Source organism: Rhineura floridana, chromosome 2, assembly GCF_030035675.1.
Source record: "Rhineura floridana isolate rRhiFlo1 chromosome 2, rRhiFlo1.hap2, whole genome shotgun sequence".
NCBI classification, from domain to species: Eukaryota; Metazoa; Chordata; class Lepidosauria; order Squamata; family Rhineuridae; genus Rhineura; species Rhineura floridana.
In genome coordinates, this window is record NC_084481.1 from 32,366,864 (window position 1) to 32,511,042 (window position 144,179).

The 144,179-nt window shown below is 41.6% G+C and overlaps 1 protein-coding gene across 12 annotated transcripts; it reads left to right on the plus strand.

Annotated features, from left to right (window-relative positions):
* The first annotated feature begins 5,135 nt into the window (after nucleotides 1–5,135).
* Nucleotides 5,136–119,281, plus strand: CALCRL (calcitonin receptor like receptor). 12 transcript variants are annotated; one of them, XM_061608254.1, is made up of 15 exons: nucleotides 15,028–15,325; nucleotides 16,670–16,808; nucleotides 69,091–69,181; nucleotides 76,073–76,168; nucleotides 77,991–78,171; nucleotides 80,889–80,999; nucleotides 84,169–84,281; nucleotides 87,762–87,853; nucleotides 89,533–89,659; nucleotides 92,178–92,331; nucleotides 102,042–102,102; nucleotides 102,220–102,286; nucleotides 109,668–109,886; nucleotides 111,176–111,217; nucleotides 114,115–119,280. In XM_061608254.1, the coding sequence occupies exons 4-15, from the start codon at nucleotides 76,118–76,120 to the stop codon at nucleotides 114,337–114,339; spliced, it is 1,443 nt and encodes a 480-aa protein (XP_061464238.1). In that variant the 5' UTR covers nucleotides 15,028–15,325; nucleotides 16,670–16,808; nucleotides 69,091–69,181; nucleotides 76,073–76,117; the 3' UTR covers nucleotides 114,340–119,280. The 12 variants fall into 12 exon arrangements, with proteins under 12 accessions (XP_061464240.1, XP_061464238.1, XP_061464235.1 ...); XM_061608248.1 differs by lacking the exon at nucleotides 15,028–15,325 and adding an exon at nucleotides 15,568–15,731; XM_061608251.1 differs by lacking the exon at nucleotides 16,670–16,808.
* The last annotated feature ends 24,898 nt before the right edge of the window (nucleotides 119,282–144,179 follow it).

Below are 144,179 nucleotides of genomic sequence, written 5' to 3' on the forward strand. Positions count from 1 at the left end.
GCTGTCCTGGAAGTGCATTCTAAAGATATAAACAGAAGAGGGATTTCTATTCCGAGGAGAAAAAAATAAAAAATATGAACTTTGGAACATTATATTGTCTGGGACTATTCTCTTTTTGGTCTATTTTATTTTGATGAATCTGCTTCTTCACGACGCCACTAACTGTTTTGATGCTGGGAACTAAATTTGTTTTGTATTCTTGAACATAGAGAGATAAGGCAGGCTGCTCTGTTTATACTGTGATGTCATCAAGCCTGGAATATTAACCCAATTGTTGCTGAAATAAGAAGTGGTTCCTCTTTATTTTTGTTTTGTTTTGTTTTCGTGGTTTTAAAAATGGCAATCAAGAAAGTGGCTGAGAATCTGGAAGTAATTATGTTTCAGAAAATAATGGATGAGATTGAGATAACGAAACAAACCCTGCGACAGGGCAGTAAGGAGCTGAAAATTGAACTGAGCAAAATGACGCAGGAGCTTAAAGAAATAGGGGATCCTGTGAGAGAGGAGAATGAGATCAGAGATGAGAAAAGAAAAAATAAAGGGAAGATACAAGCCCTGGAGATTGGAACAAATGTGGAATTGGAAAAAGATCTGGAGTTTATGGATATTAGAAATAAAATCTACTGTTTGGAATTTAACGTTATCTCTGAAGAAATTAATGAAGGTATTAGAGATAAAGTTATCAATGGCTTGGATAATTTTCTGGACTGGAATGACGTGATGGAGCTTGATATAGAGAAAATCTATGGAATTAACTGCAGCCATGTGACAATGGAAAAACTCTCAAGAGATGAGCCAGTGCATTTTGTAAAAAAGAAGAACAGAGATATGACTTTACAACAATATTTCAGCAACTTATTCAGAATGGATGGCAAGAAAATATTTGGGATAGAGGAAATTCCCATCAGACTCTTATTATATGACTATGGCTATGACAGCAAGATTATTATGGAATACTGATAATGGAAGATTGGACACTGAAATTACTGGACTTAACAGGACTATTGAAGATGGAAGATGGAATTAATATGGATAATGGAATAATGGCTATTGAAATTATTGGACCTAACAGATTTTGATGAGATGGATTAATCGATATGTTTATTTAGACTATGGTTATGACAATAAGATTATTATTATTATTAACGAGATGGGTTAATCGACATGTTTATTTGGAGAAAAATTGATAGATATATTTCTTAAAGAATTGAAACCTCTCTTTGACTTTTTGTGGAAAGAATAAAGTAATGTTTATGAGATTTGATGATTAATTAAGATAACTACTGGAGGAAAGTGATTTTATAATATAATTTAAGAGACAGGATTGTTATATATTGTAGACCTATAACTGACCTGCGACAAATGGGAAGTCAACATTTTATTTTTTTGTTTAATCATTTTTGTTTTGTTTTGTTTTTTGTCTTTGAATGTTTTATGATTTTGTTTTGTTTGTTTTATGAAAATTTGAATAAAAATTATTGTAAAAAAAAAGTGACAGGGATGGATCTAAAAGAACTCCCAAGCTACGAACCTGTTCCTTCAGGGGGAGTGCAACCCCATCCAGAACAGGTCGAACATCCCCCATCCCGTCAGGAGAACCACCCACCAGCAGCATCTCAGTCTTATCTGGATTAAGCCTCAGTTTGTTAGCTCTCATCCAGTCCATTGTCGCAGCTAGACATTGGTTCAGCACGCCGACAGGCTCACCTGAAGAAGATGAAAAGGAGAAATAGAGCTGCGTGTCATCAGCATACTGATGGCAACGCACTCCAAAACTCCTGATGACCGCACCCAACGGCTTCATATAGATATTAAAAAGCATGGGGGACAGAACTGACCCCTGTGGGACTCCATATTGGAGGTCCCAGGGTGCCGAGCAATGCTCCCCAAGCACTACCCTCTGGAGATGACCCACCAAGTAGGAGCGGAACCACTGCCACGCAGTACCGCCCACTCCCAGATCAGTGAGTCGTCCCAGAAGGATACCATGGTCGATGGTATCAAAAGCCGCTGAGAGGTCAAGGAGAATCAGCAAGGTTGCACTCCCCCTGTCTGCCTCCCGACAAAGGTCATCATACAGGATGACCAAGGCTGTCTCCGGGCCGAACCCAGGTCTAAAACCCGACTGAAATGGGTCCAGATAATCGGTGTCATCCAAGAGTGTCTGGAGCTGGTTGGCAACTACTCGTTCTAGGACCTTGCCCAGGAATGGAACATTAGCTACCGGCCTATAGTTGTTAAAGTTTTCCGGGTCCAGGGATGTTTTCTTCAGGAGTGGTCTCACCATCGCCTCTTTCAGGAGGCCAGGGATCACTCCCTCCCGCAGTGAAGCGTTAATCACTGCCCTGGCCCAACTGGCTGTTCCATTCCTGCTAGCTTTTATTAGCCAAGAAGGGCAAGGATCCAATTTAGAAGTAGTCGCACGCACCAGTCTGAGCACCTTGTCAACGTCCTGAAGCTGTACCAACTGAAACTTATCCAAAGAATTAGGACAAGACTGTGCGCTGGACACCTCATTCGATTCAGCTGCTGCAACATTAGAGTCTAAGTCCTGGCGGATGCAAGAGATTTTGTCCTGGAAGTGCCTAGCAAATTCATTGCAGCGTGCCTGTGATGACTCCACGACGTCCGTAGGGCCAGAATGTAATAGCCCTTGGACAATTTTAAATAGCTCCGCTGGACGACAGATAGAAGATTTAATAGTGGCAGCAAAGTATTGCTTCTTTGCTGCCCTCACTGCGCCCAAGTACAGCTTAGTATAGGCACTCACCAGTGTATAATTGCATCCATCAGGAGTTCGCCTCCATCTGTACTCAAGCCGTCTTCTATGCTGTTTCATCGCTCTCAGCTCCAAGGTATACCATGGAGCTGCATGAGCTCTACAGCGAAGAGGGCGCACAGGAGCGATCATGTCAACTGCCCGGGTCATTTCTGCATTCCACAGTTCCACCAGGGCTTCGACAGGAGCGCCAGCCTTATCAGCCGAAAAACTCCCCAGAGCCTTTTGAAAATCTTCAGGAATCATTAGTCTCTGGGGGCGGACCATGTTAATGGGTCCCCCACCCTTGCAGAGGGACGAGGCCGCTGTAAGTCTAAACCTCAGCAAGCGGTGATCTGTCCATGACAAAAGGATCGATGTAAAATTCCCCACATCCAGATCACCATCCCCCTGTCCCGTGGCAAAAATTAGATCTAGAGTGTGTCCTGCTATATGTGTTGGGCCAACAACATACTGAGACAGCCCCATGGTTGTCATGGAAGCCATGAAGTCCTGAGCCGCCCCAGACAAGGTGGCCTCGGCATGAATGTTGACATCCCCCAACACCAAAAGTCTAGGGGATCTCAGCAGTATTGCTGCAGAAATGTGGAGAATTTTATTTAAAGATTGGAAAAATGAGAAACCAAGAGAGCTGAAACTGACATCGTTCTATCCCTACTCCTGATCCAGAGTAGGCCTCCGCACCAGTTTCCTACTGACAATTGCCGCCCCCCACGCACACATATGTCAGAGCTATGTGACAAAACGTGAGGAAAGCCCAGGAAAAGGAAATGTTGTTCTGACAATCGGTAAACTCAGCAAAGCCTTTATATAGTAATACTCTGATACAAGAAACAAGGTGACTTCATCAGGTTTAACTGATTTAAAATAGCTGTAAAGTGTGCTTTACTTTTAGTGCTGCATGTCTTGTTGCATCTTGTGGCACCTACGATAGCTCCAAGGCAGAATACTACAGCCTTTCAATCAGAGCTTGGAAAAGTTACTTTTTTGAACTACAACTCCCATCAGCGCAATGTAGTGGCCATGCTGGCTGGGGCTGATGGGAGTCGTAGTTCAAAAAAGTAACTTTCCCAAGCTCTGCTTTCAATACCATTCTGTGATTAATGCAGTAACGCTGAGTCTCCATTTGAAGTGGCGGTATGGGCCTGAAGAGCTCTTTTCCCTGGAAGACCGATGTGTTATTGGAGGGGCTGTAGTCCAGTGGTACAGGATCTGCTTTACATGGGGAAGGTCCCAGGTTCATCTCCAGGTAGGGCTGGGAACGTGTGTTGCCTGGGAAACTGTACTACTGCACATTTCAAGTGAGAGGTTGCATGTTTGCATTTATACAATTCCAAGCACGTGGAAAGCTAGTACGTCAAGAAGAAAGCTAATGTTCCATTTGCAAGGAGGACCGTGCATGTGTGTGGATGGGATAGCATTCAAACACCACCATCCCAACACAAACATTTCCTTTGAAGCCATATTTTCATATAAATATGCATAGCTACTATGTTTATTTTTGTATATTTATATATTAAATAGATGTATAAGCTGCCTTTCAGGACAGAATGCCCTCACAAGCTAGTTTACAGGTTTTTTTAAGCACACACATAAAAATATTGTGAGAACACCAGTAAATACAACAAACTACAATTTCAAGAAGCTTCAGCATAAAAACCACCAGCAGCTAAAACTGTTTCCAAGCACAACACATAAATCAAAGACAGACTGGAATATAAACATCTCCACAATACTCTTCATAGCTGGTAGCGATGACAGCATATGGGTTTCCCTGGGAAGGGAGTTCAAGAGGTATGGGGTCATTACTGAGAAGGCTCTGTCTCTAGTGGGAAGGTCCGTAGCTCAGTGGCAGAGCATCTGCTTTGCATGCAGAAGGTCCAGTGTTCAATCTCCAGATAGGGTTAGGAAACAACCCTGCCTGAAACCCTGGAGAGCTACCTATGTTCCCATCTAATAGCTCTTATTGGTGGGCCAGAGAGTGGCTTCAGATGCTGATCTTAAATGCTCAGATAACCTCATAAGGGTGCAGCTGGGAAAACAAAGAGGAACAGTAGTCCTTTAAGGCTCCTTCAAGAAACTGTGTGAAAGGTATAGAAGCAATGAAATATAAAGTGAGGATTAACTACTGCAAATGTAGGCAGTGATATACCAAAAATAACACCCTTTGTTTAAATAGTGTAGCACAAAAAGGGTGCTGCTATAATTATATGTCAATCACTGTTTTCTCTGCCTATCACATACCATTCCCCCCTCAAAAGACTCTGAACGTTGTTTCTTTCCATTCCTCCAGTTCCTTCAGCCGATTCACTGCAAACATGAAGATGACAGAACATTCCTTAGCATGGTGAATAATAGCACTCCAACTATAAAACAAGGTATATTTTGAAAGCATTTTGTTAAGAACTTTCTTCAGCTTGCATTTGATGAAATGTGTGAAGAACATCACACATTCTTTTAAAACTGTTGGGTAAAGGAAATTCTTTCTGTACACAATACAAAAGCATGGTGGGCTGTAAAATAGTAATAAAAGTCCCCCCCTTTTGTGTTAGTGACTTAAGAGTTTGTCCCTCCCACTTTTTTTCTTGATGTATACAAAGACATACAGAGCTACCTTCAAGCTGATGTCTATTTAAAAGGCAATTAAATAGAAGGAGCACTGGTGAGCAAAATTTGCTTACTTCATAGCAATTAGAGTGTGGGATGTGAAAAAGAAAAAAGACTATAGCAAATTTCTAGCCAGGAATAATTCTATCATAAGTACATTTTGGGTATGAAACTTGGCTTTGGCTGTGTCATCTCCCAATACTTTCCCATAGTTCTCAGATTCTTTATTGTCAAATTCTGCTTTGCCTATTTTCCAGCCAAATTTTCATGGCTGGCATTTCTCTAGCCTAGGGACGGTGGAGAAATTTGGTTCAGTTTGCATTTAAAGGTGAATCTCTCAAATGTACATTTTCCAAAACAAAATGAGAACCACAACATATCCATCCTTTGAAATTCACACGTATCTTAATTTTATTCTCCAAACAGTGTTCACAAAAGTGCATGTATTAGGGGGAAATGTGGATAAAAATGAATATATTTGCAATAATAACATATAAAAATGATTATTAGGGGAAGTTTCTTGAAAAAATGTGTATATAGTTAAAACTACATATAAAAATGTCTTCATTAGGAGAAGTTTGCACTAAAGTTGTTGTTGTTATGTGCCTTCAAGTTGACTAAGACTTATGGCGACCCTATGAATCAGCAACACCCAGGAGCTTCTGTCATGAACCACCTTGTTCAGATCTTGCAAGTACAGGTCTGTGGCTTCCTTTATGGAATCAATCCATCTCTTGTTTGGCCTTCCTCTTTTTCTACTCCCTTCTATTTTCCCCAGCATTATTGTCTTTTCTAGTGAATCATGTCTTCTCATGATGTGTCCAAAGTAGGATAACCTCAGTTTCATCATTTTATCTTCTAGTGACAATTCTGGTTTAATTTGTTCTAACACCCAATTATGTGTCTTTTTCATGGTCCATGGTATCCGCAAAGCTCTTCTCCAACACCACATTTCAAATGAGTTGATTTTTCTCTTATCTGCTTTGTTCACTCTCCAACTTTCACATCCGTACATAGTGATCGGGAATACCATGGTCTGAATGATCCTGACTTTAGTGTTCAGTGATACATCTTTGCATTTGAGGACCTTTTCTAGTTCTCTCACAGCTGCCCTCCCCAGTCCTAGCCTTCTTCTGATTTCTTGACTATTGTCTCCATTTTGGTTAATGAGTGTGCCAAGGTATTGATATTCCTTGACAAGTTCAATGTCCTCATTGTCAACTTTAAAGTTACATAAATCTTCTGTTGTCATTACTTTATTCTTCTTGATGCTCATCTGTAGTCTTGCTTTTGTGCTTTCCTCTTTAACTTTCATCAGCATTTTTTTCAAATCATTACTGGTTTCTGCTAGTAGTATGGTATCGTCTGCATATCTTAAATTATTGATATTTCTCCCTCCAATTTTCACACCTCCTTCATCTTGATCCAATCCTGCTTTCCATATGATATGTTCTGCGTGTAGATTAAACAAAAAGGGAGATAAAATACACCCCTGTCTCATACCCTTTCCAATGGGGAACCAATCAGTTTCTCCATATTCTGTCCTTACAATAGCCTCTTGTCCAGAGTATAGGTTGCGCATCAGGACAATCAGATGCTGTGGCACCCCCATTTCTTTTAAAGCATTCCATAGTTTTTCATGATCTACACAGTCAAAGACTTTGCTGCAATCTATAAAGCACAGGGTGATTTTCTTCTGAAATTCCTTGATCCGTTCCGTTATCCAACGTATATTTGCAATATGATGTCTGGTGCCTCTTCCCTTTCTAAATCCAGCTTGGACATCTGGCATTTCTCACTCCATATATGGTAAAAGCCTTTGTTGTAGAATCTTGAGCATTACTTTACTTGCATGGGATATTAAGGCAATAGTTTGATAATTACTGCATTCCCTGGGATCCCCTTTCTTTGGAATTAGGATGTATATTGAATGCTTCCAGTCTGTGGGCCATTGTTCAGTTTTTCATATTTGTTGACAAATTTTTGTCAAAATTTGGACAGATTCAGTCTCACAGGGTGATTTTATTCTGAAATTCCTTGGTCCGTTCTGTTATCCAACATTTGTTTGCAATATGATCTCTGGTGCCTCTTCTCTTTCTGAATCCAGACGTCTGGCATACCGAATGTAAGATGGACGTCTGGCATACCGAATATAAGATGGGAAAAACGAGAAACAGAGAGACCTGAAATTGAGAGATTCTTGCATCCATACTCTAGATTTAAAGTGGTCAGTGGAACAAGTCATACGTAATCGGCCACTGACTGGCTCCGCCCTCATGTCAGCTCCTCACCAGAAAACTCATCAGACCCCTAGTAGTGTGCAAGACTCTGACTAGCTCTAAGCTGGGACTGTGCTGAAGACCACATCACGCACACACCCAGCTGAAACATTGCCCTATAACTATAGTCAAACACAGGGCACACAGCATCAGTGAGTAAAATAAATCCATTTAATGAATTGTAAATGTGGCCGTATTACAATTAACAGAAGCTAAATGAGAGCACACAATGCAAATGAGACTCAACACTTCTGCGGAGGGAGCAGTGCTGTGCATCAGGATGGGTGGATCGGTCAGTTTCGGTTTCTCTCCGTTTCTTGTCTTTCCAGTCTTCAGTTCTCTACATTTCCACATAACTTTGTGACTTTTTATTAACTAGGGGCTCTGCCCTTGCATGCTTCACACACCTGCCCCTCTCCCTCTGCTTGCCGCATGTCAACAAGGCACCACTCCCCTGCCCTGGCCCCGGGTTGCCACCTGGTCTCGCTCGCCTTACTTTCATCCTCCCTCCCTCCAGCACATGGGCTGGAGGAAAGGGAGGCCTTGCAGTAGTAATGCTGAGGCCTCCCACCAAAGCGGCTCCATGGGTTGTGCAGGACCCACCCTGCCCCTCGCCTTCCTTGCCCTTTCTCCCCTCCTTGAGCCTAGCTGGCTGGACCGCAACAGGCCACTGGCATCCTTGCTCTTCCTTTCCTCCCTGCTGGCCTTGAACACAAAGTGGCTGGACCGTGGTGCGCCGCACATTTTCCTTGCCCTTTTTGTTCCCCTGCCAGTGTTAAGCCCAGTGCAGCTGGGTCGCAGTGTGTCACTCGCCACTGGTGTGCCGCTCACTGCTAGGCTGCTGCACACTTGCTCACCTTCTTTTCTCATCTCCCCCTCCCCATCCTCCACTGGGCTGCAGTCCAACGTCACATGCTTGCCTTGCTCCTCTGGCCTTGAGCCTGGGTCATTCTGTCATTTGCAGCACCACCTTATGTGGCGTTGAAAACTGCAGTGTAAATGCAGCATGACACTTACAAATATATATGTATATAGGAAGAAAAATCTTCATGAAAATTCATCAGCATTTTAATAGGAATTTCTCCTAACATAGGCATGTTTGTATGCAATTTTGCCTAATACACACATTTTTGCAAAGTAATTTTCCGTAATATAATGCATCCTGGATTTGTTTTCACAAATATATTTATTTTTATGTATATGCATTTTTGTACATGTTACTTGGCTGTAGAACAGCATTACAAAATTTGGAAAAGAGGGGATTTCAAAGGGTGGCTGTTTCAGTTCACATATTGCTTCTGAAAGTGTGAATTAGGTAGGTTCGCCTTTAAATGTGGACTGAATCAAATTTGTCCTCCATTCCTTGCTGTGCGTACATTTGTTTAAGCACATGAAGTTGCCTCCTCCATTAAAGTAAGTTGGAAGGCTCTTGCAAATATGTGAGCTGGGCAATATATGCAAAGTGTTTATGTACAGGGGCATATTTTTTAGCAGGGCATAGGAATTTGTGTTTATTATCTCTGCCATTACAGAGGTTGGTTATATGAGAGAGCTCCGCGTATAGAGAGGTGGCAGGCCAGTGCTTAAACACTAGATGTCAGCATCATACTGCATATCAGTGCTTTTTCTGAAGTGTTTTAACTTTGATCAAACCACTGAGAGCACTTCGTAGCTTCCCCCTCTGATTCCTTTATTCCTGATTTGTTTTGCTGACCATGCGCTGAAAAACCCAAGTTTTACAGGGTCTTTCCAGATGAGTGTTCATTATGGATTTATGCCCCTCAAGCATGCAAGTTTTTCACAGAGTCCACATAATGTCATTGGCATCAAAATGCCAGCCTATATTTTTCTCATTTAATCTGGATTTACCCATTCTGGAGAAAATCTAATAAATTAGAAACAAATCTGTTGCCAATGACCCATTTGCAATTAAGCCCCCATCTGGAATCACATGTGTGCACACGGGCATGCATGCAGGCACACACCCACACCCCAAAATACATGCTTATAGTATGGGTGGTAGTCAATGTTAGTCGTACTTAAAGTAAACTCATTGAAGTTAATATATATGACTAATGTGGATTCATTAAATTCCATGGGTCTACTCTGAGTGGGATTTGCATACAACCCTGTGTGTATGTGTATCAGGTTGTATCTTGATTTGTTGCTGTAATGGGGTGGCCTTGGAACTTGCATATGTTCACAAGGTTTTTATCTTTTGTTAAAGACAAAACCCTTATGTCCCAGCTTGATCACTGAAATGGTTTGCAGGAGCGGCTTCGGTTGCCCCGCTGAGTTGGCAAGGCTCATTTAACATTGACACAAATCAAGCCTTCAGTGTCATCAGCCCAGTTCTCTGGAATGCTCTGTGAATAGAGATACAGCAGGCACCTTCTGTTTTAACTCTTAAATGCCTGCTGAAAATCTTTCTGTTCCACCAGGATTGTGCAGGCAGTTAAGAATATGTCTGTTTGCAATAGTTGACCTCTGTTTTTACTGTATTTTCAGTGGTTTTTACTGTACAGTTTTTTAACTTGTTATAAACAGCTTTGACATTTTTTAAATGAAATAGCAGTATACAAATATATTTATAAATAAAAAATAAATTATGCAGTCTGTCAATAGCCAAATAGCATTACAAACTGTAAAGTTTAAAAACACTGATCATTTAAGAAATTGATATTTCTTCTTTGAAAGACTGCAGACATGCATGTAATTCAGTAACATTCCTGCTGAGGTCTGATCCATGAGTTGTCAAAGGTTATGTCTTCCAGAGAAGCTTCACCCTTGGTCATTCAAGCATTGCCTGCATGAAGGTGATGTGTTGAGAGGAAATAGACTTGCATGCACAATAATGTTCCCATGCAAGGACCTCTTCAGGTGTGCTAAAATAACAGGAACCCTCTCTTAACTGGTGTGCCCAGTCCCCAGCTCTTCCTGGAATCTGACTTCTAGAAAAATCTTAGACTTCTACTCTCTCTCTCTCACTCACTGTGTAAGAAGAAAAGGTTTATATTATACTGAATTACCAAGACTGGGCCGCAAAAGGTTTAGTCTGAGGTTTAGCCTTGCCTGTGAAACTTCCCCCCCCCCGGGAGTTATGTTTGGGCCCCATCCTTACCATTGCCTTTCTGTTAGGTAGGCCCAAAAGACATTTTTTTTTTGATCCACCTTCGGTTAAGGTAGTTGTGTGCTTTGAAGCTTGCTTTTTATTGCTAGTCCATAGATGTAGCCCAGGATATATGTTGTTTTTTTATACTGAGTTTTGGCAGCTGTTAGATTTTAAAAATGTCTCATCTGTACGTGCTTTTAATGAATAGATCTGTGATGAGTATTGTACCCTGCTGTTTTGTTTGGAGGTTTTTTTGTGTGAGCTGCTTTCAAAAGATTATGTTCCTGAAACGTGGCATAAAAAAGAAATTGTTTAAATTTGCCAGTCTATCATTTTGCAGAGCTGATAGATCTGTTAGGAAAGGCAGAAGTTTCCTATCACAGCACCTGTCAACAGTCTTAATAGCACTGGATCTCCGTAAGCTCTATGCTAATCTTGGAATTTGCTGATGTTTGCTGGCCACTACCCAGCTTTAAGCACCTGATAGTTCCATATCATCATCATCATCACTACCACAAGGCTTACACAACTAGAGGACAAGGAAAAGACAAGGAGAGGAGCAGGGAGAGGATAGGTAGACTAATAGCAGTGTGGAAGGAGTACCCCTGCTACAATGATTTGCAGGAAGCTGGAGGCTGCCAACAAATTTGCATGGCTTGAGTTGCTCTAACATTCCCGAAAGCTGTGGGTGTGTCTGCTTGTCCAGGAATTTTGCACATTTCTGAAGAGGCACTTCAGAGCTGTATCAGAAGCATGGGATGTTCCCATGCAAGGACCTTTTCCTGAGTGCTAAAAATAAGTGCAACACGGTATGGGGATTGCCTGCATGGTTGAGACACCACTGATCTCTTCTCTGTGGAGCCCACCTACAGACAGGCTGCGATTCACCATGAGCTTGTGCGCATTCAATACACTGGCAGGGTGATCCTATGCATGCTTACGAGAAGAAAATCCCACTATGCCGGAGGTTCCCAAACTGTGATCCGCAAGCATCATTCAGGTGGCGTGTGTGCATCTGTAGACTTGTGGCTGAAGATGGGAGATAGCACATCCATCACCCTGAATATTTGTATTGATTTTTACATGTAGTTTTATGGCTTTTTTATTTCTTATATTGCATCACAATTTGAATTACAATTGCTGCAACAGACAGAAAAACCATTAAGTGGTTGGCCAAGAGCACCAGCAATTTTCAGGTGGCCCACCAGGTAAAAAAAAAGTTTGGGAACCACTGCACTATGCTCAAGGGAACAAAATCCCACTCGCTTCAGTGGGAATGACTTCAGAGTAAGGGTTTATAGGAATGCAACCTCAAAGACCTGTGTAGATCTGAGAGTGGTTAAATGTTTCTTGCCTGCTCAATATATTGTAAATTTTCAACCATTTCAGCAAAGTATTTGTATGAATATTAAAAAAACAAAAGTGCAGAGACTTGAGGGATTTAATCTTCTCAGCAGGAAGGGAGAGGTTGGTTAGTAGCTTTATGTAGCAATCAGATAACAGCAAGTACTGCTATTACACACTAAAAACCCTCTCTCCTCCCTCATAACTCACATCCCTATATGCACACACTTATTCATTTAAGCGCATACACATCTAGACTCTCATTATCACTTTCCCTCAGCAACTGTAATCTCCAGAAAGATTGCCCACACATAATGCCCCATTTGTCTTGAAAAAAGCCTCCCATACATGGGGAGAATTTTCAAGGGGCGGATGCAGCATGTGAGGAGGGAAGGAGGCACACAGGGTCCCCTTTGCCTTCACATCAGTCCTGTGAGGTAGGTTAGGCTGAGTCCCTCAGCATCCCTCAGTGAGTTTCATGGCATGTAGTTTCATGGGGGGGGGGGAATGGTAGCTTTGCCACATCCACACCATACATTTAAAGCAAATGTCTTCCTCGGAAGAATCCTGGGAATAGATATTTGTTAAGGGCGCTGGGAGTTGTAGCTCTGTGTGTGGTAAAATATAGTTCCCAGGATTCTTTGGAGGAAACCATGTGCTTTAAATGTATGGTATGGATGTGACTAGGAAAACAGTGTAGAAGAGTGGGAACCCTGCCCAGCATTATCTGCTTTGATCTTTGGGGTAGGGGTGAGAAACCATAGGAGAACCAATCACAAATTTTCCAGCATCTCATCTAGAGTTGTGGTTCTCAGGGCAAATGTCGACCCCTAACTGTAGTCTAATACTACACCATACTAACTCTTTCGGGGGGGGGCTGCCCCAATTGAACCAGTATAGTTGGTGTCAGACTGGGACCAAGGAGTCTCCAAGTTCAAATCTTCACTCAGCCATGAAGCTCAGTGGATGACGCTGGGCCAGACGCTATCCCTCAGCCTAAGGAGAGTAGTCGTGAGACTAAGTGGAAGAAAGGCAGACGACAAGAGAATTTATCATGACAACTTTCTGCTTCCCTTTCGGTCAGGCCAGTCTTCTCCCTACCTTGGACTTATTCAGTGCAAGCCAGGGGGTATCTGGGTTATATACACACCAGGTGCATGTATAACACACATACACTTTGTCTGTCTATAGACAGATATAGATAGATGACAAATTGATATATATCTGTTGTTCAGGGCTGTTGTGATTTAAATCATGATTTAAATAGCTTCTCTGAAGGACTCAATTTTAATGTTTTAAATTAGTTTAAATCACTAGTGAGGTAGATTCTATTTAATCATCATTTTTTTACTACAAGTGCATTATTGTTTAATATAACTTTAATAAATATTCAGAAATGTAGGTTTTATAGAATGTAGGTACACACTAAGCAGTTATTCTGAATTGTTTTGAGATTAATTTTCATCAAAAACTGGGATAATTTTGTCATTTTAGTACTAAACCAGAATGAGCTTCACCATTCAACAGACAAACCAGCTCCAATTGTTCAGTTAATCATGATATTTTTGTCATGCTGTGCCAGAATCACCACCATCAAACAGGCTTTTAAATTGTAATAATAAGATTGTTTATTCTTCTGATTACTTTTCTTCAACAAGCAACAACATTAACAAAACATGCACATTGATTTCTGAATGGTTAACTATTTTAGTTTGTGGATAATTGTAAGTTTTAAAAAAAATAAAATTTAGGCAATTTCAACCAACTCAGCATGAGAAATTTAAAGTATCAGGTGGTACAGTTAACTCTGTCTTCTTTTTCTTCACCTTTGTCTTCCTTGTTCATTGTCTGGAAAAGAAATACAAGCTTTCCTCCTTTTTCAGCTCCACACAAATTTCTCAGTTTAGAATGAATTAGTCCAAAGGAAGAAAAAAAAATCTCTCTACACCTGCAGAAGAGGCTACTGCTGTTAACTGGAACACCACGTTGGTGGTCTCCTCCTTGTTCAGATCTACTCCATCTCCCCAAATTCTCTATTCATTGACCTTTGCATTTAGAGAAAGGCAAGGCCCAGAGAGAGCGAGAGAGCATGCACTTCATGTACGCCACTGCAAAACAGGACTGATCAAGTTATCTCCCATCTCCATAAACTGCTGTTAACATATTCACAGGACATAATTAGAAGCTGCATATAATTAGCATGCATGATGATATCTTTGACCTAGGCTCTTTTTTAATCAATTGTTTTGAGAAAATGTTGAAATCAGATTTAAATTTAAAAATCCGATAAATCCAATTAAAATGGTAACCGATTTTTTTTAAAAAAAAACCATTAATTTTTATCAACCCTGCTGTTTATTATCTACCTATATCCACCTATGTACACTCCAGGCATGTGGAAATATACAAAGTGCTTTTTTGTGCGACGGTACTCACCTGCACAGAGTACCAGCGCATCTTTATTTGTTGCCCATGGCAGCTATTTTGTGCTGGCACCCACGGCCCTTTTATCAAGACACCAGTGCCAGCACCCCTCTTTTTTCGAAATGAAAAAAGCGCTACCTACACATAAGAAAACATACATTCCCCGACAGACGAACAGATCACAGAGATCTGTCCCTCTGTGTCTTTCCCTCCGTCGATATCTCTCGCTGTGCCGCCCCTCGTTCAGTTCCCGCGACTGTCTCTGGGGCCGCAAGTCCCAACAGCTCAGCACCGGGAGGTGGGAATGTCAGCGGCAAAGCGCCCCGCGGACGTACGGAGAGCGCGTCGCTGGGAACAGTAAAGACGCGACGCTCGGCCCAGGCGGGCTGTGCGTGCGCTCTTTGAGCAAGAAAGTCATCTAATACTCGAAACGGGCGGGGTCTCCGACTGATGTCACAGGAAGCGGGGATGTTTCCCTGGCGCTGCCGATCACTTACAATCTGACAACGCTCCCACACTTCGAGCCGTCTTCTCTCTCTCTCGAGGGCAGAGCGGGCTAGCAAGCGCCTGCTGGATTGTACCTGCCTCTTCGGATCCCATCGCAGAATTTTTTCCTCCACGTCCTTGAAATCATTTCCACTCCCCATCAATTCGTTTTGGGGTAAAAAAAAAAAAAAGTGTGTGTGGGGGGTAGAGAAATCCTTTCCGAAACTGAGAAGAAACACGTTCAGTTGAGATACATCGGATCCCTTCTAATATCACAGGAAGGAAGAGCTTTGGGTGAGTATCGATTTGAATCAACTGTATATTTTGGGGTTGGGAAAAGCAGCCAAAACAAGCAATTGATCCTTCTTGCTTCCGAAGCGGCTTACTCCAAAACCGCGTGTGGTTTTGAAAACGGGAAGGAGGAGCTTTTTGTTAGAGAATGTGCGTTTGTGATATGGGAAAGAGGAGGGACCACACACATTCACACCCTCAAGATTTCACAGGCATATAAATGCTTCTATTGGGCTGTGCCTTAGGAAACAGATCCAAAGTTGGCTTCTGTCGGAAACGAATCAAGTTTCACTCCAGGCATGTGGAAATCGTTCAGAGCTCGAAAGCATGAGAAATAACAATTTCAAGAGCAAATTCGGTGTGTAGAATAGGCTTTTATTGAAAAAGAAACGACGAGAGAAAGAACTAGGTAAGGAGAACCTTTGTGCCGTCTCACCAGCTTGCCTCCATCTCCTTGCCGTTTTCGTGGTTTAATTGGCGTGAGAGTTTGAGCGAACGGGAGCTCTCTGTGTCTCTCTCCCTCTCTCTGTGCGTGTGTGCGTGAGCAGGATGAAACTGATCAAGAGTTTGGATGCAAAATGCCTTATGCTGTATATGTCCGATCAGAATCAAGGCTGTCAACGTATGCAACTTTACTTGGAAGTAAGTCTCATTAAACTCAGTGGGACTTCCTTCAGAATAAACCTGAATAGGATTGTTCTGTAAGTTCAGTGAGTTCAGTGGGAGTTTTTCCTCAGTAAAGATGACCCTGTACACATTTTCGGGTAAGCCCCATTGGACTTACTTCTGAGTAAACTTGCATAGGATCATCCTGTATATAAAGCAGATACCCAGGACTAACTGCATATAGAGCCCAAAGATGCTATTTTAATTTAATTTTATTGCTTTGAATTAAGTATATCGGTTGATTTCAGTGGAAGTTGCTATGCTTAAGATATGTAGCCTTAATGTTGCTATCAGTCATTTAGGTTTCAGTGACTTCCATGGAAATGTGCTTAGAATGTCTGCCTAAGGCTGCAGTTCTATACACACTTACCTGGGAGTAAACCTTACTGAACTGAGTCCCTCTGCTGTAAGCACACATTCTTTGCATCAGGTTGTATCCAAAGCATATTTATTTGGCAATATCATGCCAAAATATACAAGGAATGAACTGACATATCTGAGTAAGCTTGGTTAGGACTGGGGTGCTAGTGCCTTCTGTTTCTAATGCTTTTCCTCCTGAAACGCCTGTTTCAAAAGCATCTCAGACATGAAAATGTGAAAGTGTGTGAGTGATTGTGTGAACTCAAAGGGTGAACATTTCTCCCCTATCCTTAGTGATTGACTTTTTTGATTTGGATGTAGCCAGCAGCACACGGCATGGCCATGACACACAGCGTGGGTATGGAAGAAAGAGTGCGAGGAGGAGGCATGCTCCTATGTGAATTGTTGATGGCCAAAAAATCCTGCAGAGATGCACATATGGATGCTTGAGAACTGTCTGGTGAGAGGAAAGAAACGCTTGCCTGTTGCTGAAAGAGGTCGTCGGCCCTGCATTTAAGCTCTCTTCAGAATGGGTGCCCACAGGATGGATGTGCAACCCAAAGGGAAACCTTTACCGCTATTTTGCCTGGTTGAAATAAATTCTTAGTGTTGGGGAGCAGAACTCCGCTTACCTGGAATCACAAGGGATTTTGAGGAACCCCATTAGAAATAGCTGGGGCAGGAGGAGTGGACTGACATGCTTCAGGGAGACTTGTTTGCTTTTGCTTTGTTTTGCCAGTTATTGGGATTTTTTTTATTTGTTATGTATGTAACGCCACTGATGTACCACTTGATTGTAAGAAACCTCTAAAGTGGTTTACAAGAGGTGTAATACTCCCTTGGCTATAAAAGGGATGGAGTTATTTTTACTTCTGAAATGGATAGTTACATCTGGATTGATATATTTTAAAGTACTGCTGTTGTTCATTTGGAACTAAAAAGGTACAGTGTTAACTTTCATCCATGACCCCTATGAGATAATTCAGGCCGTAACCTTATATCCAGTTTCCCAGGAGTAAGCCCCAAAGTGCACAAGACTGCTTGGTAAGTCTCACATTTCTTGACTACACCTACAAAGGTCCATCCGGTGCAAGGGTCAGAAACTCTGTTGCTTGTGAGGAGAGTAATGCATCATGAGCTATTGCTCTATATTTCAGTATTTATGTTGGTCTGTATGATATTTGTTGTCTGCTTGTGTTATTATTTTTGTCTTAGTTAATTTTTTAAAAAGTAATTACAGACTTTGCAGATCATCAAATAAAATCCCGCCCTTCATTGCCCAGATCCAGATGACAGCTCACTGGTATCTTTCTGGTGATTAATTCAGAGGATGGGGTGGGGAATTTATTTTATTTATTTATCATTTGATATATATCCCACCCTTCCTCCCAGCAGGAAGCCCTATTCTTGAAATAAGAAGAGATCTAAAATATCAAACCAGAATGTCTTTCTTTAGAATCTAAAGAAACTGTACAATTAGTAGTACTTAGCTGTGATACAACCCTAGAGTAGTCAAAACACTGTGCATGCAGCGTTTAAGGCTCCCAGGCTATGGTCTGAAGGCACATAAGACCAGCTCCCTGCTGAAGCTAAGCAGGGTCAGGTCTGGTCAGTGCCTGGATGGGAGACTGCGTAGGAACCATATGTAAGTTGCTTTGGGTTTCATAAAAAGAAAGGCGGGGTATAAATGTAATAAAATTAATAGATAAATAAATAAGACTGTAAACACGTTAGTCACCAGTTCAAAGAGTTTCCATTGGCCACACCTGGAGGGGGAACAGGTTGATCTGCTGATCAGTTGCAAAATCTCTTTGAAGTTGATTTTTTTAAAAAAAAAACTGCACTGGAGCTGCTCCCACCAGGTTTTACAGTAAAAAGGGATGGGATTTGACTGGCGTTGTGTGTCCCCCTTTTCAGAAGACAGAGGTGGAGACGCACTGGAATTGGCAGAACAGTGAGTGTGTTTCTGCTCCAAGTCAGGTGTGGCTCTTGGAGAAAACTTTTTTCCTGTCAAGGGCCACATTATCTCAGGGATAATGTTGGGAGCTGCATGCTGGTGGTGCTAGAACCAAACGTGGTCAAGCTTCCCGCCTCATTCTGTCACCCCCTTTTCTCTCACACAATACTTTCTGACACCCACCCCAGCTCTCCCACCCTTTTCCACCCCACCCAATGGGCTGCCAGGAAAGGGACAGACTGCTTTTGCCAAAAGTCTCAACTGATTGTTCCCAGGGGCTTTCCTTCCACCCTCCTCCTTCCATTGCTCAATCCATTTTGGCCTTTTTCAAGTTTTGTTCCCCTGCTTTCTCTCTTTCTCTCCCTTCAGGCTCTCCCCACCTGCCTGAAAGTAGGTTGCCCACCTCTCAGTAATCATTACAACAACCCTGTGAGGCTGACCAGTGTTATTCTGTCCATGTCACAATATGAGAGAGAAGCTGAAAAGGCCATCTAGCTTGTTCATGATAGAAATAGTTTTGAACCAAGAGTTTGCCGGATCACAGCTCAGGCTCTTAACCACAATGCTAGAGCAGCTCTCCTGTGTCTTGTGTTTAATTAATATATATTGTGTGGAATAGATGCAATCAATAAAGCTATCCAGACTTTATGGAGCAAACAGGGTTTTAATGAGCAACTATGTTTAATGAGTTCATCCTGTTGGCATCAGTATTGCTATTGACATCACTGTCATTAGTTAAGCACCTGTTATTAGTGAAACTGGAATTGATCCCGAAGGTTCCTTTTTTTTAACTTCAGAAATTAGGAGATAATTGCTGTTTGTTGGTATCAACTAGCACACTTAGTTTGAAAAGGAAGCATATCCACATAAGTATCTGTTTTTAATGTCACTGTCTGTTGACATATTTAACAAATTAGCAGTCTGTTTACTTGGCATGTTTACTTGAAAGGTAGCCTCACTGTGTTCAATGTACTAGTCCCTAGCAATTGGAATCACGGCCTAAGGCCATCAGCTTGCAAACTCTAAACTTCATTTGGTGTTACTGAATTCGGAGGTCTCCTTTTAATGTATCCTTTCGCACAGTTATCAATACCGTGATTAAAGATGGAATCCTGAACCTACTTAACAGGGAGGAAGTCACACTGATTTTAGTGGGATTTATATCAGACTAGACATGTATAAGACTGCACTATTAGATCTAAATTTAGCACCATAGATTTGTCAAGCAGCATGTGAAGGTTGTAGGCTGAAATCCACAGGAGTTTTCATGGGTGAGACTCAAATCCCCTGTTTAAAATTCTCTAAAATGTAAATATAAAACGGCATTGACAAGAATCTACATTTGATTTCATTTCTGCATTTTGTCCCCCATTAGCCACATTAAGAACATAAAAAGAGCCCTGGTAGATCAGACCAAAGGTCCATCTAATATAGCATCATGTTTCGCACAGTGGCCAGCCCACAAGCAGGGCATGAAAGCAATTCACTCATCTCACAGGAGAGATTCAAAGGTGCTTCTAAGCCTCTCGTTTGAAAGTGGCATTCCCCCCACCCCCGAAATCCCTGAAGGAAAGAAAGTATGAGCTTCAGAGTATAAACCAAAAACTTTTATTTATATACAAAATTTTTATTTTAGTTTGTTTTGAAATGCTGTGCATTAGAAGCTGTATCGTTGAGCTTCTTATAGATTTGTTCCTTGTACTTGCAGTTATTTTGCGGCATAGACAGTTTTGCTCAAGTTTCCAGTAAATGAAAGAGAGCACCAAGAATACATGCAATAAGATATTCTGTAGATCTTCAGAGCTGTGCTTGTTAATCATTAATCCAACATTACTTACATTTAGCTGTGTGTGTGTGGGGGGGTAATTTTGGGTGTCAGCGTTTTAGAAGTTAGTAATATAATTGTTTGAGGCTTCAAACTGATCTGTTAAAAATCAAAATTTAGCACAGCTCTTCTGGTGTTTGGGGTGATATTTAACAGAATCTGATTGAGTAGATGCTGCGCCTAGGATTGCACGGATGCATTTAGGGGGATAACACTGGCAGAATTACACTTGAGTTTCCAAAGCTAAGATGGTTTTAGAACTATGTATGTAGAGTTCAACAAAAACATCATTTTGGAATAAGTAAGATTTCCCAGGTAAAACTGTTACACTTCTCGCTTAGTAATTTCTGAAAAATTAGTACATATTTACTATTTTTGAAGATCTACAAACGTCCTTTGCACTTTGTACATGAGCTCATAGTAATAGTACGTAAAAGTTTTCAATATTTTAAAGTGAAATCAGCTGTATGTGGAGTGCATACTGTGCAGTGAACTGACAAGTGCAAACCTCCACAATTGTCCCAAATGCCATCTTAAGAGCAAAAATTGGGATGTTTGAGGCCCAGTAACTGTCTGTGTTTGAATGGTTTGCTACTTGCCAGATTCTACAGATGATGTTTAAGTGCTACATAGGAACCTGCTAGGCATGGATTGTGGAGGAGAGGTGAGTGATAAAGGCTGGTTGGTTCATCTTGGGTAGATGACTGTTGACTGCCAGGTGCTAGGTTTTTTATTTATTTTACGTTTCAGCATCTTTGTATGTTTGCCCTTCCGCCAAGGTGCTTAGACTGGCCTTTTAGCCTCCTGACTATCTTGTGAAATAGTCAAGGCTACAAGACAGTAACTTTTCCAACGCCAGCCAGGACTTCTTGTCACAACTTTTTTATGGGTACAAGATGTTTTATGTGTACATGTAAATTTGTAATGCGTGAATATTAAAAACCTGTACATTGAACAAATTATGTATGCTGACCAGGAAGCTTGGATTAATTCTTGAGAAATCTGGGTTTGTTGCAGCATAACATGTGAAAAAGAACACCCATTTCATAGGTGAGCAGACATCTAATCGCGCAGTTTCTCATATCCAGACCCAGACAAGCCATTACATCACATTGGCTTTTACTCCCAGTGAATGGAGATAGGTTGGGGGCAGTCCTGAAAACATATGCATGTTAATTTTCCAAAGGAGTTGTGGAACAGTGTTACAAAAAAATTGTTTCAGCCAGCTCTGGACTATAGTTTTAACAGGAAGTATAAATTATGCATTGGAATCCAATTTTGGAAACCCAGTTCTTTCTATTCTTATTCTGCCAGTGTTTGTAATTTCTGAGCGAATCAAATAGAAATAAGTTCATGGCTGCAGACCTCATGAAGATTCGATCAAAGGATGTGGAACTCATTGCCTGTATGAAGGGACAATTTTAGGGGGCAGCTTAAGCCAAATCTGCTGCTCCTCCCTTTTTAAAACATAACATTTTTTTAACAGGGTGACTGGCTCCGCTATGTGGTGGCACGTAGCTGAGATCCCAGTCACCTGGCATTTTAATTTACCCAAAGAGATTTGTTTTTATTTTAATGTGTGTGTCCATATGTACACATAGGATCAAAGGAAACTTGGAACGGGCTAGTTTTACTGTGTTTTTAAATTTTTATCTGTTTTATATACTGTTTTATTCTGTACGTCACCCAGAGTGGCTGGCTCCCCAGCCAGATGGGCGACTAACAAGTCTCATAATAAAATAAAAATAAATCAAGCTGCCTTATGCTGAGTCAGACGTTGGTCCATTGAGCCCAGTATTGCCTACACTGACTGGCAGCAGCTCTCCAGGGTTTCAGGCAGGGGTCTCTCCCAGCCCGACCTGGTGATGCCGGGGACTGAACCTGGGATCTTCTGCATGCAAAGCAGATGCTCTGCCACCGAGCTACAGCCCTTCCCCACACCTTGCACATGGAGCTGAAAACGACTGAAATCTTTTGTGTAACAATACAGTTGAGTGCTTATGCACAAATTGCAGCTTGGGTGGGGTGGATGACCCAATCCGCATACAGTGTTCTGGGTCCAGAAAATCCTTTTGGCAAGTCGTAGCTCAGGGTAATCCCTGATATCCAGAGTTTGTTCCAGACATCTCCAAAAGTCAGCCTCCATTGCATCAGTGCATATAAATTAGCATATGCAAATTTCTGTCATGGGCCTGTGCCCCAAATCTTGTAAGTACCTAGCAATGCCCCTGCCTGTATGACTTATGCACTGATTTACCCAGAAGACCTTGCTGTTTGAAAACTCCTCCCTAGCTTTTGCGATATGCCGAACAAGCCTGTGATGTGTGCTGAGTAAATTTATGGATTTTAATTACTGCTATGAAACTGTATTCAAGCCAGCAAAGGGGAGGGGGGAATGAGGGTTGCCAGTTGCCATGTCTTTACGTTTTAAAGAGTTTGAAGAGCCCAGGTTGGAGATGATGGAAGAGCTCCACTGCACTTTGCTGCTTAACATTTGTATAGGGCTCCCAAGCGTTTGAGAGTGGCTTGGTCAAAGCCACCTACTGAGTTCATGGCATAGGTGACTTTCAAACTAAGAACATTTGCAGCTCAGTCTCTTAGCTACTGTGCTAGATCAGTTACAGTTCCTTTATTTTTGATTTTTTAATCTAGTAAACATAGCATTCACTGAGCTTTATTTTGTATTTAGCTGTATGTGTGCGTATTACATAAATTATGGGAAGAAAGCCCAGATTCAGCCTACTCCGTATCTCTTGTTTAGACAGCACCCAGCATTGTGGCACAGCAGACAGAAGTGGTTTCCTCCACTGGAGGGGTGGGGAACCTCAGGCCCGGGAGCCAAATGCAGCCCTCCAGCCCTCTTTGGCCCCCAGAACTTTCCCCAGGCCACACCCCTCACTGTCCCTGCTTCACAGCCTGAGAGGTTTTTGTGTGTGTGTCTGCCTGGAATGTGTCCTTGAATGCTGATCATGCCTCTTGATTGCCTGAATGGAGGATAAAGGGGTTTGTGGAAGTGCAGATCGAAGTTAGGTTACTGTACAAATGTAAAATATACATGCATTGCTCCACCCACTTTTGCCTCTGGCCCTACCCACCACTAGCATGTGGTCACCAGAATGTAAGTGAGAAGAGAGTGTGACCTTCACGCTAAAAAAGGTTTCCCACCTGATCTATTCATTTAGCATTTCTTAAGCTTCCCTTTTCTGTTGAATTAATTTTGCCAAGTGTTCTTTCTGCTGTTGTGAATTCAGGAACCCATTCCAGTGTTTGTCTTTTTAATAAAACTGTTTGCTCTACAGCTGATATCTTCTAGATCTAACCTTTGGATTTAAATTTCTCCTTTCTTTGTTTTGTTTACACGTTTCCACCCTAGTGCTATTCTTTTATATGATCCTTCTGTAATTGTCCCAGACAATTTTATGAGATTCTCTCTCTCTCTCTCTCTCTCTCTGTGTGTGTGTGTGTGTGAGAGAGAGAGAGAGACAGACAGACAGACAGAGAGAGAGAGAGAGAGAGAGAGAGAGAGAGAGAGAGAGAGAGAGAGAGAGAGAATGTTTTGGGGATGATAAAAAATCCAAACTATGCATTTTCATAGCTGCTCATTCCAAACTAGTTTAAGTCACATCCACAGCATACATTTATACCACTCTACCACTTTAACAATCATGGCTTCTTCCAGAGAATCCTGGGAACTCCTACATTGTTAAGGGTGCAGGGAATTGTAGCTCTGTGGCAAGCACAGCACAGTTCCAGGATTCTGTGGGCAAAGCCATGACTGCTAAAGTGATATAAGAGTGCTTTAAATGTATGGTGTGACCAGCAGCCAGAACCCTTGTATGGAGTTACCCCTTGGCTTTCTTTCTATAGTTTCCCAAACCTCTTGTTAGCTGAATATAAAAGAAGTATCCCCATGAAAATGAAACTGGAGAAGGGAAGTTGTACAGCTAGAGTGACTGGCACATGTCCCAATATAATTCAATTAAACTTAAATATGCTTTTCTGGATTATATGTGAGAGCCAGTGTGGTGTGGTGGTTAAGATGCTGGACTACGACCTGGGAGACCAGGGTTCGAATCCCCACACGGCCATGAAGCTCACTGGGTGACCTTGGGCCAGTCACTGCCTCTCAGCCTCAGAGGAAGGCAGTGGTAAACCACCTCTGAATACCGCTTACCATGAAAACCCTATTCATAGGGTCGCCATAAGTCGGAATCAACTTGGAGGCAGTACATTTACATTTAAAAAGTTTTCAACATAGGTCTGAAACAACCAGCTCTTAGAGCTGCTTCTCACTGGGATATTTAATACTTGGATGGGAATACCTGTGTATAGAACCAAAATACACCCCACCCCCAAAATAAGGCAAGTGCCAGCAGTGCTTTGCTTTCAGTGCTTGCCAAAATGTCTTTGTTCCCCCAGGCCTTTGCTGGCCATTAACGCCTGCTTATGGTGATTTGCCCTGGCTCTGTAGATTTTGTTGGTTTATTTAAATTATTTATTTATTACATTTATATCCCACCTTTCCTCCAAGGAGCTCAAGGTGGTGTACATGGTTCCACCCCTGCATTTTATCCTCACAATAACCATGTGAGGTAGATTAGCTGAGAGTTGGTAGCTGCCCTAAGGTCACCCAGTGAGCTTCATGACCAAGGGGGGATTTGAACCATGGTCTTCCAGGTCCTAGTCCAACACACAAACTATTACACCACACTGGCTTTCCAGTGAACACGAATACACTGTTGCTGCACTTGTTCTGCACGCCATTGTGAATGCCTATTGTGGGCCAAGTAAAATTTTTCCTGGCAAACACACAGTAGTGGCAATCTGGAAAGGCCTGGGCCTCTGTTTCTGTGGATTTTCCAAAGAAAAGTGGCAATTTAATTGTATTGGGACATGAATTTCATTTCCAGGGGTCCATACCAAGTGCAAAATGTCCCATAAGATGTTGTTCTTGTCATTGATTCTTTACTGCCCTCACTTAAATACATGGAGCAATATATATATTTTGGATCAAGTGACAGGAACTTTTCCTCAGGTTATGAATTTATGCACCATAAATTACAAGTCTTTTCAAAAGTTTTTTCAGTGAAGACCAGAATTATTTTGTGTAAACCACTAGGAAGGCATAGGTTAGTTTACTTTAAACATAAGTAGTAGAACTTACTACATTTTAAATCCAAGGGTGAATGGGGTCTCTTAACAACTCTCAGCACCCTTAACTAACTACAGTTCCCAGGATTGTTTGGGGGAAGCCATGACTGTTTAAAGTGGTATGATACTGCTTTAACAATATAGTGCAGATGGGGCCCAAGCTAGTTGAAGTTCAGAGTGAAAAACCTGACTTGGGGTGCTTTCACACTGCACTTTATTCCGTTATTCTGACGATTTATTTCCTGTTAAATTGTGCATAAAATTTGAGCTTTCACACGACATAATGGGTAGCTCCGGAATTCTGGTGGAATGTAGTGGAAGTTTAGCGCTAATTTCTGCAATAAATGATACCAGAAAAATTCCGATAGCAGGCTGGGAACCCGGAAGATTGCGGGAGTTTTGCGCTAGCTGCCGCTGCTCATGTGACAGCCATCCCAGCATGCGGTGCGTTCCCGCCCTTACCAGGAGCCCTCCCAGCATGCAGCCTTCGCGCGCTGCTGCGCTGCCACTGCCGCGCCTCCCAGCCGATCCCAGCTGCTCCTGAGAGCAGCCTGTGCTGCTGCTGCTTGTGCTCAACCAGAGCCTCTGCTGCTGCGCTACCGCGCCTCTCAGCTGATCGCGATTGCGCCTCTTTCAACCGCCCCCATGCAGAAGGAACAAGCAGAGCTTTTGAGTAGAAAAGGCGGGAAAAGAAGCAGTCTTCTAACAGCTGTGGTAGGTGAGAGTGCTGTGTGAAAGACCATTGCGTGAAATGCCGCTAAATTGGTACTGCAGTGTGAAAGGGATTTTTGAAATCTGGAACGAAGTGCTAGATTTTTAATCCGTTAAACTAACGCTATTAGCCCCATGTGTGAAAGCAGCCTAGGGGTGGGAGTATCGACTGTTTGTCTTCGCGAGAGGACTAGCCAGTGTATAATTGTTTATCTGGACAATATGGTAGGGTTGGCTGGAGTGGGATGACTTTGACAATGCAGAGCCCATGCCGCTCCTTGGTATTCTCAGGAGCTGTGGACAATGAAGCAGACCCAGTAATGGCTAGGGTGTGAATGGCAGAGGACTCATGACGAACATGACTGAACATGCATTGAAGCATTTAAATTATGCTGCTGTGGCGGTGAGGATGGGAAAGAGGCCTACTTTGCTGCTTCCTTTGCATCCTCAAGAAGGCATCTGACAAAACTCTTCCTAGTGGTGAGAGGATTGTTAACTTCTAAACCATTGGATGGGGTATTACAACCCTCAGAGGCCTAACGTGACAGTTTTCCTAGGTAGTTTGAGGATAAAATTGCTCAGCTCCACAAGGAGATAGATGCCATGGTTATATAATGTCCAGTGCACCATCTAATGTGATTTCATGGGATCAATTTCAGCTTTGCAAGCCTGAGGACATGGACAAGGTGTTTGGAGTAGTTTGGCCAACCACATGCCCTCTTGAGCCTTCCCTATACCTGGCTGCTCACTAAGATAATTGGACGAGACCCTTCCGGTTGTGCCATGACCTGCAGAGGTTTCCTTAGCATCAGCCAGAGAGGGTATTTTTAGTAGTGGTGCCCTCTTTGTAGAATACATCACCTCTGGGGTGAGGCAAGCACCTACATTGGTGTAATTTCAGTGCTTGCTAAAAACCCGCTCATTTCCTGAGGCCTTTGCCAGCCACTAACACCAGTCGGTTTCTTTTAGCTGCCATTCTTTATTCTGAATTGAAATTTTATTGTGTTTTTGCACACTGCTTTGTCATTACATATGAAAAATCTTGAAGTCACTAGGACTGTTGAAATCGCTAGGACAAGTTAGTAATGACTCAAGTCCCATTGATTTCAGGGGGAATGAAGTGCCGTTAACTTAGTCTGGATCCAGCCCATTGAAAATAACTTGAAAAGCCAAAAAAGACATTTTCCCTAATGCAGTAGGTGAATTGTTTGATATGTGGAAAAAGTACTCCTGAGCAAACAGCCTTTATCCTTGACATAGATATGGAAATGTACTTGCCAGTTTATTGTGGGAGCGGAAATATGTTTGTCATTTTGTTATAGAAATATCTAACCCTTCTGGAGATTTTTGTCCATGGATTCCAGCAGGTGTCAGTCTGGAGACTAAACATAAGATTTTAGAAAGAAGCGTTTTTGAAGACAGGCTGTACTGAAGAAATATATTTTCTTTATCATCCATAAGAAACCTTTTTTTAATTGCCATTGTTGCCCTTTCCATTTTAAGCTGGCATTATCTGTTCCTCACTACTTTCTTCCTCCTTTGTTGCAAATTGTCAGTACTTTGATGTGTGATCTCCTTTAAGAATGATTCCCACCACCACCACCCGCTGCAGTGCTTGTATTCACTGACTATAAGCAGCTCTTTTTACTAAACAAACTGGCACAATGGTTTGCTGCGATTATGGCTCTAGCTTGTGCCTTTGGTGTGACAAACTAGACAAAACTATAATGCTGCAGAATGTCCCATGGTGGGAAGAATGTGTGTATTCCGAGATACTACAGCCACAAAGGACTGTACACAGTCAAGAAAGAAGCCAGGACATTTTCTTTGTCCAAGAGTAATAACAATGGGAACTTTCTCGGTTTTTCAATAAAAAGGCAATTCCTTGCCCATAGATGATGCAGTTATAGGTATTATAAAAAGGTTGCAGTGGGTGTGTTATGATGTGTGTGCTTTTGTGTGGGTTTTTGTTTGTAGAAATATGTGTTGAAATTCTCTTTTGGGCTCAGCGAGGAACTTATTTGCTGTTACACTCATGAAGGGAACAGTTCAGTGATACAAATAATTCATTTGTACTGTGGTTACTGTTCTTGAGTGCTTGCTTCATTCATAGCCCTCACAAAGCAACGTACACAAAGAGAGAGAGAGATGAGATACAAGACACATTGGAAAAATGCGTACAATGAATGTTACAAAAGCTGATTTGAAACATTCAGGGTATTTATGGTCTCAGTCAAAGGCAGAAGTGAAAAGAAAAATCTTCCGCTGAAACACCTGAACTGAAGGAGCAAGGCATAAATCAGTTGGAAGGGAGTTCTATAGTTTTGTGGTCACTGCTAAAGAGGCCCTGTCTCTTGTGGACACTAGCCAAAACTTTTTAAAAAGTACTAAGCCTGTTTGCTAAGTTTTTCTTGGAAAACTATTATGCAAACCAAGCGGGAGGAGGGAAATCTCACAAATTACAATTTATTAGGATATGAAAGGTGTGACCATATTCTCTTATTTATTTATTTATTTATTGACAGAGAGCCATTCAACACGGTGCTGTCTTGGCTTAATAATGAACAAGCCTTATGCCTGTGCACAGAGCCCCTAGAATTGGCTTCATACTCCACTGTACTCCAGTGAAATGCTTTTCCAAGGATACATACCTGGCTATAAGAGCAGTTCATGCTCCTGTTTCTTGGAATTAAATGTGCCAATGGCTAAGTCCGAACTTCTGTTTGATTACAGTTAAGGAGCTACACTGAACACAATAGAAGACTAAAAGGTCTGGTGTAGCTGTAATATGGTTAGGCTATCTATGATACTCTAATATGATTCTAAAATATTAGTAGACATTCTAACCACACTGTCGCTGAACTAGAGAGAGGCAGTAAAATGTTTCAGCCTCAGGCCACATTAAGCACCCGTTTCCTTTCTGTCCTTTCTAAGTCCATCCTGTTCTTCTCTTATTTTGTTCCATTTCCTCTCCAGCGATGGTGTTGAATGAGTCGTTTTGGCAAGCCTTAAAAATTGGCCATGTACACATTCCAAAACCTATATTCTGCTGGTTTCAGGTATACTGTATCACCACTGCTTCCAAATGTCTTTTAATGTGTGCCTGTGATACCAGATTTTTCAGGCAGCCATTTCCCTATTATTAATGATACCACTGGGAAGGTAGGACTACTCAATAATGGCCGGATAAACATCCTTGCTGAAAGGTTGCTCTTTGTGTAATGACAAAGAAGGAGTTATAAGTAGATATATATTTCTAAAATGGCCTCGTTCAGACATCTGGATCTCATCTTCACAAACCAAGGTATGCCACAAACTTTGTGCTTGTACTCTCTGTCTTCACACTATCCCTTTACTTCTCCCTTTTTGACATGACAAGATTTACCTAGGAAGTCTTTCATCAATTATGGTTTCCCATCATGTTCAAACCAGGAAACTATGGTTACCAGGTTCACTCACTCACTGGCGATCACTTGTGGCCGAGTACGATTGTCTTCCAAGATAATTTGGTTGGAAGATGCCTGGGCTTGAATTTGTTTTATGTGGGGAGATCGGCGCACAACGATCAACACACAATCTTGATAGAAAAAGGCTTTGATCCAGTGGCATGGATACTACGGCGATTGGAAGTCTTTTATCTGCAGCCTTCATCTGCCTTCACAGCCGTTGTAACGTACACATTGTTATCCTCCGCCTGTTCTCCCGTTGAGGACATTCTTGGATCGTTCTTTGTCTGGTTCCTCTCGCTTGACCTTACTGCCATGGGTGACCCAGCTGGGAGTACATGACTCCTGACGGCATTGCTCACAGGGTCACAGCGAGCCAGGATCTTAAACCACATTTTCAAGTTTGCTTAACATCCTTCGTAGTTCCAAGTCTGGCAGTGATAGTTTCCCAGTTTGGATGCAACAGGAAACAATGGTTAATTGATGGTTTCCTGGGTTAATTTCACTATGCTGAGAAGGGGCATGGGAAGTGGCTATGTCTACAGACATGAGGCTCATTCATACCAGTCTGTTTCTGTACTGGAATTGTTTTTAGATGTTTAAATTGTTTTGCCGCTTGTGTTTTTGCCACCCTGGGCTCCATGGACAGGATATAAATTTTAAAACGAATAAATATATACATAATATCATCTTGGTTTATTAAGCCAAGGTTTGTACACCTGGGCCAATATTGGGTACAATCTCATTCAAAGTACTCTGTGAAGATCGAAGGTGGTCAGATGAGCAGACTGCACAATCTACTTTCCCTTTGTCACTTCTTCAGTTTTGCAAATCTCACAGCACATTTTAGAAATGAGGCAACTTTCCAAACAGATAGATTATCTGCAAACCTGTATGTTTGACCAATTACAATATTGACACCTTTGTTGATATCTGTCTCTTGCAGACGACTGTAAGAATGTGTAGGCCATGTAAACACTTTCTTTATGGCAACTGAATTGCAGAGCCCCTTAGCTGCCATTTTAGAAGGACATGGTGATGTGGTTTGGCTAAAATTGGAAGTGTTATGGGTAGGACTTTGGGATTTTTATTGAAGCCTACCCTGTCTTTTATTCCACAACTCAAGTACTGCTTTTTAAAGCACAAGATTAGGGTGGCCATGTGCCCTACCTTACAGAGGGCAGTCCTCTTTGAAGGGCTGATAGTCCTCCATTTGAAGGACCCTTCTATTAGAAGGGGTGCCCACTTTACAGGTAAAGAACCATCAGAAGGGAGAACAGGGGTCTGGAGAGCAGACTGAGCAGGCACACAGGCCACTTGATCAGTTCTTCCCCACTATGGAGAGATGAATTAAATTTCTGTTTAAATTATAGTTTCTAAATATGGCAGGGATATTTTCAAACTGACCCCACCACTTCACAAATAAAACATTTCTGTCTTTTAAGATTCTGTCTTCTTTCTTTTCCTCAGAGGCTTGTCTATAACTAGAGATGAAATATTGTATAGGACCTGCTGTCTTACTTGTCCCGTTTGTTTTAACCTTGGGGCAGTTTGATGGATTGGTTTTGCTTTGCAGCTCAAGTCTAAGGTTGAGTTAATACAGTATGTTTTTGCAGAGGATCAGGTATAATTTCCCTGTAATTCTCCCATGGATACAGAGAATCTGAAATTTAAGATCGAATCATAAGGAATACATCATTAACTTTCAACTATCACCTTTCCTATAGTTGTATACAAACTCTGTTGATGTATTAGGGTGAAGAGAGATACTGTCATGTTTGTTCAGTCATTGTGTAAAGGTGAAACCTGGTCTGCACCTGCAGAGCTGTGCTTGACCAGTTTTATTTAGAGACACAAAGATAAGACCAGGAATCTGCTGACACACTAAGCATCGCCTGGAGTCGCATTACAGCACATTGAAGGACACAGATGTAGAGAGATGGGCTCAGTTACATGAGGAGCAAAATACCCGTATAGCACATTCTCTACCATTGGCAGGCAACTTTGTGTGTGTGTGTGTGTGTGTGCGCGCATGCCCAGGTTTTAGGCACTGCCAGTAGTTAAGTCCTTGGCTTAAGAAATAGTTATTACCAACCACAAGGAAAGGATATCGTTCAGCAAGAGAAAAAGATGTGATAAGAAACCCTTTGCTTCAGAGGCAGCTGGTGGCTCCATGTCAGTGGGACAATGAAATCCGCTCTGGGTTTTAGTCCGAACTTTTAAGGAGCTGAAACAATTCAGACTAAACCCCAGAGTGGATTTCTCTGCCCCACTGGCATGGAGCTTCCAGCCATCACTGCCTTGTTTCCTCCAGGCAAACTGTCAAAGATAACAGAAGCAGTTAAGGCTGGTGAAAGAGAAATACACAGTCAGACTGAAAGAAAAAGCTGATCTTGGTACAAAATATGCTGTACAAAAAGCTCTGTGGGGACTCTGGCATCATCTCTATGTGTGGGCCTGCTGACATGAGAATGGCTGCTGAGTTGGGTCATTGGGGGATTCACCATTGTAGTGGTTCATTGCTGTGGTCATATAGGCTAGTGTGGGGACTGTCATTTGAGAGAGCAGTCTGCAGCTGATGTCAAAGAGTTGGCTGAGGAGTAAAGTCAAAGATATCTGAGGGTGATTCCAGACAACCTGTTTATGGTGTGTTCAACCTGCTTTATTTTCAGGGAGATTAGACCATACCAACTGTTTAATGTGCATTCATTCTGATTTGTTTGTGGGGAGATTAGAGAATAGGGTTGCTAGGTTCTTGGCCTGAGACTGATCCTGTATCTTTAGGAGAAGAGAAAGTCAGCCAAGTGCAGGTGTTCTTGCAACTCTGTAATGAGAAAAACCACAAGATGGAATTCTCCCTTCCCCCTGCCCAACCTTTAAAGATACAGAAGACCTCTTGGTTCCCAGGCCCGGCCTCCAAGAGGCCTAAAGATACAGGATCAGTCTCTGTTGACATTACTGTAGTCTTTTTGACGTTCAGCTGTAGTCCTGCATTTCTGCTTTCCTCTTTAACTTTCATCAGCATTCGTTTTAAATCATAACTGGTTTCTGCTAGTAGTATGCTATCGTCCGCATATCTTAAATTATTGATATTTCTCCCTCCAATTTTCACACCTCCTTCACCTTGGTCCAGTCCTGCTTTCCGTATGATATGTTCTGCGTATAGATTAAACAAATAAGGTGATAAAATACACCCCTGTCTCACTCCCTTTCCGATTGGGAACCAATCAGTTTCTCCATATCCCCTCCTTACAGTAGCCTCTTGTCCAGAGTATAGGTTGCGCATCAGGACAATCAGATGCTGTGGCACCCCCATTTCTTTTAAAGCATTCCATAGTTTTTCATGATCTACACAGTCAAAGGCTTTGCTGTAATCTATAAAGCACAGGGTGATTTTCTTCTGAAATTCCTTGATCCGTTCCGTTATCCAACGTATGTTTGTGATATGATCCCTGGTGCCTCTTCCCTTTCTAAATCCAGCTTCGACATGTAATAAAATAAAACATTTAAATAATACAATGAATATTTAACAAGTGTCAAGAGAATTTCTGACGCAGCGTGATTTTCTTTGTTTGTTCAGTTTTGAATATCCTTGCCCGTCTTGTTTTGCATAAAGCTAAGTAATTATAATCTGAAATTAAAAATAGCAGAGAGAGAAAGAGAAATCTGACTAAGCAGTTGCTGGGAATAAGGCAATGACTTAATAGTGACACAGCAGCAAGCAAAATAGGTTGGAAAGTTGCTACCCTAAGATGTGATTGCTGATGTAAGGTTCAGTGACTCTTTCAAATGTGGAAAAAATATTGAAAGGCCTGGATAGAAGTTGTTGAGGTCCTACTGCATGGGAGGATAACTTATGTCCATATCTTGCTGGAATACAGCTTACATCATCCCTGACCATTGCCCATGCTGGATGGGGCTGATGGGAGTAGGAGTCCAACAACATGCGGAGGGCCACAGGTTGCCCACCCCTGCTCTGGTGTTGTTTTTTGTTTGTTTTAATTACCTGTGTTTCTTATTGTTGTATTATCTTCTGGTGGTTATATCTCATGATTGTTGTTTTTTAATTGCATAATGACAAGAATAACTACAACTAAAGCTTTATTCCCACTGGGCTGGGAAAGCTGTATCACACAATTGCGCTGCTTCAGACTGTGGCAGGGAATCTCATAGGATGGAATGATCCCACATAGAAAGAGAGCTACATATAGAAAAGTATGAAGTCAGATAGAATGCTAAGCTAGAACTCTTCTCTCTAACATCTAGTTGCTTAGGACCTGTTTCACACATCATGCAAAGCCAAACCATGGCTTAGAGCAAATGCACAACATGCTTGCTTCCGGGAAAGAGATCCCAACCACTTTACTCCTCCCTGGTCATTCTGTTGCTCTGCTGAACTAAGCCATGGTTTGGCTTAGCATGATATCTGAACCTGCGCGTAGCTCCCACTTTCTGCTTGTGCCTTATTTGAGCCTGAACTGTGTTGGCCTTGCCATTGCCTTTCAGACCATGTCAGTGAGCTGCTGGACTTTGCCCCTAGCCCCATCTACACATGCACAGGCATGTCCCTAGTTTCATCTGTGAAAAGCTGGAGAATATGAGGTTGGGCGTAGCTGACAAGGTCTTGAAGAGGTTGCAGCTGTTTTTGCAATTAGGGAAGGAGATAAGACACATTTGAAAAAAGCAGCATGGCTATCATAATATGTGCTCCAGGCATTTGTCATACTCTGAAGCTGGGGGGGAGGTCCTTTTTTTTTTTATGAGGGTCCACTGAACTACAGGCTCTATTTGAGGAGGAGGAGGATAACCCCATACCCTTGTTCCGCAGGTGGTTCTTGCAATGTGCAGGCCTTCCTTCTGGTTTGTCATAATGTTTTGCCAGTATTTAAAAATTAAATACATTTTGAGTCCATTGAACCATTGGGGATTTAGCTGTTCCCTTTGTTGATTCGAAGTCTGTGAAGACATGGCTTTCTGATTAGGCAACCATTTGTTAAACAGCTTGGAAGGTCCCTGATGCCTGTGTGTGTGTGTGTGTGTGTGTTTGTTTGACAATGGGCTAATTTAATGTTTTTTAATCGGGTGGAAACCAAGGTGGAATAAAAGCTACCTCTGTCGATAAACAGGGAACTGGAAAAAATGTTAGTTATGGTGTGCTTTTATTTCAAATGTTTCCATTCCTTTGTACTGCCTACTCCCAGGCCACAAATAGAAACAGAGTTACCAAAATGCCTTGGGGAAAGGCATATACCCCATCTCTGTTCTATTATTATTTATAGCTTGATGATTATTATAATATATAAAATATCTACATTCGTACAGTAAATGAGATTCCCATCCTTTCTGGCCAAAAGAAATTTGGAACAGCTTCTTACACGACATTGCCTCTACTTAATCTGAATGGAATAGGACTGCTGAATTTCTGTTAAGGGCCCATTCCTTGCCTGCTTCCTTCACCTCCATTCCCAACCTTCATCTTCGTTTTCTGCACATTTAAAAGGAAACATCTTTGCACTTCCTTAGCTCTCGAGCTTTTACCTATCAACAAAACAGCTGTGTACATCAGTTTCCTTTTCCGTTCTCAGACCCCGGTTTCATTAGATGACTAATCCTTTCCATTAAAGTAAAAAAACCCCAAAAAAACGTTGAGGCATAAATAGGTGTATGGTTTTCCTCTGTTTGTTGGGGGCCAACTTCTAATGGTGAAGGTGTAAACGCTACATTTTTACCAAATGTTTCTTCTTCAGCCTGCAAATGGATGCACTCTTATGGACAGAAGCTCTTATTTCTGTGGTGCTTTTCTGAGTGCTTTGCACTTGTTATCCCTTTCACAACTTGGTGGAGTAAATTAGGTTGAGAGATGGGGAGTTGTTCAGAACACGAGAAGAGCCCCTGCAGGATCAGGCCAAAGGCCTATCTAGTCCAGCAGTCTGTTTCACCACAGTGGCTAACCAGACGCCTGTTGGGAAGCCGACAAGCAGGACATGAGGGCAGTAGCCCTCTCTGTTGCTGCTCCCCAGCATACTGCCTCTAATGCTGGAAGTAGCACACAGTTGTCATTCCTGGTCATTGTTGGTAGCCTTATTGCCTTATCCTCTATGAACTTTGGCCAGCTTAGGCCACATTCATACCATATGTTTATTCCACTATTCCACTAAACAGTCATGACTTCCCCCAAAGAATCCTGGGAAGTGTAGTTTGTGAAGGGTGCTGAGAGTTGCTAGGAGACCCCTATTCCCCTTAAAGGACTACACTTCTCAGAGTTCTCTGGGGAAAGGGATTGACTGTTAAACCACTTGGGGAATGTAGCTCTGTGAAGCAAATAGGCGTCTCCTAACAACTCTCAGGACCCTTCACCAACTACAGTTCTCAGGATTCTTTGGGGGGAAGCCTTGATTCTTTAAAGTGGTGTGAATGTGGCTTAGATGAGAGTCCATCACCACATCTTCTGGTATTGAATTCCATTATCGTTCTCATTTTCTTGGGCTGTGAGAGAGTTTCTCATAAAACCTTTCAATGCCGACTAGCTCAACTGCCTTTGTTCTATAATCTATGGTTTATCTGTGGTTTAGCTAAATGGAGTCAACTTCAAAAACCACGAGAAAGCTACATTACTAGTCATATCAGCATGAACCTTTTCTTGATAGTCACTTTAAAAGTTCCAGCATACAGGTAGGAATACAAAGTAGGGATTCAGGCAATGTATTCTAAAAACATTTCTTAAAAAGCACATCATGAAAGGGAAACAAATAACTGTGCCACATTCTTAATTTCATCTTCTGTTTCCTTGTGGATGTAATTGATATATTTAGTATCCAGTGGCAGGCCTGTGGGATCTGAGTCCAAGAGCTATGTGTCAAGTTGATGATATATTAGCTATTGTCAGAACTGAAGGACACTGTAGAGCATTTCCATCTCTCCATATTACTTGAAGGGTTTCCCTAGCTATAATTGGCTCCTTGGCTAGCCTTTTGATTGGCTGGCTCTCCAATATAAACTGACCTCGGTTACATGAGGTCCAATTATCAACATTCTGCTGGCAGCCTGGTGGAAATAAAGAGTAGTTCGTACAACCAGCAGAATCAGGTGGCAAAGGCTGGAGTATAACACTGTCCTAGACTATACCACTTCAGACTTCAGTCTGGGAATTATATACTATAAAATTATATAATTTTATGCTTTCCCATAAAATAATGATAATAAAACTGCACACACAATAATAGCAAGGCAGAGAGAAAGCAAGACTGAATCCTGATTTCTAAATTAGATTGAGATTATAAGCACACACAGATACTTTCCCCAATGAATCTTGATACTTAGTTCTCTTACATTTCAGCAAGAGAGGAAGAGGAGGGGATGAAATCCTTCCTAACATTTTCAAGTTCTCTCACTTCCCAAAAGTCTTTGCCTCCCGGGGCTTCTGCTGGGAGGAAGGGTGGAATATAAATCAAATAAATAAATAAATAAATAAATAAATAAATAAATAAATAAATAAATAAATAAAAGTCTTTTGTTTGGTTACTCTTGTTTTGACCTGGATAGCTACAAATCTTATTAATACCAATGGTATTAATCGGCATTGCCTTTCTGCAAGCTATAAGGAATAGCTCCGTTCAAATGTAGAAGCCCCATCCTCCTCACTATGGAGTTTATGATCTCCTGCCTTAGTCTCATAGGCTTTCCTCCCTGCCTTTCTAAAATTATGATAACCAGAGTGACATCTGAATTGGGCAAACTATGGTTGGCATAAACTTGTAAGCTATGTATGGTTGGAAGTGAGGTTGCAAACTATGATTTGGATTTTAATGTTAACTCTAGTTGTTAAGTTTGGATATCACACAGTAACCTATGGTAAGAGCAACCTGCAAATGGAGAAGGAAATCTATGTGTGAAAGGAGGAGGAGCCTGCGAACCCAGGACATCTTCCTGATTGTCTGAATTGAGCCCTTGATTGTTTGTTACCCCAAGGCAGTACATTTAAAAATCACCAAATATAAATTCTGATGTATTTCTTCATGTTTTAAACTTTAACACAGAAGAAGGGCATGCTTAGATTTTCTTTTATTGCAAGATATCTTTGTGGGCATTTCTTGTTCCATCAGCTTTTGATTTCCTTGCTGTTTAGAATTTCTTTTGGATTGTCTTCAGGTTTTTAATTTAATCTGGCTCTGTGTTGATTATTAGTTGTGATGTATTTATCTGTTTCTTTTACTGTTTGTTGATTGTTTCAACTGATGTTAGCTTATTAAGCTATCTCTTGATGAGGAAAAGCAGAGAACAAACATTAGTATAGATGACTAACTATATCAAACACAATGCCTCCAGTGTTTTTCACTAAAACAATTCCATGTCTTTAGTTGTCCTCTAAACTAGAACAGAAAGGATGGAAGTTATGTTTCCAACTTCCATTCAAGAATAGGATACAGATAAATATTACCCTGGTTGAATTTTTTGTAATAGCGGGTGTCATGCAGTGAGCTTCATGTTCAGTACTCTAAACACTACACCACATTAGTGTTCTTTCTTTCTCTCTCTTTGGGTCCAAGATTCTCTCTCTTTCTCTCTCTCCTTGGGTCCCAGGTAGCTTGTGAAATGCTTTCCCCAGTATCAAGGCTCCCATTGCAGTAAGATCATCAGATGGATTTCTGTTTTGAGTGCCATCACTTAACTGAGGCTAGCCTGATGGGTGTGAGAAGCAGGGCCTTTTCACTGGTGGTGCCCCTTCTGTGGAACTCTCTCCCCAGAAAGGCCCTGTGTGGTTTTAGGAAATAGGTGGCTTTATTTTGGCATGCTTTGAGGATCAGTGAATTTTCTTTAAAGTGCCCTTAATTCACATAGTTTACCATCATTTGGTCTTGTGAAGTCCAATATCTATGGAAAAACTCAGATATCCACAGAGTTTCTGAATAACATTCCTCTCCCCATGCGCTCCCCTTTGGCACATTCTGTATAGGGATGCTTGAGGGTTTAGTTCAGCCTGCATTTTTAAGGGAACCAACCTGATTCACACTTCCCAGACTAATATGCAGATCAGAATGCAGTTATCCTTTGATTTTCTGCAGTTCTTTGAATTTTATAATAGTTTTTTGGTAAAAAAAATCAGTCTGTATTAAAATGTTACAAAACACTTATTTTCTGGAAAATATATGTTCAAAAAATATAGTGAATTTTCATGTGGGTTTTAAACAAAATTTACAGACTGGTGTGGGAATGGGATGGAATAGACTTTCACTGACCAGAAATAAATTAATCCATCCTTCCCTACCTCAGTTCTTTCTTTTTTTCATTTTCTTTTCTCTTTGCAGTGATTTCTGCTTCCATTCACTGGCCCTAGAAAGTTTCTGCGCTAGTTGCCTACATCTTTACCCTTATCTTATTCTGTTCCTTAGTGGGGATAAAAGCAGGCTTATGGGGTAGTTTTCAGTGGGAAAATGTCCGGGGGTGGATGGAGAAGAATTAAAAAGCTTCTCTCCCCTCATGCAGATTTGCCAGTTCAGCTTGCAGCTGCAATTTTGTAAAAAGAACAACCAATCTTATAAAGGAATCGCAGAATGGAGTTACATGTAATGGGTAGTTCCACCCTCTGTTTCACCACTGGTCTTTGCAGTAGGGAGCCAAATAATGTGCAACATCTTGCTTAAACTCCAAGAATTGTGTGCAAAGGCTTATGCAAAGAGCAGCAGTAGCAAAATTGACAAACTTCCCTCCACCTCTGCAACTATTCTGGATAATAGGGGATGGGTGTGTGTGTGTGTAACAGCAGCAGAGTCCTTATCATTAAAGATCCCAAAGTGCATTGGACTGTGTCCATGCTACTATTTTGTCCATGCTGCTATTGTGTAAGGAGTCCCCTGATTAAAGTAAGGCTGGCGCTGTTGGTTTGACAGCACAATCTTCTGTCTGAGAGGTGGAAGAAGGGGGTACTTAGAATCAGTATCCCTTGCCTTCCAGCAGCTCATTATGTTTTACACTGCTGGCCATCCCTTGGGTGGTACCTTGTAACACTCAGGTAGGGTTGCCAGGCCACAAGCATCCCAAACCCTGAGATTTCAGGGGCAGGCCCTAGTGATTTCACAGGGGCAGGCCTGGTGATGGCATTAAGCATGATACATTAAGCACCACAGTTGCTTGGAGCATACAATTCAAACGAAAACATTTCTCTGATTGGAAATTAAGATAGGAATCTTAGCTAAATGAGGGTGTTCCCAGGTCCAGCTGAAGTGATGGGATCATTCCTTCTCACCTGTTTAGGGAGCCTGAGTAGGGATACATTTCATCTAGTGTACGTGCTTCTGGCAAGAAGGGTTCAAGTGCCCTCACACCAGGCCAGTCACCAGAAGGCCATTGGAAGAAAGGAGCCTAGTGTTGTGGAGATGTTAGATGGGAGCACTCAGGAGTAAAGTTGGATGCTCCTGAAGGCTGCAGTTCTAAACACACTTACTAAGGGACTAAGCCCCATAGAACTCAATAGGACTTACTCCTCAGTAGATATGGTTTGGATTGTGCTGTTGGTAAGGCTTGACTAGGGATGCTCTGCAAAGATACCAATATTCAGGCAGGGTTGGCAACCCCCTGCCTTGAATGTCCACTCTTAGTCAAGAAACAAACTGTCATGAAACCAACAAGGTACATCATTAGTGGGTTTAAGGGGGTTGAGCTGAGCGCATGGAACCATTGTTGTTGCTTCTATGGATGAAAGGGAGTGAAGTTAAAGGTAAATGAAATGCAAATAGAAACAGAAAAACAAAAGACAGAGATGATTTCCTAAATGCAATACCATACCACCACAAGATTCCTGCGAGTAAGACAGAAAACTCAGCATCCCACAACCAGTCAAGATTCCTAACCCAAAACCAAAACTAAAAAAATCCTGTCAGCCAAGGTCACTGAAATCCCCGTGCAGCAAACCTGACCGCTGCAGCTACTGCAGAATGCTGTGGCACCATTGCTGACATGAGTGAGACCCTATCAGCACATAATACCTCTGCTCTGAAATCTGCACTGGTTGCTGATTTGCTATGAGGCCAAGTTCAAGGTGTGCTTTCCATGTTACAGGTGCCACATAGTATTTGTTCTGCTCTTTTAAGAAATTAACCCTTTAGTGTGACAGCACCTATGCTTTGGAGCTCCCTGCCTACTGACATTAGGCAGACACCTTCATTTTACTCATTTCAGCACCTGCTAGAAACATTTTTGTTCAGGCAAGTCTATCCAGGCATGTGGAAGCTATTGTGTTTTTTAATCTGTTTTTATCTCATTGTTGGTTTTATTATTTTGAGTGTTTTAAATACCTGTCTTAAACTATGTTTGCCAATAATTTTATTGTTTTAATTCCTTCTGTAAACTGCTTTGAGTTTGTTTGTTTTTACAGTAAAGCGGTATATAAATGTTGTAAATAAAATACATAAATAAATGTTGGAGTCACTGTGGCCCTTGGGTCTCTTTCTTCTTTTAGAAGCGAAGGAATCTGTCTTATACTGACTCAGGCCATTTGGTACCATCTAGCTCAGTATTGATGACATGGAGTAGCATTTGCTCTCCAGGATTCCAGGCAATAGTCTTTTCCAGAAATTGAATTTTGGACCTTTGCATGTAAAGCTTATGCCCTAACACTGAGCTATAGTCCTTCCCCTGATTTAAAAAAATGAGCTTTTAAAATTGTTCTTTTCAATTCACTAATGAATGCACAGCATTCTAGGGCAGATCCACACCATGCATTTAAAGCACTTTCAACATACATTTGAAGCACATGAATCCCACCACAGAATCATGGGAACTAGTTTGTTAAGGATGATGGGAACTATAACTGTGAGGGGGGAACTATACTTCCCGGGCTTCTTTGGGGGATGTCATGTGCTTTAAATGCAAGTTGGATGTGCTGTAAATGTATTGTGTGGATTTACTTCATAAACTTTGCCTGCATGTAAATTGTTCTAATTTTTTTTAATGGAAATGAGCTATAACATTTACTGGGTGACCATGGGCTACTCACCATCTCTCAGCCTAATCTGTCCCTCAGGATGAAAACAACAGAAGAGAACCATGACCACCCCAAGGATTAGGGCACACTTAAAATGTAGAGGAAATAATGTACAGCCATAGTGTGAAATCAGATACTTATCAGGACACAGTATGAAAAAATATTTATATAAGCGTGACTGTCAAAGATGTTTTTTACACAACCTGTAAAGATACTTATAGTGCAATTCTATGCATGTTTACTCAGAAGCAAGTCCTATTGTATTCAATGGGGCTTACTCAAATGGGTAAGCATGCACAGAACTACAATCTCTCCCAACCCAAAATTCAGAATAATTCCACTTCTGCAACTGTTTTATACTTATTTTTATGGTTATTGGATTTTAAAGGGATTTATTTCTTGTTGTGAGCTGCCTTGGTTTCAGCAACCCTACCTCACAGGGATGTTGTAAACACTGGAGATGTAAAATACATACACCCTAGTTTATTGTCAAAACTATAAAACTATAAATGGTCATTGCAGAACATTTTTAAAAATAAAATAAAATCAGTATTCGTTTCCTACATAATAAAAGCAGTGACACCTAAGTAAGCCCTGCCTAATTGCTTTAGATTGGAGGGGGAGAGAAAGATTCACAACACAAACACAATCCTTTGTTATGTTCACTCAAAAGTTCCATTAATTTACAGCACAATCCTAATCATGTCTACCCAAAAGTAAGTCCTACTGAATTCAATGGGGTTACTCCTGATACGTGGAATTAGAATTGCAGCTTTACTGCTAGAAAAGCAAGTATAGGATTAATACTTTATATTGGGAAGGTTTTCAAAACACTGCCCTCTTCAACAGCCCAGGAAAATTTAAACTTGTTTGACCCCTCATAATTAGAAAAGCATAACACATTGCAGTGGCATTAAGATCTCCTACACACACAAAACTTTTGCTATTGATGAAAGCTATAAACTTACTGAGATTTTCAGATAAGTCAGAAAAACCAGTTTTCTGGCCTTGCCTGGACATCAACAAATCCATTGTCAATCATAACCCTGACTTCACTTATTAGCTACAAACCTGAAAGGGCAGTGTTAGAACCGCTAGCTATGAGCTAATTTAACAGAAGTTGCAGGGGCTGATATTTTGGTGTATATCTCATGAACCAGACCACCTAGAAACTTAATTTTTTTTTAAATGAAAGCTGAAAGTCCGGAGATTGAGGTTACTCGCCCAGAGACCCAGAGAGGACCCCAAAAATGCAGAGTCTCCGGGCAAAAACCAGAGACCTGGTAACCCTATAACACTGAGAGCTCATCATGAAGACTATGCATGGGGCCCGATGCATTGGATAGAAGTGCACCACTCCCATCACCGCCATTGTGCAGCACTCCTTTGCATGCTGGCCCCAACTCAAAACCTGACTCCATTCTCAACTTATCTTCAGGATCTATATCTTTGTATCCAATGAATAGTAACTGATCATTCAAAATCAAAATGCATTTAATTTGGCTTCCTATTATCGAAGTCTTGTCCCCTGGGGAATATTTTCATTCCAATTTCACTTCAAATCCATCTGTAGCTGCAGCATTGGGCTTCCTTGTTCTTTCAAGAGATTGTATTTTTTATTTTGAAATAACAGGTACTATTTTGTGTCTGCAAAGGAATATTGATCACAGTTTTTTTAAAAAACAAAAAAAATCACATGCTTTCAATGGTGATTTATAGCAATATCTGAGAAAGTTGTATAAAACAAGCTCCTGAGGGTTTTAAAATCAGGTCTGCTGCCATATCCATATAGAGCAGGCAGGAGGGGATGTGATTTAAAGCACAGCCTAGGCAGACAGGAGAGAGGAGCTCAAATCGCTCTTCCCACCCTCCCCCAGCAATCTGTGTTTTTCACTCAATAATCATAATCAGTTATTGCATCTCAGCTATTTTTCCTCCTTGTGAGGCTATGAAAGCAGAAGTAACCCATGGTAGAAGAAAAAATGTCTAGGCCCCAGAAGTTTCAAAATGAAAAAGCATGAGCAAGGGAAAGGTTAACCTTTTTACCTGACCACTCAATACTGCACTTTAAATGTCACCACCTGTTTTATGTAGGCTGCTTTCCCACTATATTGCTTTTCCACATTGAACTGGAAGCAGAGTTTAAATGATGGTTCTACATAGCACTTAATATAGCGAAGATTCTCCAGCAATGCTTGTCCCAATTGCCAAGATCCTGCTATAACATTTAACCCAGAAGTCCCATTCAGCAAAGGTCCCCTGTAATGTTAATTAGCAGTTTCCTCCTTCTGCCCCTTTTATGCTTCATGTTAGCATGACAGCAATGTTACTAACAAATAGCCTCTTAATTGCCACTATATAAGTTAGTTGCTATTCCATGGAGGGCATTATTATTGGTTTCTTCAATCTCTCTCACCTCCCATTTGTATTTGAAAAGTAGTTCTATTTCTCTATTTAAAACTGAAAATATTAAAAAAAAATGGGAGGAAATCAGTAATGAAAGCCTCTAGTAACAGTGCTTCAACCCTAAGAGGACAATGCTTCTTTCTTTGGTTAAGCTCTTCACTCTTTGAAAGAATGAGTATTGGTGAAGTAAGCATGAAACTCTTCCATGTTGCAATAGGCTGGCCCTACTATTAGGCAGCTGGTATAGCACAGTGGGGAGGAGAGTCTGACTGGGAGTCCAGAGTCTGTGAGTTCAAATCCCCACTTGTGTCTCCTGGGTGTCAAGGGCCAGCTAAAGATCACCCCCACAATGAGTGGCTCAGGGGTTACGTGCCCTGCCACCTGTGAAGCCGTGGGCAAGCTGCATAGTCCCACGGAGCCCAGTTGCCCCCCAGCTGGCAGTTGTAGACAAGGAAGGGGCTGGCTTGTGCAGCTGTGGCAAGCTGAGCAGGCCCTAGCCAGCTGGGGAGGACTAGCCTCAGAGGGAGGCAATGGTAAGCCCCCTCTGAATACCGCTTACCATGAAAACCCTATTCATAGGGTCACCATAAGTCAGGATTGACTTGAATGCAGTCCATGTCCATTTCATACTATTAGGCAGAGTGAGATAGTTGCCTCAGGCAGCAGATTGTGGGTGTCACGAAAGGACAGCAAGTTGTTTGTTATTTAGTGCTTGTGGGACTTTCTGTCTCAGATGCCAGGGTCTGGCCTTGGGAACTCTTCATGTTGACTTGTGGGGGTGGTAACATTTGTCACTCAGTCTCTGGCAGCAAAATGTCTTACCCGCCCTGGTTCTGACCCATTTCCCCCCTCATACTCTGTGGAGCTGGTTGCTTCATGTTGTTAAAAGTTGTTGATGGATTACATAGGCTTGGATCATCCTCAAAACAAGCATGTAGAATAGAGTTGGTTGAGAAATGGTGAATTGTCCTAAGCCAGCCAGTGAGCTTTATGATGTTCAGGAATTACAATTACAATACCAGTTCTCTAATCACTATGCTGCAGTACAAGGTGGAATGGTTTTAATCAAGGTGATTTAAAGCACCAAGAAAAAAGTCAGTGTTAAATCATGAATGGTTTCCTATTGGTAGTGGTGGTGGTGGTTAGAATTTCTTACCTGTCCTTTACCAAGGAGCAATTGATGTAGAGCAATTCATGTAATTGTTACCTTTGTACACTTGACTAGTTTCTACACACACACATCTCTATCCTCCATCAAGGCAACCACAAAGTATTATGACTCAACTACACAGTCCAGACAAGCAAAAATACTCCATGAGAAAGTGAAGTAGGGCCAGGATGGGGTATGGCTTGGAGAGAGTCCCAAAAGCCAGACAGAGGTTGAGATTCCTCACCCCTGGCCTAGCCCTTTTTTTCTGGTCCAGAGAGGGCGAGTGAGTGCATGATGGCAGCAAGGAGCAGCTGCCATCACTTGGCCTTCTGCCATCTCTCTCTCTCTCTCTCTTACACATACACACACAAGGAGGAGGTGGGCCCATGGAAGAAAGAGACCCCACTGAGACCATCTTTCCCAAGGGCCCCTCGGATCCTGGAGACAGCACGACAGAGAAATACTCTCTCTTTTCTTGTTTTGGCCACAGCATGGCCTTTGTGATGTAGTGCTTCAAAGAGACACTATCTAGATGGGACAAAACTAAGCTCACTTGGCTGTATTCCTCTGCCCTAACAATTGTTTTAATCGCTTACAGCTGCTGGAAACTGCACAGCTTATATTGCCAATTCTTTTCCAGATGTCTTCTGAGTTCTGACATCCCTCCCAGTCATATAACTTCAACACTGTCGCTGGGCTTCAGCCGAAAACTTTCATAATAATATTTCTGGCTATCCTTGTCTGTTTCGCTTACATTTTATAATTCTTTGTGTACATTGACCCCTTTTAGGGATATCTTCTTTCTGTTTCTTTTGTTCTCTCTTCTCTCCCCCCTTCCCTGTTTGTGCTTGAGGGTACATGGACACAGATGGAAGCTTCTGTACTTTTATATTTTAAAATGGAAGAGTTATTTTTAATGAGGAAAGGGTAGCATGATGAGTGCTTCCACTGAGTTGAACCTGCTCTCTAAACAAAACCAACAACAGGTTCTTTGATGTACAAAACTCCACCTGAATTCATACCACCATGCTTGCACTTTAAGATCTACTCTTGAGTCTCTACTGGTGTGCCCACCCCACTAGGTCAGTAAAGTGGGTGGCCACAAGGGAGACGTCCGTCTCTATGATGGCCTCACCACTGTGGGATTTTCTTTCATTGGACCTGCATCAAATGTATACATTGTAGCTTTTTTGAAGTCCCTAAAGACCTTAACTAAGTGCTGCTCGGAGTAGACCCAGTGATATTAATGAACCTAAGTTAGTAATGTTTATTAATTCCAATGGGTTTACTCTGAGTAGGACTAACACTGAATACAGCCAAACTGTATTGCATACCAATCAATAGCTCTGGATGGATATGTGCATTCCCATAAATATCAAAAGACACATCCAGCAGGGCCTGTAGGGGAATTGCACTGTGGATGCAAATGGACACACAGATGTATATCTGTATCTGGTTGTGCAGCAACATTGGCTTCCTCTGTCCACATCTGGATTTGCCTTGCTGGATCAGGGCTTAAGAATATTGCTGATGCACTGTCACAACTACATGGACCTGCCAAATTCCAATGTGCTTTTGAGAACTGCAGAAGATATCTTTTTCCTAGTTCTAGATTGGGTGGGGAACCTGTTGCTCCCCAGATGTTGTTGGACTCCAAGTCCCATCAGTCCCAACCAACATTGCCAATGAAGGGATTATGGGAGTTGTAGTCCAACAATATCTGGAGAGCCACAGGTTCTCCATCCCTGTTCTAGGTGGATGTAGACTGTTCTGCATAATATATGTTCCTATGTAGTATTTCCCAACCGCAACATGCTACTGCACTGCTCTCCTTAAAAAAATATTGAAAGTGTTGTGAAGAAAAATTCCAATTGGTGCTGCACATACTTTTGTCAGTCAATACCTTCATCACAATACTTTTGACGTGCCCACAGGTCTGTCACCCTGCTGACTTCATAGTATCTGAATCAATTCATGGTTGCAATACTTTTCAGCAACATATCATAGTAAGTTATATTCAGATTTCAGTTGTGTGTGTGTGTGTGCATTTTCTTTGGGAATTTTCCATTGTATAATACCAAATCTTCTTAGGTAATGTTTACAGTATGACTTCAAGGATTATCAATACCTCGGCACAGTCATTAACCAAAATGGAGACAATAGTCAAGAAATGAGAAGAAGGCTAGGACTGGGGAGGGCAGCTATGAGAGAACTAGAAAAGGTCCTCAAATGCAAAGATGTATCACTGAACATCAAAGTCAGGATCATTCAGACCATGGTATTCCCAAGCTCTATGTATGGATGTGAAAGTTGGACAGTGAAAAAAGCTGATTAAGAGAAAAATCAACTCATTTGAAATGTGGTGTTGGAGGAGAGCTTTGCGGATACCATGGACTGCAAAAAAGACAAATAATTGGGTGTTAGAACAAATTAAACCAGAACTATCAGTAGAAGCAGAAATGATGAAACTGAGGTTATCATACTTTGAACACATAATGAGAATACATGATTCATTAGAAAAGATAATAATGCTGGGAAAACCAGAAGGGAGTAGAAAAAGAGGAAGACCAAACAAGAGATGGATTGATTTCATAAAGGAAGCCACAGACCTGAACTTACAAGATCTGAACAGGGTGGTTCATGCTCTTGGAGATCACTGATTCATAGGGTCGCCATAAGTCATAGTCGACTTAACGGCACATAACAACAACAAACAGTGTGACTAGAGATTAGCTTGAAAAAGCTCAGAGAAAGACATTTAGGAGCTGGTCACTGCAGGCTGTTGAATGTTGTTGCCTTTTCCACCATGGACAGGTGGCACAGAAAGATCAACCAAGGACTGCTTTGAACAAGGAGTTCTGTTCTTCCACCCATTTTGATAAAATTTGTCCAGTTTAATCCAAACATACTTGAGCCCTTTTCAGACATTTGAGCTGCTTTTCCAGAGGTGTGCATAGCATGGAACGCATAGGCTCCCACCCCCATCCTCATCACTCATGTCTGCAATGTGCCTAAATACATAGGGACATTGCAGATGAATGTGCATACATTAATCATTTTATACTAATTTTTTTTTTAAAAAAAGCAAGTCTACTGAGGTGCCTTTGAGACTAACTGCTTGATCTCTCTTGAATGCAACACTTGCTCTGGGAAGTTCATATGCCAGGGAATTGAAGTAAGTTTAAAAGTCTTTCTTGGGGAATGGTGGCCGTTGCTAAATTTTCCTATGTGCTTCATCAGTTGTTGAGGACGTCCCACAAACACTTCTATGGGCACAGCACGACTTCTTTGATTTGTACGAAGACTTCTTGTTCTTGCCCTTTCTTCTTCCTTTTTTATAGCCTGCAAAAGGAATAATGGAAAGTACATCAGTAAAAAATTGAATCTAGCACATTCTTGGTATCTGTTCTTGGTTGCTCTTTTGGCAAAAACTCATTTACTGTGGTGTGTATCTTGCACTGACTAATAAGGGCAAGTTTCTGAATAAACATCCCTCTCACAAAACCTTTGAGTCATGTTTGCATGAGACCAGGATTTTTCTTTCTTTCTGACCATTGGTCTCAATATTGAGAAGATTTTAATCTATGGTATAGTTTAGAAAAAATACAAATCAACCCTGTTGATTTTAAAAACAAACAAACACACAGACACATACATTTCTCTCCATAAATCAATGAAAGTCTTTGGTTGTCAGAGAGCTCCCCCAGATCCAGACATTTGACTTTTGACTTCCTAACCCTCCACATCACATTTCCAATCATAGTAATAGTACAATCTCTGAAATCCTCAAACTTGCTATCTAGTTTGAAAAGCAAATCTTTAATTCGCGAATCCTGTATTAGGAAGCTTCATTAGGAAAATTAAAGCATGGCTGTGCTTGGACATGTCAAATATTTGATTTCCTAGCTCTCTCTTTTCAGTGTTAACATCATTCAGTCTAGGGGGCACCTGTGCAAATGTATCTATTTCAGTGTTTATCCTCATTTAACCTAAACGATTTTGGCTAGAACACATTTGGAAGTACTCTACTTTTTAAGATACTAAAAGATGTACCAACCTGAGCAGCTTTAAAGGGGGATTAGTCAAAGTTATGGAGGATAAGGCTATCAGTAGCTACTAATAATGGTTATATACCTCTGGGATCAGTGGCAGTATGGCTGTGAACTAGTTTCTGGGGATCACATGGCCTCATGCCCCGCTTGTGGGCTTCTGAGAGGCATGGTTGGCTACTGTAGGAACAGAATTCTGTTCTAAGCAGTCCTTTGGTCTGATGCAATAGGGCTCTTCTAATGAATCTGTACTACTCTGTTAATTTGCTTACGACCATCATTAATCTGAGGTGTGGGTATTTGACTGAAGAGTTCTCTTTACTACAATTATTTTGCCATTGCCATAATACCTTGAGGGACAAAGCCTCAGGTAGGAAGCATGAACAAATGCCCTCTTTTCCTTGTTGTGTAAATTGGATGGAGTTGTATTCCTGGATGTGCTGTGTGACATTTTGCAGAAACCAACTCTTCCTTCAGTTTTATGCGTGTCATGGTGCAGGGATAGTAGTAACCAATGCCATAGGTAAAAGCACCTGTAAAACAGTTTTCCATTAGAAAAACACATCTCCGAGCAAACGTTTAGAACAGCTCTTTCATCACATGGCAGCTTGACACAGAATATCATCTCATTTTCTATGTTGATAGATCTAGAAGCACTCAAACTGCTGACTGCATCTGTGAATATCCCACTCCATCAGCACTGAGAGGAAGCTCATGATAAATGATAGGCTTTTACCTTTTTAAAAAATTGGCTTATGGTATATGGGAGGAAGTAAATTTAGGAGAGCTTTTAGTGTTCTAGTCACATGGAGTGAACACTGTGTGATATTTTTTTCAAGGCCATTGATGATGAAAGCTTTGTTGTAATGTTTCCACCACTGCCTGGAAAATTTTCTTAATTTCAGAAGGCTGCCAAGCCAGCAGCTGCAAGCAAATGTGTTGGCAAGTGGAATTTTATGTTGCACATATCTGATTAGATAACAGGAAACACAAATGCAGCTCCTAGCAGAAGTGAGGCTGAGGTGGGCCAATTTGAGCTTAGAACCAAAGGCAGCCATTTTGTTTCACTATGGAACATTGGAGACACCTGAATGAACTCTGATACATAAAGGGCAAGCTGACACAGTTTTGACCAATGCAGTTAGTGATCTCAGCCTTAGGCCTGGTTCACATTGTTTAGACAACCATAGTTTAAGTTGATTGTCCAAACTCAGTCCAGTGGCTTTACTATGGCTTATTATAACCATGAATAAACCACATTCATAAGCCAAGACTGGTTTGTTATTGGTTTATAACCATAGTTAACTTTGACCATAGCTTAGTGTTACATGCAAATGAGCTCAACCCCTGGGTTTTCTATTATGAAGGTGAGTGTGGACATAGTAGTCTATAGTAGCCAATGTTTGTTTTTTCTGATGTCGGTGAATTCTGTGTTTTTTGTTACATTTCCCTTAGCTACTGTTTTTAGAAAGCTACTAGGGACATGATTCTTTAAAAATGGGGGGTCAGGGGTTTGAGGTTGTGCATTTAATACAGATGTCCCCATAATTCAGGCAGTGGCTTTCCCTCGCCTTTGCTTCACTAGTCATACAGCTATCTTTCTTTGAATTCAGAGCTGGCACAGACAGGCTTTCAGTGTCAAAAAATAAATCAGCCATCCAGTATGTTTATCCATTTAAATGTTTATTCAGCATCTTTTCTAATTTGTAAGCCAGCCAGTCTGCAGTCCCCTAGCTTCTTCTGGAGATGCTGCTCCAAGCAGGAGGAGTGACTTCACAATTGTTTGCGCAGCTGATTGGGGGCAGGTGGTTTTATGACTGGCTTGCCATTGTGCCTGTCAACACTTTGTCCAGATAGCTTTGCTTGGAAAAGAGGCAGAACTTGCTTCCCCTGAGCACAGTTCTTCAGCATTTGGTCCGCTCAAACAATGTATATACTTTCCATATATAACATATGCTATTTTGAGCCAGAAGGTACATCTGGTCTAGCTTTCCCTCTCTAATTAGCCCAGAAGATGCTCCCACAAAGCTCACAAGTGGGGCATGCAGCAGATAGCTGCCCCTGTTCCTGACATCTAGTAATTAATGGGGAAGGGCCATAGCTCAGTGATAGAGTATCTGCTTTGCATGCAGAAGGTCCCAGGTTCAATCTTGTACATCTCCAGGAAAGGCCAAGAGAGACACCTGCCTGATACCCTGGAGAGCTGCTGCCAGTCAGTGTAGACAATACTGAGCTAGATGAACCAGTGGTCTGACTCAGTATAAGACATATACATATGTATGGGTACATTAAAATAAAAACAAATATCTGGGGTAAATGCAAATGGCCGGTGGCTGGGATCTCCGCTACATACGACCATGTAGAGCAGCCAGTCACCCTGTTAAAAAAAAAACCTGTTAACTTTGAAAAAGGGGGGAAGGGGCAGCAAATTATAAGGAAGCTTCCTCTGTTCCTAAGATGTCATGCCTCTGAAGATGAAGGTTCTGTTTCCAATTATTATGGGCAAAGACTTACTTTCAATTAATTTGTCTAAAAATCTCTCTGATAGGCAGGAATGGCTCTTGTGCTTCTCAAAAGTTGTTTGGATGTAGGAATCATGCAGAAAGAACCAGGGAAAGCACCTACTTAATCCTATTTGTAATCCCAAGGAGCCAGGGTCATAGCACTCAAGCCACTGACCAGCAGGGGTAATGAAGGGCCTGAGCCACTGGTCATCAACACATATTGTGACGAGGGTGGGCATGCATCCTGCTGTACAGAGGACAGTCTTCTAACTGAAGGGCAGCCAGAGGACAGACCTCTGTTTGAAGGAGCCCTCTCTTTGAAGAGTTGTCTAGTCCAAGTCAAGTATAAAGATAGCGAACCCTAAGAAGGGAGAGCAGGAGGGGCCTTGACGTTGCTCATCAGCAGTAAGCATGTGGGCAGCAGACTGAACAGGCACACAGGTCACCTGGCCACAATGTTTTCCAGAATGGTGAGATGTATTGTGTTTCTATTTGAAGTTCAGTAAATGTATTTAAATGTACATCTGCATGTATGCATTAGCATATGCAAATTTTATGCAAATTGCTCCTTTTGGGGACATAGTTCCTCTTTTCTGGTGGTGTGTAAGTGGCCATCCAGCTTGTGGCCATCAATATGTTGACTGAGAATTGTATGAAGGAATTACTTCGTTTTGTTGTTGTGAACCTACTGTAAATCCTCCCAAAGACAAAATGTTCTGATGCCTAATCACTAATTCATCCCACCCAATAGCTCAGATGTGAGCCTCCCTAATGCCTGAAAAGAAAAGGTATAGAGAGCCCTAAAACTTGAGGGGGGGGAAATAACTATCCATGGGTTGAGCTGGACCCCTCAGTTGCTCCTGGATTGTAGCATGTTGCACTCAGGCCACATTCACACCATCCATTTATTTCACTGTTATTCCACTTTAAACAGTATGGCTTTCCCCAAAGAATCCTAGGAAGTGTAGTTTCTTAAGGGTGGTGAGAGTTGTTAGGAGACTTCTATTCTCCTCACAGAGCTACAGTTTCCAGAATGGTTTAACAGTCAGTCCTCCTTCACAGAGAACTCCAGAAATCGTAGTTCTGTGAGAGGAACTGGGGTCTCCTGACAACTCTCAGCATCGTTCACAAACTACACTTCCCAGGATTCTTTGGGGCAAGCCATGACTGTTTATTTTGGAATGATAGTGGAATAAATGTATGGTGTGAATGTGGCCTCACTGTTCAGCCAGTTGATCCTAGCCATATTTTTGCAGTACGCACATCCCCTCTGATGTCGTGTTTGCTCCATTTTGAGTTTAATTTTTCCACAGGCAGAGTGCTCTGCCCTAAGTCTCAAGAGAGATTGGCAACTTGTGTAGAGTTCTCAAATGAAATGTGTGTCAATTGTTCATTTCCAGCTTCATGCACTTCAATATTATTACTTTGCATCGTCAGGTAGAGCGACAGGGTGAAGTAATGCTAAAGGATATGGAAAAAATCTGCTTGTACTTAAGAGGAACGCTAATTGGGCTTTAGGGGCCAACTCTAAGATGCACCAGACTTTCTCACGACCACACCTTAAGCATCTGAGCCTAGCCAAAATTCATCCTGTTTCTCAGAGACTGAAGCTGGCATTCATTGTCAAACGTCCTGTAGTTGGCCAGTGTACTGTTCTGTTCCCTGCTGATTGCTTGAAGGTTTCTGCCATGGGCTCTACCATTTTAGACTGCAGGACGCAGGGTGTGTGTGTTTGAATTCACTCTTACATGGAAGCGAGGGGACAGGGACTCACTGCCCATGGAACAGCAGCATTTGTTGCATTTTTTTTCAGCTGAATCAAATGTGTTCTTATTGGAGTGAGGGACTATTCAGATATGCAGTCATCCACCTGTAATAGCACAGTGTGAAGGAAAGGGTTTTACTGCTTGATCCTGCATGTTGTATAAACAGGACCCAAGAAAGGAAGAGAGCAAAAACAAAGATACATGTATTTCATAATTTCCAAGACTACAAGCAGCCAAAATACAGTGGAGACAATCTAGGCTGATGTCTGTTATATAAGGATTAATTAGCGCTCTGCCAAAATCTGTCCTTCAGTTTCTTGAAGGTCTTTTTCCTCTACAAACAAGGAATCCATTTTTTAGCCTATTCTCAGGGCACTTCAGAAAGTCTTTAGAATGTCAGTCAATGCAGGGGTTTCTGCATACTTTATTATCGTGAGGTGGCAGAGGGTGGTGGCTGTGTTGATTTCCAGTAAACGTTTTGCCAGTACTCTGCAGCCTCCCTGGTTGCCTTTTGCTTCCTGATCTCAAAAAGGCCCCATGGGCAGAGTCACCTCAGGACTGGGCTCCTGCTGTGAGGAACGGCGGGATATAAATCAAATAAATAAATAAATAAATGATGTCTTCCCTTGGGATTTAATTGGGCAATAACTACCCAGGAAGGCTGCAGAATGCAGGTTACTGGTGTGATGATTTGTAGAATGAAAGAAACAACACTCACAAACAACCTTTGCAACATCCAAAGTAAGGGAGGCACACACACACACACAATAAAAAATCTCATGAGATTTTTCCTCTCCCCTTCAATAATTTTCAAACAGTTTCTTTTCTCATTAATTGATGGAGAATGGTTGAAGAAGAAAAAAGCCCAGGAAATTTCCAGTGCAACACTAGCATTGATATCTGACCTGCTTGACATGAGTGATGCCATTTGAAAAGTACCGTCAGTCTGTAGAGATCTGCAATGATCTGCGCAGGCTCTAAATGGAGATAAACCCTTCCCACGTCACTATAATGGGAGATGCACAAGTTCTGCTTAAGATGCTAAAAAGATGTTTGGAGAACATGAAGTGTTGGTTTAGTGTGTTCTGTGGTTTTTCTTGTTTGCTGAGGTGCTTTAATGGTTTTATTGTTGTGTATTCTATCATTAATGATCCTCCGTGGCGCAGAGTGGTAAGCGGCGGTAACGCAGCCGAAGCTCTGCTCACGGCCGGAGTTCGGAGTTCACGGAAGGAGGAAGTCGAATCTCCGGTAAAAGGGGTCGAGGTCCACTCAGCCTTCCATCCATCCGTGGTCGGTAAAATGAGTACCCGGCATATGCTGGGGGGTAAAGAAAGGCCGGGGACGGAACTGGCAATCCCACCCCATATATACGGTCTGCCTAGTAAATGTCGCAAGACGTCACCCTAAGAGTCGGAAACGACTTGCACTACAGGTGCGGGGACACCTTTACCTTTTTTTATTCTATCATTTCTTTTATAGTGTTTCTTTTATGTGTTGGATCCTGCCCTGGTTCCTGGGTTATAAATATGTAAAGATGATAAACATAAACAGCTGCTTGCCCTTTTTCGTTCCACTCAAATTCAGTGTGACAGCAACCCTCCAAGGTTAGGTTAAGAATTATTAACTGAGTGCTGAATCTGAGAGAAAGTTTCCCAAGGCTAAACATCTCTTTGAACCCAGGTGTCCCACTTCCAAACTTACCCTCTGTACTGGTTTGTAACATTCCTACATTGCTTTGAAACAATTCTTTATTCAAGTTAAAATAGTGTATAGGTGAGATTTTTCATTTGCAGGTCAAACAGGTTTTTCTATTTAATTCAAAGTGTGTGTGTGTGTGGTATTGGTTTAGATCAGAAATGGGAGACCTGGCCCTCTGGATCAGGAGTTGGGAACTTCAGGCTCGGGGGCCAAATGTGGCCTTCCAAGCCTCTCTATTTGGCCATTGGAACTCTTTGCAGGCCACACCCTCTCTCCCTAGGCCACACCCTTCTCTGGCTCTGCTTTTCACCCTGCATTTTTTTGCCTAGCTGGAATGTGTCCTTGAACTCTGATCATGCCTTTTGCTTGACTGGATAGAGGAAAGAGTGGGGGAGTGTGTGTGTGTCAGTAGAAACTGGCGTACTGCACAAAGGTGAAATTTACATTTGTTGCTCCACCCACTTTTGCCCCTGCCCACACCCACGACTAGCGTGTGCCCTTCAGAAGTTTGTCCAAAAGGGATTGTGGTATCTGAGCTGAAAAAGGTTCCCCACTACTGCTCTAGATGTTGCTGGACCACAATGCCCCATCATCCTTGATCATCGACCATGCTGGATGGGGCTCAGAACTGGTTCACCCAGTGGGACTGAGTTACAGTGCTAGACTCCCAGCAACAGGGTCGCTGCCATTACTGAGAGGTGGGGAGCTTGGGGCTGTATGGTGCACTAGTGGGAGGACCAGATTGCTTGTGTAAGCTCACCATCACAGGCCCAACCTCTCACCCTCTTAGTAAGCGGCAGCAATGCCACTGCCAGGAAGCTAGCGTTGCAGTTCTGTGCCATTGGGCGACCTGCTTCTGCAGGAGCTGATGGGAATTGGAGTCAGACACCTGGAGGGCCACAGCTTAGTCACCCCCGATCGAAACGAGGATGCTGTTGCCACTGTTCACAACATTCCATTTTGGTATGATCTGAAGGTAACTACGTCATGTGCTTCCAAGTTGGTAATAATATGCTACATAACACAGTAGGTAGCAATAGGATACAGAAGCAGCTATGCCGGACCCAGTCCAGCATCATGTTATGATGTCAGATAATAGGAATGAAGAAAAGAGTTCCCTCTGAACAAAGTATGATAACCTCAGTTTCATCATTTTAGCTTCTAGTGACAGTTCTGGTTTAATTTGTTCTGACACCCAGTTATTGGTCTTTTTCACAGTCCATGGTATCCACAAAGTTCTCCTCCAACACCACATTTCAAATGAGTTGATTTTTCTCTTATCTGCTTTGTGCACTGTCCTTCACATCCATACATAGAGATCGGAAATACCATGGTCTGAATGATCCTGTCTTTAGTGTTCAGTGACACATAATGAGAAGACATGATTCACTAGAAAAGACAATGCTGGGAAAAACAGAAGGGAGTAGAAAAAGAGGAAGACCAAACAAGAGATGGATTGATTCCCTAAAGGAAGCCATAGACCTGAACTTACAAGTTCACAGGGTGGTTTATAACAGATGCTATTGGAGGTCACTGATTCATAGGGTCGCCATACATTGAAATCGACTTGAAGGCACATAACAACAACAACAACATTTACCATGTTCAAGGTTGCATATACATACCATTTTATCTTCACAACACTCACAGGGGGAAAGGCCATAGAGCACATGCTGTGGATGCAAAAGGTTTCAGGTTTATTTATTTGTTTATTTTATTTAAAACATTTCTTTTCCACCTTACAATATTCATACATTCCCAATCAAACCAATACAACCAGTACATCAGCATCTACAGTAGGAATGGTGGTGAAATTCTATTCAGTTTGAATTTAAAGCCGAAGCTATCACATTCATTTTTTCCAAAAGAATGTGATAACCAAAACACAACCATCCTTTGAAATTCACACTTATCTGAATTTTGCAATGCAATTCTCCAGCCAACTGATGTTTACAAAAATGCATATATTATGGAAAAGTGTGCATAAATTATTAGTGAAAATAATATACAGAAATGCATTATTAGGATAAATTGCTTGCAAAAATGTGTACATTTCTCAAAACTGCATTCGTAAATCTGTTTATTAAGAGAAATTTGCACTAAAATGCTGAAGACTTTCATGAGTTTTTTTTAATTGCAACTTCCTGTAGAAATGTGGAGAACTGAATTTAAGACTGAAAAAATGAGAAAGTGAGAGAACCTAAATTGACAGGTCCTTCATCCCTAATCCACATGAAGCTAGACAGTTTCTACAAAAGCCTGGTATTAATTACCAGCAAATGCCTGAATGAACAAATGAATCTTTAGCCAGTGGCAAATACTCATGAGTTGGCACTTGCCTTATTTCAGAGAGGAGATGATTCCATAATATAAAACATAAAAGCCTAGTCTGCTGGGCAGAAGAAAGATCGGAGCAGGCTGTGGCACAACCAGGAGGGTCTCATCTCAACAAATATGCAGGTTTGTGTGGGAGAAGGCTCCGTTCCTCACATCTTCAGGTAGGGTTGGGGAAGACCCTGAAACACTAGAGAGCTACTTCTGAGCTAGATGGACCAATGGTCTGACTTAGTCTTTACGAACCAGTTATCGACTGGGGGCTCACAAGTATGCAGATTATAATGGATACAAATAGCACACAGCATAATTAGGCTCGAAAACTGGAACATGGGGTGAGTGTTCCCTGAAACTGCCTCTAGTATCACTAAGGGCCAGTTTACTAGAGTGTCAAGGGATAGATACACATGTATGTGTATATGTGTAATCGGAGATCAACTGTCACCAACAGAACATTTGTAACATTTCATATCAAATGCAATGATTTTCGGTGGATTCGTCAATTCCCACAATATGATGCAAGCCATCAGGTGACTTTTGATATTTGACTAAGCATGAAGGCAGTACTGTTGTGAGAACCTTAAAAACACTACATTGTCCATTTGGTGAAAGAATGGATCCCACCCACCCACCACTGCCTCCAACACATTTAGTGCATTTTTGTTTGTAGAGTGGTAACTAATCCATGCTAGTGATTTATGAGGATACCACATTAATTTCATTATATACGGGCCCTCATTGTGTTTGAGTATATCTAGGACAATCCAAAGAACATGAGGATAGTTAATCACCTATCCTTGCTTGGGTTTTTGTTGTTAATCATGATAAGCAAATATACTAGTGTCTATAATTCAGCCAGAGCTCTCCTGGCTCCTTAGTAACATGCAGCAATTTGCTATCTCATTTGATTTGTATTGTCGGTCTTACTGATGACACAGAACCCTATTTTGTTATGACTGATTAGTCTTTGCCTCTGTGGACTCCTTGCACCAAAATAGCATGTATATTTTTAAGTCATTGATTTCATTGAATCCAGAATGTATGATATTTCACTATTTCTCACATGTGATTTCTTTTTCTTAAATCGAAGAAAGACTAATTTCTTGTAATTTCAGGAGCCTTGTGAGTGTTCATAATGGTCTTGTAGTCAATACTCTTTGGTTTCAGTCTGGCTCTGAAATCCTCAAGAAAGCAAATCAACTCCATCAAATTTCTGAGACAGCACATCTCAAATAGAAATGTATATGTGCATTAATTGTCCTTTACTTTTGGGGAAATGCCATAGCTCAGTTGTAGAGCACCTGCTTTGCATGGAGAAAGTTGCAGGTACAAATCCCAGTATTTCCAGAGCCGCTGCCAGTCCGTGTAGACAACACTGAGCTAGATGGACAGTGGCCTGATTCTGTGGTATGCAGCTCCCTATGTTCTTTAAATACAGACAAGCAATTATACATATGAACATATACCCATAGAATCTATTCCTTATAATAAGTGCATTTAATTGAGCAAGCAAGAAAAACCCTGTATTGAACAATGGTTCTTTACAGTCATTCTGACACTGTATGTGCTAACTTTTGATGACAGCCCTTGAAAAAAGCCTCCCTTGAGTCCTTACAGATAGTTGATTCACATTTAACAAGCCTTGATATTTTCAGACGCAAGTCTGTATATATAAAAAATCACATTTCTTTCTATGTGCTTTTTGACTTATTTCCTTTCCTTCTTCTTTGAATTCTGCCTGTGTAGTGATCACTTTCACCTTCAGTGAAGTTCTCTTGCCTATTATTAAGGCTCTCCGGGATTTGAGCTGGTTGCATCAATGCAAAACATTTCACTATGGAGCAAGCAAATTTCTACTTTGCTAAGTGCACTTTGTAAGACACATTTGCTTTCATGTAGCAAACTCGATTCCTGGACCTAAACAAGCTGCACAGAATCTCTGCTAGTACTATGCCAAAATCTGTACTCCAGTTTCTAAAAAAAATTCTTCTCCTCTCTCTCTCTCTATGTGTGTCTGTGTGTGTGTGTGTTTTCATTCTCATAGCACTTAGAAGTCCTATAGAATTTTGGTGGGTGCAAGGCTGAGCTTAGCTTATTGTTGCAAGGTAGCTAAGGTGTGGTGTGACTGATTTTCTTTCCATTAAACATTTATCCAGCGTTCTGCAGCCTTCCCTGGCTGCCTGCACTTCCTGAACTGAAAAAGCCCCCGGGGAGGAGTTATCTGGACTCTAATTGAAGCATAGGAAACTGCAGAGGCTGACTACCAAACAACTGAGATTGGTGTACCTAGTGATTTTGTGTTTAAGAGAAATTCATTCTTTTACAGCTCTCAGGTACATGGTGTGCAGCTTCCCTGGATTCCCATGCTTACAGGAAAGCCCAGTTAAAGATGTCAGAGGGTTTTTCAGGAAGCATGGGCACCTGGGAAGGCTGCAGAATGCAGACCACCAGAGAGATGATTAAAACCATTCGGCCACCTTAAAAGTAAGGCAAGCACAATAAAACCCATACTCCTCCCATAAGAATTTCAGAGAATTTTTCTTTCTCCTTTGCTGATTTTCAAATGCAATTTTTCTTCCCATTTATTTATGGAAAATGTTCAGGGAGAGAAACACAAAAGAAATGTTCAGCACCACGAGCGAGTGGCAGGGCTATATTGTTCTCCTAGATTCGCAACACCGTGCATCGTTGTCAGTTACCAACAGGGGGAGAGGCGAGGAAACTTGCCACAGTGCAGGCTCGTCAGATTGGCTCCACTGCTGCATTTTACTACGCCAAGATCTCCGCTGACTTGTCCCCATCCTCTCAGTAACTGACAGCAATTCATGGTGTTGGGAAGCCAGAAGAGCAGCATAGTCCCACCAGCCCCTAGTGCTAAGCACAACACCCATCTAGGCATTAAAGAAGGACTCCTTCCACCCCTTTGCTGTTGGATTTGCAAAACACTTGCTACATAGCTCAGGCGTAAGGTCTTGCAAATATAGATTATTATTTTTTATCCTTTTGTAGACAGAGTTGGAAGCATAAAATCTTCTATAAAGCCTTAAGGCAAAGTAATATCTGAATCCTGTGTCTTTGGCATAATTAAAGATTATGAAAACAGCAAATGCATAGTTAATTTTCCTGGTTTTGCTGTTATTATTTGGTTTATGTATTTATTTTAAAGATTTGTAAGCTACCTTTTAGGATAACTACCCTCCCAAGGCTGCTTGGATAACAAAAAAGTACACTACCAACAAGGAAAGTCACCATACAATTATTAAAAGATAAAATAACCAGCTATAACAAAGATACTAATCAAATCAGCATAATAAAACCATTTGAAACCAGGTATAGCACAGTGGGGAGGAGAGCCTGGCTGGGAGTCCAGAGTCTGTGAGTTCAAATCCCCGCTCGTGTCTCCTGGGTGTAAAGGGACCAGCTAAAGATCACCCCACAGTGAGTGGCTCAGGGGTTACGTGCCCTGCCACCTGTGCAGCCGTGGGCAAGCTGCATAGTCCCAAGGAGCCCAGTTGCCCCCCAGCTGGCAGTTGGGGACAAGGAAGGGGCTGGCTTGTGCAGCTGTGGCAAGCTGAGTAGGCCCTAGCCAGCTGGGGAGGACTAGACTCAGAGGGAGGCAATGGTAAACCCGCTTACCAGGAAATCCCTATTCAAAGGGTAGCCATAAGTCGGGATTGACTTGAAGGCATTCCATTTCCATTTTTCAAACCTTAAAAACCCTATAGCAAGTTCAAACCCTATAGGAGTACACATCTTTTCCTCAAAGGCCATCTGAAGGACGTCAGTCTTCATTGCCCATTTAAAGACCTGCAAAGAGGGATCCATCAACACACCCACAATTATGAGTTTTACTTTTATCATTTATACTGAATGCAGGCTCTTGGAGGTCACTGATTCATAGGGTCGCCATAAGTCGTAGTCGACTTGGAGGCACATAACAACAACAAACTGAATGCAGGGCCTTCAGCTGGAAACTATTTTTGGATTTTAAGAAACTGGTAGGAATAAAACAGAGATTGGGAGTCACAGGCAGATTTCATCCAGCTTTCTGGGACCCCTCCACACCATCAGCTGCTTAGTGGGGAGGGAAAAGGGCTTTGGTGTTGTACACAGCGTGCGACTGCAGTTCATTCTTCTGCAAGAAGATCAAAGAGGGTTAAAATACCACATCTTATACCATCCAGATACCCGGATGGTCCGTTCTGCACAACATAGAAAGTGGATCTTTAGTGTAGTGGCGCCTACCCTTTGGAATTCCCTCCCCTTAAATATTAGACAGGCACCATCTCTGTTATTTTTTCAGCACCTACTGCAGACCTTCCTCTTTCAACAAGCCTTTTAAGCAGAGACCTTATCCCAGTCTCCATCTGTGCTGGAACTGCTTTTTAACATGTTTTTAAACCTTTTTTAAAAATGTTTTTAAAGCTTTAAAAAAAATGTTTTAAAAGATGTTTTGTTTTAATATGTTTTTAAGGATGTTTTGTTTTAATATGTTTTTTAAGGATGTTTTGTTTTAATATATTTTAAAATCTGTTTTTATTATGTTTTAAGGTGTTTTTAGTGCTTTTGTTTGCCACTCTAGGCTCCTACTGGGAGGAAGGGTGGGATATAAATAAATAAATAAAATAAAAGTCTCAGCAGACTTGTGTTCCATGCAAATATGCAAAAAGTAGTCCATATGTTTTGCAGTTGTATGCATGTGATTTATGGGATGCAATTGGCATGTTGAAGTTTGAGGCTTTAAATAGCTCTGAGGTAGGGTTTGCTGTTCAGTTGCAGATCTGGCCTCGCCCATTACTGGAACATGGCCCCCAACAGCTTTTCTTTGGTATAATGTGGCCTTTGGCCCACAAAAAGATTTATTTATTTGATTATTACATTTATATCCCACCTTTCCTTCAAGGAGCTCAAAGTGGCATACGTGGTTCACCTTCCTCTCCATTTTATCCTCACAATAATCCTGTGAGGTCGGTTAGGCTGAGAGACTGACTGGCCAAAGGTCACCCAGCAGACGTCATGGCTGAGTGGGGATTTGAACCCTGGTCTCCCACATCCTAGTCCAACACTCTAACGTCTATACCACACTGGATCTTCCCATCCCAGTATAAAATAAATGTTGTGGAAGTGCAATCTATTGGGACTTTTCGGCAACATGTTCATTTCAGTAGTGCTATCATGGAAGCCAGTGTGGTGTAGTGGTTAAGGTGTTGGACTACGACCTGGGAGACCAGGGTTCAAATCCCCATATAGCCATACTGGGTGACCTTGGGCCAGTCGCTGCCTCTCAGCCTCATGAAAACCGTATTCATAGGGTCGCCATAAGTCGGAATCGACTTGATTTTACATCATGGAAGAAGACCTTACTTAAACTGTGGGCTTTGTTATTAATGGTATGCCCAGTGTGACTAGAGAATATTTTTCCAACGAAATGAGGACTTTCTTTAAAACAGCTGAATATTCTTCTTTAAATGGCTGCAGTCTTTAGGTCTCTGCCCTTCTGCTTGCATGCAAAAACTAACATGTGAGCAGGGAAAGCGTGATACACTCCACCCCTGGTTGTCCCCTGTCGCTCACCAGTTCATGAAGAGCAGTAGAGATGGCAATGGGGAGAGCAGAGTTTAGTACCCTTTTCCCCAGTTCTTGGTTTTACATGCAAGTAGAATGCCTGAAGTCAGTCAGATGGCTATGATAGTAAAATGGTATCTCGTTAGTAATGCAAGTGTGTTGCTTTTAGGAAAAGCGAGTATTTGGAAAATGTGCTGCTCTACTGTTTAAAATCTTTCAACCATGACAATGCATTTCTTTTTTAACAAGGCTTTGTTTTAAATAGGGTAGTGTTGTTGTTTTAAAAAAAGTGTCTGGCACCAGGTTGTGCAGGAAAGAAAGTTATTTTAAATGTCTATTGAGGGCATGTTTTTAAAACAGGAAAAAACACAGCGCTGAGTTGATAATAGTTCCCCACAAAGGTTAACCCGGCTTAAATGGTTTTGCCATCCTTATGAGATGGAACATGATGTTCTAAGCCAGTGCTCAGTTAAGAGCCACACAGCTTGAGAAGTGGAATTCTGTGGAATTCTTTGTGGAATTCTGACTCCTCTTTAGAATACGTGTTTGCTCATTTTCCACCTGTGTGAAATAAGACTACAAGTAAAGAGCTTTGTAAAGAGGAAAGGCGTCTTTGGCTATCTTCAGGCAAAGGGGAGGGGGATTGTTCTGTCACAACCAAATGAAAAGGAAATGCAACTCCAGTGAGAAGGACGGTGACTAAGAACCCCAATATCCTTTAGGAGCAGCTTGCCGGGTGGGGCTACACAGTTGGTGGGTTATTTGAAGCATGCTTACCTCCCCATCACTCTCCCTCTTGGGAAGTACAGCAGCCCACCGGCCAGGAAACTCTGCCCCACCTGGTGAGCTTCTTCTGGAAGAAACGGAGATCTCACATAGCAATTCTTGCCACACACTAGTGCATGCATTAACCTATGCTATAAGACAATGTTTTATCCAAGTTTATTGCACTATAGTGACCTGTACCACCCTATCAAATTCAATGTGAAACGTCATTCAAATGAACCCAGGTGAGCGTCAAGCTCTCCCCTTCCCTCTGATCAAAGGCGGAGGACAGGGCTATAGTGGCTGCTAGTCATGGTGGGGACATGCCTCTGGATAGCAGTTGCTGAGAAAACACCGGAGGGAGAGTGCTGTTGGGCTCATGTCCTGCTTGTGGGCTTCCCAGAGGCATCTAGATGGTCAGTGTAAGAACAGGATACTGGACTAGATGGGTCTTTGGCCTGATCCAGCAGGGCTCTTCTTGTGTAAACATTTGCTTCTGTTTTTGGCTAACCGTGGTTTATCATTTTGGGGATACTTGGACATTATCTTGAGATAAAAAAAATCTTCAGCATGGCATAGTTTTTCAATTTGAGCTCAGAATTTTCAAACACAGATAAGGGAGATGTGAAGGTAGAGAATTGCTCTACTGGCTCCACTGTCACAGTGGTCTTTGACTATGCACTGGGTAAGACTTTTCTTTATTGGGGTTTTTAGCGGGTAGAGCATTCATGGGGTGGATCTGCATTTCCTGTGAAATGTCACAGGCTCCTTTAACTCAGGCTGTATTTCTGTACACCTTATCTTGGAGCAGCGGAGACTGGTGGCTCCGATGTCAGCAGGGCAGTGAATCCGCTCTGGGTTTTAGCCTGAACTTTTGACAATTTTGGGAATAGGTTTCAGCACCTTGGACAGCTCCTTGAAAGTTTGGACTAAAACACAGAGTGGATTCACTGCCCCACTGACATTGGCGCCACCAGCCGCCACTGGCTGGGAGTAAGTCTTATTGAACTCAGTGGGACTTACTTTAGAATAGACACATATGGGATTGTACAGCCGGTCTCTTACCTTTCCATCTGTCTTATCTTTATGACAGTGCATACAGCAGCCAACATGCTGGCTTATTAGGATCCCCTTGTTCATTTATTGCAAAAGAAATATAGTGAATATCAAAGGCTATGTATGTCTTTAGGCGACAATGCACTAGCGATAGAGGAGAAATTTTGTTTTAATGAGAAATCGCCTAATTTGCATTCCTTGAACCAATATGCAAACTAAAACACTGGTATCCTTTGAAATTCACAGCTCTCTGAATTTTGTGATGCAGTTCTCCAACCAAGTATTATATACAGAAATGCATATATTAGGGGGAAATGTGCATAAAATACATAAAATCACGTACAAAAGTGCATTATATTAGGAGAAATTGGTTGCAAAATATGTCTTATTAGTCAAAACTGTATACAAAATGTGTTTATTAGGAGACATTCACATTGAAATGCTGATGAATTTTCATGAGGATTAAACAAAAACAAAATAAACCCTCACGAATTGCTGTTGAAAAGTGGAGGACTGAATTTAAGATTGGAAAAATTAGAAACTGAGAGTACTGAAATTGACAGAATTGGCTATCCCTAGTTTTCTATCACATGGGAATCCACCACAAATTGAAAAGGCTGCCTGCTGCAGAAGTTATACTAGAACACAGGGAAGCCAGCATAAGCCACACAGTGATGGGAGCAGTGCTAAAAATGAAGGGGCGGGACAAAGGGTGCAGCCACTTTCTATTTATGCTTCCCCTTCATGGTTGTCACACCTGAAGAAGGCTTAATATTATTTGGATTTCTATCTGATTCCTCAAAACATACTAAAGTCCGATAGAATTTCTTCCCTCAAAGGGAGTTCTGCAAACTTTGCCAACTTGTGATTCTCTGAGCTCACGAGAGGGTCTCAGGCACAATACTGTGTAAATTTGATCCCTTATTCCCTCCAGCAGAAACAAAAGTCCACCTTGTTTACAGAAACTATTGCAAAATTCTTCTGGATGCCTTTTAGTGATTGTATCTTTCTTCTCTCTGAACACCTTAAAATACAACAAACACAATCATTATGGAGTGGTGAATGTTGCCTAGCCAGCCAACAGCAATAGCAGAATAGCAGTGTAGTAAAAGTTTTAATACATAGGGTACTTTTTCTTGTAGTTCCCATCCCTCTATATGTGTGTGTATGGTTGGAGATGGTCATGGAGAGTTGTAAGAGAATTCAGTGTGTTGACTCAGAATTTGGGTGGTTGAGAGTAGAATTGATTGGTCTTGTTATTGATATTTAAATGTATCTTCCCCTTTTTAAATCTTTAATCTAAATTAAAGATGATATACTAACCTTCAAATTGTATTTCATTAGACACAGGAAACTACAACTCTGTCATGTGTTGGAATCTGTACTTGTTTACTTTAGCCACAAAAGCCAAAAGAATAAACTAATATAAGGGGTGGGGGACCATTAGTGGTGCATCCGTTGGGGCAGATCCACACTCCTGACACTGACATTGCTGCTGTTTCTCTTTATGGGGTGGTATGGTGGTGAGGGTGGGGCCATGTGCTGTTGTCACCAATTTGGCACTCCTGCCGGTCAGCCCTGACCTTGACACCACCCTGTTCTATCCCTGTCCAATGATACTGATGTTGAGAGGGTGTCTCTGCCTCAACACATGCATTGCTACTGGGAAGAAGAAGAAGAAGAAGCACAGGGCTATGATAGAGATTCATATAGTCACACTTAGGTCACATTAGAATCAATGAGAGAAGATAGTCATGACTTAACTTGGTTGGGAACCAAGTACAACTAACTTAGTCTCAACCCATCCCTGTGGAAATAGAGATGCACAGTTGTGACCACCTTGGTCATCATTAAGATATTAGAGCTCTTTGCTTTGACAAACCAGCAGCTCAACACTGTGTCAGAACCAGGGATATGTCTTGTGTCTTGCATCACATCTCATCTCCATTTCTGTTTTGACCTGACAGAGGACCATACAAAACATGGACAGTGGGAGCTCCAGAATACTAGGACATGAGACTGCTGTGGTCCAGTGCTTTCTCACTACGGACATACTTGGCTATGTGGTTTAGTTTCCTGCTTAAACTCCTATTAAACACTGTTTAAAAAATAAATAACTTTTATTGTTTAACTTGGGTATATAAACAATAAAAGTTATTTATTTTTTAAACAGTGTCCTAAAAATATGGACAATGGGCTTCTCTTATTGTAGCTGTGGGCAAAAGATTGAATCCTGATTTTTTTAGTATAACATGGTAAGCTTCTGGCATTCCATCAGGATGGCAATTGCTCCTGGGAGGAAAGGAAAAGAGTGAAAGCAGAAATATCTCTTGGTGCTGTCAGGATGGGTCTGTGGAGAACAGGAGAGGAGAAATGCTAACATGTGTTCAAGCTGTCCCAGTAGTGTTTTGGTAGTGTACCCTTCCCCCATTGTTGACCTCTGCCATCTGCCAGAGATGTCACCGCAGTCTGCATGAGAAATGTTGCAAGACCTTGAGAAAAAGAGGTGACTTGACTAAGGCGAATAGCAAGAGAGAAAGAGAGAAACACATTTTGTCTGCATGTCTTTTGTAATTAGTAATGAAGCAAGAGGAACAAATTCACAACACACATAAAACTACCTCACTCTGTTTTCAACCAAGCGGCTTTCAATAGTCCAGGAAAATCACAAGAGGTCCTTCTAAATAGCAGAGAAATTACAATGATATAGATAATCATCCCCATAACTTATTCCCACCATCGTCAGTCCAAGGGCTCTGGCGATGGTGGGCCTTTGCAGCCATGCCGGGGAGGACCTAGCATGGCTTCAAAAACCCCATACTTTCAGCGCGACATGGCCACGCATGCCTGTCGCATAAGGGGCAGAGCAGGGTGGCTATTTAAGCCCTGCTCCGTCTCCCCCGGCCTCTTTTCAGCATAACATGACACCCACCCGCCCTCCCTTCAGGGCAGTGCAAGTGTAAGTGGTCGCTTCGCAGCTGGGTAGGAATTTTTAGCTCACCAACCTTTGTTTGTTGGCAAGTTTTTGCCTACCCTGTACTGTTCTCCTTATTTGGCTAATTTGCTCAACTTTATTTGGCTTAATTTGATTTGGCTGATTTGGTGCCTGGCCTTGTAGTTTAATCTGTAAATAGGTTATTTGGTCACGTTTGGCGGATAGGTGCAGAATTTAACAAGGTAGGGTTAGGTGACCACCCTTAGGCACCCTTTAAGGTGACCAGTGGGTTCTGAGGCCTGCCTTCCAGTTTGTGTGTCCGGTTGGCAGGATAAGGCTCACCTTTGGGGCTAACCTGTAACACCCACTCAGAGGTTGTGCAGCCCTGAGGGGGTGGTGGAGCAGGAAGGCCTCCCTACCGTGTGGGGATGAGGCCCGGAAGACGGGATTGGGCTTGGCCCATCCCCTTTTCCCATGGCAGGGTGACCTCGCCTGATGGGGAATGAGATAAGTTCCACACTTGTCTCTGCAGATCATTCTACTATGCAATCAAGCATGTAATTGGCTTTATTTTAATAAACGTGGCCCTTGATTTACCCACACCTCATCTTATCTTGCCTCTTCATTTCCCAGCTATGCGCTGCAATTTCCAGCAATGAAGACTTTATCAGTGAGATTTCTTGAGTCACCTTTTGTTTCACTGTCTAAGGGACCTCCTCAAACCATTTGGTGTGGTATATTAGAAATATGAATGTTAGGTCATATCACATCATACTCAGAAATATTATGTCAGACTAAGGCACACAGGTTCCTTAAATCTCATGAATTTCAGTAGGATTTAAGCTGAACAACTTTGTACAGAATTCCAGCCCCAGACTCCAAAGCAAACCTATATGAAATAAAGTCCTTTTGAACAGGAATGGGATTCCCAAGTAACCATACAACTGAACTTTTCCAGTTTTCTAATACTAAAAAAAATGTAAACAGTAATAAGTAACTTTGAAAAATTTATTTTTAAAAAATAAATGTCCACACACTTTACAAGAACATCTTTTCAGTAAATATCAAGTATTTGACATTTTTTCTGCATTTGCCATGCATCTGTATTAACAGCTATGTTCTCTCTTTTTTTTAAGGGGGGAATCCCACCAACTAAGTTAAACTCACTTTAAAACTCTTCAGTCCTGCATCAAAAAAAATCTAAAAGTTTTGTGAGAGACATCACATACATCAGACACACCACTAGTGAAATCATGTTGTGTACTTAGTAAGCCCCATTAAGATTAATGCCACCTACTTCTAAGTACAAATGCATAGGACTGGGCACTATGCTTTTCATTGCAAGTCCAGCCTGATAAGAATTTTATCGTGCCTGTTTAAGAGAGTACAAAGCTAGTATCCTGGGAATCAATTGTTTGCTTACTGTTATGGATCTGTCTTGTAGGTCGTGACTGGTGGAGGGAAAAAAAGTCGGAAGATTAGAGAGAGTGAAGCATATGGGAAAATGCTGTTTGAGTCTAGACAGAGCTGTACATGTAGGTATTTAACTTTCCGTAATGCAGAACTGGGTTATTGAGGTTGTTTAAATAATGAAAAACCAATGGGTGATATCCAGTGGTCATTCTTGGAGTAAACCCACTCAAGTCCATTGATTTCAGTGTGTCTTCACTGAACATAACTAACATTGGATATCACCCATTTGCCACAAAAGCCATGCAGAAGGGATGGGCAATATTTCTTTAACCTTGATGACCAAATTCAGAACCTATTCACTAATAGGCAAAAAACCTTGTGGTTTAAGAATGTACCTATAGCCCACAGATATTTCTATGAAACTTTAAAAAGCAGGGAAATTGGGCAGCTATAGTGAATGCGCCAGGGGAGCAGGAGACCTGACCTCCTCTCTGAGATATTGTACTGCCCTACAAATTTGTCAAAATGCGAACACAATTTGGGGTGGTCTTTCACAGTCCAATCCACTTGCTGTGTAGCTTAGAAGAATTTGGTAACATGTGCAGTGGATTTCCCTGCTTTTTAATCTGGGAGGTAAGAAATGGGATCCTGTGCAAGCTTGCTGAGAATGGAATGATCATTTGCATGCTTATTGAGTTCAGCGGGATTTACTCCCCTGTAATCATGCTTAGGATAAGTGTAACTGACCACGGGATGGGGAGGGGAGGAGGAGGAAGAGGAGGAGTGAGGGGAGGAAAGGCAGAGAGGAGGACTGGGATGGCAGCAGGCAGGAGGGGGAGGGGAGGAGAAGGACAGGTTTGATTATTTGCATGTTTATTGAGTTCACTGTGATTTACTCCCATGCAATCATGCTTAGGATAGGAGAAACTGACCGGGGGGAAGGAGGGAGGGCTGGAGTGGGCAGGGGAGGAGGAAGGGAGAGGAGAGGGGAAGGAAGGGGAAAGCAGATCTGATCATTTGCATGCTTATTGAGTTCAATGGGATTTATTCCTATGCAATCATGGTTAGGATAGGAAAAACTGACCATGGGGGGGAGGAGGGAGAGGGGGAAGGGGAAGGAGCGTATTGGATGGGGGCAAATGAACGTGGAGGGGAGGGCAAGTTTGATCATTTGCATGTTTATAGAGTTCAATGGTATTTACTTCCGTGCAGTCATGCTTAAGATAGGTAAAACTGACCATGGGGAGGAGGAAGGGGAGGGGGAGGAGGAGGAAGGGGAAAGAGGTGATTGGAAGGGGAGGGGGAGGGAAGGGCAAAGGAAGGGAAGGGAAGGGGCAAGAGGGAGGGGATAGGAGGGAGAAGGGAGGGTGGGTTTGATCTAGGGTTGCCAGACTCAGGGCCTGAGAATGATTCTGTATCTTTAAGAGAAGAGAAAATTCAGCCAAGTACAGGTTTTCTTGCAACACTGTAATGGGAAAAACCACAAGGTGAAATTCTCCCTTTCCCCTGCACAACATTTACAGATACAGAAGACCTCTTGGAGGCTGGGCCTGGCAACCCTAGTTTGATCATTTGCATACCTTTTGAGTTCAATGGGATTTATTTCTGTGCAATCATGTTTGAAAATGGAAATGGACTGCCTTCAAATCAACCGGACTTGTGGTGACTCTTTGAATAGGGTTTTCATGGTAAATGGTATTCAGTTGTGGTTTTACCATTGCCTTTCTCTGAGGCTGAGAGGCAGTGACTGGCGCAAGGTCACCCAGTGAGCTTCATGGCTGTGTGGGGATCCGAACCCTGGTCTCCCAGGTTGTAGTCCAACACTGACATGGGGGAAGGGCAGGGAGGGGAGGGGGAGGGGAGGAGAGTGGGTGGGTGGGCACTGGGCAGAGGGGAAGCCCCTTACCTTTCCAAAAGGAAAACATTGTGAACAGTATCATTGCTTTTCAGCGTTTCCCTCACCTTTTTATTCTACGGCAGGTACATGTAGCCTCCCACCCAAATTTAAACCAAAGCTGTCCCTGGCCACATCCACACCAGGCCTTTATTTCACTTTGGACAGTCATGGCTTTTCTCAAAGAATCCTGGGAAGTGTAGTTAGTGAAGGGTGCTGAGAGTTGCTAGGTGACGCCATGTTCCCCTCACAGATCTTCAATCAGAGTGGCTGACTGTTAAACCAGTCTGGCCACTGAAGCTCTATCAGTGGAATAGGAGTCTCCTCTCAGCACCCTTCACAAACTACACTTCCCAGGATTCTCTGAGGGAAGCCATGACTGTCTCAAGTGAAATCAAAATCTGGTGTGGGTGTGGCCCCCTGATTAGGCAAGCCCAGCAGCTGTGAGTCTGGCTTTTAGAACACTGACAGTTGGTTCTTACTGAGCATGCCCGACACTATCATTCAGTTCAATGCAAAATTTCTTAAATTAATTAAAAATCATCCAGGCATTTTTTTAACTTTTAAACTGCAGAAGATGAAGGTCAGAGTATGGGGCAAGGTCAGTATTAGGATTACAGGTACTCTGTGAACATGGCTGATTTTTAATGAATTTCAACAGATTATGAGAACTCTCAGAGAAAAAAGTCCTAAAGGGCTCGGGGGGGGATTTCTCCCATTTTAGACTTTGAATTCTCTATTCTGTCTGTTTTGTGTATCGCCATGAAAATTGTATTAAGCAAGTGTTTCTGAGTTCAGGACTATAAGTTTTGTAAGGTTTTGTTTTGAAATGAGCTTATGAGAAATATCAAAATGGCATAGGGGGTAATTTCAATTTAACATTGCAGAATGTGAGAAATCCATGCTGGCTATAGTATACAGCCACTCTCATGACTGTATAATTAAGGGGACTGCTGGATCAAATCAAAGGTCCAGCTTTTCCAGCAAATCTTTTCCTATCAGTGGCCCAGTCAGATGTTTGTGGATTGCAAACAAGAGTGGCAGTAGGCCTGTTTGTCCTTCTATCAGCTGGTGTTTAGCAGTGGTATGAATTTGTTTTAAAAACAAATGAAATAGGAAATGAATGCTCCCCCGTTGATTTCACATTCATGTTCATTCTTCCCTTTATGGTTCCTTTTGGGATTGTTGTTCTTGTGCAAAAATTTGGCAGGTATTTGGCACTGAGAGAGCATTTCATCACACAAAGATTTCATGTGATTTGGATGGAAAATAGCAAAGGTAAAAACAGGAGAAGAGAAGATGGGAAGCTTACAGAGCAGTCTTGTCCTTTTTTCATCACTTCTAAAATATGGACCTGTTGTCCAATCTGTCTGAAATTTGGCAGGTCTGATGCCCCATGGGAGTAGTACATGAATATTTTGTGCCATTTGAACAGAAAATACCAAAATTATAGGCATCAGAATACAGATTGGGTATCTATTGAAATCAATGGGGAAATGAAAATGACAACAATTAAAATTAAAGTAAATTGAAGGTGATTAAAATGAAAGTTTTAAAAAAACAAATGTGGCTTAAAAATGAAAAACAAATGTTTGGTTTTTTTATTTTTGCTTTACATTACATACCCTTAATATTCAGTGACTTAGTGGGGATTCCATATAGCCACCATGGCTAATTGTGGTTGATAGACCTGTCCCCTGTGGACTTCCCAGGAGGATCCCTCCGCCTGTGCAGCTCTGAGACGGGCTCCCGTCTTGGATGAAACTTTTTCAGTTTTAAATCCAGTCAGAAGGGTCTTTTTTGACTGGGGATAATTTCTTCCGGATAAGGAAGAAACGTGAGATTTCCCACACAGCTTTGTTGTGATTGTTGGAGACTGGAATTCGTCAGAATTGTCTGTGAAAGAAGGTCTTCCAGCAGCTCGGACGGAGCGAGGATTTCTAGCTAAGCTCAGCTGAATAAGTGACCCGTTTTTTTTTCTTTAAAGAAAGACGGACTAACAGACAAGCATTCTCCTGTCTACGCTTTATTACTTTCTTATCTATACAGCTAAAGAGATTTGTCAAAGGAACAGCAATTAAGAAAACCTGGGTGAGCCAAAACTTTCCTTCTCTTTTACTCACGGAACTAAGGGGGAAGAAAATAAAAATAGCCTATCTTTTTTTTATTGCAAAAGCTGACATGGAAAATAGCATTATAAAGATTACAACGGATGAGGGGTTTCTGATTGGAAGAGAAAGGAAAAATCTTTTTGATTTATAAGGCTTTTGTGTAACACATGTCTGGGACTATTTTTTCTGATCTACTTTTTTTTGACGAATCTGCTCATTCCTTCTGCTACTAGTTATTTGGACGCTGTGAATTAAAGCTGTTTTGCACTTCTGGGCATATAAGAGATAAGGGCTGTCTAGAGTGTGACGTCAGTTGGTTTGAAAGATTAACTGCTTTGTAACTGGATAAAGAAATAAACTGCTCTTTGCTTGGGACATTGAAAATTGAAGGAGTTTTGTTCCTTTGGCTTTAAGAATGACAATTAAGAAGATCATGGATGTACAAGAAGGGACTTTATCTTTAGACATGTTTCAGAAAATAATGAATGGGATTAAGTCAATAAAACAAGAACTGAGAAATAATAGTCAAGCGTTGAGAATTGAATTTGACAAAATGAGACAGGAGCTGAAAGAAATTCAGGATTCTATGAGAAAGGAGAATAAAGATAGATCTGGAAAACCAAAAAAAGATGAAAGAGAAATTAAAGGCAAGGTTCAAACTAAGGAGATTGGATTAAATATGGACATGGAAAAAGATTTGGATTCCCTGGCTGTGATGGATCCTGGAGATAAATATTACGGTTTGGAACTCAGCGCTGTCCCTGAAGGAATTGAAGAGATTGGAGATAAAGATATTATCGGTTCAAAAAAATTCCTGGACTGGAAGGATTTGATGGAACTTGAAATGGAGAAAGTTAACAGATTTAATCCCTGTTTTGTGTCAATGGAAAAATCTTCAAGAGATGTGCTAGTGTATCATGTAAAAAAGAGGAACAGAGATGCGGCTTTGCAACAATACTTCAGTGATACGTTCGGAATTGATGGCAAGAAAATATCTGTGATAAAGGAAATTCCTATCAGACTCTTATTATATGACTATGACAGCAAGATTATTGGGTGCGTAAAGATGGAAGATGGACGATGGAACCAATATGGATAATGGAAGAAGAGCGATTTGAAATTACTGGACTTAGTAGACTTGATGAGTTGGATTAATTGACATGTTTATCTAGAAAAAAATATTGATGGACATATATCTCAAGGATTGGAAACTTCTCTTTGACTTTTTGTGGAAGAATAAAATGATATGATGTTAATGAGATTTGAAACCAATTAAGATAACCACTGGAGGAAGGTGATTTTATAATCTATTAAGAGACAGGCTTGTTATATATTATAGATTTATAGCTGAACTATGACAAATCGGAAGTCAATATTTTTATATATTTTTTTCTTTTCTTGTTGTGTTAGTTATTGATTTGTGTTTTTTCTTTTTGTATTGTTTTGGTTTTGAAAATTTGAATAAAAATTAATTGAGGGGAAAAAAAAAGATAGACCTGTCCCCTGTGAATTTGTCTAATCCTCTTCGAGATCAGCCTTAAGCTAGTGGCCATCATGAAATTGTTTCGTCTTTCTTGACATAGATGAGGTGTGAACAAAGAACCTGGTTCATGCTGTGTCTGCTGGACTTTGCAGGACTTGTGTAATGACTTCTGTTAAGCCATTATGGACTGCGAGGGTATGAGAAGAGAAGGGCATGGAATGACTGAAAGGGGGGACCAAAGAGAATTAGAGAGATGGTGAGAGTTAATGTGGAAGGAGAAGCTGTGGAAAGAAGAGACCAGGAGAAGATAAGAGAAAAGAAGGGGAGACGGATCATAGGCCAGATGTTGGAAAATAGAGAAAGAGTCAGCATGGGAAATCAAACTTTTTATGAAGCAGAACTACTGTTGTGATTTTCTTTCATTTATTTGTGTAGCACTATCTGTGTATGTGACACTTTACTAAGAGCAGGTATGGCAGGTTCATATCCCAAGGGGCTTGAAATCTAAAACAGGGAAACAACAATAGAGGGGGGAAATAGAGGAAGGGTCTGTAAGGAAGAGCATGTGCTTGTTTCAATTACCAATACTTCCTGGAAAAGGTGGATTTTGAGGAGGAACTTAAAGGAGAGAAAGAACTAACACTGTCACCTAGCCAACAATACTTTGGGGGTAGGCCATGAGTGAATTTTTGTTTCTTTATTCATTGTTATAGCTGCTGATTAAACTGGTTGTTATTACCATTGTTAGCTAACTGGTTGCATCAATTGTTTTTAATATATAAGATTAATAAATGTGAACAGTATTTCTTTTTCTCAGGAGTGGTTCCAAATCTGCCTTGCCACTTCAGAGACAATGCCAGAAGATCCCATCAATCTGTTCCTCTTCTTGAGTGACCCCTTTTTCCCATTATAGCTTCCTTCCAACCTTCTCCAAAGCTTCCTTCTTGGAAGAGAAGGGGGGGGGAATAGATCAATCTTTTTCTGCTGCTGTGTTTTCAATGGGTTAGAATATATCTATATCTTAGATAGATATTTCTATATGTACTGCACATTACCAGTACATAACTGTTATTTTTATTTATTAAGGATGAAATCCAAGGTCACACCAGTGGATGCAGCAGGGTCCCCCTTCCTTCCCTCCCTCCTGCAAGCTCTCCTCATTAAACTGTTCTGGAGTTGGAGGGAGGGAGGATAAGTAGAAGTCTACTTGAGCAACTGGGATGCCACAATTGGATATCACCCTAAATATTTAGGACACAGTTCAGCCAACACTTTTTTATGTCCCACTGACAGCAGCGCAATGGGAGTATTAACCATATATTTGAATCTCTACCTTTTAAAAAATGGGTTTGAAAGTGCTTAGCGTTGGCTGGTTCATGCCGTGCAATCTTATTCATGTCTATTCAGAAATAATCCTGGCTAAGATCAATGGAACCTCCTGCCTGGTAAGATTAAGATTGCATAGAGTTGCAACCTTAAAAGTTTAAAGGATTTTTAAAAATATATTTGTTTGTCTTGATTTCAGCTACATCTTTTTGCTGAACTATAGTGCAACAACTGCATTGCAGTGATGGAGACAAATTGGATCATACAGCTACTGCTCCTTTTAGCTCTTACCTTGGTGAGTCGTCCCCCCCCCCGGGCTACTCATACAATATAATAGTGTTGTTGCTGTTGGTGTTCTTCTTCTTATACATATACAAAGCATGCATATTCCATTACTGATGAAAACACAATCATGTCAAGCCTTACATTAGCATATCCATCTCTCAACAAGCATAATCTATTCTGTACTACTGTTTCTCCCAGTTAATGTATCAATTTCTGCAAGCTCTAAACATTTTCCATATAGATGGAACACTTCTAAACCATTCCCATATAGATGGAGCTTGTACGTTTTTCCAATTAGTGCCCACACTGTTTTTTGCTGGTTAATAGATTTGTCCATCCCTATTAACAGACTTATCTCTACTTTACACAGGTTCAGTTGATACTCTTCTGTCACCAGTGGTTCATAATCCCATAGGTCCTTAACTGTGGGCACACACTCTTTGTGTCCTTTTTGTATGGTTTTTTTTAAAGATGTGACGTTTGGAACTATTCTGCTGACTTGATAGCATTTATTTGAATTCAGCTAATAAATGAGTGAATTTATGTAAATGATTAAATCCACTTTTTTGTATATAATATGGCACTTTGGAGTTACATGTTCAATTTTAAATGTTTTTTTTTGTTGGGATTTGATCTACAAAGCCCTACACAATCTGGGTCCTGATCCTCATGTATGTACTCCTTAAAAATTAAGATCTGCAGATGAAGCCCTCATCAGTTGGACAGCAACCTGTTGGGTTCCTGCATTGAGCAGGGGGTTGGACTCGATTGCTTTATAGGCCCCTTCCAACTCTACTATACTATGATTCATCTTAAAGTCTATTTGGATACTAAGTTGTCTTTATTTGGAGCAGGGTGTTATTCAATAACAGCTCCCAACTCTGGAATACTCTAAGTCAGGATTCATCCCCATGTTTTTATTTGTTAAACTATCATGGTTTTTTATCTTTTCTTACTCTGAGCAAAATAGCATAGATGACACCAAACTGTATGATTAAATTGCTTGTAATTGCTTGTAATCATGTTGGTGAAATAATGGGTTGTTTCCAATGCTCCATGCACATAGTTCCACTAGTATAAGCGGACTTCTCTTTCCTCACCTCCTTGCTCCCCCAAACACCCCCTAAACCTGCTCTGGGGGAGTCCCCCAACCTTCCAGAGCTGATTTTGGGGGTTCATGGCAAGTGAAGGGGAAAGGAGAAAAAGAGGAAGCCAGCAGAACTGCAGCATTGGATACAGCCCAATTTTTCTTTTTTCCTATAACTAATTCCTACAATTAATTGATGAAGACTTCTTTAATGCAAGAGACGTCCCTGTGAGAGAATGATTCCCCACTACACTTTGCAACTGGGAATTTTTTTCTTAAAAAATTCTTTCCTATTTAAGAAAAAAAATTCTCAGTTGCAAAGTATAGTGGGAAATCATTCTCCCACAAGTCCTGTTAAATTAAAGAAGTCTTCGTCAATTAATTGTAGGAATTTAATCAATTATATCTGCATAAATTTGCATTTGAACAAAAAGCATCCCTGCTTATCTTAAGGTGGGCACAGACATGTGGTAGAGCACTGGCTACATTTGAAGAGGCATTCCTGCTGTGCAGGAGAGAAGCTGGACAGGATGCTTCTTCTAAGCTACAGCCAATAGTTTTCTAAGCGCTTCTATCAACAAGTATTCATTTCTTCAAAAAAAATCTGCAGCTCAGTTAGTTAGAAGGTGGTTTTTTAATCACTGAAAATACCTTACATTACTTAATCTAACTAACTAATCAGAGAAGCATTGCTCCCCTCCTAAGAACTTTGGCAATTTGCAGCATTTCTCACTTTTCTGTTCAGGTTTTTGCTACAGCGATTCCAGAAGAGAAGCAGTGGAATTTGACCAATGAAGTCTTTCTGTTGGGTGATATGAATATAACAGACGATATCTATTCACTAGGTGTAACTAAAAACAAAATAATGACAGCACAGTATGAATGTTACCAGAAAATTATGCAAGATTCTTCACACAAGAGTGAAGGTAAAAGAACAAAAGGTTATGTTTGTTTTAATATTCTGAATGAAAGCATTGTGTTTCTTGTTATTTAAGATTACATTCTCAAAAACAAAGGCAACCACCATGCAATCATGCAGCCATAACATCTCATTTAGAACCCTGAAAGTATAGGATCATAGAGTTGTAACCCCCTACCAGTACAGGAAACTCACTTGTACAGCATCTCAGGTAGGTTACTATCCAGCCTCTGCTTAAAAACCTTAACACCTTGTACATTAAGGACTCCTTGCAAACAGTGCAAAGAGAACAGAGCACTCTGATTCTAGCCTACTTCCATTGGCTTCCATTTAATTTCCATGCCCAAACGAAGGTGTTGGCTTTGATCTTGAAAGCCCTTAACATCCAGCAGAAGAGCATACTCATTCATAAGTAGGCAAAGACAAATAGTAATGTATATGCTTTATCTATACCAGGTGTAGCTAATATGGTGCCTCCAAATGTTGTTGGACTTCATCCATGATCATTGGCCATGCTGGCTGGGGCTGCTGGGAACTGGAGTCAAACAACATATGGAAGGCAACATATTGGACACTCCTTGATCTATACTATAATGAAAAAGCAGTAAATTAAGGTGAATTAAAGTCTTTTGGTTCACAGGATAAATTGCTCATGCAAATATAGCCCATCTCCTGAAAAACAGCTTTATTTGGACTTCAGAGTTCTGCAGCATCTGGGGAGGATCTGGCTTGTTGTGGCATACATTTTTACAGGTGTAATTATTAGACTTTAATGCATCAGACAGCACAATTTAGCAGACTTGCTTCAGCTGCTGCAGAGCAAATGGTGATTTCAGTATGGACGCAAGGATTTCCCCCTTTCAGTCCTTTTCTTGTTCTTCTGCTTGATTTGCAATATGCAGATCCTTGCACTCGTATAGTTCATTAAAGGAAATGAAATGTGAGTGAAAGGAATCTCTCTTATTTAACAAGACCGGTGATAACAAGCCTTCAATTCCAAATCTCTATACTGGATCCTCCATGCCAATTTTTCATCTCATCTGAACTAAAAAAAATACAATCATGCTGAAGGTCTTGCCACATAGGGGGTGAGGTCAATGCTTCAGCACTTTGGTTTTGCTTGTCTCCAGCACCACTTTGCCATAGTTGCTTATGACAACTATGGAGACAATTTGAAATATATGGCTGAATCCCATGCATTGTTGTGCTGAGTCAGGTATTTGCAGGATCAGGATTAAGGTCCCAATGTAGAGAACCTCTGGTGAGAATTTGGGCAGGCAGCAGAGAGCCGTCTCCATTTCCTACAGCAGCAGTATAAGGGCACATGTGTAGCAGGGGGACCATGATGAAGCAAGGCAGCCAAGACAGCCCTCTTTGTAGGAATAGAAACAGTAGTTAAATGCAGCTTAAAGTCTAGGAATATTTTCAAAAAAATGTCCTGGATTTTGGAGATCCAAATTGCTTGTTCCTGTAAGTTTAGTAGGTATTAGACATTCTCATATTTCTGATTTTTTATTTCTGATATTTTTATATAGTTCTCTGTATGCATTCACTGATTTTAGCAGCTTTCAGTTCCTTTGGCATATTCACGTCTTTTTCCTATGGTTCTTTCCAGTTCTTTATACATTGATAAAATACTATCTCAATACAAATATTTTCTTTCTTTCTTTCTTTCTTTCTTTCTTTCTTTCTTCTTTCCTTCCTTCCTTCCTTCCTTCCTTCCTTCCTTCCTTCCTTCCTTCCTTCCTTCCTTCCTTCCTTCCTTCCTTCCTTTATTTATTTATTTATTTAATGTCCTGCCCCTCCTTCCGGTAGGAGCCCAGGGTGGGAATCTAGATTATGGCATCTAGATTCTTTATATGCCATGTTCTAAATGGTACTTGTGGGTACTGATAAAACCCTTCAAAAAAGGCAAACTTGAGGTCACAGGTCTATGCATAAAGCTATATCAAGATTTTTGTGTGTGATGTTTCATCAATGTACAGGGGCACATGTGCATCAGTAAAACACAGCACATAAGAAAAGTTGATAATCAATGCATACACAATCATATCAAGTCTTTTTTTGGCAATGTTTTTTTATCAAGGCCTATTTAGTAACACAAAGGAGACAAAAATGATGCAAACAAACTGAGGGTGTTAAAAGCTGTGGCAAACTGGGCATGTTCCAATCCTGGAATTTTTTTTTTTTCTTAAGAAATTCTCCTAGTTAAACTGGCATTTCGAAAGTGTGAAATTCAGTGCCCAGCAAATCAAAGGGACAGTAAAGAAATGAAACTGCAGATTCTTCCATCCCTGTTGAACTGAGACCCCTTGCAAATGAAACCTGCTCTTATGTGCGTATGTTCCACCTAGCCTTCCTCTAGCATTCTGCATCTTGATTGTGCAAGAGTGTAACACTATAAAACACTGCTCAAGAGGGTGACTGAATCTCAAGAGCTGTAATTAATATATGCAGATACACAGGAAGATATAGCAGCTACAGAAGAAAGTTCAAATGAAACAGGTGTAGCTCTCATAGAGCAGGGGGGGTATATATTTTCCTTGAAAACAGATATGTAGCCATTGCAGATCTGTTGGACTGGATCCAAAGGTTAGCTTCCTGCAATGGAAGGAGTCTTTCTGTTGGAGAAAGACTCCTTCCATGGAAGGAAGCTCCTTTCCACCAACTCATGGTAAATTAAGACTGAGTACTCCATACCCTCTTTTCTCTTTGTTTGCATAGGTCCTCATTGCAATAGAACATGGGATGGATGGCTGTGCTGGGATGATGTTGCTGTGGGGGAAGTAGCAATTCAGAACTGCCCTGATTACTTTCAGGACTTTGACCCCTCAGGTAAATCTCTACCAATAAATAAATGTATTAAAATATGAGCAATCCTCAAGAATACCATAAGGAAGGTGCCTTAGTGATGGTGCATTATTGCTTTTTTAAAAATCACTGTTTGACTGAGTTGACAAGACTTGGAGCAACATTGATTCGTCAACATCCTACCTAACACAGATCTTTTGCATCTTCCCCACCTTGAAGTTTAACCTGTTGACATTTGTACATATCTCCCCACTGGAGCATGTGCAGCTTCTGAAACCACGCAGAATTTGTGTTGAATTGTGAAAATTATATGCCCTTATCCTGTTTTTACATTAATTTGCAGCCATTGATGATCAGGAGTTAGAAATCTTGATAATCAGCCTCACAAATAACTTTTTGATTTTGAATTGAAAATCTTCTTCTTCATATAGCTATGATAAAAACAACTATTTAGGCATATAAGAAGAGTGGGAGGCTGCACAAGCAAATGGCACTGTCCATGATTTTTGTCCCCCCTTGCAGCAGGCGTTGAAAAAGTCAGTCATTTGTCAGTGGAAAACAAGTGGCTGAGCTCTTCAGCACTGGAAATTGCTGCAGCAAAAACTTTAATGCCCTAACTCTGCATGCAGTTCCCAGATGGATTCTGTATCCCCACCCCCAACAAAGTGCATTTTTATTCTTTTTGAGCAACGTCAGAGGGTAATGTGTTGTGAAAGGGACAAACAATTTTCAGATATAGAAGGCGGGGATATGAGCTGGGCCTGTGTACACGTGTGGACAAGAGGAGGGTGGTAGGTTTGGGTAGACCCATGTCAGTACAAGTTTCACTTTCTCAGTGTCAGTGCTCAGCACTTAACCATAAGTAATATTTTCATATTTACTTTCCAAGTAAAATAATGGGGTAGATACGGGTGTGTGTTTATACAGCCACGAGAGTGGCTGTGTACTATAGTCAGCATGGATTTTTTGCATTCTGCAATGTGAAACCGAAAATACCCCCCATGCCATTCTGATGCTTCCTGTAAGCTCATTTAAAAACAAAACCTTACAATACATAGTCCTGAACTCAGAAACGCTTGCTTAACAACCCTTCTAAATTTTCATGGTGAAGTCTAAAGAGAGAGAGAAAAAACCCAGACCCCTTTTGGACTTTTTTTCTCTGAGTTCGCATAATCTGTTGAAATTCATTAAAAATCAGCCATATTCACAGAGTACCTGTAATCCTATTACTGACCTTGCCCCATACTCTAACCTTTATCTTCTGCAGTTTAAAAGTTAAAAAAAATGCCTGGCTGATTTTTAATTAATTTAAGAAATTTAGCATTGAACTCAATTATAAGGCCAGGCATGCTCAGTAAGGACCAACTGTCAGTGTTCTAAAAGCCAAGACTCACAGCTGCTTGGCTTGCAAAATCAGGGGGTCACCCACACCAGACCTTGATTTTACTTGAGACAGTCATGGCTTCCCCCAAAAAATCCTGGGAAGTGTAGTTTGTGGAGGGTGCTGAGAGGAGACTCATCCCCTGAGAGCGCTCCAGTGGCCAGACTGGTTTAACAGTAAGCCGCTCTGATTGAAGATCTGTGAGCGGAACATGGCGTCTCCTAGCAACTCTCAGCACCCTTCACTAACTACACTTCCCAGGATTCTTTGGGAGACGCCATGACTTTCTAAAGTAAAATAAAGGTCTGGTGTGGATGTGGCCAGTGAGAGCTTTGGTTTAAATTTGGGTGAGAGACTACATATGCTTGCTATAGAATAAAAAGGTGGGGGAAACGCTGAAAAAGAATGATATTGTTCACAGTGTTTTCCTTTTGGAAAGGAAAGAGGTTTCCCCTCTGTCCAGTGCGCACCCATCCAATCTCCTCCCTCCCCTCCTCCTTCCTGCCCTCCTCCTCCCCTCCCCGTCCCTCCTCCAGGTCAGTTTCACCTATCCTAAGCATCATTGCACAGGAGTAAATCCCACTGAACCCCAAAAGCATGCAAGTGATCAAACCTGCCCTCCCCTCTTCCCTCCTATCCCCTTCCTCTTGACCCTGCCCTCCCCTTCCTTCACCCCTCCCTTTCTCTCCTCATCCCCTTCCAATCCCCTCCTTCTCCGCCTTCCGCTTCTTCCTCCCCCATAGTCAGTTTTACCTATCCTAGGACTGTGACCTGGGAGACAGGGGTTCAAATCCTCACACAGCCATGAAATTCACTGGGTGACCTTTGGACAGTCACTGCCTCTCAGCCTCAGAGGAAGGCAATAGTAAACCACCTCTGAATACCGCTTACTATGAAAACTCTATTCATAGGTTTGCCATAAGTTGGAATCGACTTGAAGGCTGTCTGTTTCATTTTCAAGCATGATTGGATGGGAGTAAGTCCCATTGAACTCAATAAGTATGCAAATGATCAAACCTGCCCTCCCCTCCTCCTCCCTCCCATCACCTCTTCCTTCCCCCTCCTCTTCCAGTCACCTCCTTCTCCCTCCCCCTCCTTCTGCTCCCCTCTTCCCCCCTTCCTCCTTCCCTCTACTCTCCCCTCCCCCTCCTTCTCCCCCATGGTCAGTTTTACCTATCCTAGCCATGACTGCACGGGAGTAAATCCCACTGAACTCAATAAGCATGCAAATGATCAGACCTGCCTTTTCTCTCCTTCCCCTCTTCCTTCTTCCTTCCCTCCCTCTTCCCCTGCCCACTCCAGTCATCCCTCCCTCCCTCTTCTCCCTTGGTCAGTTTTACATATCTAAGCATGATTGCAGTGGAGTAAATCCCATTGAACTCAATAAGCATGCAAATGATCAGACCTGCCTTTCCCCTCCTCCTCCTCTCCTCAGAGGCACATGTTACCAAATTCTTCCAAGCTACACAGGAAGTGGATTGGACTGTGAAAGACCAACCCGAATTGTGTTTGCATTTTGACAGATTTGTAGGGCAGTACAATATCTCAGAGAGGAGGTCAGGTCTCCTGCTCCCCGGTGCATTCACTATAGCTGCCCAATTCCCCTGCTTTTTAAAATTTGATAGAAATATCTATTGTCTCTAGGTATGTTCTTAAAACCACAAGGTTTTTTGCCTATTAGTGAATTCTTTTATACTTCTCTGAATTTTTACATCTGGTTTTATTTTTCTCAGTCAAATAGTTAAATATTCAGAAGAAACAAGAGTATTGACTCTGTGTGTATTTTTCCCCTCCTTATTTTTTCGTAACAAGAAAAAGTTTTTAAGACCTGTGAGGAAAAAGGACATTGGTTTGTGCATCCTGAGAGTAACAGAACATGGACAAACTACACACTCTGTACTTTTGGAGTAACTGCTAAACTGAAGGTACATTAAAAAATGAATATTGTCATGAGCCTCCTGATATGCCCTGCCACTGCATTTGTATTTCAGTTAGTATTTTAACGACTGGTTTGCTATTGGTTTTTCTCATTTATCTCATTGATCGCCCCTTCCAAACAGACAGATAGTAATGCATGTTGTGGAGACTGGGGTTCACAGATTAGTGGGGGCAGGATCATAAACAATACAAAAAAGAACTGCGGCATGTTGGGGTGGGGGTAACAGTTTTCATGAAGAAGCAAAAATGAGGGTTTTCCTTTCATAATCCATTGGACATGATGGGAATCCTTGCCAATCCTTGAAGCCGTCTTTTTAGTGTTTTCTTTTTGCTGCAGTTGGGGGGTTCATCCCAGCAGTGCTAGTCTCTTTACCAAAATATTGGTGAGGAACCAACCCCGGCTCCCTCCCTCCGCCCTCTAGCTATTACATTTGTGCTGAAGCGATTAGAGTTCTCCTGGCAGCAGCGAACCACATATTAGCAGACTAAGAGGTCATAGAAGAGGCTGAGTAGGAGGCATCCATTAGATTCGATTACCTATCTACTGCCTGATCCACCCAACCTGACTTGCCCTCTTGATCTTTATGCCCACCTTCTCCATGATGGGGGAAGGCACGGACAGCTGCATTGCTCCATTCCAGGGTTTTACTGGCCCAAACTTCTGATAATGATGACAAAAAGGCTACCAAGTCCTTCATGCTGGCTTCAAGGAGCTGGTTGGTGGAGTAATCTACTTCCAAGACAGTGCATTTATACACTGTGATCTCCTGGGTTGTGCAGATGCCCACTGGGACTGGTAGGACGGAAGGCAAGAAGGCCCAGAGTAGGTGGAGCCAGAGTCACCGATAGGCAGAGCCAACTAATTTTGGTTTTGTTCCAATCCTCGTCTCTGCTGGGTTCTACAAGACTAGGTTCTTAGTCTTGAGACTAAGAAGAAGGACAAAGATAGACAGGGCCACTGCCTGGACTGGTTGTAAGTAAGGAGGTAGGCAGGTCAGGGCTCAGTGAGGATCTACTGAGCTTGGTGGGGCAGTGCCCCGTTCACCCTAATGGACTAGCCTCCTCTGCTCCTGGGGTAAACAACCTAGTGGCAGTGATGATTAAAGAGTGCTGGGTCATTCTGTCCACTGGTTTCATGGAACATGCAAGAGGACAAAAATTGTTGTGGGGCATCAAGAGAAGAATCTTGCCAATTATTGCAAGAGTGAGGCTTTCCACCCCCACCTGGCAGCCTAATCTTCTGCTAAGTGGAGTATGGCCAACCAAAAGGTGTTTGAAGTTTGGGAGGCACATTCAGTTTAATGACAGCTTGAGACCCATGACAGCTTGAGACCCAAGTTCCTATTGAATTACAGTGCAGTTGGTCTCATGGATTTTACAAGGTCTATTAATATAGGCCTTGATCAACCCTGTGGCTTCCTTCCAGACGGGGGGATGGTAGGGGAGGAATGGTTCAACCTGCTAAGTGCTAATGATCTCCAAGTTACATGAAGGCCTCTTGTAAAAGAAAGGACAGAGCAGCAGACACGCAGCAGTCTGAGTTTATACAAACCTGCACATTTTCTGACCTACAAAATTGAACATAGCAGCCCCCCCAAGCCATGTCTTGTGACCTGCCAACTTTAAGGATTCTGTGCTTAAAGTCCTAGCAGGCAGCAAAACCAGGAGGCAGGCTGCAGTTTAACAGAATGGCTCACAAATTGTGAAGGCCTGATTCAAAAGTGAACACATTTCTAATGCTGTTCCATACCATCTCAACTTGTGCTGATCTTGGGGTCCTCTCTGGTTAATGTATGAGGGGCAGGAGCAGTGGAACTGGTTCAGTACTAGAATTCAGCAGCTGATCATAATCTGAGTATCACATACACGAAGAGCAGTCATATGGAATCTCCCACTTAGTGGCCTAAGTGGTAGTCACTTAGCCACTATTTTGCCCATCAGTTAATGTACCAAACAGCTATCAGGGAAAAGTTATTCCAAACTGGATACAGGTACATTTATTTCAAATATATATGTTCCATTGTTTGTAATGTATATCAGATAGTGTCATCTGTTTTTGCATCAGCGTTCATTTATTTCTCCTTCTGCTAAAGACACTGATGGAAAATAAGCAGTTCAGTATGTCACTTGAGAGTTTATTTAGGGGTCTTTCATATGCAGTTTTAAATCCTCCCACGGTACACATGGATTTCATCAAAGCACTTTAGAAGCATGCTTATTTACAGAGCATTCATAATAAGCTCAGTATGAGATGGATCAAGTTTAATGCATAAATGTGCTCAGTAAACTAAACTCAGGTTATGCAAGAGCAGAGAAGGATTTTTTATTGTTATGTGAAATAATGGTTGCAGTTCTCAAAATGTGGAGTGGCCCCATTGTCCTCAGGGAAGCCGCTGTGAAAATTAGCAAAGCTGAACAATGCTAAATATTCCTTTTAGTGCTTTACTGGAAACAAAGACGGGGGAAATCTCAAATATAGGGAGGGCCCTCCATACGGGGTACTGGGGGTGGCATTTCAGGATGTGACCCTAGCTTGGGGAGCGAGGCCCAATGTCACTCACCCCAGGTTGCCAGCAAGATCACAGATGCTTGGTCTGTGCCACAATAGAATCTGTTACACTGGCCCACTCCCTAGGGCGTTTCCCAGCAGACGAACTGGAAGGGTTTTCAAACTGCAGGGGAGATGAATCAATATCAGATCCTTGTCCCACTGCCATGCCAACCCTGCTTACCTGCTGTAAACAATAAAGTTGTGGCCTGTTTCAACCCATTCCCGTGTGTGGTCTCTGTTCATTCCCTCCACCCATGGAACCTCATCCTGCGTGTGTTGAACAACTTAATGTCCAACACATTTTCAGTAAAAATATTAAAATTAATACAATGAACAGCAGCAAGATAAAACAGATAAAAACCAGTGGCAGATCATCGAAAGCCTAGCAAAACAGAAAGATAAGTAGGGCCTGCTTAAGTCTGAAATTTTACACCCTCTTATTAGGGATTGAGTTGCTTCTGACTAGATGTGCATAGGATTGAAATTTAAAACTCTGAAATGGAAACAAATGACAGTCTTGGGGAGAAATGCTAAAGAAGTGAGGCTACCACTAAAAATGCCCTGCAATCTGTGCACCCAGACTGATTTTAGGGCCCAGGTAGACTCTAAGAGTGTAGACCAGGAATGGGAAACCTGTGGTCCTCCAAATGTTCCTGGACTCCAGCCCCCATCAGCCCCAGCCTTTCTGGACTGGGATGATGAGAGATGTAGTCCAACAACACCCAGAGAGCCACAGATTCCCCATTCCTGGTGGAGGCAGCCACAATAATGAGATCAATTATTGATAATGAACTGTTGCTAATATACTATTTTGGACTAATTATATTTGCTTGGAAGGTTTGAGATAGGACCTGCATTGTACTTATTTAGTTTGCTGCATTCAGGGTTTCATTCTTTTCTCTGTGTTTTATTGCAGACCGCTCTGAATTTGTATTATCTCACTATCATTGGCCATAGCCTTTCAATTGTTTCACTTTTGATTTCCCTTGGCATATTCTCCTATTTTAAGTAAGTATGATTCTTTTTATTTTTTTTCTTCATTTTGCCTTTTTATTATTATGGGGAAAAATCATTGTGACATATAAATCATCCTCGGTTTAAATCAAAACATACAGCACTTGAGATTATATATAACATTTACAATTGACATTTTCAGCAGCAATAATACAGATTGGACATATCAATGGAGATGGTGTGTGTGTGTGTGTGTATATATATATATATATATATATATATATATATATATATATATATATATATATATATATATATATATATGAATATTATCTTGATACTTTATATTCCAGTGATATATAAATAAATTCCACTTTTCAATAAACTTGTCTGGTAAGTACCTTTCTTTAAGAGTTGTATCTGACTGTCATACTCTGAGTAGACCCATTAAAATCAATGGACTTGACTAACTGATTTGAGTGGGTCTACTCTGAGTATGACTATTGAATTTGATGGGACTTACTCCCAGGTAAGTGCAGGTTAAAATTGAAACTTTGTTGGATACTAATATCTTTTATAATATGTAAGTTGTCTTAGAAATGCAACAGTCCAAACTTGTTGATACCAAGATGATATTAAAAGGGTTCTCGAGTATTTACAAAATGCTGCCATCTAATGCCTTACTATTTATGATATGCACATGGTGGCATCTCTTTTGGTTGCCCTGTCTCTTGATACTACATCAAAGAAGGCAGTGTAACTCACATGACTTTTCAGGAGTACCAATTTTCTGACAATTTTGGCATAGTGGAGGCCTGGTGAAGCCACTATCAATAAACATTTTTAAAATATAATGATCAGACCTGCAATTCCTCCAATAAAAGTGACTCTGTTGGTATTTCAGAATTGTTCCAGGAGGTGGTAAATCAAAATATCAACATGTGCTTGGACCTTATAGAACACCATGGCAAAAATTGTACTTTGTGATGGCTTCTTCTTCCTCACTAGGTTGTCAGTTGTGTATATTCACCCTCAATATGGTAGGGTCCGGGGGAAAAACTGACTTAAAGTCATAGAAGTGCTGAGTCATGAGTTACTCTGGCTCTTGCTTTGTATAAACAAGCTCTCATTATTAAAAACCTGAGAAGCCCTGATATCCTTCAGTACAGACATGCTGAGCTACATTGCTTTTTCTTGTAGTTCTAGAATACTTTCCCTGTCTAAAAATGTTTTGAAGTGCTATAAAGGACAGTTGTCCTTTTTTAATTTTCCTAATGCATTCTCATTTAATAATTATTTATGTTGGCCACATGATCAAAAGTATCTCAGCTTAATAAGAATTAGTCTTTTGCCTGCACATATAGCTCCATTGCTCCTCTCTGCATGGCCTGAGCAATGAAAGTAGGAAGCCATAGTTTCCCATTTCATCCTAAACAGGAAACTGTGCTTATCAGCTTCAGTACAAGCCAGGATCTTCAACCGTGGTTTGAAGTTGGTTTCACATCGTGGCTTGTACTGAAGCTGGCAGCCATAGTTTTCTGGCTTGGACAAAATGGGAAACTATGGTTAATTAGAAGCTTCCACCAGGTTCGAATGCTTGTGCTGAGAAGAGGAGCACAAACAAAAAGACTTGCTCATTTCTTGGCTTATTGTATTCCAGCATGAGCTGCATTGCTACAGATGCAAATCTCCTGACCATCCACATTTATTTTCTCTTGTGTGTTTACTTTCAGGAGCCTGAGTTGCCAGAGGATCACTTTACATAAAAATCTCTTTTTTTCTTTTGTTTGCAACTCCATCGTTACAATCATTTCTCTGACAGGAGTTGCCAGCAACCAACAGATGGTTGCATCTAACCCAGTAAGTGGACATGCCTTTGGTTGCTTTACTGCCTCATAAGATCCCAGTGATAGAAGGAAGAAAGGCTGAAATCTTGTGACAACACTAGAGCTTGTTCCTTCACCATGCCTTATTTTGCACTCATGTAGTCCAGATTATTCCCCAGGGCACATTTCCAGTGAGAACTATGTGATCACAGAAATACAACCAGTAGCAATCTCAAGACTGAGGCCGCTAGAAAAAAAGTGTTGCTAGCTATATTCATGAATGTCCATTGTTGTAAATCGTGCAGAGAGCTTCGGCTATGAGGCGGTATACAAATGTAATAAATAATAATAATCTTGTATACATGAGCCCCAGTAGCAGATAGCATGGTGGGTCAGTGGAACTCACCAGACCGCTGGTCAGTCACATTACCGCTGCTTATGAGGAGGTAGAGGAGGAGGGGAGGGGCGATGGTGAAGTCAGTGTAGTGCAAACAAACCACTGGAGCCAATCCAGTCCTCCCAGGAGTGCATTTGCCCCTTGCCACCACCTCATCCCTTCCTCTCTACCTCTGGAAAGCAGCAGCAACATGACCAGTCGGAGTTCAGGTGAGTGCCGCCACCACTGCTCACTGCTGATGAGCTCTCTTGTAGCTACAGAGAGCCTGTCCTAAAATATTTGGGTTCTGAACATTCTCATTCATTGCAGGAACAGAACATTTTTGACACTTCTCTTACTTAAGCAGTAAATTATGAAATAAATAACCTTACAATTGTTTGTGCAGATACTGCTTATTATAGTTCAAACTAAAATAAACGCTCCAGGAGTCTAGAATAGGGACTTAAGAAGAGCTAGATCAATCAACTACAGTGGTCCTTAATTCAGTGAAAATTAAATGTTTCGTAGCCTGTAATAAATGCATACCACAAACTTCCTGTTTCAATCCATAGAAGGGTTAGTAGTTAGATAATACACTTATTAGCAAACAGTAGGCATCTCTTTCTCATGGATAGTCTTGAATATAATTTTTTTCCATAATCAACTCTAAGACTGGCTGTAAATTAAATTGTTTTGTTTTAGGCATACTGCTTATTTAACATATCAGAAAGACTATTAAGTTGCTGACTCGTGCTTTTAAAAATATTTTCATATATATAAACATTAATATATTTTCCAGACATTTATGGCAAATTCGTAGAGGCTCTTCTAGGATATTGGATGTGCTAACTTTCTAGACTAAAAAAGGAGAAAAGAACCCTTTGTTAACAGATAATTCATTAGAGAGTTGTGAAAGAAATGTAACAAGAGTTTTAGTGCATATTGTTTTCACTAAGACATTTCTTTATGGCCCCGGTTTAGATACTATATATATTGGTTTAGTGTCTATATACCTACGTAAGGGTAAAGAAAAATGAAGACTCTGAAAAATTAAACTATAACAGCCAGTGTTTTTATTGAATTCTGAAGCTTCAGCCCACTTCATGGATTACTTTTTCTGACATAGAAACCAGTCTGAATCTCAAAATGTGATAGGCAGTGCAAGTGTATGTGTTTTTCTGTCATTTAAAGGTGCAGCCCAAGGGCACAGGAATATCTGAACCTGTGGGCATTAGCTTCACAATATGTTTATTTATATTGGGAAACTTATGCTCACAGATTCAGATATCCCTGTGCCCTTGGGCTGCACCTTTTGATGCCCACTTCACTGAGTGCAGAACCCACTGTCTGCTTCTCCCTAGTGGCTATCTGCCCTCCCAACTGTTTTGCCACCAGAAGTGGCTTTCTGCCAGTGTTTTGGATTTGGTGTTCATTTGCCTATGTAAAAATGGTGGAAGTGTAGAAATGATTATGCGTGCATGGCAAATTCCAGCAATGCTATTACAGTGTTTGCAGAGCGTGTGTTTTGTGTGCTGAGGATCTCTGCTTCAGTCCCCGGCATCTCCAAGTGGGCTTCTGTCTGAAACTCTGGAGAGCTGCTGCCACTCAGTGTAGACGATACTGAGCTATATGGACCAGTATCAGGCAGCTTCCTACTTTCCTAAGAATTACTTTACTGATGTAGCAAAGATTAGCAACCACAGTAGCACAAAGCATTGCCTGACAAGAAATAGGGGAATGGGTGTCAGGAGGAGGAAACCAAATTCTAAACACCCAGATTCTAGACTCCTGGAAATCAGAAACCAAATCTCTAGTCTTACTAGCAATGAGATTCTTCAGATTCTAACAAGTTTCTTAAGTCCTTACAAAAGTGTCAAGGGACCACCTGTTGCCTATAACTGGTTTTATTGGTATGCCTTGTTTCAGATGCCACACTCATTTTTTAAATCATGACTTTGGCTTGAATTCTTAAGATAAGTAACCTTAAGGAAGTTCATGGAAGGAAAATTTCCCATCCTTTCCTCCTGCCCTCACATCCTGCTGCACACCATCACATATTGTTCAAGGGCCCCAGACCCTCCAGAGGGGATTGTTGCCAAAACAATTCAGATTTAGTTATTTCTACTTATATTTGTTACATGTTTTGTCATAAAGCCCATGGCATTTTTCCCCATAGGTTGGATGCAAAGTGGCCCAGTTCTTCCACTTTTATTTAATGGTTTGCAATTACTTCTGGATGCTCTGTGAAGGCATTTATCTGCACACTCTCATTGTGGTGGCTGTATTTGCAGAAAAACAGCACTTACTGTGGTATTATCTTCTTGGATGGGGTATGCCATTTTCCTTCTTTTCCTTCTTTTTAAATCCCAAGCATGTTTGAGAGTACAAGCATAATAACGTCTTCATTTAAGGGAATTTTAATGCCAGTGTTCAAGCAAGACCATGACCACATTGAACCACATGGATCAAACAGTGTTCTGAGAGGAGTGACAGATCATGTGCCCCACACCCTCGCATCCACCGCATACCGGGCCATGTGCAAATGTGCCTGTGGTACATTTGCTGGCCAGCCTGTTCCTGTTCCCACCTTTTGCCTGACTGGCCCATCCAATGCCACCTCTTCTTCCTGCTCCCTCCCAACTCTACCTGCTTGCTCACTGGTTCTGCTTGGGCCCAAAAGCAGTGGCTGGCACTCCATGCATCACTCTGAGTGAGGTATCCTTCCTGAGAGTGAAGCATGATGAGTTAGGGATGTAAGAAGTCATCGTTTTGTGTTCCACCCTGGAATGCATGCACTGTTTTCCATTGCACCAGTTTGTCCTCTGTCAAAAACTATGTTATTCTCCTCACTGCCTGCTGTGGTGAAATTACATAGTTTACAAAATTAATTACATAGGTTACGTAAGTTTCATTGCCATTACATTGTTCCATCCCACTCATTTCAATGCAAAGAAAACACAATGTGGGGGGTGGGGATGTAATCAATTACATATTGTTTGTGGAGTGAAAGCAACAATAGCAGCAAATACTAATCATACTCACTGGACTGATTTCCATGACAGACATGGAATGAATAAGTGAACATCGGCAATTTTTGTTTCCATTTCTATTTTTGTCAGAATTCTCAACACCACTCCTATGAGCAACAAGATGAGCGCCAGAGGGCAGCCAGGTTGGGCCCTGGCTCCCTGCAGCCCAGAGGGGTCACCTGGGGATGGGGGGGTGTTGGGCTACAGAACCATGGGCCCAGGGCAGGCTGGTGCCAGCCCGGATGAGTCTGAACTGCAAATTATAGTTTAAGGTGATGACAAAAAAAACTAGACTTCTTTGGTCGCTTTAAATTGTAATTTGCTGCTTTTCTGGCAAAGTGGCAATGGAGCAGCTGCTCCTGAGGTGACGTTGCCCATGATTCCTCACTCCGAGATGAGGCATGGAGCACCAGCTACTGCTGGCTGCAAGCACAGCAAGAGAGTGAGTGGGGGAAGGAGGGAGCAGAAGTTGGAAGGGGGAGTGACAGGAGTAGTAGAAGTAATGGATGGGGGGAAGAGGTGGCAGCAGAGACCGACGCCTCATGTTGTGCAATGTCCTGCGCCAGCTCTGTGTTCAAGAAAGGTCAAAAGTTGCTAACCGCTATTGCTTGACTCTCGTAACTAAGAAGTAAAATCAGAAATAACTTAAATGTCACTCTTATTTACCCCTTTGTTTTAATTTTCAGAATAAACTTTTACATAGCTTTTAAGCATGTCTTGCTGATGCAACAACCTTTATCTTGGGTAAAAGAGACATCAATTGTTTAGTATAGTCAGGAAGTGGCTCCTCTCTTGTGAAGAGAAAATAGTCTTCCATTGTGAAAAGGCATTAAGGGCTAATTATTCATTGTTTCTAATCTCAGAGGTGCTTATACAGGAATGAATGTTTATTTTCAAAGACGTCTAGCCGTTCCTAGAGTAGGAGGTCGATCCAACTTTTATTTTTCCAGCAGTTCCTTTTGACCTGCTTTGTTCATAGAGCAAAGCAAAGGTTTCTTGAGATGAAAAACCTCAACTCGAGAACAGTTTTGAAGGCAGCGGGCCATTCATCTCTGATGTAGGTGGTTTTTCTCAAGTTAATCCAGTTTGGCTTTTTTAAAAAAAGAAAGAAAGAAGAAGAATGGGTTACCTTAAGTCTGTGAGTGTGAACAGTGGGGAACCCAAACCACAAAAAAAGAGCTAAATTCACCTTGGATTTGAGATGGCTTATGGTCCAATCCTATGAGCTCTTCAAGTGAAAGTGCTGTAGTATAGCAACTACTTATGCCAACATTAGAGAACTAGGGAAAAATGGCATGACTTGATTTTTTTTAAATTATTTTTAAATTTAACAAAAAGAAAAGAAGAAAACAGAATTATTAAAGGAAAAATAAATAAAAAGTAATAATATGTGAATAATAATCCCATCAGTTCACATAATTGATACTATAACTATCAGTACATCCGTCTTTAATTCAGTATACAAGTTAATATAAGCCCTCCAGATGTCCAAATAGGTATCCACGTGCAATTGATGCCTACATCAAATATGTTCAAATGTAGCCAGGACAGTGAAGTCCTCAGATCATTGCATGATAGACAGTGGGCATTTAACCTTTCAGGCTCAAAATATACGTCTCTTAGTGACCATAGGGGCTGACAAAATCCATTTTTGTTGTCCTATTTATCCCCTTACTACATACAAATAATTTAAAAGTAGATGAACTTCTGCAAATATCAGTGATTTTGCCAGCACAAAATTGATACCGATGACAATTTGCCATGCCCGAGTAACTCTTTTCTGTTTTATTGTACTTTGTATTGTATTTTGAACATATTGTAAGCTGCTTCAGGAATTTCAGTTAGTAGTACAAATACCCCAAACAGGTAAATATAGGCTGTCAGGTCTGTCAGGTCTGTCATATTTTCTAAGCATAGGGCTGAGCTTCATCCACAACACTATAGACAACGCATGTTCAGAGCAATTTTGAGAATTAGGTTACTAGCCCATTCCTTTGAAGTTCAAGTATGAAGACATTGGTACCTGAGAGGGAAATCAGAGCCATAGGGTGAAGTTTTAGAAGGCAGAATTCAGTCAGGGAAATGAAATTCCCTGAGTCATTTTGATTTATGGTTGATTTTAACAACTATCATCATAGTCTATTTTCCTTCTCTTCATCCTCAAAGTCAATTCGAACAGCCTTCATGACAGGCTACTCTCATCCTCATCCTTCTTTAGAGTAGATTCTGACCACCATCGTGATGTGCTATTCTCCTTCTTCTCCACATCCTCTTATTACAAATTACGTTTTACTTGTAATGAGGTATCAGAACCAGCCAGTCTCAAACTAGGGGCTTTGCCATACCGTGTCCTCGTGAGCTTTGTTGACCGACTGCCTGCACTAAGGATCTCAAATTCCCACTCAGATCTGCACCTGATTATGTCACTGAGCCTTTCTGAGTGGGCAGGAGTCACTCAAAATGTTTTGCTGCCTGAGGTGCAAGATGGAGCCTCTCCCTGTTCCATGTGCAGAAGATGGTCAGACTGGCAGTTGAATCTTACATTGGCAATGGCAAGGTGTCCTCCACCACACTTGAAGGCATCCGGCTAGCTTAGGGAGTGTCACTCCTCACCCTCCAACAACTGCTGTCTGAGATGCCTGTCTCTTCTGATGCTCCCTGCTGTTAATGTACCCCTCTACATCCTCCACAAAATGAGTTCCAGATCGCAGGTGAAGCTATTTTCTTGCTCTGAGCTGGATTCTTTGGTCTTCATTCTGAAGTGACTTGCTACAACTCCAAGGCCTGAGGCTGAGAGTAGTCAGATGAGGGTTCAACTCCATGCTTCCACCATAATTGGATGTACCTTCATTACCCCTCAGAAAGAGGCTTCAGCAGTAGAACAAGCCCAGCCACAATATGAATTGATGATAGAATCCTCATACGGCCATTTTATTCTATAGACAAAATGTAATCAAAACAACAACAAAAAATTAAGGGCCTACCATGGACAAAGTGGTCCTGAAAATCTAAACATGATAAATAAGGTTTGGAGCTTCTGTTTTAAAATACGTGACACTGCATGGTGGATAGCATCTGAAAATCAATTGTTATTTACATACTTACTTGGTTCTTTTTGAAACTGTGTGCCTTATTTTATTTTTAAAGCTTTAATAACTATTTAACATAGACATCACTGGCAGTTTTAATGTATGCAGGCTCATATACACAGAGTTTATAATGAGCCGCTTTAATTAGAGCCATCAGGGCTTAATCGAAGTTTGATTTACAGTCTAGATTAGGAAATGTCAACTTTAACATAAATGTTTCTAAACCTCCATTGGCATTGTGGATTCATTTTTATTAATTGGCAATTAACTTGAACTCAGTCACTTATAATAAGAGACGCCCTAAGCAAATCAACTCTGTTTACTTACACATACAGATACAGATATATGTCTTTATATTAGGTCTTGTCCTGGCTTTGTTATTTTTAATGTATTACAAATGCAAAGGTACAAAAGAAATGAAAGTGGGACCATCAAGGGGGAATTTCTCGTGCTATAGTGTTCCTTCAAGAGCAAAGGCCATTGCCTAATGTGTCTATTTTAGCATATTGTTTGACAGTCACTGTCACAACTCAATACAGGGATTTGGCAATGCTTCTAAGACTTTGGGTTTAAACACCACTCTACCCAGTCTAAAGAGTTGGCTGAACAAGTTAGAAAATTGTCCAGAAGTTAAAGGGTTGTTTAGTGGAAACAGCCAGGGGGGAAAATATATCTATTTGGTGGTAGCAGTGAAGTTTAGAAAATGGAGGGACCATTTTGGTTTGCTTTCCTCTCATGGTGCAGACTTCAGCCCATGCCATCAAAGATCTATGCCTTTGAAATCTCAGGAGATGAGATCTCTTCATCTCTTTCTGTAGCCACATCAGCTAGAATCCACTCCCAGCCTGAAGTCAGATTGAACTACCCAGTTGGGCTGGGAAATGTCACAAGATTGAATTTAGTGCAATGCAGTTCAAATCTGCTGCTGAAATGAATGGAAACTTTTAATACAAATCCTAGGGAAGCTAGCATAGGAAAGCATTTCAGCAAAAACTGAGTAAAAAAATGCAAGAGCACTTTTGGATCATGCCTCATGGGCTTACAGCAACCTCTGTTTACTTGAGTAAGAGTAAACCAGACTACAACCTACCTGAAGCATGTGCACCTGTCTAATAGCCTTCTAGTGCCAATGTTGCATCAAGGTTAACATAAGAAGAGCCATACAAGATCAGACCAAAAGCTCATCTAGTCCAGCATCTTGTTCTCTCAGTGGCCAACCAGATGTTTATGAGAAGCCCAAAAGCAGGACACAATAGCACTCTCCCCACTCACGTCCCCTACCAGCTGGTATTCAGAGGCTTTGGGATTTGGGCTGTTTCACTGACGCAGTAATTATCACTCCCCCTTTGCTGGGATAGTAAAGCTTGGTATCGGCCCATTTGTATTTTTTGTTTTTTGGGAAACAAAAACAACTGGAGGAAAAGTTTGTTCATGCTTTTCTTTTTAGGCCCTGTTCCAGCAAAGCACTTAAATGTTTGCCTAACTGCATGCATCCAATAGTCTCACTGTGAAATCTGGGACAATTGTGCTTAGCACTAGAATTTTCAATGCAGTGGGCTTATCCATCTGGTCATATTCAGGCCAAGTTCACATTTGAGTTACAAAGTAACTGAAACAGGCTTATTCCATCAAGCAAGGTTTATTAAATATAAGAATTAGTTGTGCCAAATGTGGAACTTGAACAAATAAAGATTTTTCATTTCCCAAACAAAAACTGCTTTGCGGTTCTCTTGATGAATTCCAGACAGGCAACTGCACAGCAAAACCAACAAAGAGTCCTGTAACACCTTAAAGATTAACATATTCATTCTGACATGTGTTTCCATGGGATAGAGCCTGCTTTTGTCAATGGTCCCATATCTAGACCACTTCATGCATCTGACAAAGTGGACACTGATCTATGGAATCGTATGTCATACATTTGTTAGTCTTTAAGGTGATGAAGAATATTCCATGTAACAAATGCTTAAGTTTGTGTATGAATTCTTTTTTCTTGATTTCTTGACTCACTTGCACAAAACATCAAGGTGAATTATGGTGTTGCATCCCATGACTTTGGCATGTGCTCTTATCAACCACACAGACTTGTGTCTTGCTTTGAGGAATAAGACACTATTATTCTCACTGTACAGATCTGAAAATTAAATATCAGGTGGTCCTTAGATTGTAACCAGAGCCCCTGGTCGAGATGGAATTTGAAATAGAGGGACAGTTATGTCCACACTTAGTTTGCTGCTCCTTTCAGTTCACAGAACCTGTTTGTGCATGGTGTTGCTTTTTTCTTCTGACTGCAGCTTCTTGTGTTGTTTCAGAGTTGTGCACAAATGACCTCTCAACCCCCCAGTTTGTAGGTGGAGAAACTAAGGGGAACATCTTAATAGTTTTTCCAAGGAGATAAGAAATGCTCCAACAGTTTTTCAGGGGTCGAGCTCACCGTTAACAGTGGCAGTATCACAACTTTTTCCCTTATGTTTTTGTTTTTTGCAGCTGTGCTGTAAACTTGGCCACCTCATTCAAGAGCATTGGGGTTGCCAGCCACCATAAACAGTGATGGAGAAGATTTGTAGAATGTTCTGCAAAGTGGCCTTCATTTTCTAGGAGTGAGAAAAATCTCAGAAATTTTTGCAGAAAAAATGTCTTCTGAGAAATTTTGGCTCAATTCTACTCTTGGAAGCCACACTCTCAAAATTCCTGAGTTATGGTCAGGACTTGATCTGGTGGCTGAATAACCTACATTTAGAAGAAGGTTCAATAGAAGACATGCTGCATGTGCAGGGCTCACCACACAAGGCTGCAGGTTGCAGCTGTGGTTTGGTGCTTTAGCAAGTATCTGGAAGCAGAGGAAACATTTCTGAAATGGCATGTGGCTTTTCTCCTGGCAGACTCTTGCCCCAGCTCCAGGAATTTAGTCTGCAGTTACTCATCTGCCATGTGGACTGGTAAGAGGCTGCAGGATGAAATCTCCAGCATGCCTGGAGAGTAGTGACAGGACATGGGCATAGGAAAATGCCTTGTACCAGGTCAGTCTGTTTGTCCATCTAGCCCAGTATTGTTTTTTCTGATTGTCTCCAATTCTCTAGGGTCTTTGGTAAAGGCTATAGGTCAGTGGTAGAGAGTCTGCTTTGCATGCAGAAGGTTCCAGGTTCGATCCCCAGCATCTCTGGGTAGGACTGGGAGAGTGGCCTGTCTGAAATCCTGGAGAGCCACTGTCACTCACTGTAAAAATACACAGTGTAAAAAAGAAACTAAAAAGGAGTTTCTAGGCAGCTGGACAAGATATAGATAGAGTTCAGAATGGATGAAGATTCCCTCACAGTGTTGACTTCATCTTCATTACTCAATGGGAGTGGAGGAGAGGTCTTGAGCCCCCCAGTTGCCTCCCTGGCAAGAGAGGCACCATGATCATGCAAATTTGACTTGCGTAACTTGCAGTATCAAGAAAGGTGCTTATAGGGATGGGCAAATGAGGCCCAATACACACATATGAATGATATTTATTCTGTCCCATCCCATTTCATGCTGCATGTGTGGATTTAATTTTTTAATTTTAAAAAAAAATCTGTGCAGAATTATTTGGATGGAAAGGGGGCAGAAGGTACAAGTTGACGAGGTGGTCCTGAACTGTTTACACTTTTTTTCTTGCAACTTGGTACAAATGTGATAGGAAATCCCATGGGAAGGGATTGTACATCAACTCTGGGCTGGTTCACATATGAGCCAAGATTCACGTTAAAAATGCTGCTTTTCCCATCGCGATTGACAGTTCACATACTTCCGCCCTCACTATGAATAAATTGGCTGTTTTTCTTTTTAGCATTCACACGTGTGTGCGTTTATTGCTTTCAGTGTTTCCTTGTTGCCGCGCCCACACATTAGAATGTTAACTGCGGAGGCAGGGATGGGGCGGTGTTTCCCTAAATGAAGGGAGGAATAGGCGCTTGAAAGAAAGGGAATCATCTACAGCTGCCCTACTAAAGGAAGCATTGACCGTTTCATATTATCGCAGTGGGATGAGTGGAGCAGATGCTGGGATGAGACACCAAGGCAGCTCCTCTTTCCCCTGCGCTTTTGGGCGCTTATAAATTACCCCAGCAGCGCCTTCGCCAGCCTCCTCTCGCCATGGCTGCACATGCTCCAAGCCTAGGTGTAGTGAGCGGCACGTAGCGGCTTTCCCTCCCCCCCCCACAGCTCAAGCAAGAAAGACGGCCAAGGCTGAAGGGGAGTTTCCCTGTCTTGCAGCCAGGAAGGAATTTCCCAAGCTCCAGCTCTTCCCTGCTACCCTCGGGGAGTTGTTGGTGTTGCTGCAGAAGGGAGAGAATGAAGGGGTGGGGGGAAAACCCGCTCACATCACATGCAGAGAGCGCAGCCAAAAAAAGGCGCTTAAAAGGTAATACACGGTAGAAGCGCACCGAAGCAGGTGCGGATTTTAAAAGCAATTTTGGGGTTTTGTCGCATCGATTTAATCCACAGTTAAAGGCAAAAGCAGCTGAATGTACTCGCGTTGGGGGAAAAGTCATGCAAACGGTCCAAATTAAAAGGGTCTGCAAAAAGCATCAGATCCAAATTATACTGGCTTCTGATAAGGCCCTCTGTATGGAAAAAAGATATCTGTCCCCTTGTAGTGATGAGGGCAGCCATCTTTTTTCCATACAGGAGCCTTCTGTTTTAACTTTTAAACGCTTGCTGAAAACCTTTCTGTTCTTCCAGGCTTATGCAGGCAATTAAGAAGGTGTATTTTTGCAGTAGTTGACCTCTGTTATTACTGTATTTTTAATAGTTTTTACTGTGTGGTTTTTTGTAAACTTGTAAACTGCTTTGATGCTTTTAAATGAAATTGTAGTGTACCAAAATATGTATAAATATATCAACGTACATTGTATGGGGGGAAATATGTCTGCCCTCATCTCTACCTGAGATTTTTTTTCATAGAAAGTTCCTGTGAGGAATGTAATCATTCCTCCTAAGGGAGTTTCTGCCCACATTTTTATCCACACAGCAGCAGCTGCACTTTCTAACAGCTCCAAACTGCTAGAGAAAAAAAGTATATATATTTTTTTTGGGGGGGGGGGGGAGCAACATTTTTTTAAAAGTAGCTCTGAATTTATCAGGAGTGCAGATTCTGGAAGAGGCCACGTTCCGGTCTGCAAAATGGTTCTGTGGCTGTGGGTCATGAGGCTTTGCTCCTGAATGTGGCCCCATCAAAATCCTATCCCTGGTTGCTTGTTTTTCAATCTAAATGTAGGGTGTTCAAAATAGTCTTGACTGAAATATACAGTTGTTTTGTTATTTGTCTAAATTTTGTTCAGTGGCATTTGAAATCATTGTTTCAGTGACATGAATAAATATTCATCCCTGGGTTGTTTGTTTGTTTTATTATACTTTAATCCTCCCACTTTCTAGACAAATTTCTCCCAAAGCAGCTCACATCAGTAGAAAAAGTGAGACGCAGGCTCTGCCCTCAGGCTTACAAACTGCATAGATGAAACACAAGGGAAGGGGAAGTGGAAAGGCAGAGGATAGAGATCTTTTTGGCTGACTGAACAAAATGGTGCATTGTTAACAAGGCATTTATATCAATTTGGAGCCAATCTTACATTCTCTTGCTAGGGTTCTTGCTTGGATAGAAGTGCTGCACTTACCCAGCAGCTCTTCTTCCTTGGGCCAAAGTTTCCTACCTCTCAGTTCTGCAGTTCAAGGGCAACTGCCAGTTAAAGATGAATTCTTTCTGACAGGAAGGTAAATGAGTATGATCTCATTCTTTGGCCAATGGCTGAGGCCAACCTGGACTTCCTTTTATGACATTCTTCTGGGGAAAATGGGGTGACCTCTCAATGGCCCTTATTCCTGTTATCGGCAGAGTCCACAATATCCCTCTCCTTGCTGCTGCATCTCAGTAAGAAGTGTCCCACTTGCTGTTCACAGGATTCCCGTTGATTCCTGCCTGCATACATGCTGTAGCAAGAAGCATATATTACAATGACAAGTAAGTCAAAAATAAATTCAGCCTGCTATATCTGAAACAAATTTTTGAAAACATCACTTATGAGAGGATGATGGATTATTCTTCCCTAACTCTGATTTCCACTCTGTTCCCTTGCAGCTGCTGGATCAGTTCAGACACTCATCTATTGTACATCATCCATGGTCCTATTTGTGCTGCTCTACTGGTATGCATTTTTAAGATATATATATATTTATTTAATCCTGGTTTTATACCTAGGCTTTTATCCATATTCGAAGACCAGTATGATTGTCTACTTGAAATAGGGCTTAGGAAGCCCAGGCACTGAATGTGGCCCTCCAGGCTTCCCTATCTCTCCCCAGGCCATGCCCACCCACCTACCAGATGACATAACTTGTGACCACCAGCTGACGTAACTTGTGATATCAGCTGATGGCTGGGAGGACAGAGTTTAATCCTGCTTTGGCTGTGCAAGTTCACCAGCTGAGTGGCCGTTAAAGCCTTGTCCATATGTGCCAGACAGCTTCCTCCAGGGAGTTCTCTTGCACACCTGAACTCAGTGCTAAGCAGGATCACCTCCCCCCATCAGCTGATTTGAAGAGCGAGAGACCCAAGCAAGCACTGTCTGAAGCACTCTCTCTCTCTCTCTCTCTCTCTCGCCACCCCATTTTTTTAAAATATAGTTTTTATTTTGTATTAGGGAAAATGACAAATTGAGTTGAAATAACAATAAACAATAAAAAACATTAACCATGTTTACAATGTCCTTCATCCAGAAATTTGAGAACACATCAAACCCAGAGGGGTGGGTGAAGCGGAAGGAATGCCAGTGGGCTGAAGATACTGTAAAAATGAAGCAATGTGTAGAAACACCGGGGGGGGGGGCAGATAGAGAAAAGGAAGGGAGGGCGGGGAAGTGAATTGAGGAAAAACAGTTTGCAAACAGTGCCAAATGAAATAATTGTTAGCAGGGATCAGAGCATCATCCCCCCCACCCCATTTTCAGAGGTTGAAGGTATCAGGTGGGTCAGGCTTTCGAAGCCTGCTCCATGCCCCCTTTCAAGCACTGACTGAGAAGCTTGAAAAGAGGGACATGGGGCAGGTTTTGCAAATGCAAGGGATTTTGATAGGTGGACAGGGGCAACCCACATGTCATTCATGTGATGCCATAGTGACACCATGTGATTGACAGGTGTTTTACCCCACCCATCTGTCAAGGTTGGCCTGCCGGGTAGGGCCAGATAAAGATATGGCCCCTAGGGCCAAAAATGTTCCCCACCCTGCAGTACATCATAAACTTGAATGTGAGCATTCAAGTACATTTGAAATTTAGGAGTTCCTGAGGGATGGAAATGTATGTGTCAATATTTGGATTCAGTCCTATGGTGGTAGAAAAGTCAAATGCATTGGCTGGGATCCAAATTGCAGCACATGGAGCCTCCTTACACAGACGGAGTTGCAGCTCCCCCTTCTAGCAGCAGCCCCCTTCTTCTGCAGTAAGCAAGTCCTCCCGAGTGACACCTTCTAACATAATATTCACCCCTTTCCCATGATTGGAAAGAAGCTAAACTTAAGCTCACCTAGAGATGGTTGGAGGACCTCGGCTACTATTAGCATTACTAGGAAAGAGATTGAACATGCTTCATTATGATATTATTGATTCGTTTTAGATATTGTATGCTGCTTTGAATATTTTTAGTAGAAAAGAAACTTGAGAAAGTACCAAAAATGAACAACAATAAATAAATTATATTAACTTATGCCACAGCCACATTAAGGTTGCTTCATATAGTTCTTGTCTCCCCCTCAAATATTATAGTGATGGAAAAGATGCAGGAAAACCCTAACAGTAGAATCCTATGCTTGTTTACTCAGAACTAAGTCCCAAGGTGTTCAGTAGGCTTACTCCCAGATATGTCTGAATAGGACTGCAGCCTGAGACATAACACGATAGGGGTTACATAGTTAGTATAAAGGTGCAGTGGACATTTTTGTCAAAGCTCTATCAGATACTAAGTTGGTCATTGTTAGGGAAACTGATTCCCTCAGCCTTACTTTACATAAACATAAGTTTAGGATTTCCCCCCCCTGCTGTCACCAATTCACTCAGAATACTTTGAAACCCTCCTTGTAGCTGGTATAGTAGGCTTAGGCATGAGATGGATGCTAATACTAGACACAACTAAGGCTGTTGATTTATTAAAGGCGATACCATGTACCCAAGGGAATAATGAGGTTTACATTGGGGTCTTAAAGGGGCTTGATGACAATTTCTAAAGATTCAAGAGACACTTGTTTTCATCACCCTTTGTGGCCTTTAACTCAGGCCAAATTCCCTAAACCCCCACCCTAGCCACATACACCAACCCTATTCAGCTGTTGGGGACAGTATGCCTTTGTACCCCGAAACTCCTCTGGTTGTCCTCATGGCTGTTTGAACAGTTTTAGCTAATTCTAAAAACCTCTTGTGTAACCTTCCTCCAGTAAGACCTTTCTTTACACAGGGCGGCCTCTCTTCTCCCGACCTTCAGCAGACGTATTAATAATTTACTGGATATTAATGTTCAGGCTTCAGTTTTCCCTTCGGCCTTTCTCTGTTTTTTCCCACACACCTCCCTCATCAACTCCCTTTTCCCCAGCTCTCCAACAGTCAGACTCTTTCTAACTGGCTGGTTACTCCCATCTGACTAGAACCTCCAGCCAATCAGAGACTGGTGTCACCTAGACCAATCAGAATTAATTTACCTGTTCCAGGGCCCGTCTAATTCTCAAAATGATCACCTTTCAACCTGTCATCAAGCCACTACTACTAAACAGGCTTGCAACATAGCAACAGTACAAGGCCTCAAACTTTGAGAGTTACAGAGGTCACAGACCTTCCTGTTCATCTGCTCCCACGGGTGATACATGCCCTGGTCTCCTCTCGCTTAGACTACTGTAATGCGCTCTACGTGGGGTTACCCTTGAACACAGTCCGGAAGTTAGAGCTGGTACAGAATGTGGCGGCACGCTTGATTAAGCACAGCCGTCGCCGTGACCATATCACGCCAGTGTTAATAGATCTTCACTGGTTACCAGTTGTTTACCGGGCCCAATTCAAGGTGTTGGTGCTGACCTTTAAAACCCTATACGGTTTCGGCCCAGTCTATCTGAAGGAGCACCTACAGAATCACCAATTATGCCGCCTGACAAGATCAGCCTCACAAGACCTTCTCTCGGTCCCACCGGTTAAAACAGCTAGGCTGGTGCGGACCAGAGAGAGGGCATTTTCGATTGTGGCCCCCACCCTCTGGAATTCCCTTCCTTTTGATCTCCGACATGCTCCCTCCCTGATGGGTTTTCGCCAAGCCTTAAAAACCTGGCTATTCAGGCGGGCCTATGGGATTGGGGAGGATTAATTTTATAAGGTTTTAAATAGAAATTGGTTTTAAATTGATTATGATTGTGTTTGCTTGTATTTTATTTTGTATTATGTACTGCTCTCTATTATTGTAAGTCGCCTAGAGTGTCCACTAACCTGGACAGATAGGCGACCAACAAATAAATTTTATTATTATTATTATTATTATTATTATTATTATTATTATCATCTCCCCTTCAAAACACAAATAGACATATATACAGTATTTCTCCACAATCAGACGACTGCTGCTGCTCAGACCCTATTCAGACTGTGTGTCCAATGAGAACACATAGAGAAATAGGCATAGCTGGATTGTACCCTCCCCAACCTTGCAGCCCAGGATAAAAAGGTGGTGTGCAGGGTTGCAAGATTGACTTTTTTAAAGCCAAATTCCAGAAATCTGGGTTTTTTTAAATTTGGTTGGCGTCAGAAAATTCATTTGGCTTTTTCCTGGCTTTTTTACATGCTAAAATTATCTGCACAAAAATTACATACCATCCTTTTTCTAAGTCGGCGGCTGTGTACGCAATAGGCCTGCATTTGCCAGGGAGACACCCGCCCGGTGTGTCTCCGCAAGGCTGCGCGCTTGTGTGAGTGAGAGGAAGAGAAAGAGACGCCGTGAAGTGTACTTTATATATGTAATAACTTTTTGTGGTGAAACTGTGACACCTTCGGCTGTTTTTATAAATCATTTATTATCAACAGCCATGGCCATGTTGACAAATAAATGGAAACCTTCTTACGATAGCAATCGTAAGTACAAAAGCAAATGGGAAGAAACATTTGCATGGGTCCAAAAGGCTGCTGATGGATTGGAGGCAGCTTATTGTAAATTGTGCCACTGCAACATTTTACCAAGACTTAGCAATCTCTCAAATCATGAAAAATCAGAGAAACACAAGCAGAGAACTCCATTACAAGGCCAGACGCAACTTAATGTAAGAAATACTCCTAGGCAAGATAAGAATAAAGTTAAGGCAGTAGAGCTGCAAATTGCTGTAAGCATGACCTGCCATTGTGCGATACGTTCAGTTGACCACCTGAGTGAAATCATGATAGCACATGGGCATGGGAGTACACTGGAGCACATAAAGTTACATAGAAGTAAATGTGCATGCTTAATCAAAAACATCATTTCGCCTGCACTGAAAACTGATCTCATTGATGACTTTCAGAACAAGAAATATGCCATCATTATAGATGAATCTACTGACATTTCAACACAAAAACACCTGTGTATGTTAGTTCGATAGGAGAAAGGAAATTGTAACTGGATTTATAGGTTTAATTCCGGTGCAAGAGGCTATAGGAGAAAAGATATTCAATTTGATTGACGAAGAAATAAAAAGATGTGGCCAGAGTCTTGCAAATTGCATTGGTTTTGCAACGGATGGTGCATCAAACATGGTTGGGTGCAACAACTCTGTGTGGTCTAGACTAAAAGCTGTATCTCCTTTCTGTGTGCAACTCAAATGTATCTGTCATTTGCTGGCACTGTGCATTCAATATGCAAGCTACCATCAAAAATTGGATTTTTACTGTCAGAAATACCCAATTGGTTTTGCCATAGTGAATTAAGACAAGAAGCATACAAAGAATTGTTTAGAGTGATGAACACAGCTACGGAATTTGAGCCAACCCAAACTGCCCCCCTTCCCTTTGAAAAACCTTCATTTACACGGTGGCTTGTGCGTGGAAAGGTTATGTTTAATATTTTGATGAACTGGGAAGAGCTAAAGGCTTATTTCACTTCTGCTGAACTAGCCCAATCACAGTTTGCTACAAAATTCAAAGCAAGACTTCTAAAGGAAATGTTGTCAGACTACAAAAACTACTTGTTCTTTGAGTTTGCAACACCTGTTGTGCAGGAATTTGAAAGACTGAACAGCCTTTTTGAGCAAACAAAAGCTGATCCTCATGAATTGTACCAACAAATGTTCTTACATCAGAAGAGTCTTCAGAACAGACTGTATGATGCCAAAAGACAGAAAAAAAATATTAATCAAGTTGATTTTGGTGTCAAATTCTTGACAGCATGTAATAAGTTCCTACAGCAGAACAACAGGGCTGAGGCTCATCTAGAAATAAAAAATGTCAAAGAAAGATGTACGTCTATGCTAGAAGAAGCTCTCAGGCAACTTACATGTAGACTTCCGTCGGTGAGAGATACATTTGAAAGTTTATCAAAATTGAGTCCTGTGATAATTTTAAATCAAATTTCAAGGCTTATGTTTTCCGAGTTACCCTTTATACACCATGCAGGAAACAACGTCAATGTCAGCAAAATCAAAGAACAATACAGACAAATGCCTTTTGTCGATTGGAAAGAAGAAGCTCCATTTAAGAAAGATGGACTCCCTGTAGACACTGAACAGTTTTGGATTGGTGTACTTCAGCATCAGGCATTTATGCCACCTTTGCCCTTACTTGCCTAATAACCCCTGTCAGCAATGCTGTAGTTGAGAGGATATTTTCTCTTGTATCCTCCGTTAAAACGAAGGCAAGAAACAGAATGCAGCTGAATCTTCTTGATGCAATTGTGAGAATCAGGGCAGAACTATTGCTTTCAAGCAAATGTTGCAAAGACGTCATTGCATCTCCAGAAATGCTAAAAAAACTTCACATCGGACAAGGTTTATGCCGTATGTTCCACTCATTCCAGTGGGGAGGATAGTAATGACCTGGATCTGGAGCTTTTCATGTGATGTGACTAGTATGAAAAATATATTAAAATTTGTTTGGCTTGCTGTTGGCTGTTTTCTAGTATTGCTTGGCTTTACATTAAAATTTCGATCTGGCAACCCTGGTGGTGTGTGTAATTCAGTCACAACCTTCTCAGTAGTATCTTCATGCCCTGTCACTCTCTCTTTAAAATAGGTTTAATTTTTCTTTTTAGCTGGCATTAACAGTGAAGAGCTGTTTGTTTGTTTTTTTCCAAAACAACACCCTCCGTATTACAGCAATGAGTCAAATAGCCAAAATACTTGGGAAAACTCTAAAATGACTGCACTGAAGGTTATTCCATATTTTTGTGTGTGGGGGGAAAGAATAATAATTTTAATTTAGGATGAAATAACATATTGCTGAGTGTGCAATAGGAAGTTAGATGAGGCAGATAAGCGTTCTTAAATCTCAATGAATCCCATGTAAAAAATAAATAAATTAAAGACTTCGTTCAGCTATACTAGCTGAAAGGCAGGGGCTGTTGTTTCTGTGGTAGCTTTCTATATAAGCGGGGGGGATGCTGTGGCCCTCCAGATGTGGACTTCAGCTCCCATCAGCCCCAGCCACCATGGCCAATAATCAGGGATAATGAGAAATGTAGTCCAGCAATATCTGGTCAAAGGTTCCCCATCCCCAATAAACATTTCCGGGGACCACAACTTTTCTTAATTCAGAAATCTGGCATGATGACACTGTATAGAGATGGAGACATGTTCCTTCTTTCCATGGATGTACAGTCCAACTCTTTGCCTGAGTTTTGTTTGGGTTTTTTTTGGGGGGGGTAGTGATGATCCAGTCCCACCACGGATATTTCCTGACTTTTCAGCTTTAGTTATTTAATATATAAAAATAAGATGTTAGTCCTTATATTTCTAGAAATATGAGGGAAAATATGCAAACATTTTATCTAGCTTCTCTATGAGAAGAAAACTTGCTGCCACCTTTCAGTGTCTGTCCAGTGGATGCAAAAGGGCCTGCTTTTATATTTCATTAAATAATCATTTAAACATATACTGCAGTTCATATTACCAAATACAGTTTTTTTAGAACCTTTCAAATTTATTAGGCTGCGATCCTAGAGCTGTTCTGAGGCTAGCTGAGGGGCCTTAAGAAGCAACATGAGTGCAAGAGAGGAAGATCCACAGGTGGAATGACATACCAGTATGCCTGCAGAAATCTCCATCAGCATAGATGTTCTTCTAGCTGGGTTCCACCAGTGCCCAAAATGTGGCATCGTGTGTGTGTGTGTGTGTGTCATGGGCAGCCCTAGATCTGCAAGATCCAACATTCCCTCGTTCCCCTAAATTCAGAATTTTCACTGTGAATTCCAGAGCCCCCCTCAGTGCAGTCTTTCTCTCTCAGACACACCAACAATCAACACATAATTTCTTGCTACTGGCTTGGATGCTTATATAACAAAATTATCAACATTAATGCTATCCTTTTCCTTCCCTTGTAGGTGAATCTCTTTTTCCTCTTGAACATTGTTCGTGTTCTAATAACCAAGCTAAAAGTCACCCACCAGGCAGAATCCAATCTCTACATGAAAGCTGTTAGAGCTACCCTAATTTTAGTGCCACTTCTTGGCATTGAATTTGTACTGGTTCCTTGGCGACCAGAGGACCGTATTGCCGCAGAGATTTATGACTACGTGATGCATATCCTTATGCACTATCAGGTATCAAATCTCAAGATGCATTTGCAATTTACAGTTGTTGGCACAGGAATGTCAACAAAATGAGCCACACACACATTTTAATCAACTCCTTATTCAAACATCAGTTATGAGCCTTGTAAGATGCATTCCAATTTTTCATTTTGTTTAAGCACCATTTCTCATATTGACATATGCATTGACGTGGCATATAGAGCTGATTCACAATGATTGGAGGAGGAGTGGGTAGTTTGTTGAGTGTTTTCTTTCCCTGATAAATGTAACTTCCATCTTGTGCAGTTTTTGAAAGGGAGCAAAAGTGTTTCCATAGCTTGACCACAGCCCCTGACACACATCCAGGCTTTCCCCTACCTGGCATTTAAGTGTGATTTTCCTAAGAATGAGTTCTTTACAGCATTAGACCTTCCTCATAACCAGATTTGTCTATTTTCCACACTTGCTCATATTTTAATTGTGATTTTATTTGTTGTATACCGCCCTGAGAGCTTTCTGCTATAGGGCGGTCTAGAAATGTAATTAAATAAAATAAATAAATAAATAAATAAATTGATGGTGTCACCAGCTTTCACCAACTTGGTGACCTCCTGATGCAACTCCAATCAGCCCCAGGCCAGCATACACTTGGCAAAGGCTGGTGTCAGTGAGAAATACGTAGAGTGAGGGCCTTGCTAGAAAGAAGGGCAATGTTCAAAAAAACAAAAAAACCCCTCATCAATCAGTACTACAAGCAGCTAAGAAGCAGTTCAGAAAAAGTAAATGGAATGGTGTTTTGGGAAACAATTTGATTTTGCACCAGAAATGTACTCCCCAGAGCTTTTTGGTCAGCCTTATGTGAATCTGGCTTTTATTAAGTGTATTTGTGACATCAAATGCAACTTTAGTGTGGCGGCACCTACCCTGTGGAATTCCCTCCCCTTAAATATTAGGCAGGCGCCATCTCTGCTATTTTTTCAGCACCTTTTGAAGACTTTCCTCTTTCAACAAGCCTTTTGAGATGAGACCTATCCCAGTCTGCGTCTGTGTTAGAATTGCTTTTAATATGTTTTCTTTAATAATGTTTTTAACCCTTTTTTTAAAAAAAATCTTTTAAAAGCTTTTTTAAAAATGTTTTTAACTTTTTTTGTTTTAATGTATTTTAAGGTCTTTTTATGATGTTTTAAAGTGCTTTTAGCGTTTCTGTTTGCCGCCCTGGGCTCCTACTAGGAGGAAGGGTGGAATATAAATCAAATAAGAAATAAAAATAAATAATAGACTGTTTTAAAAATATAACAACTTCCTGTTTTATTCCACAGGGTTTGTTGGTGGCAACCATTTTCTGTTTTTTTAATGGAGAGGTACAGTAACTGATTTCTTTGCTATGATGAATGATTTGGGTGAAGGTTGTTTCATATGGCAAGCCATTTGTGTGTTATTCTTATAGTGTGGTACTTCCTTCCATTTTCTACCATGTTATTGTGGAAAAACATTTGTTTTAGTGTTGTAAACACACTACATGGTGAGACGCTACCCGCAAAAGATGTTATAATGTACAACAGCCTGAATGTACCTGCTTTTAAAGCAGCCGCCATAATGGCCCCTTGTTCATGTTGATCACAAATTACTTAGTCTTCTTGGATAGGGTTACTAGACCTTTTTAGTCATTTACTGTAGAAAAATGGATGTTGGTACAAGATGGAAAGGCACTGCTAAAGAAGGAAATGCAGTTCCTACCATTCGGTACTGGGCTCACAGAAAAGAGGTAGAGAGACCGTTACCAATAAACGGATTCCTAGAATTAATTGACCTGAATCCAAAGATAATTTAATTTAAGGAAATTCAAGGAAGGAAAGTTCCCCCTCCTCTGCGCCCCCAGCACCCCTGAAAATCCTTTCTGGAAGGTCAGGTTCTCTTCTGAACCATGTGAGATGGGACTCAGGGAGCTGAAGGTGGGAACATTTCTTCCGTGAACTCCTTAAATTATCTTAAAACCCAAGTTTATATAACTAACAGTGTAAACATACTGATATTTCTGTTTCCTACAGAGATAGTTAGCACTAATACCATAATTATTATAGCATTATAATACTATATCAGTGGTGATAGGGTAACCACTTATGCATTGCCAAAATGGGGGATAATAACCCACACATCAAAAAAAAAGGAGAGGACAAACAAAAGAGAACATAGATTTGCATACTTTTTGCATACTCTAGTATATATGCTGTCAATGCCTCGGCACAGTCATTAACCAAAATGGAGACAATAGTCAAGAAATCAGAAGAAGGCTAGGACTGGGGAGGGCAGCTATGAGAGAACTAGAAAAGGTCCTCAAATGCAAAGATGTATCACTGAACACTAAAGTCAGGATCATTCAGATCATGGTATTCCCGATCTCTATGTATGGATGTGAAAGTTGGACAGTGAAAAAAGCGGATAAGAGAAAAATCAACTCATTTGAAATGTGGTGTTGGAGGAGAGCTTTGCGGATACCATGGACTGCAAAAAAGACAAATAATTGGGTGTTAGAACAAATTAAACCAGAACTGTCACTAGAAGCTAAAATGATGAAACTGAGGTTATCAGTCTTTGGACACATCATGAGAAGACCTGATTCACTAGAAAAGACAATAACGCTGGGAACAACAGAAGGGAGTAGAAAAAGTGTAAGGCCAAACAAGAGATGGATTGATTCCATAAAGGAAGCCACAGACCTGACAAGATCTGAGCAGGGTGGTTCATGACAGATGCTCTTGGAGGTCACTGATTCATAGGGTAGCCATAAGTCGTAATCGACATGAAGGCACATAACAACTATATATGCAGAGAGCCAGTGTGGTGTAGTGGTTAAGGTGTTGGACTATGACCTGGGAGACCAGGGTTTGAATCCCCACACAGCCATGAAGCTCACTGGGTGACCTTGGGCCAGTCACTGCCTCTCAGCCTCAGAGGAAGGCAATGGTAAACGACCTCAGAATACCGCTTACCATGAAAACTCTATTCATAGGGTCACCATAAGCCAGAATCGACTTGAAGCCATTCCATTTCCATTTCAGTATATGTGCAAATTTGAAAACAGTGATGATCTTTTAAAGAGAAATTCAGTATATCCCACCATAGTAGAGAAGACTGTGACCAGGTGGCCTACCTGCCTGCTGAATCTGCTGCCCACAGCCCCTCCTGCTCCCCCTTCCTGTGGTTCTTTATCTTTAAATCAGATATGGATAGGATAGCCCTTCAAACGGAGGACTGACAGCCCTTCAAATAGACATCTGTCCCCTATAAAGAAGGATGCATGGCCACCCTAAGTGGAGATTATATTAGGTTATAATACTAGCACACTGTTCAGAAGCACAATTTCACTGCCCTTCCCCAAACAATAAAACCCATTTAATCTGGTTTACAAAGCATATTTAATAACATTTTACGCCTGATGTCAACTGTTCTGAGAAGAGATGGGTTCCATGTACCTTTTGCCAAGGCTGCTAAACCCAACTTCCTATCGCACAGGTGGCATACCATATTGTATAAAGGGAAACTATTGTAAAACAGAACATCCTTCCAAAGTAGTGGATAAACAAACACACATAGGCCCCGTGTGCCCTCATCTATTTTACCCAATGTATTTTTAACCAAGTTTGGAAGGCAGGCTGAGCTCTATTCAGGAAGCCTTTTTTCCATCAGCTTTATGGAAATGTGCATCAGGTTTGCAGATTGAAAGCTCCTGCCACAGTAAGCTGATACAAACCTTTTAGGGATGCTGCAACACTGAGCATCTAACACTGGCCAATATGTTTATGTACTATTTTTTGTTTGCATTTGCCCCCCACACATTCTTCTAGTTTCTCAAAGAGGTATACAGTGACTGGCGCCAGTGGAACTTTCTCAAAATTCCAAATGTGCCCACTGGCCCAAAAGGGTTGATGGCCCCTGAAATTTATAGACTCTTTAATCCCCTCCTCCTGAATGTGTGCAGCAGCAGAAGCTTTGGCAAAGTTCTCAGCTGCTCACTTCCATTTGGCTTGAGTCAGTTCATAAGGGATGGATTCTACCAATATGTCTGTTGCTGTTCACACTGAGGAGGAGGGAGTCAGTTCTCCTGGTCCTTAAGTCCATGCTTAGTTCCTATATATAACCTGTTTAAACGTTACTTTCTTACCAAGAATATAAGATGAAGATTTTTCTTTTATTGATATTGCATCCAACAGAACCATTGTTTTCAATCTATTCTTTGTTCTCCTCTTCACCAAAATAGGTCCAATCTGTTCTAAGGAGACACTGGAATCAATACAGGATCCAGTTTGAGCACAGCTTTACCCACTCTGATGCTCTTCGCTCTGCTTCCTACACAGTCTCCTCCTCGATTGCAGATGGTCAAAGCTTCAGCTACAATCACGACTGCACCAGTGAACATTTAAATGGAAAAAGCTTTCATGACATGGATAATATTGTTTCTAAACCTGAAAAGCTGTATGGCTGATTGCAGAAGACTCTTTGTTATTACCATCCCCCCTGATCCCCCCCCCCCCCAGTATTTTGAGAGGATTATTCCATGAGCAGGCAGGACATTTTTTGTCAATCTTTGGACATGGTTGTTCTTGAAGAATGTGACAAATTTCAATTCCTTTCTCACATGTGCACATGCCTTAGCATTTCTTAGCATGTGAGTGCTTGTTCTTTGTTTGTACACTGGAGCTGGTCTTGCCCATCAACTGAAATTTTACACTTTGACCTCTGGATACCTATCATTCAGAAAAATACTGGTTGAAGTTTTAATTGGGCTCAAGCAAGCTCTAACTAGGCATTTGTGTTTTGTACATATAAATATGTATCAAGATAGACAAACTTTGCCTCTTCAGTTTCTACTGTGTAGACAAAGTGGGCAATTATTTTGTATGAAGGGAATCAAAGAAAGTTTCATATTTTTTCAGCAGTTTGTATCATGGCTGGGTTGTCTATGAGGCCATTTTGTTTGCTCACAAGAACTTGTAAATACTGTATTTATCATATTGTGTTGTCTTAAGTGCAGCCAACAAAGCAACCTAAATAAGTATTGAAAAGGATGCAATAATTGCAAAGTATTCTTCGTGTTGACTGCAACATTTAAGTCTTGACAAGGATAGTTACAAATCTGCAATATAGACAATGGCCCTGATCCAATTAATGTTAGTCATTACTAACTTGCTCATTGGTTTCAGTGGGACGTGCTACAATACTGTACATACTTACTTGTGACTGAGACCCGTGGAACTTGAAGGGATAACCTGTGGCTATATGTGACTAGGATTAGGCTGTTAGTCACAGCTTACTTTAGTTGGATTGAGTCCAATGAGTTGGCCTGTTTTGACCACTATTTTAAATAGAGTGTGTTACAAAGCCATTGGGAATCTGAGGGCCTGGATTTTATAGTATGTTCCTCTATCTTTTCATTCAGCTCCTACAAGGAACATCTCCAGAAAAAGAGTGGATTACAAGAGTGAGTCTCATTTATCACATTCCACGTGTAACTTGTAGGCATGAGGACGGTGATACATGCATGGAGTTTCCATGCTTTTGTGGGCTTCCCTTTTCTCTTCATGAAGGGGTCCATTTGTGAATATGCATGGATGTAACCCCTCCAGTGAAATGAATGCTTGGGCAATACCTCTGTGTATGCAGTGGAGCACATGCACATTGTTGGATAGCATTCATAGTGTTTACACTAGAGGCAATGACAGAGTTGTATTTAATAAAGAAATTAGGCACTTAAACTCACTTCAGTGACCCATAGTCCTTTCCCAGTTAGTAAAAAAATGATAATACAGTTAATAGTTTCAGCTGTAGTTTGTCTTCTAGGTCAGATGTTAGCACAGGTTAGGAGGTACTGCAGCTGCTTAGTCTTCTTGTGGTACAGAAACCTGGCTGACTATATAGTGATGGGAAAGGCAGCACTGAGAGAGGTGAGTAGTCCCTAGCTATGTTGGCTCTTCAGAATGTGGTAGTGGATTTCCACCCCATAGATGGAATGAGTACAAGAGGCCTGAACCTTTCATTAGCTGACTTAGCAGTAAATAAACATTAGGTGTCCTCTTTTCTAAGGATTGTAGATCCAGGAGTCTGCATCACCGTAACTGATTTGGTATAGAAGGCATAAAACAGATGGAGAATCTGTGGCCCTACATATGTTGCTGGACTACAACTTCTATCATCCCTGAACATTGGCCATGCTTGCTAGGGCTGATGGGAGCTGGAGTCCAACAGTATCTGGATGGCCACAGGCTCCCCATTTCTGATATAGAAGAATGGGGGTGTATATGGAATGGGGACAGAATTCATTATTTGACTACTTCCACTGAGTGGAAATTAGGGGGGAGGGTGTTATTTGGGGAGGGCATTGCTTGGCATTGGTGGAGGCAGCAAATGGACAGGGGCTGCATGATGCAGGCACCACCCCTGGAGTGTCACTGGCTGTAACTGGCAGAGCCCCTATTTACCCCATGTATTTTCACAGATTAAAAACAAAAAAACTCACTAGAAATGGAGGCTTCACTAGAAGTGAGGAGTTTGAAAAGTTTGCCCCTTTTTGTCCTAGATTTCATTTCACTTTGAGCAGAGACCAAATGGTGATAAATTGATCATATTTGGCACCTTAGTTCAAGCACCTAGGCTAGGTAGGACTTTTGATTTGGATGGTCTAACCATTGGTGGTGGTTGGCTTTTTAAGGGCCTTGAATCTTTTTAAAGGCAATTCTTGTTTCTCTTTGCTACTGCTTGTTCATTTTAAAGGTTTTTTTGTACCTGCTTATGATCACGACCTTGTGCAAAACTCCCAAGGGCCTATAACTAGCACTTTGTACCAGAAAAGATGTGGAGCACCTTCAGATATTGGCTGGAAACTCACTGCAATCTTACCTACAGTTAAGGTGCTTAAATCAAATTGAAGTCAGTGGGATGCAAGGTAGACTAACTGTGTACAGGAAAACCTTTGATAGCCTTGGCCTCTTGAGGTCTGCATATAAAAGCTATATTATTATGTTCCTCATAACTTTCTCAAGCTTTTTCTGCTGCCTTCACTTACGCTGAGAAGAGCTTTACTCAGTAGATAATACCACTGTTGTCTTTTTAAATGACGACGGTTGTAAAAAAGATGTAATAGTGTGAAATCTTTTAGGAACCCTGGTAAGAAAATTTCTTGAAATGCAGCATGCTGAGACTTTGAGAACTGTTTTGATTTAAAAAAAAACCTATGCTGAATAGCAGAGATGTAGGAATACACGGACCTAGGCAAAATAAATTCCTTGAAAAGTCTTAGGAATAAAGAAAATGTGTCTGAATCTGTGTAGTTTATTTAATATGAGAAAAGGGGAAATGTCCATCCCCTACCACTGTTAGGATATTCTCAGACCGAAGTCCTTTCTGATTTGTGAAAGCTACTGGCAAGAAATGAAATGAAACTTCTCCTTTCCCAGAACAACTTCTGCTTTTAAGTGCCATGGTGGAACACGAGGTGTTCAATTTCCTCCTTTTTCAAGGTTGTACGTTAATTGTCATTTAACAGGCTTCAATAGGCAGCTAATTTGTGAGCAATTACAATGCTTTGAGGTTGAAAGGCTTTGAATGCTTGTCGTCATGATCATATCATTATTTTCAGATGGAAAATTATTAGGAAAAGCTCAGCAAATGCTTGTCATTTCGCTCAGTATGCTCTGGATGGCATTTGACTGGATAATGAAATGGCTATGTGATGTTACAAAATTTAAGTCACTGGGTTCGTGGAGCTATTTTTACGTTTTGAAAAACATGGATGTATTCAGGGTTGTGTGTTGGCTGTGCTTCCACGGCAGAAAGTCTGCGGTATTCATGTTTCTAAGAATATATTCTTTTTTAAAAAATAAAGTTTCTATCCTATAGCGTTGTGAAAATATTGCTTGAAAGTATGTGGCCAAATCTCAGAAAACATGGTTTTTCATAGGTCAGAGGGAAAACTTCACTGAAAGTTCCTTTCAGTCCTTTCAGTAGAATGGCCCCAAGACTAACAAGAGCAGAATAAATTATGCAAAAACTATAAATTATGCAGTTTTATACAGATCACAGAATTCAGCTTTTGTTGTAAAGGACTATTGAATTCTATTAGCTTACAGTACACTGGCATCATCTGGAATCACATCTGGGCCTAAAATTGCACAACAAATGTCATATTTTAATTATACTAGATGTATCTTTCTTGGAGAGATGACACACAAACTCTGCCATTTGCTGTACCCATGGTGTCACTGAAGGACAGATGTATATTTTACAAAAAAAATTCCATGGATCTTATTTATGGGCGTGGTACCCTAGGGTTCATCTCTGCGTTTCAAACGTAGCACAAGGAGAGGACCTCTCATGTGTTTCAGTGGTTTGGAAAGTCATTCCCTCTGTCAACTTTATTCTTGCAGGCTGCATGGTTGGCACAAATCTGAGGAAAAGTCAGAATCATGCATTGCATTCAAGGCTAAATTGTTAATCTCAGCACATGCTGAGACTTTCTCTTATAAGCAGGGGAAGACGCTGCACATGGAGTGTGGAATCTCTCTGTCCATCTGGAATATTTCTTCCAAAGAAGACAATGGAAACTAATGGGAACATGGAGCTTTGGACTGTAGCCATGTATACCATGATGAATCTTATGACAGCCATTCCCATGTTTATTACTAAGCCTTCTCAACTCCCCAAGATCATAATCTATCTTTCTTTGAGGCCCAGCTATCATTTCCATACACTGGCCTGGATGTTAGAACACTTTAACTTGGGTGCTGCACTGTCACAAGGCTAGCGTCTTAGGGCTTTTTCAAACCTGCATGGACATTACATGATCCTCTCATCACGTGTGGATTCTCAGGTGATTATATGAACTGTCTCTATTGAAATGTATTGCAACTGAGTTGATATCAGGTGATAAGAAAGTTAGCTCTGTGGTGATTAATCTGTGGTGATTCATTCAAACATGTGCATCATCACTTGATGTTACAATCAAGTGAAAAGCATACTTGTGTGAGCCAGCTCTTAGTGCAGGTGTGGGAGACCTTTGGCCCACCAGATGTTGCTAAACTACAAATCCTATCAGCCCCAACGGGGCCAGAAGTTGTTCAGAAACTTCTGGAGGGCCAATAGTTCCCCACACCTGTCTTAGTGGCTTGAACCCAGGAATCTAACTCACCTGTCAGGCAATCAGTGCATTCTCGTATGGATGATGTATTATCTTATAAATATGATTAGTAAACTACCATCTTGGAATAATGGCTTTTTTAAAGGTGTTCAATTTCTTTAAAGCCATCATTTTAGTTATTCACTGAACATAAGTAACCTGAGGAGAAATCAGGAAAGGGATTTTTTTTAAGTTTCTCATCTTTCAAATTAGTATCTAATAATAACAGATTTCTAAATGTTAATGTTACTAGATATTTCTTTAAATGAATGCATATCTGTTTTTTTCATTCTACTGCGGATGCATTCAGTTAATAAAATGTCAGAAACTACCATTTCTGTGTGATCCCTAAAGGCTTTTGGTTACTTCCTGTTTTCACCAAAGTTAATATACACTTCATTCGCTCACTCCACCCCCCCCCGACTTTCATTCCTTTCCTGGATGCATGGTGTTGGCACTTTATTTTCAATGTCATACTTTTAAGCATTGTAAATCAGGCAAAATCTAATACCGAATAATGTAGGTGTAGGAGAGATCATGATAGGGCAATGTACCATGCCTGTAGCACAGGAGCAAGAGCAGGGGGAATGTGAAAGTTCATGCTGAGCAGGCTTACACAATGACATTTGTTTTGGCACTTTGGAAAAGAGGATGGTTTCTGAACCATAAAATACTGTTCTGAAATCTGCAGTCAGGCAATACCTTTACTGGGACCAACTAAACAGTCATAAAACAGGGAGCAAACTTCCAGGTTAAGAACAGAAGAGCCTACTGGTCCTTCTAGTCCAAAATGCTGTTCTCACAATGGCCAACTAGATGTCAAACGGAAACCCTGCAAGCAGGACGTAAGTGCAGTAGCACTTCCCATGTGTAATTCCCAACTAATAGTATGCAGAGACATACAGCCTCTGATACCGGAATTAACATAGCCTTCATGAATAGTTGTTCTCCAGAATCTTTGGATGAAAACAGGGGAAGAGGCAGAGTGTGTGATTAGATTAGGTTCAGCTAGATATTAAGCAAGTTTCAGGGATCACCTAGGACTACTTATTTATTTTATTTATTTATTTCATTTCATTTTTAAACCGCCCATAGCTAGTAGCTCTCTGGGCGGTGTACAAAACAGAGTTAAAATACCATGTCACAATAAAATCCGATTCAAATAACAGGAAAATTTAAAACATTAAGATGAACAATTAACATTAAACATTAAAACATTAAAATGCTTGGGAGTATAGCCAGGTCTTAACCGGGCGCCTAAAAGAAAAGAAAATACCGTAGGCGCCAGGCGTATTTCCTCTGGTAAGCTGTTCCACAATTCGGGACTTAGACTAAAACGCACACGTAGTGGCTGATGCCCCACTTTTGAAAGTGTAAAATCTAGGCTTAAGCAAAAATCAGTCTTCTTAGGTAGAGAACAAATGTAAAGAGAAAAATGGCAAATTTTATTAGTAACGCTGGAGATTAATTTTAGGTGATGTACTGTGTTTTTTTTAAAAGTCAATAGACTTTTAAATAGACTTACCTAGTAGTAGACTACTACTACAGTGAACAGGGTGGTTCATGACAGATGCTGTTGGAGATTGCTGATTCATAGGATCGCCATAAGTCGTAGTTGACTTGAAGGCACATAACAGCAACACCTAGTAGAGGGAATGGAACCATCAAAAAGTAAAATCCCATCTTCAGGTGGAAAAGCATCTTCCTCCTGTTTGAGGATTCTGTTCCTGAATGGCTAAATTTGGTATTTTATCAGACACACACAAAGGAAATGAAGCCATGTTGGTCTATATAAAAATGTATATTTTGTATAGACCAACATGTAGACCATGTTGGTGGTCTATACAAAAAATGTATGAAGTAAGGGCCTATATGTTCAATATGAGGCTTATTCATACAGGTGAGTGTGCAAAAGATTTCAGCCCTCAATAGTTCTGGCTATGACTGGAAATAGCCCCTGCTCTACTTTGTGATTGAAAACAACATGGAATAATCAAATAGTTAATTTCATATTTAAATAAACATATTTAAGGATGTTCACCTTAAACTCTTTAGCATCAATCCCTTCAACATAACACTTTTAACAGACAAGATGCTATACCATCTTAGGCACTGTTCACATGAGCCATCATGGTAGACTGAATATTTGTAGGAAAGGACGTGGAGTTGCCACAGCAAGACCACCTTCACCCTACAAGCATTGAGTTATTGACAGGAATAGGCCCTGTGTGCATACAAAATGTATGTGTGGGGGCTTTTCGTGTAATCAGGTCCCCAGTATATAGTAAGTAACATGTTATCAGATGTACTGTTTCTTCTTTGGTCTGGACAGATCTTGCAACACCCCTTTTGCCTCTCTTTGGCTACTGTCCAGCTCCTCCTCCCTCTTCCGTACTCCAAGCCTAGAGTTTCCTTGATTTACACTGGGATGGGGTGAGGGGATTAAAACTAGCAGAGGACAGAGCCAGTACTAAAAGTGCCCAGAGTTTGCAGCATTGCAAGACTATAGCTTGCTCTCTCTGCTCCACCTGTCCTCTATTTCCCTCTGCCACTTCATCTCTATCTCTGTGCCATCCCATCTCTGTGGCATGAAAATAGGTCAGAGGCTCCATGCTTTGACCCAGAGCCAAGCCCCAAATCAATTTAGGAGCTAGTCCTAATGTTGAATTACGGTTTTATACGCTATTAAACGTGTGTTCAGGAGGGGAGCAGAAGAAGAGGTAGACACAGCATCCCCCTTCCCCTGCCCCCCCTCCCAACCACATTTTGAAGCAAGGTATAAAAACCCTAATTAAACATATAGTCAGGAGGGGGGAGAACAACTGTGTCTCTTCCCTCCCCCACCGACCACACAGCAGCCAGCAGGATTGAGCCCTCCACTCAATAGCAGGTAAACAGAGTGTACAATCCTGCTGGGATCTGCTTCTTCAGCATATTGCCTAGGAACACACTAGGAAAGCAGAATCTTGCAGCCAGCAGGACTGAACCCTCCACTCACCAGGGTTCAATCCCGCTCAGTTTGGCTGTGCGCACCTGTTCCCCTGCTAGCCAAAGTCTGGCTGTTTGAAAACCCTTTTGCAAACAGCTCCGTAATGCTCTTTGCAGAGGCTGCCACCACCTGCTGCCTCTTCTCCCCACCCCGCCTGACCACCCTGCCTTCTGACCGCCCCAGATCGCTCCAAGTGGGTTGATACAACCTGGGAGTGTCTCAGCTTGATCAGGTCAAAGCCTGAATCCTCCTAAATCAACCTGATTCAGTTCGTGATCTGGTCTTTGGCTGGATCTGCTGCACAGCCCTACTGGAAATTACATTGGGATTTTCTGATAAATATGGGTGCAATAGCGCCAATTTAGCTGTTAATCAGCAAATGCAAATATATGTACCAAGACTATGCAGATCACAACAGAGATTAGATTAAACAAGACACCTAGTTTAGATACACGCAACTTAAAGCACTTATGCCCTGCTGGTGTTCACCCACATGAATGAGCATCTATGTGAGAACTCTCCTCTTTTCGCAGGGATGGGTGAGAATTTCGATTCATTCACATTTCAAACAGAATTTATCAAATCTGCAATTTCCGAAACAATATAAGAACCAAAATACAGCCATTCTTTGAAATTTGCATTTATTCGAATTTTGGGATGCAGTTTGCCAACTAAACATTTGGAGGGGAAAGTGTACATAAAAATGAATACATGAGTGAAAATAAAATGCAAAATGATGAGAAATTGTTTGCAAAAATGCATACCTTTTTTAAAACTGCCTCCAAAAAAGTGTTTATTTGGAGAAATTCGCACTAAAATGGTGGAGAATTTTCATGAGGATATTTTTTTGAAAAATCAATCGCAGATTGCTGCAGAAATGTAGAGGACTGAATTTAACATTAGATATGGTTAGATATTTTATTGTGTCTTCATAAAAGTCTCATTTATTTAGAGATGCTCTGGATAAAAGATTTATAGGGTTGCAGCCTACAAGACCAGGCAGTGTCATTTCAAAAACATCACTGCCAGATGGGAAACTTAACAGGCACTGAGCATATGAAGCCAAAAATCTGCTTCTCAAATGTTTCTTTCCAGCTGCTAGAGCTGCCACATCCAAACAAAGGTCTACCCTCTGAAAATGAGGTTCTTAAACTGCCCCATTCAGTAACAGGGTAGTGACCAAACAGGACTCAAGAGGCTAAAATCCATTAGCAAAGGTGTATTTTAAAAATAACAGAAGTTTTTAAAAGATGTCAGTGTAGTGGTATCCAAGAGAAATCAACAGCACACAGTAGTGGCCAGTGAGACAGTATGGGTAGCTCTCCTGGTTACTGAATGCGGCAGATTCCTGCCACTGACTGAGAGGAGGAGGGGGAGGCATGGTGCAGTGTGTGGCAGCAGGAGCATGGGATTGGCACCCAGGGCTGCCTCCAGACATGCCAGGGCTCTTGGGCATCAGCTTGCCCCGGTGTGCATGCACTCTCACACATGTGCGCATGCACCTACCTGTCTCTCACAGGGAGCTTCTTCCACCCTCCCATCTCTGGCTCCATCTCTCCTGTCTTTTGTGTCTACGCGGGGTGCTATGCACGGGCATCGCTGCCATCAATCAACCCCTTAGGGAAACCTTGGCCGCCATCTTGGTGAATGGCAGTCCTGCGCGCGCAGCCCACGCAGCCTCAAAAGTTGGGAGAGACGGGCAGATGGAATAAGCTCCCTCTCTGCGATCCGCGGCATCTTCATTGATTCCGCGGATCATGGAAAAGGAGCACTCCTCCTCCTATTGAGAGGCCCCCTCAGGGGCCTCTGTGACTCCAGGGGCCCTCGGCCAGGGCATGACCTGGCCACCCTTTGGGATGGGCCCTGTTGGTGCCACCACACACCATACTGGGCTCCCATGTCTTGCCCTCTCCCCCTCTCAGTCAGTGGCAGTGCCCCGCCACATTCAGAAGCCAGGAGAACAGCAGTGCTCCATCTGCAGCACATTATATTTCTCTCTTTCTTGATTTATTTTATTAAATGTATATCCTGCCCTTCCTGCCGAAGGAGCATATGAACATACATGAATAAATCTTGGGGAAGGGAAAAATGAGGAGCAGTATATGCAAATAATAATTACATGGAAAGACTAAATATAATGTGAGTATGAATATGCAACTTAGGCTGCAACTCAATATATGTTTATTCAGAAGTAAGCTCCATTGGGTTCAATGTGTCTTACTCCCAGGTAAGAGTGTATTGGATTGCAGCCTCAACTATTAAACTTAACTCTATTCAGAAGAACAATATGAAATATTAAAATTAATGACTTCACCCTTGCTGAATCCTACATTGGCTCACCTAAACTTCACCATCCCTCTAGTTAAAGCTTGCTAGATTGTCCCAGCTGTCCTAATGACATCTAGGAGAAGAACATAGCTCTTCCAGGAATCGGGTGCCTGTGATCTTAAGATGCATGTTAGCAGAAATCAATCTGGTGTTCAGGATATGGGATTCAGGAATAAATCCAAACAGACAATTCATCCAGGTTAAAAATGAAATGAAAATGTTTCAAAATAAAATAGTGAAGTCTGAACTTCACACAGGAATAAAATAATCAGAGCTGTATGAAAAGTATGAGGAAAACTCAGCATGGAAAAACACAGCCCAATATAAAATTATTACAAAGCAGCAAGAATTGAATGTAGAAGCAAAGTTCTCTCTGTGTGCGTGTGTGTTCCAGAGAAAAGTTACAGCACAAATATATCTTATTGTATAGAAAAGAGATAAAGCTAAGATAGAGCCCAGAGAAGAAGCTGCCTCTTTTCTCTCGGTTCCCCAACATCCCAGAAACCTGTTTGCGATTACTGATTGGTTCCTTTCATTTTCCTCCTTGCTCCACCACTGAAATTGGTTCTGCATTGGAAAATAACAGATCACAGGTAAACACCCAGCAGAAACAGTTTACCACTGTTTTAGGGGTTAATGTGATCCCCTTAGCCTCATCAGGATACAGGGAGACTGAAACGTCACCCAGCACTTTGAGCCACATGGAGTAACAAATCTTGCACCTTCTTCACACAAGTGTATTGTCTTTGCTAGACTACGGCCTTGTCAGCGTTTCCACTTCTCACACGCTACAGACAGAAAAACATTTCCGCCCTCAAAGCAGGCATTCTGGCCTATTTCAGCCATCAGTGTATTGACCAAACTTTTCTTTCGTTCCATTCAACGGCTTCTGGGGTGATCACCTTCACCATGCATGTAGATTTGCCCCCAAAACTGAGCTCATTCACACCCCACACACACCCCTGCTCCAGAATGCAGGTCCTCCCTGATATCTAGGGAAACTATATGAGTTTAATATGGTAGTCAGCTTCAAACAGAATAATATTCCTTTTTTCTGACTATTTATACATTTTTTATTATCAAATCTTACCTACTCTGGGTAAGTGGGGTTATTTGTCCAGTCACTACACCAGCATAGGTGATGTGGTGCACTGGTTAGTGTCTTAGTCTAGCGCCTGGGAGACCAGGGTTCAGTCCCACTTAGCCATAAAGCTCCCTGAGTGATCTTGGGCCAGTCACAGGCTCTCCGTCTAGCCAACTTCACAGGGTTGCTGTGAGGATAAAATGGGGAGGGGGAGAACCATGTACACCTCCTTGATTTCCTTGGAGGAACGGTAGGTATAAATGTAATAAATAAATTAAAACAGGTTAGTCTGAAAAGTTTTAGCTAATTTTTCTACAAAAATTAAATGAAGTCCATGTAAGTAATCTGGGCTCAAGCTTTCTTGACAGTTAACGTAAGGAAAATCTGATGAAGAATTATTCCACTTCTTCACTGAAGTCACTTTCTGATAAACAGCCAAATAATTATAAAAATAAAAATCAAGCTCAAATACACAGGAGAGTTTGAATAACCCAGTCTTTTTGGCAGGTCACAGCAATGTGCTGTTTTGGCATGAGGATATTCTTTGTTGTTTCCTTCAAAACAACAGAAAAACATCCAGATAAAAATGATGAATGTGCAGTTCTGCTTTTACAATTTATGTTAAGAGAGAAAATGTTAGTCAATGCAGTGTCTCATCCTTACACAGCTGATCAACTGACTGTTGAGAAAATTGAACAAGCTGCTAACATCCTCAAATATTCACTTTTGCATTCCTCTTATTGGTAAATGCAAAAAAACACAACCAGTTTTTCCCCTTTAATCAAATTTGTTTAGTAATATAAAGGTAAAGGTGTCCCCGCACTTATAGTACGAGTCGTTTCCGACTCTTAGGGTGATGTCTTGCAACATTTACTAGGCAGACTGTATATATGGGGTGGGATTGCCAGTTCCTTTCCCGGTCTTTCTTTACCCCTCAGCATATGCCGGGTACTCATTTTACCGACCACGGATGGATGGAAGGCTGAGTGGACCTCGACCTCTTTTACCAGAGATTTGACTTCCTCCTTCCGTTGGAATCGAACTCCGGCCGTGAGCAGAGCTTCGGCTGCATTACCACCGCTTACCACTCTGTGCCACGGAATTCACATAGAAAATGTGAATTCAAAAATTCCAGAAACAGAAAAAAATACAATACAAGGGGGAAAATAAGAAAAAATAGCATACAGGAGAACAAATATATTGTTGTTGTTCATAGAATAGTAGAGTTGGAAGGGGCCTACAAGGCCATCAAGTCCAACCCCCTGCTCAATGCAGGAATCCAAATCAAAGCATTCCCAACAGATGGCTGTCCAGCTGCCTCTTGAAGGCCTCCAGTGTCAGTGAGCCCACTACCTCTCTAGGTAATTGGTTCCATTGTCATATGGCTCTAACAGTTAGGAAGTTTTTTCTGATGTTCAGTTGAAATCTGGCTTCCTGCAACTTGAGCCCATTATTCTGTGTCCTGCACTATGGGACAATCGAGAAGAGATCCCGGCCCTCCTGGGTGTGACAACCTTTCATGTACTTGAAGAGTGCGATCCTATCTCCTCTCAGTCTTCTCTTCTCCAGGTGAAACATGCCCAGTTCTTTCAGTCTCTCCTCATAGGGCTTTGTTTCCAGTCCTCTAATCATCTTTGTTGCCCTCCTCTGAACCTGTTCCAGTTTGTCTGCAACCTTCTTGAAGTGCGGAGACCAGAACTGGACGCAGTATTCAAGATGAGGCCTAACCAGTGCTGAATAGAGGGGAACTAATACTTCACGCGATTTGGAAACTATACTTGTGTTAATGCAGCCTAATATAGCATTTGTCTTTTTTGCAGCTACATCGCACTGTTGGCTCATATTCAGCTTGCGATCAACGAGAATTCCAAGATCCTTCTCACATGTCATATTCCTAAGCCAAGTATCCCCCATTTTATAACTGTGCATTTGTTTTCTGTTGTTTTCAGCCCAATGCTCCAGCCTATCAAGGTCCCTTTGAATTTTGTTTCTGTCTTCCATGGTGTTAGCTGTGCCCCCCAATTTTGTATTATCTGCAGATTTGATATGCTCTGTACCTCCTCATCCAAGTCATTAATAAAAATGTTGAAGAGCACTGGGCCCAGTACGGAGCCCTGTGGTACACCACTCGTTACTTCCGCCCAGTTTGAGAAGGAACCATTGATAAGCACTCTTTGAGTACGATTCTGGAGCCAACTGTGGATCCACTTGATCGTTGTTCCATCCAGCCCACATTTAGCTAGCTTGCTAATCAGAATGTCATGGGGCACTTTGTCAAAAGCTTTGCTGAAGTCGAGATATATTACATCCACAGGATTCCCACAGTCTACCAGGGAGGTTACCCGATCAAAAAACAAGATAAGATTAATTTGGCAGGATTTGTTCTTCATAAATTCATGTTGGCTCCTAGGAATCAATGCATTGTTTTCAAGGTGCTTACAGATTGAACGCTTTATAATCTGCTCCAGAATTTTTCCAGGGATTCATGTTAGTCTGACTGGTCTGTAGTTCCCCAGTTCCTCCTTTTTGCCCTTTTTGAAGATAGGGACCACATAATCTCTCCTCCAGTCATCCGGCACTTCACCAGTCCTCCATGATTTTGCAAAGATAATAGAGAGCGGTTCTGAGAGTTCTTCAGCCAGTTCCTTCAATACTCTAGGATGCAGTTTATCGGTCCGTGCCGATTTGAACTTGTTCAAAGTGATTAAGTATTCCTTGACAGTTTGTCTATCAAGCTCCTCAAGCTCCAATCCTGCCCCGTCTACTTCATGTTTCCCGGGAGGGTCATAGACCCTTTTTGGGAGAAGACTGAGCCAAAGTAGGAATTGAGTACTTCTGCCTTTTCTTTGTCATCTGTTATCATTTTGCCATCCTCATTGAGTAGCTGTGCCACCATTTCTTTTCTGTCTTTTACTATAGACGTACCTGAAGAAAGGTTTTTTGTTGCTTTGAGCATCTTATGCTAACCTCAGCTCATTCTCAACTTTAGCCTTCCTGACGCCATCCCTGCAATTCCGTGATACCTGCCTGTACTCTTCCTTTGTGGCCTGGCCTTCCTTCCACTTCCTGTATGTGTCCTTTTTTGTTTTCAGGTCATCTCTAAGCTTTTTATGAAGCCACATTGGCTTCTTCTGCTGTTTCCCCCTTTTTTTCCTTGTTGGAATTGCTCCCCATCGCACTTTTAGAATGTCCTTTTTTAGAAACTCCCAGCTTTCCTGAAGCCCAGGGTGTGCATATGGCTACTCTCACCTTTTGCTTCTGTTAAAATCAAGAATTCAAGTATGGTGTGGTCACTTTCCCCCAGATTTCCCGTAACTGCCACTTCATCCACCAAATCATCTCTATTGGTTAGAATCAAGTCCAGGATAGCTGAACCTCTGGTTGCTTCCTCCACTTTCTGTAGGAGAAAGTTATCTCCAACACAAGTCAGAAATGTCTTGGAGGGGCCGTGTTTCGCAGAATTTGTCTCCCAACAAATATCGGGATAATAGAAGTCCCACATTACTACTACATCATGCCTCCTCGTAACATTGGCAATTTGCTTTTCAAAAGTTACATTCTCGTCTTCTCCTTGATTGGGTGGTCGGTAATAGACTCCATGCACCACATTCCTTTTATTACTTGCCCCATTAATTTTAATTCAGATACTCTTGCTGGAACTACCAAGCTCATCTTCCTGTATTTCTGTGCAGGGATATATATTTTTAACATAGCGCGACTCCACCTCCCTTTTTATTCCTTCTGTTATTTTGAACAAGTTATATCCCTCAATTGCTGTATTCCAGTCATGGGAGTCATCCCACCAAGTTTCAGTTATACCTATCAAGACGTAATTACCCTCCTGTATTAAGAGTTCAAGCAGATAAGAGAAAAATCAACTCATTTGAAATGTGGTGCTGGAGAAGAGCTTTGTGCATACCATGGACTGCAAAAAAGACAAATAATTGGGTGTTAGAACAAATTAAACCAGAACTATCAGTAGAAGCTAAAATGATGAAACTGAGGTTATCATACTTTGGACACATAATGAGAAGACATGATTCATTAGAAAAGATCATAATGCTGGGAAAAACAGAAGGGAGTAGAAAAAGAGGAAGGCCAAACAAGAGATAGATTGATTCCATAAAGGAAGCCGCAGACCTGAACTTACAAGATCTGAACAGGGTGGTTCATGACAGATGCTCTTGGAGGTCACTGATTCATAGGGTCGCCATAAGTCGTAGTCAACTTGGAGGCACATACCATAACAACAACAACAAATTAAGAGTTCAAGTTCATCCTGCTTGTTTCCCATGCTCTCGGCATGTGGCTTGGCTTCCTTACTACATTTTTCTGAGAACTGTTACTGGGCCCTATTAGAGCCAATCTGTCTGTTCCCATTACTGTGCACAAGCCTTCATCAGTCATTACCATCAAGTTTACGTCTCTCTCTCCCTTAGGATTCAGTTTAAAGCCCTCCTGATGAACTTCTCCATACTGTGGCCAAACACATTCTTCCCAGTCCTTGTGAGATGCAACTCATCACTTGCCAGCAGTCCATCTTCCAGGAAGCATAGCCTGTGGTCCCAGAATCCAAATCTCTCATGTTGGCACCACCTTCGTAGCCATTCATTCACATGGAGTATTTTTCTTTCCCTTTTTACTCCTCTTCTAAGTGCTGGAAGGATGGATGAAAAAACTCTCTGGGCCCCAAAGTCCTTGAGTTTCCTTCCCAGAGCTTCAAAGTCTGATATGATTTCTTCATAGCTCCGTTTGGCAGTATCATTTGTTCCCACATGGATGAGGAGAAAGGGATATTTGTCGGTGGGCTTGGTGAGTGCTGGCAACCCTTCTGTCACATCTCTAATCCATCTTCCTGGTAGACAGCATCCCTGATGAGTCCACGGATCATCTCGGCATACTTGGGTTTCAATCCCATGCAGTAGGGAGTCTCCCACTATTAGTACTCTTCTCTTCTTGTTGTGGGGTGTGGTTTCATTGCCCCTGCTTGATTGAGCTTCAGCCTCTTGCTCGTTGTCACACAGGGCCTCCTGTAATTCTTCCACCACAGGCTGTTCTTTAGTCTGATCCTCGAGTGGTTGAAAGCGGTTCCATAGTTCCACTGTGGAAGGGTGTCTTCTAGCTCTTCTGCTCCTAACTGTCACCCTTTCCCACAGAGTTTCCTCTACTTCGTTGATCCTCTCCAAAGCAGTCTCCTCTTCTGCTACCACATGCTGTTATTCTTCCACCTCCACTTCTCTTTGCTGCTGTTGTTCCAGCGTTCTGTCTAAGAACTACTAATCAGTGTGGCCACCCGCTGTTCCAGGCCTCTCACTTTTTTTCCCAACACTGCCACGAGCTTGCACTTGTTGCACGTGTATGCCATGTTGGTCTTAGGCAAGAAAACAAACATGGCACACACCTTGCAGTTCACAACCACAGGAGTATCCTTCCCGTTCATACTCTCTTCTACCTTTTGTTTCTCACTGCTTGTTTTGGAGTGGCGTGTGCTTCGTCCTGTCCTACTTCAGGGTAAACTTGAGAGTCCCACTGGTATGTGGTGTGCTGTACAAGGAGAATAATTTTTTTTGGTGCCTTTATGTGCCTTCAAGTCAACTACAACTTATGGCAACCCTATGAATCAGCGAGCTCAAATAGCATCTCTTATAAACCACCCTGTTCAGATCTTGCAAGTTCAGGTCTGTGGCTTCCTTTATGGAATCAATCCATCTCTTGTTTGGCCTTCCTCTTTTTCTACTCCCTTCTGTTTTCCCCAGCATTATGGTCTTTTCTAGTGAATCATGTCTTCTCATGATGTGTCCAAAGTAGGATAACCTCAGTTTCATCATTTTAGCTTCTAATGGTAGTTCTGGTTTAATTTTTTCTAACACCCAATTATTGGTCTTCTTCACAGTCCATAGTATGCACACAGCTATCCTCCAACACCACATTTCAAATGAGTTCATTTTTGTCTTATCCACTTTTTTCACTGTCCAACTTTTACATCCATACACAGAGATTGGAAATACCATGGTCTGAATGATCCTGACTCTAGTGTTCAATGATACATCTTTGCATTTGAGGACGTTTTCTAGTTTTCTCACAGCTGCCCTCGCCAGTCCTAGCCTTCTTCTGACTTCTTCATTATTGTTCCCATTTTGGTTAATGACTGTGCCAAGGTATTGATAATCCTTGACATGGGCAATGTCCTCATTGTCAACTTTAAAGTTGCATAAATCTTCTGTTCTCATTACTTTAGTCTTTTTGACGTTCAGCTGTAGTCCTGCTTTTGTGCTTTCCTCTTTAACTTTCATCAGCATTCATTTTAAATCATTACTGGTTTCTGCTAGTAGTATGGTATTGTCTGCATATCTTAAAGTATTGATATTTCTCCCTCTAATTTTCACACCTCCTTCATCTTGGTCCAATCCCGCTTTTCATATATGTTCTGCGTATAGGTTAAATAAATAGGGTGATAAAATACACCCCTGTCTCACACCCTTTCTGATGGGGAACCAATCGGTTTCTCCTTATTCTGTCCTTACAGTAGCCTCTTGTCCAGAGTATAGGTTGCACATCAGGACAATCAGATGCTGTGGCATCCCCATTTCTTTTAAAGCATTCCATAGTTTTTCATGATCTACACAGTCAAAGGTTTTGCTGTAATCTATAAAGCACAGGGTGATTTCTTTCTGAAATTCCTTGCTCAGTTCCATTATCCAATGTATGTTTGCGATATGATCTCTGGTGCCTCTTCCCTTTCTAAATCCATCTTGGATGTCTGGCACTTCTCGCTCCATATATGGTAAGAGCCTTTGTTGTAGAATCTTAAGCATTACTTTACTTGCATGAGATATTAAGGCAATAGTTCGATAATTACTGCATTCCCTGGGATCCCCTTACTTTGGAATTGGGTGTATATTGAATGCATCCAGTCTGTGGGCCATTGTTTAGTTTTCCATATTTCTTGACAGATTTTTATCAAAATTTGGACAGATTCAGTCTCAGTAGCTTGTAGCAACTCTATTGGTATGCCATCTGTTCCTGGTGATTTGTTTCTTCCAAGTATTTAAAGAGCAGCTTTCACCTCACATTCTAAAATTTCTGGTTCTTCATCATACGGTTCCTCCGTGAATGAATCTGTCATCCTGGCATCTCTTTTATAGAGTTCTTCAGTGTATTGCTTCTATCTTCCTGTTATTTCATCTCGGCCAGTCAGTGTGTTCCCCTGTTGATTATTCAACATCCCTACTCTTGGTTTAAATTTCCCTTTCATTTCTCCAATCTTTTGGAATAGGGCTCTTGTTCTTCCCTTTTTGTTGTCCTCTTCTATTTCTATACAATAACTACTGTAATAGTTCTCTTTGTCCCTACGTACTAGTCGCTGTATTGTTGCATTTAGGGTTCTGACCGTGTTTCTATCTCCTTTTGCTTTTGCTTTCCTTCTCTCTTTAACCATTTTAAGAGTTTCTTCAGTCATCCACTGAGGTCTTTCTTTTTAACTAGAGGTATTGTCTTTTTGCATTCTTCCCTGATCATGTCTCTGACTTCACTCCATAGTTGTTCTGGTTCTCTGTCAACTAAGTTTAAAGCCTCAAATCTGTTCCTTATTTGATCTTTATATTCTTCTGGGATGTTATTTAAATTGTATTTTGGCATTATGATTGCTTTGTTGGTCTTTTTTAGCTTTACTCTGATTTTCGATATTACCTGTTCATGATCTGTACCACACTCTGCTCCTGGTCTTGTTTTCACAGAAAGTATGGAACTTCTCAATTTTCTGCTACCAATTATATAATCAATTTGATTCCTATATTGACCATTTGGTGATGTACACGTGTACAGTCGTCTTTTCGGTTGCTCGAAAAATGTGTTGGCAAGAAACAAATTATTGGCTTCACAGAATTCAATAAGTCTTTTTCCTGCTTCATTTCTGTCTCCTAAGCCCCATTTCCCCACAATTCCAAGTTCTTCTCTGTTCCCTACTTTCGCATTCCAGTCTCCCATGATTATCAGCACATCTTGTTTTGGTGTGTGATCAATTTCTTCCTGTACTTCTGCATAAAATCTCTCCAATTCCTCTTCTTCTGTGTTTGCCATTGGAGCATAGACTTGGATGATGGTTATGTTAATAGGTTTCCCGTTTAATCATTGATATCACTCGCTCAGACCTTGCATTGTAGCTCCTAATTGCTTTTGCTACATCACGTCTCACTATTAAAGCAACCCGTTTCGTCTTAATTTCTCATTTCCTGCATAAAATATTTTGTAGTTCTCTGATTGAAAATGTCCCATTCCAGTCCATTTTAATTCACTCACACCAAGTACTGTAATGTTGATATACGTTCCATTTCTTGCTTGACAATTTCTAACTTTCCCTGGTTCATGCTTCTCACATTCCATGTTCCTATTGTGTGCGTCATACAACTCTGGACTCTCCATTCGCATCTGTGTGTATCAGCCTCTGGACTTCCTTTCGGCTTTGACCCAGCTGCATCATTAGTCACAGCACTACTCGTACTTGTCCTTTGTTCTTCCCTAGTAGCTTGGTGAGTGCCTTCTGACCTCATGTTGCAGTTTGGATACTATCTTGTGTTGCAGTTTGGATTGGATACTCTGTTCATAGGGATTTCGTGGTAAGAGGTATTTAGAGGTGGTTTTCCATTGCCTTCCTCTGAGTTTGGATGCATCTTAGTCTGGTGTCTCAGCTTTGACCATTCCGCCTTGGGTGCCTGTGCTAGGAGTTTAACCTCCTGGTCTAGACTCCTGACGGCTCTTAGCTTCTTCAACACTCTCAAACCCCCTCACCACATTAAGGTGTGCATCCTAGAGGGGGACAAATATATTACAAAGGCGATAATACCTGTATCATATTTCTCTCAGAATTGTGAATAACAAAACTGATATCTAATCGAAAGAAACCTTTCAAACAACTTTTAGTATCTCTGTATGGACAGGAAAGGCATAGTTCTGTTCCAATAATTGTATAAGAGGCTTCCCTCCATTAAGGGTTTTCTATTTATTTCCATGGAAATGATTTCAAAAAGTCAAACTGCAGCCGCTCACGGTATTTTTTGTTTGTTGTTTGTTTCTCAAGGTTGGCATACTGGGTTTTCTATGGGCTTTCCTGAGAGTCGTGAAATTGCACGTGCTCTGAATATTTTTTGTGGTCCATGACAGCTTCTGCCATATGAAATGTGTTAGTCTTTAAGATACCAAAAGATTTATTTTGTGGCACGTTGTTTCCTGTGTTTCTTTTTTGGGGAATTGGAGCTCCATTTTGGGAAATGCATCAGGGCCTTCAACCACTTTATTCTGGCCTTGACTCCAGCATACAGTGAGAGGGGATTAAAACTTTTGCCCCCACCATTCAGTTCCACACTTACAGTTGATATTTGCTCTGGGAGGGAAATTGTCCCAGCACAAATGGTAGCTTTCCTTCTGAGGCAAATGCAGTCATGTTGGGGGAAGGATCTGAAGTAGGACCTCAAAGTGGACAAAGGATTAAATCCCCTCATCCAGACACCGCTTTTTAAAATCCAGGCTGGGGGGCATATATGAACACTTCCGTCAGTGGCACCGACACAGACAGTCACAAATGCACTGCAGGTCAGAATTTGTATAATATGTTCAAATCCTAATATAAAGAAGCATAGAACATTTCTGCTTTAAATTTATTCCTTTAGGCATTTGATTTGTGCAGAAACAAATCTGCAACAGTCAAAAGGAGAGTAGGATGGCATGCTCTCAGGATTTAAACTATGCTGAATGCATGATTTGTAAATAAGGCTAAATCCCATGTGAATCATTTAAGATTTCTACATGCATACACTGTCAAAACTTGAAAGAGAATTTGAAAAACAATGAAGCTGTAATTTTGTGTGTTGTCTAACTTCAGTAGCATTGCCTTTAGGCAGGGCTGCCTTAACTCCTTTTTTGATGTTGATGTGCTACTTCCTATTAGTCTGTGGAACAGGAGGATAGTGGCACATTCAGAAGTGCAGGGTCCCTTCATGTTAGTCACAGCCACACACTCTCCCCGCCTTTTTTGCTGCAGGGTTGAGAATGAGATAATTCTTCATGCCTTCTCCCACAACAACAGATATCCTTAGGAGCCAATCAGCATGAAAGAGGAGAATGTTAGCTAGTTAGAAGAGTCTTCTGGTGGTTCACTCACTTCCTTTTATTCTGATTGGCTCCGATCAGCAGGAAAGGACACGGAAGCATGTTAGAAGACTCTTCTCACTAGCTAACACCCCCTTTCATGCTGATTGGCTTGTAGGTTGCTGGAGACAAAGGGACCCTGCTGGGACCCTGCTCCCCAAAAGTTAAGGGGTCCAAGACCACAGATGACTACACCCATGCAGTAGAATATAACTTGCTGCTGCATGACTTGGTGAGAAGATATTCCTAGATCTATAAACATGCCTTATACGAGCCTTCCCCAACCTGGTGCCCTCCAAATGTTTTGGGCTACAGCTTCTATAAGTACCTGCCAGCGGCTGGTTGGGGCTGATCAGAGTTGTTTTCCGAAACATCTGAAGGGCACTAAATTAGGAAAGGCTGCCTTATACCAAGTCAACGACCGCTGGACCTTCCAGCTCAGTATTTTGACAGGCAGTAAAACTCAAGGACTGAGGCAGAGATCTATCTTTGTCCTGCTGTCCAAGATCCTTTTAACTTGGAACCTTCTACATGGAAAGCATTGGCTCAACAAGCAGTTATTTGCGCTCCCTCCTCAGACACATTTCCACACACCTCTGATTTCCATTGGCTTATCAGGCATTCCCTCTCCCTAGGGAACCCTGAGAGCTATAATTCTGGGAAGGGTGCCAGTATTTGCAGGCAATTTGCATCCTCTTCCTAACCAACCTACTGTTCTTTAGCAGAAAGTCACAACAATTAAACTGGCAGAAAGTAACATAATACAATGCATGTTTGTAACATAGGTGAGCCCACAGATGCACGCACACTTGGAGTATTGTATATGTGTGTATGGTGTGTGTTGGTTAGAACTAGTGTGGTATAGTGGTTCGAGTGTCAGACGGGGACCTGGGAGACCAGAGTTCAAATATCTGCTCAGCCATGAAGCTCACTGGGTGACCTTGGGCCAATCACTGTCTCTCAACCTACCTCAGAGGGATAGGGACTGCGAGGATAAACTGAGAGGGAGAGAACCAAGTTCATATGCCTCCTTGAGCTCCTTGGAGAAAATGTGGGAAATAATAATATAGATATATAAAATTATTTAACAGATTTTTGGTACAACGTACATATTGGCCAACATTCTTTGAATGTTTAAAAAAAGATAATAATGAAGCAAATGTGAGTCACCATAATTTAATCAAACTTCTCTCTGGTTCATTGATGGAAAACAAGGTTCTCATCTCTGAGCTCAGCAACATGTGTGTGCATACACACACATACATACACACACCAGGGATGTGATAGGGAAGCAATCATTCTTCCCCCTCTCCCATTCCGCCAAGAAACCTTCCCTCTGCTACCATGATGCTTGCTAGCTGCCCATTCTGAATGATGAGGACAGTACATGCATTCAGCTATTCTGAGGCGACAAAAGACAAAGATTACAGCCACAAGAGTGGCTGTATACAATAGCCAGAATTGATTTTTTTGCATTCCGCCATGTTAAATTGAAAATACCCCCATACCATTCTGCTGGTTCCCACAAGCTCATTTCAAAACAAAACCTTACAAAACTTACAGTCCTGAACTCAGAAACGCTTGCGTAACAACCCTTCAATTTTTCACGGTGATACACAGGAAGCTCAGAGAGAATCTAGAGTTCAAAGTGTAAAACAAGAGAGAAAAAATACAGACCCCTGTTGGACTTTTTTGTCAGTGGTTTCATAATTCATTGAAATTAAAAATCAGCCATGTTCACAGAGTACCTGTAATCCTGTTACTGATCTTGCCCCATAATCTGACCTTCATCTTCTGCAGTTTAAAAGTTTAAAAAATGCCTGGCTGATTTTTAATTAATTTAAGAAATTTGACTTTGGATTCTATGATAGTGAAGGCATGCTCAGTAGGAACCAACTGTCAGTGTTCTAAAAGGCAGACTCACAGCTGTTTGACTTGGCTAATCAGGGGGCCACACCCAGACATTTTTTCCACTTTAAACAGTCATGACTTCCCCCAAAGAATCCTGGGAAGTGTCTTTTTTGAAGGCTGCTGAGACTTGCTTTGTTGTTGTTATGTGCCTTCAAGTCGATTACGACTTATGGCGACCCTATGAATCAGTGACCTCCAATAGCATCTGTTATAAACCAGCCTGTTCAGATCTTGTAAGTTCAGGTCTGTGGTTTCCTTTATGGAATCAATCCATCTTTTGTTTGGCCTTCCTCTTTTTCTACTCCCTTCTGTTTTTCCCAGCATTATTGTCTTTTCAAATGAATCAGGTATTCTCATTATGTGTCTAAAGTATGATAACCCCAGTTTCATCATTTTAGCTTCTAGTGATAGTTCTGGTTTAATTTGTTCTAACACCCAATTATTTGTCTTTTTTGCAGTTCATAGTATGCGCAAAGCTCTAGGAGACTCCTATTTCCCTGACAGAGCTCTACGGGCCAGAGCGGTTTAACAGTCAGCCCCTTTTCTGAGGATTGTAGCTCTGTGAGGGGAATAGGGTGTCTCCTAGCAACTCCCAGCACCCTTCACAAACTACACTTCCCAGGATTCTTTGGTGGAAACCATGACTGTCTAAAGTGGATATGACCAGGGACATTTTTGATTTAAATTTGGGTGGGAGACTACATGTGCCTTCTATAGAATAAAAAGGTGGGGGAAACCATGAAAAAAATAGCATTCACAATGTTTTCCTTTTGGAAAGGAAAAAGGCTTTCCCACTGCCCAGTGCCTGCCCACCCAATCTCCTCCCCCCTTTCCCTCCCCCAGGTCTCCTCCCTTCCATGCCCCTCCCCTCTCCCATCCCTCTTCCTTCCTACCCCTCCCCTTCCTCCCTGGCCCTCCCCAAGGTTACTTTCACCTATCCTTAACATATCATAAGCATGATTGCACAGGAGTGAATTCCACTGAACTCAAAAGCATACAAATGATAAAACTTCCCCTCTCCTCCTCCTCCCTATTCCCTCCCTCTTGCTCCTTCCCTTGCTCTGCTCCCTTCCTCCTTCCCTCTCCTCTCCCATGGTTAGTTTTACCTATCCTAAACATGATTGCACGGAACTAAATCCCATTGAACTCAATAAGCATGCAAATGATCAGACCTGCCTTTCCCCTTCCCTCCTGCCTCCCCTCTCCCCTCCCCTCCCCTCCTCCTCCCCTCCTCCTCCCCTCCCCCTCTTCCTTCTTCCTCCTCCCCTGACAACTCCAGCCCTCCCTCCCTCTTCTCCTCCTCCCTCGTGGTCAGTTTCACCTATCCTAAGCATGAATGCAGGGGAGTAAATCCCACTGATCTCAATAAGCATGCAAATGATCAATCCATTCTCAGCAAACTTGTTGATAAGTTGCCTTCACTAAATTAAGTTAATATAATTTTCTAGGTTAGATTCTCTGTGAGTACTAGAGGAAAGAAGTGTTTATTATTTATTTATTTAAAATATTTCTATCCCGCCCTTCTACCCTACAATAGGGCACTCAGGGCGGCTACAATAAAAATGAATACATACATAATAAAATGCACAATAAAAACACAAAACATTACAGTAGATTAAAATGCATAAAATACTATTAAAATACATAAAATGCAAATATGCATACGCATACAAACATGCATGTATATATGTGCATGCACGTATAAAAAAGTGAGACTAAAAGAACTTAAGATTTAAAAATGAAGAATAAAAAGCTTAAAACAGTGTCAGGCTGACACCATCAGTTCCAACCAAAGGCTCTCCGGAACAAAATAGTTTTGACAAGTTTCCGGAAGGCCATCAGGGAGGGAGCAAAACGGGCTTCTTGGGGCAGGGAATTCCAAAGTCTGGGAGCCACAATTGAAAAGGCTCTCTCCCGCATGCCTGTCAATTTAACTTCTTTCATTCCAGGCATGCAGAGAAAACAGGAGGTAGATGATCTTAGATGCAGGCTAGGAACATATGGACATAAGCTGTCCCTTAAGTAAACTGGTCTAAGGCCATTTAGGGCATTAAAGGTCAAAACCAGCACTTTGAATTGGGCTCGGAAACAAATTGGGAGCCAGTGGAGTCGATAAAGCACAGGGGTGATATGCTCCCTGCGCCGTGCTCCAGTTAGCATTCTGGCTGCTGCATTTTGGACCAACTGTAGTTTCCAAATCGTTTTCAAAGGCAACCCCACATAGAGTGCGTTACAGTAATCAAGCCTCAATGTCACCAATGCATGTGTCATCGTGGCCAGGTCAGCTGCTTCCAGGAATGGACACAGCTGGTAGACCATTTTGAGATGGCCAAAAGCACCCCTGGCTACCGCAGCCACCTGATATTCCAGCAGCAGGGCAGGATCCAGAAGAACTCCCAGACTGTGTACCTGCTCTTTCAAGGGGAGTGCAACCCCATCCAGAACAGGTTGCAACCCTATCCCTGGGGCAGTTTTTCCCTTCGCCAGCAACACTTCTGTCTCGTCTGGATTAAGTTTCAGTTTGTTTGCCCACATCCAGCCCTTCACAGCCTCCAGGCACCTGTTCAGGACAAGCAGTCCCATCTTGCCATCAGATGGAAGGGAGAGATAGAGTTGAGTGTCATCAGCGTATTGATGACGTTGCACTCCAAATCTCCAGATGACTTCTCCCAGTGGTTCCATATAAATGTTAAAGAGCATGGGAGACAAAATGGAACCCTGAGGTACACCGTAGACCAATGGCCAGGGGGTCGAGCAGTAGTCTCCCAGCACCACCTTCTGGGTCCTGTCCATGAGGTAGGAACAGAGCCACTATAAAATAGTGCCTCTAAGACCCATCCCACCAAGACGGCTCAGAAGGATATCATAATCGATGGTATTACAGGCCACCAAGAGGTCCAGCAGCACTAAAAGGGATGCACTCCCCCTGTCCGATGCCCGGCATAGGTCATCAAGCAAGGCGACCAAGGCAGCCTGAAGCCTGATTGAAAAGGGTCTAGATAATCTGATTCATCCAGGAAAACTTGGAGTTGAGCCGCCACCACCTTTCAATCACCTTGCCAAGAAAGAGGAGATTAGAGACTGGCTGGAAGTTATTAAGATTTGCAGGATCTAATGAAGGCTTTTTTAACAGAGGTCTAATCACAGCCTCCTTCAGCAATGCTGGCATAGAGCCTTCCCTTAGGGAGGTGTTAATCAGATATGTCAACCAACCAGCTACTCCCAATCTAGCAGATTTAATTAGCCTACTCTGTGAACACCAACAAACATACAAAAAATGTAATTCTCCATCTTTGGAGATGCGGTTCTGATTGCAGGTGTTGCCACCACTCACCATATACTCAGAGGCACATGTTACCAAATTCTTCCAAGCTACACAGAAAGTGGATTGGACTGTGAAAGACCAATCCAAATTGTGTATGCATTTTGACAACTTTGTAGGGCAGTACAGTATCTCAGAGAGGAGGTCAGGTCTCCTGCTCCCCTGGTGCATTCACTATAGCTGGCCAATTTCCCTGCTTTTTAAAGTTTGATAGAAATATCTGTGGTCTATAGGTACGTTCTTAAACCACAAGGGTTTTTTTTCCCTATTAGTGAATTTCTCTGCTGTTTAATCCAGGAGGTAAGAAATTAGATCCTGTGCAAGCTTGCTGAGAATGGATTGATCGTTTACATGCTTATTGAATTCAGTGGGATTCACTCCCCTGCAATCATGCTTAGGATAGGTGAAACTGACCACAGGGGATGGGGAGGGGAGGAGGAGGAGGGAGGGGAGGAAGGGCAGAGGGGAGGAGGGGGAGGGGAGCAGGCAGGAGGGGGAGGGGAGGAGAAGGACAGGTTTGATCATTTGCATGTTTATTGAGTTCAGTGGGATTTACTCCCATGCAATCATGCTTAGAATAGGTAAAACTGACCAGAGAGGGATGGCTGGAGTGGGCAGGGAAGGAAGAGGAGAGGGGAGGAGAAAGGGAGAGGAGGGGGGAAGGGGGGAAGCCAGGTCTGATCATTTGCATGCTTATTGAGTTCAATAGGATTTACTCCTATGTAATCTTGGTTAGGATAGGTAAAACTGACCATGGGGGAGGAGCAGGGGAGGGGAGAGGAGAGGGAAGGAGAAAGGGAGGGGAGAGGGGAGCAGAAGGACGGGGAGTGGGAAGGAGGGAATTGGAGGGCAAGGGGCAAAAGAAGGGGCAGGGGAGAGCAGGTTTGATCATTTGCATGCATATTGAGTTCAATGGTATTTACTCCCATGCAGTCATGGTTAAGTAAAACTGACCATGGGGAGGAGGAGGGGGAGGGGGAAGGAGGGGATTGGAGGGGAAGGGAGGGGCAAGAGGGAGGGGATAGGACGGAGGTGAAGTGAGGGTAAGTTTGATCAATTGCATACTTTTTGTGTTCAATGGGATTTATTTCTGTGCAATTATGTTTGAAAATGGAAATGGACTGCCTACAAGTCGATCACGACTTATGGCAACCCTATGAATAGGGTTTTCATGGTAAATGGTATGCAGAGGTGGTTTTATCATTGCCTTCCTCTGAAGCTGAGAGGTACTGAATGGCCCAAGGTCACCCAGTGAGCTTCATGGCTGTGTGGGGATTTGAACCCTGGTATCCCAGTTCGTAGTCCAACACTGACCTGGGGGTGGGGCAGGGAGGGGAAGAGGAAGGGGAGGGGAGGAGATTGGGTGGGTGGGCACTGGGCAGAGGGGAAGCCCCTTTCCTTTCCAAAAGGAAAACATTGTGAACAATATCATTGCTTTTCAGCGTTTCCCCCACCTTTTTTTCTACAGCAGGCACATGTAGCCTCCCACCCAAATTTAAACCAAAGCTATCCCTGGCCACATCCACACCAGGCCTTTATTTCACTTTGGAGAGTCATGGCTTCTCTCAAAGAATCCTGGGAAGTGTAGTTAGTGAAGGGTGCTGAGAGTTGCTAGGAGATGTCCTGTTCCCCTCACAGAGCTTCAATCAGAGTGGCTGACTGTTAAACCAGTCTGGCCACTGGAGTTCTGTCAGGGGAATAGGAGTCTCCTCTCAGCACCCTTCACAAACTACACTTCCCAGGATTCTCTGAGGGAAGCCATGACTGTCTCACGTGAAATCAAAGTCTGGTGTGGGTGTGGCCCCCTGATTAGGCAAGCCCAGCAGCTGTGAGTCTGGCTTTTAGAACACTGACAGTTGTTTCTTACTGAGCATGCCCGACACTATCATTCAGTTCAATGCAAAATTTCTTAAATTAATTAAAAATCAGCCAGGCATTTTTTAAACTTTTAAACTGCAGAGGATGAAGGTCAGTAACAGGATTACAGGTACTCTGTGAACATGGCTGATTTTTAATTAATTTCAACAGATTATGAGAACTCAAGAGAAAAAAGTCCAAAAGCGGTCTGGGTTTTTCTCTCTCTCTTTAGACTTTGAACTCTCAATTCTTTCTGACTGTTTTGTTTATTGCCATGAAAATTGAGAGGATTGTTAAGCAAGCGTTTCTGAGTTCAGGACTATAAATTTTCTAAGGTTTTGTTTTGAAATGAGCTTATGGGAAGCATCAGAATGGCATGGGGGTTATTTTCAATTTAACATTGCAGAATGCAAAAAAATCCACTCTGGCTATCATATACAGCCGCTCTTGTGGCTATATTATACAGGTTGTTCTCATTTAGGTAGTAATCCCACTCACACTGATTTGGGGAAGGGGCGGATGTTGGCGTGTGCGTGTATAGATCATACAAGGATGGAATCCAAGAGTCGCATAGAACAGGAATAAGCCAGGCCAGGCAAGTTTCTTGTAAGAGTCTTTACTAGGCAAAGACATTAGACACAGTTCTCTTCACGGACAGCTTTTCCCCCCACACTGAGCTTTTCCAAGCATCCCACCTTATCAGGCTTCCCAGCCAGCTGCTGACCTTGGCAAACCTGGCGCTCTGTTCTCACAGCTTAACCCTTCTGCTTCAGGTTTCACTCTCTTTGCTAAACACCCTGTCTGTGAGTCTCACAGCCTGCTTCACTGACCAACAGCCCCCACCTGAGACTCACAGATTACAAAACTTCATTGTTCATTATTACATTTCTACAATATTAACTTTTCATTACAATACATATCAGTACATGGTTTGTTTTCTTACATTTTCTATTTACATTTTCAGTTCAGTTCTTGTTTCTTTATTTCTTTATTCACACAGGTTTTACAGAGTCATTTTTGTTCACTTTTATTTGATAATACATTTATATTTCATTCCTCAACACAAAACTTCCACATGAGATCCATTGTTTCTTTATCTATTGGTCCTTCTTTTTCCCATTCTACTGGATATTTATCTGTTTCATTATTCTGTTGTGTAACATTAAATGTGAATCTCTGAGGTGGTTGACCTTTCGTTTTTCTTTCTGATCTTCTAACATTATCTATTTCCATTTCTTCCTCACTCTCTATTTTACTTGGACCTGCTCCTGTTCCTGCACTTGTACTTGGCATTTCTGTATCTTGCATTGCCATGTCTTCACCTCTCAGCCTTTTTACAGTACGTTTGCCACCGTGTATTAGATCAGTCAATGCAGTTCTTAATGGAATTTGTTGCCCAAAAGGAACATCTGCTGCTTCCTGCTTGCTTGCACTATCTAGGATAACTGTTTGACTGTCTCTCCAAGGTTTATCTATCACCTTTATGCTTCTGCTTAACACTACTTGTTGTTTCTCAGGCA

Coding starts and splice junctions, on each gene's coding strand:
- CALCRL (XM_061608256.1), top strand. CDS start 76,118: ATGGAGACAAATTGGATCATACAGCTACTGCTCCTTTTAGCTCTTACC. Junction 84,282..87,761: donor GAGTAACTGCTAAACTGAAG/GTACATTAAAAA, acceptor GTTTTATTGCAG/ACCGCTCTGAATTTGTATTA. Junction 109,887..111,175: donor ATATCCTTATGCACTATCAG/GTATCAAATCTC, acceptor TTTATTCCACAG/GGTTTGTTGGTGGCAACCAT.